Consider the following 144,179-nt stretch of genomic DNA (forward strand, 5'->3'; position numbering starts at 1 on the left):
AATGAACAATTTAGGGAGCTGAATTCAGCCTTCTCTTCTGCGTCCTTTCTGTGTTCTTATGGTATTATGTTACACTCATGGTCCTGAATATAGTCTCTTGCAAGATGAAGTAGTAGCTACGATTTCACAATAAGTAAATGGCAGGCTCAGAAAAATAAAATCTCTTTTGAAGGTGGACCTAGTCAAATGTCAGGGCAAAAAGCAGAGCCAATGGTACAGACTACAAAAGTTATGTTGAAAAGGATGTCGATATACATAATTAACTCCTACCACAATAATCAATGCCTCTTTGACAATTAGAGTGTAGCTCCTTTCAGTGGAGGTCTAGAATTTAAAAACAGTTGGAGCTTCTGTATCATCTGGTAGTATGTGACTGAGGACAGACTCAACAACAGATGTTGAGGCATTACACAAGGCATCATAGGTGAGGCTATTGGAATAAGTCGGGGTGGCCAATGGTAGCTCTCCAGATGTTTTTTGCCTACAACTCCCATCAGACCCAGCCATTGGCCGTGCTGGCTGGGGCTGATGGGAGTTGTAGGCAAAAAACATCTGGAGAGTTACCGTTGGCCACCCCTGGAATAAGTAATAACAATACTTAACTAAGCAGGTTCTAGAGTTCTAGGCCAGGGTTGTCCTGGCCCAGTTCTGCAGACTCTTAGTAGGCCCTGCACTCAGAGCTAGCATGTCCATTAGGCAGCATGAGGTGGATGCCCAGAGTGCTGCTCTGAGGGGAGGGCGCCAGTATCGGCGTTCTCACCCACCTTCACTTCCTCAGAGAGGGAAATAGTGAGCTCGGCAGCTGCCACAGGGCTTCCAACCTCAGCATGCATGCATGCCGCTTATTTGCTGTCGCTCCGTCCCTTCCAAGCACAGACACAAGGAGCAGAGTGACAGCATGTGTGTGTGCATGCACTCTGATGACAAAAGCCCCACTGCGGCCACTGCTGAGCTCACCCTCGCTAAGGAAGTGAGGGGTGGCAGGGGACACTTGGCCTGGAACACCAGCCTTGCACTAGCTCCCCACCACCAGCGCTGCCTCTACTCCTGCAGGCTGCTAACAAGGCGATTCAGAAGAGGAGCACTGAGTCCTTCCTGCTTTCCTGCTTGCTCTGAGGCTTACTGTAATAGCCTCTTAAAGAGGCAGTACATAACACATACATAAATATATTCCACTGTGACTCTGAGATATCTGCTCTGGATTTTTTTCAGATACAAAGAGGACTGTTAATGTGGAATCTAGATAATTGTCAAAGTTTGTTACAGCATTTCATGAACAGGCAAACATTGCCTGACAGTCTAGAGCCCCTGACTGCTCAATTTCAGTAAAGTTTAGTTGAAATGTGTTACAACTGTGAATGGAGTTCAGTTTTTAGTGATATTCTCTGTACTGATGATGAAATACATGATAAAGTTAGATACATTAACTTCATCTCTCTTTATGTCTTCTACTGACAGAATACTGATTGCATGCTACTGTTTACACCTGAAAAGGTCCGGTGCTGCCAATGGAATTATTGCTTTCTGTGTACTACAGGGTAATTAGTGCTCTGGCTCTGCCTGCTCATATTTCATTCATGGTGCTATATGCTATATTAGGAGTTAATACCCTGTGCAATTGCTTATGATCACTTTATTGTGTGGCTTTTAACTGAACATCATGGGATACAGTCCTCAGTGGAAGAAATAAGTTGAGTTAACCTTTAGCTTAGATGTGCATAGTTATCATAAAATTGAGGTAAATAACAGCAGAATGGTAATAATTGTAGTCTAGATGATCATGGCAGGAGGCAAAAATAATGCTACAAGGAGGTTAATTAAATCAGGAATACTAAGTTGGCTGTCAGAAACCCAGCTTTTTGAATGCTGAACTCAACAGATGTCTGCATATTTAAAAGTTCCCCCTGGGTATAGTTCTGTATGGCTTCATTCGGAGTTCTTGAATAGATTAACTAGTAATTGTTGAGCTTTGCTTCTTCTACAGATGGGAAGTTTGCAATAGCTCCTCACTGTAGGGTCTCTTTCTCATTCATGAGTTTATTTTGGACTTCATTAAATCCTGTTCAAATTCTGTGTCCATACCACTTTTAAAATTACCAAATTGAATTTCAGTTTCTTTTTCCTAGATAAATGAATAATATTTGGTCCTACACCCTATGGCCTTCAAGGAATGTCATCACAGTTGCTTCATATAGGACATTTAACACATCTGTAATATTGGAGGTGATTGTAAATTCCCTCCAAAACTCAGAAATCTATTTCACTTTTATCAGACGTGTACTCCACTACCATTGCTCAGTTTGTATTGAATTGATATCTAATTTATATCAAAGCTTGAGAGGAAAAATTCCTTAATAAACATTTATTGTTAAAACAGACAATCACTGTATAGTGTAAGATACAAAGATTTCTGGAGTTCACTAACTCAAATACAAGTATTAATCTGATTAAAATAGGAATTTATTTCAGTTTATACTGCAAGACAGTTAACGCTGCCCCAAAGTTTTAGGAATGCCCTCAAAGAGGTCTGTTTCAATTGCCTTAATTTTGGCTCACAGTCTAATCCACTCAGTCACATATGGCTCTTTGACATGTCACCTCTAGCTCTTCTGAGCACTATCTTTGACATAGTACCCACCCCATGAAAGTGTGGGAAATTATTGACCACAAAACCCTGTGGTTGGTAGGTGGTTCCCACTTAGATAGGAAGAGGTTATAAACATCCAATTTCTTGCAACATTAGAGTTCAGTTTGAAAGGTAATCTTAACATACAAAAACTTCTTTTAACGCACAGCCTAAGAAAAAGCTCTGGTATACTTGAAAACCTGCACACTGCTTTGTGTCATAATAAGTCTGACTTGTAAGCCCTTCAGCTCACACCAGAGACTCAAGGGCTGGCTAGGTTGAGAAAGGATAGGGCAAGACAAGCCTACAAAGGTAAACAAGCACACAAAGGTAAACACGTAAATTATAGTTATAGATTGAATATTAGTATTTATATCTTATTGTCTCTGTGGTGGGGTGGAACACAGTAGTCTTGTGGCTGTTTTGTTTGATAGTAATTCCTAACATGGCTTTTCACTCTCTCTCTCTCGGCTTGACTTCGCGAACGAAGATTTAAGAAGGGTGCAGTAGTCCACGTCTGCTGCAGGCTCGCTGGTGGCTGACAAGACCAATGCGGGACAGGCAGATCCGGCCACAGTGGCTGCAGGGAAAAGTCTGATTTGGGGTTGCTGCTGTAGCAGTGCGATCCTTCCTCAGTCTCCTTTTGTCCTCAAGACCAGCTATGCGTGCGTTCTCAAAGGAAGAGACAGCCTGGTGGATGGTGTGCCTCCATGCTTTGCGATCTGAGGCTAGGTCAGATCACTGGTGATGGTTGATGCGACAGGTGCCAAGGGATTTCTTCAAGGAGTCCTTGTACCTCTTCTTTGGTGCCCTTCTATTTCGATGGCCGGTGGAAAGTTCGCCATACAGAGCAATCTTGGGAAGGCGGTGGTTTTCCATCCTAGAAGTATGCCCTGCCCAGCGCAGCTGCGTCTTCAACAGCAGTGCCTCAATGCTTGTAACCTCCGCCCTCTTGAGGACTTCAGTGTTGGTCACAAAGTCATTCCAGTGGATGTTGAGGATGGTGCGAAGGCAGCGCTGATGAAAGCGCTCAAGGAGTCGCAGGTCATGACGGTATAAAACCCATGATTCGGAGCCGTAGATGAGGGTTGTCATCACAACCGCTTTGTAAACATTGATCTTTGTGCCTTTTTTCAGATGCTTGTTGCTCCACACTCTTTTGTGCAGTCGGCCAAATGCACGGTTTGCCTTTGCCAGCCTGTTGTCAATCTCCTTGTCGATCTTGGCATCTGAGGAGATGATGCACCCCAGGTAGCTGAACTGCTGGACTGTCTTCAGAACTGATTCACCCACAGTGATGCAAGGAGGGTGATAATCTTCCTGGGGTGCCGGCTGGTGGAGAACTTCTGTCTTCTTCAGACTAACTTCTAGGCCGAATAGCTTGGCAGCCTCTGCAAAGCAGGACGTCATATGCTGCAGAGCTGATACCGAGTGGGAGACGAGTGCAGCATCATCAGCAAACAGTAGCTCTCGGATAAGTTTTTCCATTGTCTTGGAGTGAGCCTTTAGTCACCTCAGGTTGAACAGGCTGCCATCAGTGTGATAGCGGATGTAGACACCATCGTCATCATCTAGATCTACTGCGGCTCTTTGAAGCATCATGCTAAAGAAGATCGTAAAGAGAGTTGGCGTGAGAACGCAGCCTTGCTTTACACCTGTGCCTATTGGGAATGGCTCCGAGAGGTCATTGCAGTGTCTGACTTGGCCTTGCTGGTCTTCATGTAGCTGGATGATCATGCTGAGGAACCTTGGGGGACATCCTAAACGTTCCAAGATTTGCCACAGGCCTTTCCTGCTAACGGTATCGAAAGCTTTGGTAAGGTCGACAAAAGTCACATATAGACCCTTGTTCTGTTCCCTGCATTTCTCTTGGAGCTGCCTGAGAACAAATACCATGTTGGTGGTGCTCCTGTTAGCTCTGAAGCCGCACTGGCTCTCTGGGAGGAGTTCTTCTGCAATGGTGGGCACCAGTCTGTTCAGGAGTATTCTGGCAAGGATTTTGCCTGCGATGGAGAGCAGGGTTATCCCCCGGTAGTTGGAGCAGTCTGACTTTTCCCCTTTGTTCTTGTGTAGAGTGATGATGATTGCATCGCGAAAGTCCTGTGCCCCCATGCTTCCAGATCTCTGGTGGGATTCCATCAACTCCCGCTGCCTTGCCACTTTTCAGTTGCTTGATGGCTTTAACAGTCTCTTCTAGAGTGGGGATCTCATCCAACTATGTTTTCACTGGTTGAAGTGGGGTGAGGTGAATTGCTGAATCTTGAACTACGCGGTTGGCACTGAAGAGAGCCTGAAAATACTCCGACCACTGGTTCAGTATGGATGCCTTGTCTGTGAGGAGCACTTGGCCGTCTGCACTACGCAAGGGACTCTGAGCCTGATATGATGGGCCATATACTGCCTTCAGGGCTCTTAAATCACCAGTGTCTGCACACAGCTGGGTTCTCTCTGCAAGCTTGGTCCACCACTCGTTCTGAATGTCCCGAAGCTTGCGCTGGAGGTTGCTACATGCAGCGCGAAAGGTTGCTTTTTTCCCGGGACAGGAGGGCTGAGCAAGATGTGCTTGGTAGGCAGATCTCTTTTTCGCTAGTAATTCTTGGATCTCTTGATTGTTCTCGTCAAACCAGTCCTTGTTCTTCCTTGTGGAGAACCCGAGGACTTCTTCAGAGATCAACAGGATGGTAGTTTTTAGGTGTTCCCAGAGTGCTTCTGGAGAAGGTCTGTGGGGCAACTGGGTCCTCAATTCTTGACTGGAGTTTTGCCTGGAAGGCAGCTTTAACTTCGGCTGACTGAAGGCTGCCAACCTGAAGCTTCCTCCGAGGGATACCTCCTCTCCTGGGTGTGGGTTTAAAGTGAAGACGGAGATTGCAGCGTACAAGATGATGATCCGTATGACATTCCGCACTGGGCATTTCTCGGGTGTGTAAGACATCTCGAAGGTCTCTCTGGCACACCAGAATGTAGTCGATAAGGTGCCAGTGCTTGGACCGTGGGTGCATCCAGGTTGTCTTCAGGCTCTTCTTCTGCTGGAAGATAGTGTTGGTGATGGTGAGCTGGTGCTCCGTGCAGAATTCTAGCAGGAGGCGCCCGTTATTGCAGTTGCCAATGCCGTGTTTGCCAAGTACTCCTTTCCAGGCTTCCGAGTCTTTACCTACTCTGGCATTGAAGTCGCCAAGGATGATCACCTTGTCCTCTGTAGGGGTCTTCCGTACGAGGTTGCATAGATCAGCATAGAACTTGTTCTTTTCTGCAGGATCTGCTTGAAGGGTTGGGGCATACACACTGAAGAGTGTTGCATTCTGCTTGTTTTGAAGTGGGAGGCGCATGGACATGATGCGATCTGAGTGACCTGTTGGCAGGTTTTCGAGTTTGGAGGCAATGGAGTTCCTGACCATGAAGCCAACACCAGAAAGGCGGCTCTCAGCCTTTGACTTACCCGACCAGTAGAGGGTATAGCCAGCACCATGTTCTTGAAGACTACCTTCCTCACACTACCTTTTCACACAACATAGATTAAGTGCCACTGGTCTATCTATGCATTATAGTCCTCTTAGCCCTGCAGCAAACACTATTAATACTTACACAAAGGGGGGGGGGGCTTATGATCTGTTGATATTAGATATATGAATTTGAGACATAGCATTACCCTATTCAACCAAAAATTATCTTTATTTTTCCAGGCATTGTTTTATCTACATTCCTTTCTCTAACCAATCATACACCACCGTTCTGCTTGGTTTAAAATTAATATTATTTAACTTACATACAGTTCCTAGGTTTTTATGACAAGCCTAAATGTTTCTGTGTCTGGCTTCTTACTCTTGTGGATGGAAATTCATTTATGATAAATGGGGGAACGTTTGATGTAACAAATTGGTAAGGAGTAAAATGTTAGAAAGGCTGAATTATGCCTGTAGACCATTATTTCATATATTTTGACATTATGTATGTAAAATCCTCCCCATCTTCTGATAAAGCCATGCCTGTGGGATTGGAACATTTCATCTGATTTAATTTGTTTTGCTTCAGTTGCAAATATTTCAGAGCTAACAAGATACAAGGGGATACAAATGTAACTTAACTGACAAGGTAAGGAATCGATTAAAACTATATGTTGATTAATAACCACATTTTAATATTAGCACATTAGATCTACTCTCATATCCCATCCCATTCAACCCACAAGATATAAAAGTCATGCTCTCCAATCCAGTCAGAGCATATACATTAAGAGCCAATGTATTTGTTTCTGAGGCTAGCATATAGTGCTTATTCACTTGGGAAATTGAAAGCAGAAGCTGTCTTATGGAAGCACTCACTTCCACTTCTGTGATTATAAAAATCACATCTTGTATATTTCTAATCAAGGAGAGCAGAAACAATCTTCTGCGAGAACGCTATCCCACTGAGATCACATTGCTGATGCGAGTCAAAGACTTGTATAAACAGTTATTTGTGTGGGTAAGCTGGCTGCAATAATTGATTATTTATAACAAAGATTGTAATCATGGCACTGAGCTGTAAATGCACTCTTTGTAAGTTATGTAAAGTGATCACAGGCCAAACAAAGCTCCTGAATGAAATTACATCATATTTGAATGACCCATTCAAGATCAAACATAATTATGTATTATGAATCTTTGAACTTTTTTCTGAGTTGGAACAGTTTTGCAGGTAGCAAAGCAATACACATGATATAAATCAAAGGTTAGGAATCCCAAAATACACTTCAAGATTTGCTCAGTCTGTAAAAATTCTGCTTCTACTTGCAAAGTTTAAAAGAAACCCCCATATTTTCTGTATTCTCAAAAGCAGTGGGGGTGCAGGAAATGTGATCCCTGCCCTTGATTAGTCATTTTTATTTTAGAAAACTATAGAGTTACAGTTTTGAAATATTTGAAATCTGAAATTGTTTGAATTCTTCATTTGAACTCTGATTTGATATTATGACTCCCTTCATAACATTCTTTATCAGCATGTCATACCAATAAATTTAATTGTGCTGTTGCTGGACCTTATCCAGGAACGAGGGCTAGCACAGGGATTGACATTAATTTTGGAAAGGACTCTCTATGTCTGACACAGCTCAATGATGCTGTGGTGGAATGGTCCTGTTCTGACCTGGCAGCCCTGTTCCACCCTGTCCTCCAAGGATTTTCCCCAAAACTGGGAGGGGCTTTTCTCTATCTCAATTCAACTGCTGTAACCACCTGTCCTTTTGTAGGAATTGCCCACTGGAAGGGTCAGGACTCCCAGCTTCCCTTCCAAGTTCTGAGGTCTTGCCTTTGTGTCTTCTGCTACCCAGTTCCTGGTTACCACATGAATCACTTACTGCTTTGTGCACCACTGGGGGAGTAGCCACTTGCCAACAAACTGCCCCTCTCCTGGTCTTCCTTTTAAAGTAGTATGTCCAAGATGGTGGCTGTCTATGTGGCACAGAAAACTTCTACCAGGATCAAAAGATATAAAGCATTTATTAAAAAGAAAATATTCACAAGCATACATTTAGCACAACACCAAACTGAGCAAGGGATTCAAAAGAAAAGAATAAAACACAATTCTTCTGTCCCTTCCTCTATACATGCCCTATCACTTGTTAAATATAAGACAGGCTGCTTGGCTTAGAAACGCACAGGTTTTACAGACATTCCATTACCTCCAAGCCTCCTTCAGGTGTGCAGGCCGCCTTCTCCTGACCTCAGTTAAGAGTTCTAGCTGCTTTGGGGGAGTGGCTTTGACCAATATCCGGTCAGGAGCCTTTGCCTAACGCTCTCCCACCTGCCTCCAAAGTTATATCTTTTTTTACCTCTTTAAATTATATTTTTGAACTTTTGAAAGATGCCTCCGAAAGGGGTGAAAAAGACCAAGCAGAAGGAAAAAAGCTTTCAGCCTTTAACTAATTTCTTGGAACTGCCTTCCACCTCCCACGCAAGCTTGGAGAGATGTGAGGAACCACCTGCAGAAAGTCCTCTCACGGTGAATTTTTTTTTTCAGGCAATGTCTAAACTAAGAGAAGAAATATGAGAGGACATAACTTCTACGCTTCAACCAATGTGTCAGCGTCTGGATGAATTAGAGAATTCTTGTAAGCAAGCAACCCAAACGGCGCAAGAAGCGTTAAAAAAAGCTCAAGAGATAACAGCAGATGTATGGATGAGGGAACGGGTTTTAACAGTGGATTTTCGTAGCCGGGAGCTGTGCCTAAAATTTAGAGGCTTTAAATCGGAAGTGGAAGCAGAAATGGACTTATATATATATATATATATATATATATATATATATATATATATATATATATATATATATATATATATATATATATATATATATATATATATATATATATATATATTCATGGCAAATTGGCTTGCTGAAGTAATCCACCTGGAGGTCGAGGTTCTTCCACTCATCCAAAAAGCATATCGTGTAGGCAAGGTATGTGAAGACAATTTGTCTTATACCAGAGATATTGTGGTGCAGTCTAAGGATTATCGAATGAGGCAGAGTCTTTGCAGAGGCTAGGGAGAGAGGAGGCCTGGACTACCAGGGGTTAAAGATTCAGGTGTTTCCGGATCTCCCTCCTGAATTTTTAAAAATCAGAAGAGACCTCAAGGACACAACTGCCAAATTGCGGGACTTAAAAATTAAATATAAATGGCTACAATCAGGCAAACTATGTGTCCAAAAAGGATCCACTTCGTTTACAGCATATGACGCAGCCTCTGGTGAGATACTAATATCCAAGTTAACTCCCTCCTCTCCTATATCAAGAGTTAATAAGAGAAAGGAATGCTCTCCTCTCATCCCTCCAAGGACAACCCGTGAATGTACTGAGGAAGTCTATGTTAATTTGATAGTATCGTTATGCTCATATCTCTTAAACACATTTCCCTATCCGGCTCCATCTATATGAAGGCATAATGCCTATTCAAAAGAACATACTCACGACCAGTGGTGAGGCTTCCATTCTCCCCAGCCTTCATTCAGGAGGAAGGAAGTCTTCAGTAAATGATGGCTATGTAACCAAACATTCCTGTATGTAGTAAGAGATCATTGTCAATTGCCCATGACCATCACTGTGTAGGGCTCAGAATTTCCCTTGTCTATTCCCATAACTGTTTAGATTAGGCTTCCCAATCCCCAGGTCCCAGCGGGGGATCCCCCGTTTTTACAGGCTTCCCCCCGCCCCCACAGTCAACATGTAGTTTTAGAGCTCCTGCAGGTTTAAAAACCAGCAAACAGGTCCGTTTTTAAAATGTATTCCTTTAAGGCTGAGCAGGAAGCAGGAAACAGGAAGGGCTTCAAGGGAAAGGGTCAGTAACAGTTTCGTTGCAGAATGGCCCCTCCCTTTGTTTTGCTTTCATTTTCAGAGCAAGTAAAGTTCTGCAGGAACAAGACCCAGTAAGTATTTGTGTGTGAGAGAGAGGGAGGGGGCAGGGGATTCCCTGGTTTGGAGGCCCTCCAGTTTAGAAAGCGTGGGGGAGGGGAGGGAAATGTCTACTGGGCACTCTATTATTACCTATGAAGAATGATTCCCATAGGGAATAATGGGGAATTGATCCATGGGTATTGGGGGCTCTGGGGGGGCTATTTTTTTGAGGTAGAGGCACCAAATTTGTTGTATAGCATCTAGTGCCTGTCCCCAAAATACCCCCCAAGTTTCAAAACGATTGGATCGGGGGGTCCAATTCTATGAGCCCCAAAAGATGCTGCCCCTATCTTTCATTATTTCCTATGGAAGAAAGGCATTTAAAAAGATGTGCTGTCCCTTTAAATGTGATGGCCAGAACTCCCTTGGAGTTCAATTATGCTTGTCACACCCTTGTTCCTGGCTCCACCCCCAAAGTCTTCTAGCTCTGCCCCCAAAGCCCCCAGATATTTCTTGAATTGGACTTGGCAACCCTGGTTTACATGACTGAGGCCCTGCCAATATCCTTTCTTCTCAGCTTCCTTATCATTTCCAGGCTACAGCAGTATGTTGCTTGGGATGGGTGGTTTCCATATTGAGCCTATATGACTGCTCATAGCAAAATTCTTGTCTCTGGGACACTGCTGCCTTCATCTTTGTGGGGTAAATTTATTTATTTACATTTTATACCCTGCTTTTCTCCCCAATACAAACTTAAAATGGCTTACTGTGTTATCCTCCCTCTTCCATGTTATCCTCACAACAACAATCTATGAGGTAGATTGGGATGTGAAAAAAGTGACTGTGATGCTCCATGGGACTAGGGGCCCCACAACCAGAGGGGTGCCATCTTCTTCCCATGGAGCCAAAGATTAATCAAACATAGCTGTTGAACTTCAGTGACTTGGCTGTTTTACAATGCCACCTCTAGTGTTTAAATACCACCCTGTATTACATCCAGGTCACCTATACCTACTTATACCCAAAGCTGGGACTACTTTCCCAGCCTAAATTCTTCTGATTCCTTAAGCTCTTGTCCTGGCCACTGCATCCTTTCTGCAGGGTTAAGCTGGGGGAAGATATTATGCCTAAATTAGGTGGGTAAAATGCCTTCTGGCTTCTCTCTGGGTCAGGACAGTCACCTTTGGAGTATCCAGGTGGTTAGGTACTAGGCTTGCCAATCCCCAGGTCCCAGTGGAGATTCTTCCGCTTTTCTAGGCTACTTCCCACCCCCAGTCAGCTGGTCGTTGGGGGGGGGAAAGCCCCGCCCCCATAGCCACCATGTGACTTTCCACTTCCAGAGGCTTCAGTCTCCGACTGGAATGGCTTCCTCTTGGGATGGTGTGTCTGTGTTACTTTGAAGAAGTTGGCAGCAACTCGTGAGTAGAGATGCCAATCCCTCACTTCAGAGTTGTCAGAAATGGTGGTGGGGAGGGAAATGTCTGCTGGGCACTTCATTATTCCCTTTGTGGAGATCGATTCTGATAGGGTATAATGGGGAATTGATCTGGAGGTATCGGGGGCTTTAGGGGGGCTGTTTTTTGAGGTAGAGGCACCACATTTTCAGTATAGCATCTAGTGCCTCTCCCCAAAACACCCTCCAAGTTTCAAAACAATTGGACCAGGGGGTCCAATTCTATGAGCCCCAAAAGAAGGTGCCCCTATCCTTCATTATTTCCTATGGAAGGACGGCATTTTAAAAGGTGTGCTGTCCCTTTAAATGTGATGTCCAGAACTCCCTTGGAGTTCAATTATGCTTGCCACACTCTTGCTCCTGGCTCCACCTCAATGTCTCCTGACTCCACCCCCAAAGTCCCCTGGCTCCACCCCCAAAGTCCCCAGATATTTCTTGAATTGGACTTGGCAACCCTATCTAGCCTGCAAAGGCTTCAAGTCTAACTGCCCATAGTTCCTTCTCAGCTTCTAGCCAGTTGGCCTCCCTCACCTTCCTATACTGGGTCTTTTATTCCTCTTTTCTGGCCATTCCAAGTTCCTGCTTCCCTTCTCCTACTCCTGAGCAGGCTATTTCTCATTAGGAGGACTTTACCCCAGAGAAGGCCTTTGTTCCATAGAGAGCTACTGCTGGTTAGAATTCCTGCTGGCAGTTCTTCCCTTTCTCCTGTTGCTCCCAGTGGCTCTTTCCCCTATCTATGCAATGGGGCTCTTTCCTTAGGGCTGTGCCTTGTCTCCATAATCTCTACCCTAGGACCAAAGTGCTTAGACCTGTGACACTGACCCAAGGTCACCCAGCAAGCTTCCATGGATCTCCGAGATGCTATGTGAACACTCTAACCACTACACAATGCTGTTTATCTTTGAATTGTCTCAGCTGAGTTCTGATTTAATACTCCTACTCAGACTACTACTACTACTACTTTTTGTATGTGCTGAGCATCCCCCTCATATCCTTCCCTGCCCACATTGTGTAATCCTAAGAGATGGAGCACACTTCAGAAGACAGAGACATAACGATCATCACTTTAATGCACTCTGTGTACCAGGCATGACATTTAAGCTATCTCATATAATGTACACACAGACATCAGTTGGTTGACAATTACAAGGAAGCAGTGGACAATAAAGGGAATGTCTGGGAACATAGCCAAAGTATACAGTGTTATTTTGAACAAATGCATCCTAGATTAATACTTTGGGTTGTTACACAATGGAAAAAATAGAACATGAAAAGCTATTGCCTAACCTCTGGAATAACAAAATAATTTTCTTGGTAAGAAAGCATTTGCTCAAATTTGCTGCTGATAGTATGATATAGAATTTGCTGCTTATAAAGGTTAATTTATTCATATTATTCATAACTAGCAGCATGCCTATAAAGCGTTTGAGGAAGGTTAAAATAGAGAGAGATAGACATAAACAGGCATATGATGGCTAAAATAACTTTACTGTGAAGGACATAAAATGCTTTTTTTAGATACACATTTTTATGTCCTTCATAGCATAGTTATTGGATAGGTTTACACTATGTGAATTTTGCATAATGCAGAAATGTTGCTCAAGATTTCTAGAACAAAAAGCATTTGCTTTTTTTTTTTGTCTAACTGGTATTTTTCCTTACAAAAAACACATTACAATCTAGTTAGGAGGTGGGAGAGAAGGCATAAGATAACAGGAATCTGAATTTGACCTTGTGTCATTGAAGACTCTGGAATAGTTTGAACTGTGCTTTACCTTTGGTACAATTTTGAAGGTTAGATACAGAAGCCTTTTCTTTTCAAATTACTTTTATGCTTTAGGCCAAGTTTGATTTACAGATCTGAAGATGTTGCTTCAGAATTCAAATAACATATTTCTCTGGCAATCAAGTATCATTTGTGTTCCACAATAATGAAGATTAAGAATTCCCAAACTATTGTATAGTGGGTTCTATGCATTGATGAGTCTCAGGAACGGTGATAACAAGCTCTTTATTAAGCACAGCATAGTATCGGGCTGCCCTACAAGACTGCCAACTGGACCAATGGGGCCAAACTTATATATACATCTCTGGGTTCCCGCACAAGCACGTTATTGGCTCAGTCCAAATGGCTCCAATGAACCAGGCAGAAATACCCAAAGTCTTCCCTTAAGTCCACATACATAACACAAACTGTTTTGAGTTTTTCTCCCCACTAAGCATCTGCATTTCAGGGCCTAGGAGCCTGTCAAGGAACAATAGTCTTTATTTTATTTTAAACATTTGTATCCTACCTTTCAACCCAATTAGCACATTCAAGGCAGTGTACAGTTAAAAAGACAATGCAAATCAACATTAAATGGGACATATATGTAAATGCACAATCAAAACAACTAAGAGGGTCAATAAGGGAATACAACATCAAACAGAAAAGTCTATACCTGCTGGTGGAAGATTATGATGGAGGGAGCAGATTAATCTCCCTGGGGAGGGAATTTCACAGTTTTGGGACCATGATTTAGGAAACTTTTTTTAGTTGCTTGCCACACATCTAATTTTGCATAACAAGGCCACCTAAAGCAAAGGCCCTAAATATGATCATTATGGTTGGGTAGTTTTGTATGGGAGTAGTTGGTTCTTATGGTATTCAGGTTCCAAGTTGAATAGCATTTTAATGGTCAATACTGAGACTCTGAAAGCCAGAGCAGATGTAACAAGGCTAGAGTGATGTGCCCATGACCCATGGCAGACTCCATTCTCACTGCACCATTCTGTACCGATTGTAGCTTCCAGACATTCTTCAAGAGCAGCCCTGCATACAGCACATTGCAGTAATCTAATCTACATGTTACGAGGGCATGTACTTGTGCTCTGGGCTGCCACAGTCATCTGTTTATCCAACAGGAGACCCTGTTCCAGTAGCACCCCAAGGCTGTGAATCTGCTTTTTTAGGACAGAACAGAGGACACCTCAATTTCTGTGTCAGTCCTTCCAGTCACCAATAGCACTTCTGTCTTGTTGGAAATTAGCTTTAGTTTTTGGGACCTCATGCTTCCCAAAACTATCCCTAGGAATGTGTTCTTGGAATTGTTTGGTAGAAAAGAAAACACCGAAGTCAGTCTGGAATCTTTTAACTTCCTAAATATTTTTTGCCATCTGCATGGTTTGCTACCTCTGTCACTGGATTACTTATTGTCTAAGAAAAAGTTAACAAAAGCTGCATCTATATGGGGCATAAAAATGTTCCCCCACTGACACGGGACAGAAAAAGGGCAGTCAAGTAATGTACTGTGATAGAACAGACAGGAAAATTACGCATTTTAGCTGGATTCAGTAGGAGTCCAAATCACTGCTAACTAGAGTAGAAACTCTTTTTTTATTGATTGATCATGATCAAGGAAAACATATATTCTTAAGAAAGTTTAAAATGCTGACACTGTTACATTGTTCATCTTTGGTACTTATAACAAAGTTTACATCACAAGAATACCACAACATATAACCAATCAATGAATGCCCACTCAATACTGCACCTTGGCACTGTCAGAAGCCTGTAACTAATTCACATGTTTTGGAAGTAGTCTAAAAGCACACATATCTGGCAGGAGCTTATATCCCGGATCAATCTCTTACAGTAGCTGCTAACTTTAATTCATTGTTAATAATCTAATCCTAGGATACATGTCAACTGTATGGGCACTCAATATCACATATTTTGGATCCAAAGGGCACTTTTATTTGCTAAGTGGGTCATTTTACAATGCTAGAAATTTCAAGTATCTCCCTCTATAGATCTCTGGATCAATGATATGTTAGACCTTTGTACAAAGTAGAGAATAGCATATAGCAGAACCTTCACCTCCATTTGCATGAATTCTTGTACCTATTTGAACAATGATATCTCCTTATCTTTATTCCCTGTTTAATTAAATCCATAATGTTGCACCTAACTTATTCCAGCATACTTCTCCCCCTTCTCTTTCCTTCTTTGCTAGTAAGACACATTAGGAAAGAGGAGAGAGTGGAATATATGGGGCATGTCTGCTATGTTAATTTTTTGCGCTAAAACAATAAAAATCTGAATAGAAAAGAAAAGCAGTCTATACTCCTTAACATACTTTTAAGAATCCTTCTACCCTATCTATCTCACTTTACAAGTGCAGCAAGAACTGTTGACTATTATAGTTGAAGAAAACAGGATATGGATTAAATGTCAGTTTGCCCTATGAGGCAAGGAATGCAGAGTTTGGGAGACTTCAACTAAATGCACAGATAACAGTGCAGAATGATCACTGGGTTAAATGTTTGTCTTGATTCTTTACTTGGCCTTCACTGAGATGGCTACACTATGGCTCATTCACATTTCACCATTTTCTCCTCCAATAGTTTTTAGGATTAAGACCTATTGAATAAAACAGGATTTACTTTTGATAGACCTGTTCTCCATGCCATGTGGCCATCTGTAGTTACTGTTGGGACTTCCTGCTATTAATGGAGGGGAAATTCCTTTTGTGTCTCCATCCTAACACTATTTCCAGCAAGTATACTTTGAAATTCCTCTACAATTTCCCTGACTGTTACAAAAACTATCAGTTTCTTTCACCTCTGATTCCTGTTTTTTAAACCAGATTCTAGTCTCATCCTGCACTTGTTATATTTTCATAGATGACTCTCAGGCATGACTGAATCCCAAGCTGCAATGCCAGTTGCTGGCCTAAGGTATACAACTGAAGTGCTTCTAACCATTGGAACAGTCTTAAAGCAATCCACTTATTATGTAGCTGTGGAGTGGGGGCAAGTTATTGTTTCTATAGACTAGTAGTCAAGGAAAAAAAATATAGAATACAGTTGAACTGAATTTTGTATGAACTCCGGTTTTCATACAATAATTTTCATGTTCAATGAGGGAGAAACTTTTGCTGAACAGTTAAGCAAATTATGTGAAAAGTATTTCTATGCCTTTCATCCAAATCCTGAACAGAAATTACAGCTCTACTTGTATAAATAAAAAAAGGGGTAAAGGTAGTCCCCTGTGCAAGTGCCAGTCGTTTTCAACTCTGGTGTTACGTTGCTTTCGCAACATTTTCACGGCAGACTTTTTACGGGGTGGTTTGCCATTGCCTTCCCCAGTCATCTACACAGCAAGCTGGGTACTCATTTTACTGGCCTCGGAAGGATGGAAGGCTGAGTCAACCTCAAGCTGGCTACCTGAACCAGCTTCCGCTGGGATCGAATTCAAGTCGTGAGCAGATGGCTCCGATTGCAGTACTGCAGCTTTACCACTCTGTGCCACAGGGCTCTTAATATAAATTGTATAAATGGATAATACTAAAGGCTTGAGGGAACTGTGCAGCCCCTGAGTTTACCCACAAAGCTCACGAAAACTCCTGACTAGGGATGGGCACAAACTGGGGCACTTCTTATGAATTCCCTGTGAAATAGACAGAATGGGTCTATACAAAGAATGGGCTAGAGCCTTGTGAGGAAATGACCGCAATCTTGGGTTCCATTTAAAAGCCATCAGTCTTGATTAAGGCAACACAATGTTTGGTACCGGCTAATGTGGACTGGCTTTGTGTGAATGGACTTATCCGTTACATACCACTGAAATACTAGAGGACTGAGCTTGCATAACTGTTAATTTGAGAAATCTATTTGATGTGAGGATTTTGTGCCATTTCATGTGGAATCTTGGTGAACGAATCCTATTGCAGACTGTTTAGAAGCAGAGGCTTTAGAATGTTAATTGGGTCCTTGCTGTGGGCTCCTATGAATTTTACAAGTCCTATAAACACATTACCATATTATAATTTTATTGTAATAAATGCTTTGTTAGAATACTAAGTGTTAATGGTTTTACCCTGCTGCCTTACTAGTAGGATTTCTTCTGATATGATTTAAAGAGACTGCAGAAAAAATCTGGGAAAATAGCTGAGAGACTGGGACACTGCTCCCCACCTCTCAGCTATTTCCCTCTTTTTCTGCAGTCCCTTTAAACTAAACTGGGAAAATAGCTGAGAGACTGCTTACCACCTTTCAGCTGCTTCCCCTTCTTCTGCAGTTCTTTTAAACTAAAGTGGTTTAAAGGGACTGCAGAAAAAAAAATCTGTACCGCACCACTCAGCTGTGTTTTGTGGCTTTGCCAGTCCTGGTCCCTTCCTCCCCCCCCCTCCCATCTTAGGTTTGCTGGAGCCAAAAAACTTTGGAAGCCAGGATTTTTTGGAAATCCCAAAAATACTGGATCCAAATATTTTGCAGGTATTGGGAGCCAGGATTTTTTGGGAAATCTCAAATTTTGGGGGTCCAATAGACCCAAACAAAAAATGGAAAAAATTGAACACTATTAGCAACTTCTTCAGAAAAGGATGCTCCACCATCCTTGTGACTGCTAAGATTTTGAACATATCCAAGTCAATAGAAGAAAGTTCCCACCCACTCAGCAGTATAATCTATCCAAGGGGCACTTTGAGAAGGAAATCCAACAATCCTGAAATTAGAATCTGTCCTTGAGACAACAAGAATAAGAAGACAGTGGGTCCAGGCTTCACTATGGGAGTCAGGCAGGCAAATGGGAGAAGACTGTGATACCAGAGAAACAACCTATGTGGTTTCCCTGCTACCTTACTAGCAGGATCAAGAGAAAAAAAAATCACCACTTTTGTAAGTTGTTTTTCTCTCTCAAAAGGATTCACTTGATGACAATCAGGGAAGAAGCAGAGAAACAACAGGGAGAAAGCATGTGTAAAACATGCAATACACTTGTGCAATCTGAGGCCAGAAACATTCATGCTCTATACTCAGTTGCAAACAGTGACCAGTTAGGGAGGGAGGGAGGATGGGCCAGGTGATGTGAAAGACCTCACCTGAGACCCTGGAGAACTATTCCCTGTCTGTGTAGATAATACTGACCTTGCCAGACCAGTTCAGTATAAACCAGATTCATGCATTCATTACTACTTCAGTTTCATTAATTTTAAATAGAATTTGTGCATATAAATGGTTTAAAGACTGGTCTCTCTGGGTCTATCTGCTAAGATGACACACTGAACCTGTAGATATAATAATATGAAACATGTGTCACCTTTGAGAATCCCTCCTCCCCATACCAGTTAATTTTCATTCACAAGTTCTAGTAATAGCTGCTGGAAATGCTGAGACAAATTTCACAAGCAACAGTATGCAATTTCCTTTAGATCAGAGGCTGTGACTGAGTGTAAAAGCACCCTATGAAGGCAGTTATAACAGAATGCAGAACAGAGCAGTATTAAATTAAGATTCAAAGCCTTTTGCATGCATCTTTGTTTATTTCTTCTGAGAATGTGTGTTCACACCAAGAAAAGATTACTGCATATATCTCTTATAGAAAAGTTATTGGAATTTTCATTCTGTTTGATGCTTCCCACTAGGCATATAAGGACATATGGAGTTTTTAGTACACACATAAGGAGACTCTGTGAAAGAAAACCTATACTATGGTTGGTTTTATTGTATTGTTGTGATGGATAAGAGGTGGGGGAAAATGTTTGACATATAGAGAGATCTACTGATTCAAAAGCAGTCACCAAGCCTTGGAGAAGACCTCTTCCTGGGTGGCTTTTACAACTCACTGAGAAAACATGCTGTCTCTTTGATATGTTAATGGTTTTGTACTGGCCAAACTGGCTTTGGGAGGTTTTAGGCCTGAGAACCCAAAATGCTCAAAAATGGTAAATCTCACTTTTTACCATGTTCTTTTATATCCTTAGCTTGCATACTAGAACAGTACTGTATTGAATTCATGCCTTGTAATAATAAAGTTGATTTAGTCAAGATGCCTTGCCTTGATCTAGGCTTCCCAACCCTCCCGCCCTGGCGGGGGACCCCCGAATTTTCAGACTCCTCCCCCGCTCTTAAAAAATCTGGGGGCGGGGAGAGAGAGAACATACCTATAGGCATCATGTTGTTTTACAGCTTGGGATCCGTTTTTAAAATGTGTCCCTTTAAGGCTGCACAGGAAACAGGAATGGCCCCTCCCTTTCTTTTCCTGTGCAGCCTTGCTTTCGTTTTCACAGCGAGCAAATTCTGCTGGAAGACCAAGTACGGTAAGTATTTGTGTGTGTGTGTGAGAGAGAGGGAGGGGGCAGGGAGGGGGGATTCCCTGGTATGGAGGCCCTCCCCCCTTTAGAAAGCGTGGGGGAGAGGGAAATGTCTACCAGGCACTCTATTATTCCCTATGGAGAACGATTCCCATAGAGAATAATAGGGAATTGATCCATGGGTATTGGGGGCTCTGGGGGGCTATTTTTTGAGGTAGATGCACCAGATTTTTAGTATAGCAGCTAGTGCCTCTCCCCAAAATACCCCCCCAAGTTTCAAAAATATTGGACCAGAGGGTCCAATTCTATGAACCCCAAAAGATGGTGCCCCTATCTTTAATTATTTCCTATGGAAGAAAGGCATTTAAAAAGGCGTGCTGTCCCTTTAAATGTGATGGCCAGAACTCCCTTGGAGTTCAATTATGCTTGTCACATCCTTGTTCCTGGCTCCACCCCCAAAGTCTCCTGGCTCCGCCCCCAAAGTCCCCAGATTTTTCTTTAATTGGACTTGGCAACCCTACCTTGATCCTTACATCTGTTTCTACATTACTTGCCATGCACTATTGAGTTAACTCCTAAGCAACCATACCTCTGAGAAGTTGCTGAGTAGCAGGGGAGGGGTGTGTGCCCCCAGCAAAGAAGGGGATAAATATCCAGAGGTGGTGGTGGTCAATCTTCAGGAACAGTCCAGAGTCTTGCCTAGTGGAAAATGTGGTGGTGGTGGGAAATGGTAATTTCCTGCTCCACCAGGGGTGTGTGCCAGTGAGAACATCTTGCTAGGTATGCATATTTTATGAAGAATGCTATGCATATTTTATGAAGGATGGCACTGAGAAATACATAGTTAAAGAATTACAAACATTGGGCTACAATTACTAAGGAGTTAGTTCTGTTGAACTTGGTGGGATTTTCTTCTGAGTAAACACAGATAGAATTGGGCTGTTGATTTTAATTGATGGATTAATAATTTAAAGATTTTGTTATCTTTTACCTATGAAGCTTTATGCTCAGCTGAACAACACCTTCTGGTAATCCCTGGCACAAAAGACATCCATTTAGGCTCAACCAGGTGCAGGCCTTTTCAGCTCTGGTTCCAGCCTGGTGGAATATTCTTCATAATGAGATCATGGTCCTGTAGGGCTTATTACAGTTCCACTGGGTCTGTAAAATAGAGTTGCAAAGTCTTTAGTTGAAGCCACGTGGTTGAACTACACAGGCCTCTCTTGCCCAAACCCACTTAGTCTATTTCACACTGTGTACCACACATTTATTAAGTTGCCCATTGATGGATGTTTTGCCCACCTTCTGATGTACCAGACTTTGGGCATATTTGCAACTTATAACAGAGAGCTCTGTTCTTTTTAGATAGATAGATAGATAGATAGATAGATAGATAGATAGATAGATAGATAGATAGATAGATAGATAGATAGATAGATAGATAGATAGATAGATAGATAGATAGATAGAGAGATAAATTTATTGTCATTGTTCTCAACAAAAAGAGAGCAACGAAATGAGGTGCTCTTCCACAAAACACACCAACACATCAAACACACATATTCATATTCATACCATTTAAATACATCTAAAACCATTTAAACCATTTAAACCATTAAAACCATTTAAATACATCTAAAACAGATAAACATTCATAAAACCATTTAAACCATTTAAATATATCTAAAACAGATAATCCTTCATAACCCTGCATTTAGCCTAACCACAGCACTTGGATAGAAACTGTCCTTAAATCTGTTTGTCCTAGCCTTCAACACTCTATATCGTCTACCTGACGGTAAGATCTCAAATAGCAAATGTCCCAGATGTGAAGGGTCCCTTAGGATCTTTTGTATCTTCCTTTTACATCCCATATTATACAGATCCACCAATGAGGGGAGAGAACATCCACAAATCTTTTGTGCTCTTCTCGTCACTCTTTGGAGCACCCTTCTCTCTGCTTCCGTGCAGCTCCCAAACCACACGCAGAGGCAATAAGATAAAATGCTTTCAATGGAACTACGATAAAAGGCAACCAGCAGACTCCCTGACAGTTGTAGTGATCTTAAGAGTCTTAAGTAGTATAGTCGTTGCTGGGCCTTTTTCTCTAGAGCTAAAGTATTTGCCCCCCATGTTAGATCCTGTTTCATGGTAATTCCCAGAAACTTCCATTCTGTCACCTGTTCTACCATAACACCATCAATAAACAACGGCTGGATGTCCAAACTATTCTTCCTGTAATCCACTATAATTTCCTTCGTCTTATTTATATTAAAAATAAGATTATTTACTTTACACCAAATGGACAGCTGTTGAACTTCCCTCCTATACGCAGACTCATGATCCTCAGAGATGAGCCCTACCAACGTTGTATCATCTGCATACTTAATGATTTTGTTACTCAGACTGCTAGAAACACAATCAGACGTGTAAAAAGTGAAAAGAAGTGGACTCAAGACACATCCCTGAGGGGTGCCAGTATTTAAGATCTTCACGGAGGAAATATGGCCATCCATTTTAACCCTTTGTGAGCGACCTGACAAAAAATTCAAAATCCACTCACATATAGAGTCCGGCAGCTTCAAATCTTTAAGCTTAAACAACAATCTATGGGGTGATATTGTATTAAAAGCAGAACTAAAATCTACAAACAACATTCTAACATACGTCCCCTTTTTATCCAAATGCGATAAAGCAGTATAAAGAACAGTATTAACAGCATCCTCAGTAGATCTATTTTTCCTGTAAGCAAACTGATATTCATCAAAAATAACAGGAAGGCAGGAAATAATATATTTTCGAACTAATTGTTCAAAACATTTCATTATAACAGAAGTCAAGGCCACTTGTCATCATGTCTTTTTACACCAGTGGGTTTATTTATTTGGTTCACTTGTATTCCACCCTTTCCCAGATGGGCTCAGGGCGGATCACATTCAGATAAAAAAACCAGTCACATATAATAAAATCAATAAATACAGTTTAAAACAATAGCATTACAACATTAAATAGCAGAAGTGGGTGGCACATAGTGCAACTTTAGGTGTAATCTTTCAGTGGCCTGAATATAAAGATTCAGATGATAGCTTACTGTAGTAGATCACTGTGTGTGTGTGGGTGGGGTGTGTGGGGCAGCTGATGGTATAGGCAACAGAGTAAAGGATGCCCGCCAGCTTCAACTAAACGCCTGGCAGAACAGCTCCGTCTTGCAGGCCCTGCATAAGGGTAACAAATCCAGCAGGGCCCGCACCTCCACCGGGAGTTGATTCCAGCAGGTTGGGGTCAAGGCAAGTCGGACGTCCTTAGGGCCAGGGATGACCAAAAGATGATGGCTGGCCGATCGCAACATCATATGGGGAGACTTTCAATATACTTTATATTGTTTTTTAACTCTCATACATCAGTTGTGACTTGCCCTGAGCCTGTTTGAAGGGGAGGGCAGGATAGAAACCCCCTAAATAAATAAATCAGTACCAGTTTTAATTAGGAGTATGGAAGTTGTGACATACATGCCTTTTTGTTGAAGGTACTTAACAGTGTCATCCTGTGCAGAGTTGTACTTTCCTAAATTTTTCTATATTACTGTTAATTCTATGTTATGGCAATATTTATTTATATATTAAAATATTTATATTGTGCCTGTCTCTCCATTCACAAATACTTACAAAAAGCACATATTAAAAACAAACATTTAAACACTTAAAACAAATGACCAATTGAATACATACAAAAAATCCTAAAAGAATTCACAGCTCCTTCTCCCCCCCCCCCCCAACAGCTCTGAAGAAAAAATATCACTTTTCAGCAAGGGCCAATAACATTGCTTTCATAATAAAGCTAAGAGAACACACTCCTGCACATTTCTGGGATGCTAGTCAACAAAAATGCTGACACTACTGAAAAGGCTCAGGATTGATTGAAAACAATCTGTCACCCCTGAGGACAGACATGACTGTAAGAATTGTTGAAAGGAGGGCATGATTTGGCACAAAAGTTCACACTGGAAGAAAAAGTCATTTAAGTATGTGGGTCCCACCCTTACCTGAATAGCCCAAGCAAGCCAATCTTGCCAGATCTCAAATGCTAGAAGGGGATATAAGCAGTGGTGGGATTCAGCCGGTTCGCACCGGTTCTACTGAACCGATACCTAATGTGCTATCGGTTCGGCAGAACCGTTTGTTGGCCGGGTGCCTGCTGTTAATTTTTATTACTTTTTTGTGTGAACTTCACCCCGAGCCCCAACTTGCGACCACCAAGTGTGCACTACGCGTGTGCCTCACGAAGCAGCTGCTTCGCCAAAGCATTCGGCATCCTCTCACACGCGCGCTTTCCTCAGACCGCTGGTTTGGCTTTGCCTTCGCCTTTCTCTCCCCCCCACCCCATTCTCCTTCAGTGCGCGTGCACCCGACTGCCCACGCATGTCAGGCACCTGCTTGTCTGGCTGCTGTTTGCTGCTGCTGCCGCCGCCAGCACCACGCAGGGCTGCCGAAGCTAAGACTCCTTTCCGTTCACTGCCGGCTCCTGTCTACTCCTTCCGCCGCCCACTTCCCCTCCATCACCCAACAACATAGAACCTGTTGTTAATTTATTTGAATCCCACCACTGGATATAAGCCAACAGGCTTCCATATTTACCAGTCTCAAAAAATAATAAAAATTCCAACCAGGGCTTTTTTTGGTAGCAGGAACTCCTTTGTATATTAGGCTACACATCAATGAAGTAGCCAATCCTCCTAGGGCTTACAGTAGGCCCTGTACTAAGAGCCCTGTAAGCTCTTGGAGGATTAGCTACATCAGGGTGGTGTGGCCTAATATGCAAAGGAGTTCCTGCTACAAAAAAAGCCGATTCCAATTAAACATATAATCATTCCAATTCTCTTGTGAATATTATTCAGAATTCATCAAAACATATTAAACAACAGAATGCCCATTCCACCCAAACCAAAGTCTTAGAAAATCCTTTGAAACACAATCCAATGCACCATTTCTTCAGATGAAAAATTCCAGGTGGCAGTTTAAAAAGTGAGTAAGTCCAAAGCTTCTAACTGCAAGTCTTTAGAATGCAGCCAGCATAATATTCAATTGTTACAAGGTCATACTTGAACCCTTGTTTCACTTCTGCTTCTACGAGCTGTGTACAAAAAAGTAACATACCACAACTATTTACTAAAGCTACATATCACAACCGTTCACTAAAGCTACAAAAATTCTGCAGATATACAGTCATGAAATTACATACCTTCGCATTTGCATTTTCATTAACTTGATAAGAATGTTTAAAATTTCCATTTACTTCCAATTATTGGGACAATAGTCTTACAAACAACTCTCATAATATATATCCACAGGAGTATCCACAGGAATATATATCCACAGGAGTATCTCATTGGAGCATTCCTTAAAGAGATAACATTGCAATCCACAGTAACATCCAAACATATCCAGCAAACCCATTACAAAAAAGCAAGATAAGTCCCTCTCACAGTTTAACCCTTCAGGTATCAGATTTTGAAGTTTAAAGATCCACTTCATTTCTTGCTGCAAAAGCCATTTTGAAACATCTACTTTGAAGAAGAAGAAGAAGATATTGGATTTATATCCCGCCCTCCACTCCGAAGAGTCTCAGAGTGGCTCACAATCTCCTTTACCTTCCTCCCCCACAACAGACACCCTGTGAGGTGGGTGGGGCTGGAGAGGGTTCTTACAGCAGCTGCCCTTTCAAGGACAACCTCTGCCAGAGCTACGGCTGACCCAAGGCCATTCCAGCAGGTGCAAGTGGAGAAGTGGGGAATCAAACTCGGTTCTCCCAGATAAGAGTCTGCACACTTAACCACTACACCAAACTGGCTCTCCTTTGCCATGCAACCTTAAAGGAAATTTTGCCAACACAACCTTAAAGAATTAGGATCATCCTGAAATTCATAAAAGTATTCTGCCAGAGGAGCCTTAGTCACATGATCTCAGAAGCTAAGCAGGGTCGACTTTGGTAAGTACTGGATGGGAAACATCTTGTAATACCAGAAGTCAGGAGGACAGGGGCAGGCTTTGTTTAGTCACCTCTTTGAATATCCTTCATGTCCCCAGTAGGGGTCAGTCACCAGAGGTTGCCACGACTTCCAAGTTCACACAAACATGCAAATTAAAAAATACAAAAATTCCAAGCATATGGGTCGCCAGTTGTGGAAAACTGTAAAGGCAAGAACTAGCACCTGAAAACATATAGGCAGAGATCCAGTTTGATGTAGTGGTTAAGAGTGGTGGACTCTAAGCTGGAGACACAGGTTTTATTTCCCATTCTGCACATGCAGCAGCTGTGAGACCTTCTCTCAAGAACAGTTCTTGAAGAGCTCTTTTAGCCCCACCTCACAGGGTGTTTGTTGTGGAAAGAGGAAAGGAAGGAAACTGTAAACTGCTCTCAGACTCTGAGTAAAGGGTGGGGTGTAAATCCAACTCTTCTTATTGCTCTTTATTCCAGTCCTAGCATGTTAGCTGACTACTAACAGAGAGAGCCAATTTGATGTAGTGGTTAAGAGTGGTAGACTCTAATCTGGAGAACCACTTCTCCACATGCAGCTGCTGTATGACCTTGGGTCAATCACAGTTTCTCAGAGCTGTTCTCTCAAAAGTAGTTCTGAAAAAAGCTCTTAGCCCCACCTACCTCAGAGGACGTCTGTTGTGGGTAGAGGAAGGGAAAGGAGTTTGTAAGCTATTCTGAGTGAAGGGCAGGGTATAAATCCAATTTCCTCCTCATCCTCCTCTTCTTCAGTTTTAAGATTGGACTAATTCAATCACATGTTGTGCTCTGCTGAACAAATGGGCAGCTGTGTCCTGTACCGATTGAAATGTCCATGTTGACTTCAAGGGCAACCTCATACACAGAATTTTGCATAGGGATGTGTATTCAGATATTTCCTGTATATTTGGATATCAGGATAATATTTGGGATCTTTCAAAATCCAAAAATCGGGTCTCCAAAATTCTGGAAATATTCAGGAATATCCAAGGATATTTAAATCCAGCATTTTGAGGCTTCCAGTCCTGTTTTTTTATTTTTACAGTGTGCCTGTCTCAGTGTTTTTCCAGGTCTGGCTAGTTGTCTTGGTGTTGGCTTTCCAGGTTGCTTTGACTTGGATTTTTTGGTTTGACATTGGTTCTGTTGGGCTTGTTGGTCCTGTTTACATTTGGACACTTTTGACCAGTGGTTGTTCTTGTGTGTTTATTAACTTCTTTGTTCTGGAGAAATCATGGAATTTTTCACAATAGGGAATAATGGTGACAAGTTGGCTAGCTGGGGCACCATATTCAGGTATCTATAAAATTAGACCCTTTGATCCAATCTGCTTGAAGCTAATGGGGTCTTTAGTGGACAGGAAGAGCTAGGTTCCTTTCAATGTTAGTATTATTTGCATGAAAAGTATTTATTCTAGATTCCCAGAAAAAAGCCCCCATAGGAATAACTCAGCTCCTAAAATTTGGAATTCTGGAAGAAGGAAAAAAACAATAACTCAAATCTGAATTCTGAAATAGCATTGGGAGACCCAAATGACCTGGAACACTGGTATTCATTCCCTTCCTGATATCTGAATACAAAGATACTGATTCCCCCCCCCCACCCCCCAAATGCACATACCTGGTTTTTCACAAACGGTTTAATCTTGAAGTTACCAATGGATAAAATATCATGGGCAGCTCACTGAATCCAAGGAGATAACATCAGACCTCAGATTCAGCAGGAGCTCACAGGAGTGCAGCTCCTGAGCTTTTCTGAGGGTTCCCCCTCTTCCTCCCCACCTACCTTGTCCATTGAATAGTATGTGCACCTGCATAACAGTCCCTGGATTAGGAGAGTGGGTAGTCAGCCAGCCACCAGGAGCTTTACCATGCCCCCAGCAGCCCTCATTAACCCCTGGAGAAGCCCACACCACCCTTTCTCCACTTCTTATGTGATTTTGGGTCAGTCCAGCAGTTCAGCTACCTGGGGTGCATCATCTCCTCAGATGCCAAGATCGACAAGGAGATTGACAACAGGCTGGCAAAGGCAAACCGTGCATTTGGCCGACTGCACAAAAGAGTGTGGAGCAACAAGCACCTGAAAAAAGGCACAAAGATCAATGTTTACAAAGCGGTTGTGATGACAACCCTCATCTACGGCTCCGAATAGTGGGTTTTATACTGTCATCACCTGTGACTCCTTGAGCACTTTCATTAGCGCTGCCTTCGCACCATCCTCAACATCCACTGGAGTGACTTTGTGACCAACACTGAAGTCCTCAAGAGGGCGGAGGTTACAAGCATCGAGGCACTGCTGTTGAAGACGCAGCTGCGCTGGGCAGGGCATATTTCTAGGATGGAAAACCACCGCCTTCCCAAGATTGCTCTGTATGGCGAACTTTCCACCGGCCATCGAAATAGAGGGGCACCAAAGAGGTACAAGGACTCCTTGAAGAAATCCCTTGGCACCTGTCGCATCAACCATCACCAGTGGTCTGACCTAGCCTCAGATCACAAAGCATGGAGGCACACCATCCACCAGGCTGTCTCTTCCTTTGAGAACACACGCATAGCTGGTCTTGAGGACAAAAGGAGATTGAGGAAGAATCGCACTGCTACAGCACCAACCCCAAATCAGACTTTTCCCTGCAGCCACTGTGGCCGGATCTGCCTGTCCCGCATTGGTCTTGTCAGCCACCAGTGAGCCTGCAGCAGACTACTGCACCCTTCTTAAATCTTCGTTCGCAAAGTCAAGCCGAGAGAGAGTGAGAGAGAGATGTGATTTTGGGTGGTGGGTGACTTGCTGGCCTTTTGACTGGGGGTGGCAGCCCAGGAGAACCTCAGGCAAGTGAGGCCTGCTTGGGCTGACTGGATCTCTAGCCAGCCCAAGCATGCCTTGCTCGCCTGGGGGGTTGTCTCCTTTCTTGCATCAGTTTGATTTTGACTGGGGGCAGCAGTATATGCTAATAGGTTATGCTAATGAGCTCCACCACCTATTTTTCTACAAAACGACCCCTGGATAACATCCATACAAAATACAGTTCTTTAAAAAATTCTTCGCAACTGTTTTGACCTAGTCTTCTAACTGCAGATATACTTCACAGAATCTGTCAAAGTAAGCACCATATCATCCAGAATGGAAAATAAAATTCCCTTCAAGACACTGTCTTTATTGTCCATTTTATCTGGATTCAGTTTTAGTTTGTTATCCACCTGAACATGACATTCATGTAGTATCCAAGAACACAGACTGCCCCTTCTGGTGACTTCATAGAAGAAACATAATATTAGCATTTGAAAAATCATCCTACTTCTTATTTGCCCAGCTCCCTTTATGGTAGGGGAGCCATGGCCAACTATCAGTAAGTAGCGAACTAACCATGGCTTCAACATAAGGGCCCTTATCAGATCACCAGCTATCTTCTCAGGTTAAAAAAAAAAATTGCAGTGTATAACTTTACTAGTGAACTAGATCAATGTTCCCTCTAAACTGCTAAGTCTTGTAAACCAAAATTCTTCTTCATGATCCAAAAGACCTACTAGGATTATAGTTTTGAGTGAGCCTACACTTAAAAAAAATTGTTTACAAATCTTATCTGTTGACAACACATCCAGAATCATTACCAAGTTAAGCATTTTTAGGCCCTGTTCAGATGCAAAGTTTAATCAGTTGTCACTGCTGTTTCCTACTAGATTAAAAGTGGCTGATCAGACAGCAACATCTGCCTCCCGGTAGTCAATCGTTGTTGCCCCCCCCCTCCCAATCCTTCTCCGAACCAGATTATTTTGTTACCTGTTCCTTTGCAGTGCTTTTTGAGTTGTCTGGTTTCACCTTGTAGTTTTCTCCATCTGGATAGTTCTGCTGCGATATTAACCAACTTCCAGATGTCTGAAGGCTGTCCCAGAGCAAAAGGAGCCTCAGATATCTGGTTTACGGTCAGCTTTTTTTTTTATTACTTAGCGATATGTGCATAACCGCATAACCATATAATGTTTTCTGACCTATATGTTTTCTGACGCAATATGCTTATGTGCATAATAGTGGGAAAACAAAAAACATAACTGCATGGTGCTGTCGTGTGGACGGCAGAAGACAGTTTCACCACGGAGTGAGTCAAATTGCAGTATGGCAGTCTGATTGATAATATCTGAAACAAAGATATTTGGAACAGAACCAGGTCAGTTTAACAAGGACTCAACACGCTGTGTGAACAGGGCCTTAATCTCCCTCAACAACTTTTAAAACTTGTATTAGTTATTGGGATCTCTTCTTGGGATAGTTGGTCTATCTATCTTGGGGTCTTTTGGAGTCTTATTGTCTGGTTCCCTTTTCTAAGTGGAATGCGTAGGGATCTATTTAGGCTTCCTGAAGACAACAAGCAATAACGCTTTGATTTGGGCTGACGGGGGTCAAGGGGGAGGAGACACAGGCGTGTTTAAATTGCTATTCAAGGGGAAAGCAGTCTCTCTTTTTCTTGGGATACTGAACTAAATAGATCTGAGCTTGAGAGCAGGCTTCCATTTTGGACCATATGGCTGGCCTAGAAAGCTGGAACTAACCTTCAAGATAATAGAGGATCTTTAGAGAACTAGGACACTTAAGATAATGATCCTGTCCTAATTTTAACATCTACTTAGGGCATGTTTTAGAAAGAGGGATTTATTTTGTTCTTCCTTGCTTCAACCTGGTGTGGTGCTAAAAGTATGCTTGTAAACATTTTCCTTTAAATAATATTTTAAAATTTTGTTTCTGGAAGTGGTTCTCTGTACCAGATAGACCCTCACTGTTTTGGACACTATTTAAAAATGGATCCAGGAGGGGGCAAGGCAAGCAGTTGGCAGCTGGCTATTCCCCCAGGAGTGCACAAGGCATTAATCTGTCCCCATGGTAGCCAGGCACTTGGCAAGTGGGAGACACTGAGACATTGGCCTCTAAGCTTGGAAGGGGAGCTGAAGGTCTTGATCCTTTCACTGGGAAATCCCTATATTGATCAGGTGGCAGCCTCTAGCTTGTCTAATAATAAAATTTAAATGATGCATTTGTCTTAATTGGGTTATGCTATTAGATTTAATGCTATTGGATATAATGCCTCTCATACTGAAGAACATGGTTGAGTGGAATATAATTTTCATTCCTTTGTCAATTTTCCTTGTTACATACGCAGTAATTATGCTGAATAGGGCATTTCGTATAGCCTGTCTTGGGTTTCTGAGACTGACCTTTACTACATGGCTTTCTTGTTACTACTAAAAATGGAAATGTTCCTAAAATTACACTGGAACAGTCCCATTCAAATGAGTAAATTGGAACATCAAAGAATGAAACTTAAACATTGCCCATTTCACTCATGACATCTTATTCTCTAAAGTTCCTTATAGGTCATATCTATCAAGCCTATCTTCAGATACAACTATGTAACCATTCCACCCCCCACCCCACCCCACACACACAATTATTCAGCAAGTTGTAGATTGTGGAACAATTCTCTTGTGGGCTACAACCTTGTACCATTCAGCACCATGGCATGGGGGTAGGGGGATATGATACCCCTCTAAAAGATATCATGCTGTGTTAGTGGACTAAAAGGGTTATCATTTCAGCAACATGCAGGCACCACATGAGTTGTGACCGCATTTAACTTTTACAGAAATCCAGTTTTTCTAGTGTTCACTGTATCCTGGTATAGTTTTTAGTAGTGATGTGCCAACAGCCATGTGGTGTGGTGGTTAAGAGTGACATACTTTAATCTGGAGAATGGTATTTGATTCCCCTGCTGGGTGACCTTGGGCCAATCACAGTTCTCTCAGAACTCTCTCAGCCCCACTTACCTCACAAGCCTATTGTGAGGAGGGAAGGAAATGCAACTGTAAGCTGCTTTGAGACTCCTTAAGGTAGGTAAAGGTAGTCCCCTGTGCAAGCACCAGTCACTTATGACTCTGGGGTGACGTTGCTTTCACGTTTTCACAGCAGACTTTTTACAGGTTGGTTTGCCATTGCCTTCCATAGTCATCTACAAGGTAGTGAAAAGCAGGCTATAAAAACCTATTCTTTTTCTTCTTCAAATATTTAAATTTTGATACAACAGTTATCTGAAATATGAAAACATATTTTCACTCTATTTTGTAATCATTAGTGTTGTAATATACTGCTGTATGATTATACTTGAATGCTACACGGGGCAGAGCATCTGCTTCACATAGGTGAGGTTCCCATTCTCTCTTGTCAAAAGGATCAATAGTAAGTGGTGTAAAAACCTGAACCCAAACCCATGGAGGAGGGTCAGAGGAGGCAATACTGACTTGAGCAGACCAATGATCTTGCTTGGGATAAGGCAACTTTATGTGGTCCTGTACGTATGACGTCATTGCATGCATCATTTTTTAGCCTATTACTATCATGATCCACATGCTGATGCACATAAATGTTCGTATGTTCAAAAAAAAAATCTTCCCTGGGAAATGTTTACATCTTTGAATCTTTCCCTCTCCAGTCAGCAGAAATGGTGGGCCTTTTGAAGGGGCACCTGCACCTTCTTTTGCTTTTGATGAAACCTGGGGTCTTGTTTGTACCCGGCACCATCCAGACGAATTAGGGTTTCATCACACATCTTCTATGGCATCAAACTGTCACTGTTCTAGTCTGGACTTTTAATCATGTACAACAGCTTTTTTTCTCCCTTTTTGGAGGCCATTTCTCCACATAATAAAAACAATGGGGAAATCAGGTTTTACACTAAATATTTGACAATTGTTTTCTGTTTCAAAGCACAGCCAGTGCTGACACATCTTAGTGAATTTCTCCTCATGCAAAGAGAGGGGGAAAGACACCTTTTTGAGAACAAGATGCATTTGAAAGGATCATCCATTATCACATATGTTGTTACCAAGATTTGACACATATTCAAAGTGTTCTGAAAACTGAATCTTTGCATAACATATGCTGTGACATAGCAAGCCTCAAAGGATGAACAATGGCTCTTTGATCCTAAAAACCTTGAAAATAATTAGCCTCACTTGTTCAAACACTTCCAGGTAATTGCAAGTGAGCTAAGTTACCCTGAAATCTGCCAAACCACAGAGCACAAATGACTAGCATTTCAAACAGCTCATTCTGATATTGCAATGGAGACCAATAATATTAACAGGATTCTGGAAAGGCACAGCTGGCTATTCACCCCTTCACTGTTTCATTAATTTTTACAGTACACAACTGTGAACTTTTCATACCCCACTGACTTCTGTGGCAATTTGAGGATTTGGATGGATTCTTTTGGCTGGGGAGGTGGTACCCGTGTGCCCTCATCCCATGTTTCTGGGGAGGGGTGAAGACACCAGTGGCTTGTCCAGCTTGGGGGCTGTCAGCAGGGCTTTCATCACCATGTGGCAAGGGAACCACACAGTGGCTGGTGCCCAGATGGCTCCTGGGGTTTTGCTACTCCTCAGTTGCAGCCCCAGTAGGCAGGCTGGGGTGTGGGGTTAATTGGGTGGCAGGCAGCTTGCCGAATTCTGAATCCATCCCCATTCTATGCCAATGCTCCTGCAGTATATTCAATAAAGCTGTGGCCTTTGTTTCTTCATATCACTTTGTATAGTTATATTCTTCCTCACCCAAGCTCCCCAATATGCCCTTGGGCCCACAAGAGCACTGTTTCCCCACCATTTGTGCATGTAACAAAATAGCAAGTTTATTTTGTTTTCTGTACCACATTAACTTGTAATGAAGGGCAAGTGGTTGGTAATGAAGGGCAAGTCTAAAACAGAATGCTGGACTAGTTGGACCATTGGTTTGATTCAGCAAGGCTTATGAAAAGCTACAGTGAGAGCCTGTGTTAGAGTGCTGGGTATGGATTTGGGAGATATGGCTTCAAATTCCCAGTGAGTTGTGAAATTCATTTGATAACCTTGGGCCAGTTATTTCCTTATAGACTACTGTGCCTTGCAATGTTGCTGCAAAGGGAAAAGAAGGGACAATCTCATCCATGTAATACCACTCGGAACTTTTTAGTGAAACAGTGGGATATAAATGTAAAGAATGAATGTGTTAAAATTTCCTCCAACTACTTTTTATACTTCAGAAGCGTGTATTAGTCAACACTTTTTTAATCTTGTGATATATGGCAACTTGTTTCAATAACATTTTCTTGAAATATACAATGAAAGTACCTACTTGGCCTTGGCCTTTCCCTCTTCCCCAATAACATTGTTAGTAAAATATATGCTGTCAATAGAGCCTTTATGTTTTAATGGCAAAGGTAAGTTTTGATTCATGAATGTATATCTTCTTTACTTGTCTGCAGATGCCAAAGTTTATCCAAGCATTACAGGAACAAGATTAGGGACATATTGTTATCATGGACAATACTTGAGTTAGTGCATTGGTGTTGAAGGCTATGTTAAATAAAAAAGAGGAGTCTATATTGCAGAAAATAATGGTACATGAGTAGATATGACACAAGTGGTTGTGCAGTAGCCATCACCAATAAACAAGTGTTGTGCCTCCATTGTGGCCAATTTATCATTTTATTGTCATCTCTATTTAAATTGCAACTTATTCTAATTCTGCTCTAATAATATCCCTATCAGAAACTATCACAGCAGCAATAATTGAATGAAAAAATATTGAAGATTTCAGGTTTTCACGGCTGGTAACATCATTAAGGTTTGTAGAATCTTTCGGGATCAAGTGCCGTGTTCTACTGGAGAAAGTAGAAGGAAGGAAAACTTTCTCCAGTAGAACACGGCACTTGATCCCGAAAGATTCTACAAACCCTAAAAAATATTGGATGCTCCAAATATTGAAAAAGACTAGCTGTGAAATATTCACATAAAAGGTAAAACTGACACCTATCTATAGGTATATTTACCTCATAACTGTGCTGATGTTCAGAACAAGGCAGTATCTAAGGTATATGGAGGCCAATCCATTTAGGACTTATGTTAGTCAGCTATTTGACTTGAGTCTAAGAGTCAACTGAAAACAAGCACCAATGTTAAAGCATTGATATAATATGCTCTTAGCAGTCAACTCCTGCTAGTTGGGTTGTCATTTTCCACAGAGATGTCAGCTTAATCTGAACATCCAGCTCATCATATCTTGGATATGCTACAGAGCCAGTGGCTGTTTTGCGAAGTCAGGAACTTCCAGATTTAACTTGTGTTCAGCAGGATTACTGTCAGTCTGCAAAAAAGTGAAACTTACTTGAGGAGTTCTGCTTATGTTATGTAGAAGTATGTGTCTTTTGGCTGGGGAGGTGCCTTTTGGCTAAAGCCTATACAGATTTTCCTCTTTTGGAAAATTGAGGATGGGTGATGGAAGGTAGAAGAAACTTCTAGAAGCAACAATATGCTGAAAATGAAGAAAAGACAACCTACTGTTCTGGAGGAGTGCTTATTCATCCTGTGTCAGGTCTTTGGTGCCCCTCCCGGTCCCCCGGCGTCGCCGTTGCCCCACCCGGGCACTCTGGGGCGTTCCCCGGAGGTCTCAGAAACAGGGGGGTGGGCACTGGGTTACTTCACCGCAGGCCCCCGTTCCCTCCTGGCTGTGCTATGGCTCCTGTCCCTCTCTCTCGCGAGGCAGCCTCTTTGCGCATCAGCCAGCCCTCCTCAGCGACCTCCTCCCTCCCTCCTTTTATGCTTCCTGACCCATCCTCCCCCCTCCCAGGACCTGCCCCTCTCTGGCTCCTCCCCCCTTCAAAGCCCCAGACGCCCAGGAGAGGTGCGTCGGGGCCGGGCTGACTGGGCGTGCCTCAGGCGTCCCAGCCCTCAGCGGCGTGCTGCAAGGGAGCGTCTCGTGCTGCGACGAGCTGAATGGCTCTCCCTCTTGCTCTCCGGCATCTTGCCCCGGCCAGACCTCACGGACTCGAAGCCGGGCTCGCCGTCTGGGAGGCGTCGCTCGGGTGGCTGCTTTCGCCCCATCAGTCGAGGTGAGGGGTGGGGCCTCCACAGGGGCTTGGAGAGGTGGGGGGGGGGCTCTTGGGGCGATGCCGGGGGCTTGGAGCGGCTGGCAGGCGCCGGGGGGTCTCCTCCGCGCAGTCCCTGCCCGGGCTGGGCGGGACACACCCCCCCCCGTGTCCCTTGCTTCTCCGCTTCCTCCTCGAAGACCCGGGAGAGGTAGTCGGCCACGCGGTGGTCGGCCCCGGCTTGATGGTGCACTGTGAAAGAAAAGGGGAGAAGAGACATATACCAGCGAAGGACTCGGTCATTGGAGTCCTTCATCCTCGACATCCACAGCAGGGGGGCGTGGTCCACCACCAACCGGAAAGGGTTGTTGGTGAGGTAGAATTTCAATGCCCCGACGGCCCACTTGACCGCCAGGGCCTCCTTTTCTACGGTGGAGTACGCCCGCTCGGCGGGCAGGAGCTTGCGGCTGATGAATAGGACCGGGCGTTCGTCCCCAGGGCCCCCCTGGAGCAGGGCTGCCCCGATACCGGTCCCCGAAGCATCTGTGTGCAACACAAAGGGCTGGGAGAAGTCCGGGTTTCTCAGCACGGGGTCTCGGGAGAGGCTCGTACGCAGTGCCTCAAACGCTGCGTCTTGGGCTGGCCCCCACTGGAGGACGTTCGGGCACGCCTTCCGCAGGCAGTCCGTCAACGGGGTGGCCACTGCCGCAAAGTTGGGGATAAATTTGCTGTAATAGCCCGCGAATCCCAAGAAGCGCCGTAGCTGCTTCTTGGTGCGCGGGCGGGGCTGCTGCTCCAGGGTGACGACCTTCTCGGGCAGGGGTCGGAGTTGGCCTTTCCCTACCAGGAACCCTAGATATTTTAGCTCCTGGAAGCCGAGGCGGCTTTTCCGCGGGTTAGCGTGGAGCCCGGCGGCCTGCAGGGCGTGGAGTACCTGGCGGAGGTGGAGCAGGTGGGCCTCCCAGGTGGGACTGCACACCACGATGTCGTCGATATAGGCCCGAGCGAAACCCTCGCATTGGGCTAGGGCCTTGTCCACCAGCCGCTGGAATGTGGCCGCAGCCCCATTCAAGCCAAAGGGCATGCGCTTGAATTGGAACAAGCCTTGTGGGGTGGCGAAAGCGGTCTTTTCTCTGTCGGCCGGGTGCATGGGCACCTGCCAATAGCCCTTGGTGAGGTCCAGGGCGGAGAGGTACCGGGCCTCCCCCAGCTGGTCGATTAGGATATCGGCCCGCGGCATCGGGTAGGCATCGAATTTGGCCAGTTTGTTCACTTCCCGATAGTCCACACAGAAGCGCACGCTGCCGTCGGGCTTTGGCACCAGGACCACCGGGCTGCGCCACTCACTCTGTGATGGTTCGATGACGTCGAGGCGCAGCATCTCCCTTACCTCCCGGGCGATCACGTCCAAGCGCTTCTGTGGGACGGGCCTCCACCGGGCGCGTGCCACCTGGCCTGCAGGGGTTACTACCCGGTGCTTGACCAGGGTGGTCAGGCCCGGCTGGTCGGAGAATACCGTCGGGCACTCGGCCAGGACCTTCTGCAGCTCCTGTCGCTGGCTGGGGGTGAGAGCGGCGTCCAACACCGGGCCTCCCCCGGCGCCCCCCGCGGTCGTCCAGGGCAGGGTTCCGTCCGGGAGCTCGCCCGGATCTTCGGCCACGAGCCCCTGCTCCGGCTGCGCCTCCCGCCGCACCCAGGCCTTTAGGCTGTTCACATGGAGGGTCTTCCTTTGGCGAGCATGAGGCCCGCACTGGACCTCGTACGTCAGGGGACCCAGGACTCGGGTGATTTGGAAGGGTCCCCGCCACGGGTCCCCCTGGCTCTGGCCCATCGCTCCCCTGTGGACCAGGACATCGTCTCCCGCCTGGAACCCGCGGGCCCTAGCGCCCTTGTCATAACGCCTCTTCTGGACCTCCTGGGCCTGTGCGAGGTTCTCCCGGGCCTCCCGCCGCACGTCTTCTAGGCGTCCCTGCAGCTGCCTGATGTACTCCTCCGGGGCCTCTCCCGGCACTGCTCTGCCTTGCACCCACTGCTCTCCGAGCAGGCCCAGGATGCCCCGGGGTTGCCGCCCGTACAGCAGCTCGAACGGGGAATACCCCAGGGATGCCTGGGGCGTCTCTCGGATGGCAAAGACCAGCGGGTCCACATAGAGGTCCCAGGCAGTGGGGTGGTCATATGCTGTCTTCCTCAGCATGGCCTTCAGGGTCTGGTTCATCCGCTCCACCAGCCCGTCAGTCTGGGGGTGGTGGACGGAGGTGAAGAGCTGCTTGATGTGCAGCGCCTGGCACACCTGCCGCATGAGGCTCGCCATGAAGGGTGTGCCTCGGTCTGTGAGTATCTCCCGGGGCAACCCCACATGTGCGAAATAGTGCATCAAGGCCCTGGCCACGCCTGCGCTCTTCATGGTGGGCAGGGGGATAGCCTCCGGGTACCGGGTGGCGTAGTCCATGAGGACCAGGATGTAGCGGGCCCCACGCGGGGTGCGGGGTAGGGGCCCGACAAAGTCCATAGCCACTCGTTCGAACGGGACCCCCACTATGGGCAAGGGGGCTAGGGGGGCTTGCGGCTCGGCCCTAGACGCGAGGCGTTGGCAGATACCGCAGGAGCGACAGTAGGCCTGGACCTCCCGGGCTACGGAAGGCCAGAAGAAGTTGGCTAGCACCCGGGTCAGAGTACTCTTCACCCCCTGGTGGCCCGCCCATTGGTGGTCGTGGGCGCCCTTCAGGACCTCGGGCCGGTACCTGTGAGGGACCAACAGCTGCTTCCCGGGGCCCAGCCGCCCTTTTACCTCTCTGAACCACACGCCCTCTTCCCGGATGATTCGAGGGAGGCGCCGGCTCCGGCGCTCGTCTACAACCACCCCGTCTCGGACTGCTTCGTGCCGCCGCAGCGCCTCCAATTCTTCGTCTTCGGCCTGAGCCTCCACGAACTGCGGGTCCGCCGGCCACGCCTCTCGGCCACCCGCCACGGGACGTTCTGCGTTGGACGGGCCCTCCCCGGGGTCGCTGTCCTCTGTCTCCCCAGCGGGGGCGGCGTCATCATAACCGGCCCCGGCAGGCTGGCCTGGTCGGCCGGGGTTGGCTGCTTCCACTACGTCGCCAAAACGCGGAGCGTCCCGCCCGAGCAGTATTGGGTAGGGCAGGCTGCTTACTTTGGCGACCGGCACGCTCCAGTAGCGGCCTAAGTATTTCAGTGGGATGGACACCACCGGGCTTCTTTCGATGTGCCCATGGACGCACCGGATGGCGGCGGTGCGGATGACAGGCAGCGGGGCGGGCACCAAGTGGGCTCGTATCATAGACAGCGAGCTGCCGTTGTCGACCATGGCCTGCAGTTGCCGCCCTCCCAAGGACACCGGGATCGTCCAGGGGGGGGGCGAGCCCCCGCCTCAGCTGTCTGCCAGGACTCTTCCCAGCTCACGTCGCACTCCATCAGGGGGCACTCGCGTTTGAGATGGCCCCACTGGCCACAGGTGAAGCAGGGCCCTATGTCTCCTGCTGGACGGCGGGCCTCCGGCGGCGGGTGCCCCTCCTTCTCCCCCTCGCGGCCTCCGGGGCGTAGACCAAGTCCGGGTAGCGCCGGGCGTGCTCCGGGCCTCCACCACCCCGGCGTGGCACGGGCCGGCGGCGTCCGCGCCCGGCCCCCCCGGTCTCCGGCCCCGGGCGCCCTCCCGGGTGTCGCTCCTGGGGCGGCCCGTCCGCCGGGTGGGGGCAAGCCCTTCCCTGGCTTGCCGCCCTCTGCGCGGAAGGGCAGGCCGCGGTGGTCGGCGGCCTGAAAGTTCTCCCACAGCTCCTGGACCTCGCTGAGACGGGTTGGCTTCCAGCAGGCCACCCAATGGCGGGTACGCGGTGGCAGCACCTGCAGCAGCTGCTCCACTACCACCAGCTCCACGATGCGCCGCCCGTCGCTGGTGGTGGGGTTGAGCCACCGGGTGGCGGCATCCTTGAGGGTCGCTATTGCTGAGCGTGGTCGCGTCTCCCCCGTAGGCAGCCAGGAACGCAGCTTCTGGCGGTGGGCCTCAGGCGTGATCTCCAGGCGGTCCAGGATGGCTGCCTTGAGCGCTGTATAGTCCGCCGCCTGAGCCCGCTCCAGGGCCTTCATGGCAGCTTGGGCCTCCCCGGTCAGGTAGGGTCCCAAAATAAAGGCCCACTGCTCTCTGGGCCAATGAGCGGCCTCAGCCACTCGCTCAAACGCTTCCAGGTATGCCTCGACATCGTCCTCCGCCCCCAGCTTCGTTAGAGGCGGCCAGGGGCTCCTCCCGGTGCCGAATGGTGTTGGCCCCGCCGGCTCCGGGCGGGCGAGGAGCGCCTGGTGAAGATCCCGCACGAGGGTGGCTTGGGCCGCCGTCTGCTGCTGGGTGACCTCCCGTAGGAGCTGCGCCTGGTGGTCTGCGAGCCACTGCCCAAACTGGGCCAAATCCACGGGGGCGGGGTTAGTGTCCATGGCGGCGGTCCGCCCCACGTGTATCACGGAGTCCTCACTTGACTCGTCCGTCGACGACTCGCTGGACTCCGGCTCAATGGTTGGGGTCACCACTCGGCTTGAGTGCCACCCGGGCGGGGCCGGAATATGGGGGCGTGGTCGTCCTAGGCTCGGGAGAGTGCCCGCCTCCTCCACCACGTTGTCAGGTCTTTGGTGCCCCTCCCGGTCCCCCGGCGTCGCCGTTGCCCCACCCGGGCACTCTGGGGCGTTCCCCGGAGGTCTCAGAAACAGGGGGGTGGGCACTGGGTTACTTCACCGCAGGCCCCCGTTCCCTCCTGGCTGTGCTATGGCTCCTGTCCCTCTCTCTCACGAGGCAGCCTCTTTGCGCATCAGCCAGCTCTCCTCAGCGACCTCCTCCCTCCCTCCTTTTATGCTTCCCGACCCATCCTCCCCCCTCCCAGGACCTGCCCCTCTCTGGCTCCTCCCCCCTTCAAAGCCCCAGACGCCCAGGAGAGGTGCGTCGGGGCCGGGCTGACTGGGCGTGCCTCAGGCGTCCCAGCCCTCAGCGGCGTGCTGCAAGGGAGCGTCTCGTGCTGCGACGAGCTGAATGGCTCTCCCTCTTGCTCTCCGGCGTCTTGCCCCGGCCAGACCTCACGGACTCGAAGCCGGGCTCGCCGTCTGGGAGGCGTCGCTCGGGTGGCTGCTTTCGCCCCGTCAGTCGAGGTGAGGGGTGGGGCCTCCACAGGGGCTTGGAGAGGTGGGGGGGGCTCTTGGGGCGATGCCGGGGGCTTGGAGCGGCTGGCAGGCGCCGGGGGGTCTCCTCCGCGCAGTCCCTGCCCGGGCTGGGCGGGACATCCTGGAAATCTTTGTTGCTTTGATAATGTAAGTAAATAGCTCCTTACTTTTGTGATCCTTGTCTGGACTGAGCAGACTACTTATATGAAGAACCAAACATAAAGCTGGAGGAATATCCTGAAGCTCACTCCATGGCATCTCCAGTCAGTGGGTCAGTAGGTATCGGGAAAGACCTTTTTCTGCTTCAGAACTGGACAGTCTGAATAGACAATATTAGATTAGATGGATCAGTCTGCTTCATATAAACACATTTGCTGAGCAATACAATAAGATGAATGTAGGTGGAAAGTCAGCTGTGGGTTCAGTCAGCTCTTTTTCAACAATAATGTGTTTATTGATGAGCAGTCACACACACAGCTAGCAGTGAATGAATATATACCACACCCTGTAAGCAGGCACTCACCAATACCACTGTGCCTCCTAGGATCCTTCATTTGCATTTCCCTCCAAAATGCCTTACTTTCTGATTGGCTGATTCTAGCTGCATGACCAATCAGAATGTGGGCATCAGGATCCTGGGCTGCAATGGATGTTTGCTTCACCTTAGGCATTAACTTAGTACATAACATCAGCACACTGAGATAAGAAATGCTATAAAAGAAGAAAATGGCAATACAGAAACTTATTCAGAAACATTTGAGACATTTGTGGAAACCTATAACTGGCTGCATGATTGTTGAATCCTAAATTTGGTTTTCTATCTTCTATGAAAAGTCAACATGAAAAAAATATATCCACAAATGTCAAGAATCTTTAGAAAGCTTAAGACATTCTATGAACAAAGTTGGAGTCCAGTAGCACTTTAAGACCAACAAAGTTTTATACAGAATGTAAGCTTTCATGTGCATGCACACTTCATAAGACACATAAAAGCTTACATTCTGAATAAAACTTTGTTGGTATTGAAGGTGCTACTGGGCTCCAACTTTGTTCTATTGCTTCAGACCAACATGGCTGCCCACCTGGACATTCTATGAAGTTGATGTAATACTGATCTGAGGTGTCACCAGAGTTTTTGAGGAAGATGGAGTGATATGATAATCAAGGAAGTACAAAATACAAGTGTTTCTCTTGTATTGCTGGGGAGCCCAACAAAAGTAGCTTTACTACAGGAGGGAAAAAAAGGAATAAATATTTTAGGCTGAGCGGTCTCCAGACTAAAAGCATTGACGAAATATTTATTTATTTATTTATTATTTATTACTTTGCATTTATATCCCGCCCTCTCCGCAAGCGGACTCAGGGCGGCTTACAGTATCATAAAAACAATCATTCCATAAAACATATAAGACCATAATACATTTATCAGTTTAAAACTATTACGCTATCTCGATCCAGTCTGGCGGTATTGAGTTCTGACTATGACCACCAGCTTCTGTAGGATGTCTGGTGGCAGCTCATTTTCAGTCAACCAGAAATGCCTGTCTAAACAGTTCGGTCTTACAGGCCCTGCGGAACACCGACAGATCCCGCAGGGCCCTTATAGCTTCTGGGAGGGTGTTCCAGAGTTCTGGTGCTGCCACCGAGAAGGCCCTAGATCTTGTTGCACATAGCCTGGCTTCTTTTGGGCCAGGGGCAGACAGCAGATTTTTTGTCCCTGATCGCAGTGCTCTCTGGGGGATATATGGGGAAAGGCGGTCCCGTAGATAGGCAGGTCCCTGACCATAAAGGGCTTTAAAGGTTAATACCAACACCTTGAAGCGAACTCGGAACACAACAGGCAACCAGTGCAGCTCTCTCAGCACTGGCTGAATGTGCCCCCGTCGTGGTAGCCCCATTAACAGCCGTGCCGCAGCGTTCTGCACTAGTTGTAGTCTCCAGGTTATCGTCAGGGGTAGCCCCATGTAGAGAGCATTACAGTGATCTATTCTTGAGGTGACCGTAGCATGGATTACCGTCGCTAGGTCGCTGCGGTCCAGGTAAGGGGCCAGCTGCCGTGCTTGCCGAAGATGGAAAAAGGCAGATCTAACAGTGGCTGCCACCTGAGCCTCCATTGTAAGGGAGGACTCAAGGAGCATGCCTAAGCTCTTGACCTTGGGGACCGGTATTAGTGGCACCCCGTCAAGGGCCGGCAGCTGGATCTCTCTCCCCGGACCGCCCCGACCCAGGTAGAGAACCTCCGTCTTCATCGGATTCAATTTCAGCCGACTCAGTCTGAGCCAAGAGGCCACGGCTTGTAATGCCAGGTCTAGATTTTCCAGGGTACAGTCAGACTGGCCACCCATCATTAGGTAGAGCTGGGTGTCATCCGCATATTGATGGCAACCCAGTCCATACCTCCTGACAATCTGGGCAAGGGGGCGCATATAGATATTAAATAACATCGGGGATAGGACCGCTCCCTGCGGCACCCCGCAACTAAGGGAGTGCCTCTGGAATGCTTCCTCCCCTATCACCACCCTTTGTCCCCGATCTTGGAGAAAGGAAGTCAGCCACTGCAAGGCAGATCCCTGTATCCCCACATCGGTGAGGCGGTCAGTCAGTAGCTGGTGGTCAACCGTGTCAAAAGCGGCTGACAGATCTAATAACAGCAGCACTGCAGAACCGCCCTGATCCAGATGTCGCATAAGATCATCCATGAGGGCGACCAGAACTGTCTCCGTCCCGTGACCTGGCCAAAAGCCGGACTGGAATGGATCCAGTGCGGAAGTGTCCTCCAGGAATCCCTGGATATATGACGTCTGTATGTCTATTGATCTATCGATCTATCTAGTGCTGCTCTTACAGCTATCACCTGGAGCAGAAAATAAAATGATAAAAGTCTTACTTAATATTATCTCCCTATTTAATTATTGCCCCTATAAATTTTGCCACAGAAAGGGTAACAGAATCCTGAGCTGTCATATTAGACAGTTTCTAGAAATAGTTGTTAAAAGTTTAAAAAATGTAAATTAAAAAAAATTAAGCAGTTTCATATTTTTAAGTAAAGGGGTAATTAAACTAGCCCTCAACTCATTAAATATGAGCAGGCCTCATTTTGGGCAGGAGCTCACAGGAGCGAAACTCGAGAACCTCTAAATTTCATTGTACTCCTTCTTTCTTACCCCCCTCCCCCCCAAAAAAACCCTTGCTTCTGGGCTCCATTGTTCAAACCCCCTGTGAGCATTTTGCTGCACTCTTAAGATTTGACAAACTTTCTAATATTTTTCCCCACAAAAAGTGGGAAAATAACCAAAGCATATAAAGCAGACAGATGGAAATCTTCATCATGCCACTGTGGCTGCATAGGAGAAAGTAATTTAAAAAGTATGAGGTTTTATTATGACAGTTATAATTCAAGAAGCATTTTAAGGTAGATGCTGAGCTGATATAACTTGATACACCTTCCGGAGATGTCAGGGGTGCGTGGCATACACAAATTAGTTATGCAAATAAGTTGTGCTAATGAGCTCCAATACCTCTTTTTCTACAAAATGACCCCTGAATATTGGACATTCTATAGTCATGTGTTCAATAGTTTCAACTTTATCTTGTAAACGTAAAGACAGTTTATTAGCATCTTTTGATGCTATTCCATCCAAAGAACAGGATAACATGCTGCAGAGACTACAAAGGCTGGCTTCAGCTTTATATGATATATGACATGTCAGCATTTGTAAGGAACAATAAGATCTTCAAATTTCTCTGCATCAGAAAGTGCACAAGGAGTAACAAGGGAAAAGGAATGAAAGTTTCAAGATCAATTAAATTGTTGGAACAAAATAAAGAGGTTTCTTCTGTAATTCACAAGGTAAAGAAATTAATGAAATAGCTGGTGGAGAATAAAAGAAAGCAACACACATTTGCATCAAGTATTATCACTGCTGGGTTGTGAAGCATTCCAGATAAGCTCAAGAATTGTACATATTGTCTTCCTCCTGTCATCTAAAGCTGTTTTGCTTCCCTGTACTTTCCCAGTTTCCTGGAGCCCCAAATCACCTTTTGGGATACTGGCTTAGCTCAGTTTGAAACGCAATTAGTGTCCATAACTAAAATGGAAAATCATAGCCTACTTGTGCAGAATCTATCATTTTAATTTTTGACCAATATAGAGCTTTTCAGAAGAATTCAATTTGACTCATATGTGAGCACTGAAAGCTCAGCAAATTTGTCAGCAGTGCTCTGTATTCATCAAAAACTATTTCCCATTGATGAGAAATATAGAAGTGCTTTAGTAGCAAAGTAGGCAACAGAAACAAGGTGTTTACTATGTGCTCATTTATTCTAGTTGCTGACCATCTTCTATTAACATAGATGAACATAAGAAAGAATAAATCTATCTAGGATCTCTATTACTTGTGTATTACTTTGCATATTGGTACTAGATGGAGATAAACCATATTATTTATACCAGTATAGGGAAGATTGTTCCAAACATTTTCTTTTTAAGAGGGGAAGTGTAATTGGATATCAGTCTTATTGTGAAAAGGCAGAGTTAATGTGTGCTTTGTCTTTATTTTAATGCTGTAGCACAGTCATTGTTATTAGTAATGAGCAGGATTCATTTTCCTGCTCATTGTGTAGTATTGGTATTGGTATTGGGAGGGACGGTGGCTCAGTGGTAGAGCATCTGCTTGGTAAGCAGAAGGTCCCAGGTTCAATCCCCGGCATCTCCAACCAAAAGGGTCCAGGCAAATAGGCTTGAAAAACCTCAGCCTGAGACCCCCAGAGAGCCGCTGCCAGTCTGAGTAGGAAATACTGACTTTGATGGATCAAGAGTCTGATTCAGTAGAAGGCAACTTCATATGTTCATATGTTCCTCATTGCATTGTTTCAGGTTCCTGAAAAGAGCTACTGCTGAGGGACTCCCTGGTTAATATAAAAGGTAGCCAAGTCATTACTGACCCATGAGATGACATCACATCAGGATGTTCTCTTGGCAGACTTTTTTGTTATAGCGTTTCTTAGTCATCTACATTTCACCCCCTGCAAGCTGGATACTCATTTTACCCACCTCAGAAGGATGGAAAGCTGAGTCAACAATGAGCCAGCTACCTGAGCCCTTGTTGATGTAGGATATGGCAATGTAGATTTTGGAGGTGGGATATCAGTAGAAATTGGAAACTTCCCCTTGCAGAAGAAACATATCTTCCATTTGCATAATAAGTTTTTCATATCCACATCTCCATTTCCATTCTTAGGGTGTTTTTCTTGTGTAGTATTGGTATTATGTTTAACTATTTCGTACCGTATGCTTTATAGTATGCTATATTGAATACTGCAATGAGATCGTGGAATGCAAAGTTCTGTTCATGGTTTAACTTTATGGCTTTTGTACTTGGCAAGAACATGTTGTAAGGATAAGCTGTAACAGATGTGGGGGAACATGGAAGTCCTGTTCCAAATGCTGTCCTTCTGTTGATTTATTCTCCAAAACATATAGTACACTTCATACACTATATCTGGAAGACACATTTTAAATACTTGAAAACATACTAAAACTTTCAATCATTGCTATGATAGAATATTGTCAGAAATTGATATTTTTCTAACTTTTGGTTGTGATTTCCTGGGAATCGAGCTGTCAAATATTTTCACTTGGAACCAAGAACTCCAAGGGATGCTATTACCTGAGATTACATTCTAAAAGGAAAAAGTGCTATAATTAGAGCTTAGCTTCAATAAGGACAGTGCAAGAAACAAAAGGTCATATTCAAGGTGTTCTCTTACTGAAGGAACCCTTAGGAGTTACAATAAAGTGAATCGCTGCCAATGAGACTGCCTGGCTTCAAGTGATAAAAGGCATATTAGAGTCAGTCAAAGACCCATTGGTTCATGTCAAGATGTGTACTGTCAAAATAGTCTCTGTAAGAAACTTCTTCTGAAGTCCCTTTTGTCAAAATTCCTCAGTACAGAACAAATGCTGCAAAGAGAAAAAGTGGAAAACTGAGCATTATTTGTGTTCAGCATAGAAGCTTTAGGAAGTGGACTGTGAAAACAATGGTTCCAAGTGACACATAACCAATTGGAAAGGGTCAGAAATTCTAAATCCTGCACCTAACTGCAAGGGCTTGTGCAGGACTCTAGCACTTGATTCTGTGAGCTGCAGTGTCAATGTACCATTTCATAATTGCACCCCCAGTCGGAATAAAGAGGCTGACACATGCTTATTGGGAAACGGGCCACTTTATTGGGAAACTGCTTCCGTCCGGGCCACAGGGTGGAGACGGTGTTGGTCGCCCTCATGGATGACCTCCGGCGACATCTGGATTGAGGCGGCTCGGCGGTATTGCTGTTGCTAGACCTATTGGCTGCGTTCGATATGGTCGATCATCAGCTGCTGACCCGCCGCCTCGCCGACACAGGAATTCGGGGGCTAGCCTTACAGTGGCTCTCCTCCTTCCTTGAAGGTCGGGGACAAAGGGTGGCAGTTGGAGGAGAGATGTCCCGGAGACACCTACTTAACTGTGGGGTGCCTCAGGGGGCAGCTCTCTCCCCAATGTTGTTTAATATCTTTATGCGCCCCCTTGCCCAGATTGCCCGGAGACATGGGCTGGGTTGCCATCAGTACGCTGATGACACTCAGCTCTATCTATTGATGGGCGGCCGGACCGCCGACACCCCTATAAATTTGGACCGGGCATTGCAGGCTGTGGCAGACTGGATCAGGCTGAGTGGGCTGAAGCTGAACCCAGCGAAGCTGAACCCCACAGTTCTGGATCAGGCTGAGTGGGCTGAAGCTGAACCCCACAGTTAAGTAGGTGTCTCCGGGACATCTCTCCTCCAACTGCCACCCTTTGTCCCCGACCTTCAAGGAAGGAGGAGAGCCACTGTAAGGCTAGCCCCCGAATTCCTGTGTCGGCGAGGTGGTGGGTCAGCAGCTGATGATGGACCATATCGAACGCAGCCGATAGGTTCAGCTTCGTCCTTTGCATGAACCCACGTCCTTTGCATGAATCGCTGCGGGCTGGGAGGGGAGATCTCCCTACCGGCCTTTGACGGTGCGTCACTGATACCAGTGTGCAGGGTCAAAAGCCTGGGAGTGCTACTGGAGTCCTCCCTGACAATGGAGGCACAGATAGCAGCCACTGCTAAATCTGCCTTCTTCCATCATAGAAGGGCGAGACAGTTGGCCCCCTTCCTAGAACGTAGCGACCTAGCAACAGTGATCCATGCAATGGTCACCTCGAGACTAGACTACTGTAATGCCCTCTACATGGGGCTGTCCCTGTGCCGAACTCGGAAGTTGCAGCTAGTGCAGAATGTGGCGGCCAGGCTGCTACTGGGACTACCTCGGTGGGAACACGTGCAGCCTGGGCTGAAGGAACTGCACTGGCTTCCAATTATATTCCGAGTTCGCTACAAGGTGCTGGTCATTACCTTTAAAGCCCTATATGGCCGAGGACCTGCCTACCTTAGGGACCGCCTCTCTCCACATGTTCTCCAGAGAGCACTAAGATCTAGCTCCCAAAGCCTTCTTAGGATCCCTGGACCAAAGGAGGCCAAACTGAAAGTAACGAAGGAGCAGGCCTTCTCCATAATGGCCCCCCACTGGTGGAATCAACTACCGGAGGAAGTGCGAGCCCTGCGGGACTTTAATCAGTTCCGCAGGGCTTGCAAAACCACCCTCTTTCTGCAAGCTTAAAAGGAACCCTGAAAGCGATATCTAGCCATCGGAATACATCTATTGAATATAGCACCTTAATTTATTGTAGTTTTAACTTTTTATGTAACTGTTTTAAATGTATTTATTAACTGTATTTTAAAATTGTTTTATGCAAAATCATGGTGTATACCATGTCCTGTTAGCCGCCCTGAGCCTGCTTCGGCGGGGAGGGCGGGATACAAATAAAAATTTATTATTATTATTATTATTATTATTATTATTATTATTATTATTATTATTATTATTATTATTATTATTATTATTATTATATTATAAACTTCAAAACAAATGTGGTAAGTAAACAACTATAGGACAAGCCCTGGGGTCTTCCACCGACCCCATCAAGTCCATAAATGGGTGAGCCACCCCGCCTCCAGCGCGAGCCATACCACTATGGCTAGCGCCAGGCCGGCAAACCACAAATTATCCTCCCCTTACACTTGAGCCCTGATCACCAGAAGGAGGCTAACAAGGGGAGGCCTGAATACGATCCGCATTATACGACATTGAGCCGTAAAGCCCATCTGCCATTCCTGCGGATCAACTGCACTAAACAGGTGCAGAGGCCTGGGTGCTAACCAGAAAGGAATAAACCCCTTGCTCCTTCTTCCATGTGACCAAATTAAACCTACCTACCTAACAGCCACACCACTGCTCGCAGTACAAGATAAGCGAAAAACACCTCACCACCAGCCAATCAGGTGAGCATGAAAAAATTCCTACCTGGCCCCTAATAAGATGACCAGTCCAAACCTGTACTACTGCAGGGTGGAAGGGTGGGCCGAGAGCTTTCGTCGAACTGAGGGGATGGGCGGGGCCGAGGCTATATATAGCCTCAACCCTCCGCCCTACTACAGCACCCGGATGCCCGGGACGCTCTGGAAAGCCTCGGATCCTTCCAGGGCTGCAAAGAATGGCCCTGCGGCGTGTAGCAGCTTTTGCAGCCCAACCAGGCTGGGCCGGATTGCACCTTCAGTCAGAATAAAGAGGCTGACACATGCTTATTGGGAAACGGGCCACTTTATTAACTTCAAAACAAACGCGGTAAGGTAAACAACTATAGGACAAGCCCTGGGGTCTTCCACCGACCCCGCCAAGTCCATAAATGGGCGAGCCACCCCACCCCCAGCGCGAGCCATACCACTATGGCTAGCGCCAGGCCGGCAAACCACAAATTATCCTCCCCTTACACTTGAGCCCCGATCACCAGAAGGAGGCTAACAAGGGGAGGCCTGAATACGATCCGCATTATACGACATTGAGCCGTAAAGCCCATCTGCCGTTCCTGTGGATCAACTGCACTAAACAGGTGCAGAGGCCTGGGTGCTCACCAGCAAGAAATAAATCCCTTGCTCCTTTTGCCACGTGACCAAATTAAACCTACCTGCCTAACAGCCACACCACTGCTTGCAGTACAAGATAGGCAAAAAACACCTCACCACCAGCCAATCAGGTGAGCATGAAAAAATTCCTACCCGGTCCCTAATAAGACAACCAGTCGAAACCTGTACTACTGCAGGGTGGGAGGGTGGCCGAGAGCTTTTGTCGAACTGAGGGGATGGGCAGGGCTGAGGCTATATATAGCCTCAACCCTCTGCCCTCCTACAGCACCCAGATGCCCGGGGAAGCTCCAGAAAGCCTTGGATCCTTCTGGGGCTGCAAAGAACGGCCCCACGGTGTGTAGCTGCTTTCACGGCCCAGCCAGGGTGGGCTGGATTGCACATCCAGTCAGAATAAAGAGGCTGACAAATGCTTATTGGGAAACGGGCCACTTTATTAACTTCAAAACAAATGCGGTAAGGTAAACAACTATAGGACAAGCCCTGGGGTCTTCCACCGACCCCGCCAAGTCCATAAATGGGTGAGCCACCCCACCCCCACTATGGCTAGCGCCAGGCCGGCAAGCCACAGATTATCCTTCCCTTACACTTGAGCCCCGATCATCAGAAGGAGGCTAACAAGGGGAGGCCTGAATACGATCCACATTATATGACATTGAGCCATAAAGCCCATCTGCTGTTCCTGCGGATCGACTGCACTAAACAGATGCAGAAGCCTGGTTGCTCACCAGCAAGGAATAACCCCTTGCTCCTTCTATCACCACCAATGCCAAGCCACCACTTAGGCATTTGCGCCCCCCGGTCGGCCCAGAGCTGCCTGAAGACCTTGCCGCAAGTCGCTCATAAAGGCCTGGTTCCCCGTAGCTGACAGATGGACACCATCTGACCGATACAACTCCACCATCCCCACTCTGATCCCAGAGTGGGGAAGAAAGGTACCCATCCCCCCTTCCAAGGCCTTCTTCAGGGTCCGATTTGCCTTCCCAAGCGGCCCGCCAGCCTCTCCGAGGCAGGATAGCAGACCAAATCAGACAAACTCCAGGCCACCTCTGCAGGATGACCCGAAGATCCGCCACCGCCTGCAAGGACAGGGCCTTCCCCTTCATCAAACCCAAATCATTACCACCCAGGTGAATGACGAGAATGTGAGCTGGGGAACTGACCCTTCCTGAGAACAGCAAAGGCAGGAGCCTAGGCCATCTTAGCCCACATTGCCCCTGCCATTCAACAATAGCCCACTCGCTCAACCCCAACTGTGAGCCAATTGGCGATCTCCTTGCAAAGTGGGCAGCCCAGAAAATCATACTGTGCCTGCATATGAGGATCCGCAGCCTCCCATGACGAGCCACAGCACCTAGAATGAAACAACAATTAAGAACTGAACTCAACTATAAATACATAACCATTAACTACGAACCATCAGGGAAACAACATTGGGCGTACATAGGCACAGTAAGCAGCTGATCGCCAACGCCCCACCTGTTGGATAGTCGGTCCCGAATAGCCCATTCTGCCACAGTTGATGCAGCTCCGATTCGGAAGGAATGAGTTCCAAACTTGAAACTCCACAATCCTAACTTATCCAGTGTCCATGATGTCACTACCCAAAATTGATACTTGGTAAGGGGCTCCCTCCCTTGTAAGGTAGAAAAACGGACCTTGGGCATCCCCTCAGAAAGTAACATAATGCTGTAATGCTTGCACAGGGCACAAACCAGCCTCCGCGCAAGGACCAAGCTCCACCATGGTGCCCATTTGCCTCTGGTCCGTTTTAGATCTCCGTACTCGCAAAAATACGCGTCCGTCCTTAAATGATACATCGCTGTGCTGTAAAGTGCTATCAGACTGGTCGCTCCGTGACAGCCTAACTAGTTCACTTACCCTTAAAGCACCAAAAAATGCGGTAAATGCCGCTGCATGGAACAGCGCAGCTTCATAATTAGAACTGTAAACCTTGGGCCAAATGCCACCTAACCCACTAAGAATAGCAGGGGAAATGGGCTGCCTGGCGTCCGCCTGCACCCTGCATTCCCTAGACCAGCCTTCGAGCATCTTCTTAACCCTGAAATCATCTACGGCCGCCGGATACCCTTGCGCCTTACTAATAAAAGCTAAAGTAGCCAACTGACCCCGGACAGATTTAATAATAATAATAATAATAATAATAATAATAATAATAATAATATTTTATTTTTATATCCCGCCCTCCCCGCTAGGCGGGCTCAGGGCGGCTAACAGACACGGGAGTCTCATGATTCACATTAAACCATAATAGACATGGGAGTCCCGTGATTCATAAAACATAACAACTTAAACATTAATTACAATAAATTATTTAAAATACATAAAAACATATAAACATATAAGATATAAAAATAGGTGCTAAAATGATGTATTTAAGATGGCTGAGTGTCTATTCATTCATTAATCAGGTTCCGTCTTAGTTGCCACATGGTGACTCAAATGCTAACTGAAAAAGAAATGTTTTGCAAGCCCTGCGGAATTGGTTCAGGTCCCGCAGGGCTCGCACCATCTCTGGGAGATCGTTCCACCAGCGAGGGGCTATCACCGAGAAGGCCTGCTCCCTAGTGGCCTTCAACCTAACTTCTCTTGGCCCAGGGATTGTTAATAAGTTCTGAGAACCAGACCTCAGTGCTCTCCGGGGTACATATGGGGAGAGGCGGTCCTTTAGGTAGGCAGGTCCTCGGCCATTAACCGTCAGCCGTCTACTTTTTTGCTGCACACAAAACTGCATCAGGTGTGAAACTGGGATAGGCCAACTATCCCCCAGCCCAACAGAATTCCTGAATACCCTGAACTGTAGGGCTGCCCGCTCATAAGCTTTCCGGGTACTTGGGGCCAAAGCTAAAAGAATTGCTCTACCGGCTTCAGACTGCCAAGCTGCCACAGGTCCCGAAGCATCCGAACTGGCTGAGGATCAGCCTCCGGGGCCAACTGGCGAAAGCGCTCCATCTGTCGGCGAGACAGAGTGTCCGCTAACCCATTATTGACCCCTGGAACATGCTTGGTATGAACAAAATATTTAAACGAAGGCAGCATAACGTGAAAACCCTAACCAGATTCATCACTGGCTTTGACTTGGAGGATAGGGAGTTGATGACATGCACCACTGCCAGGTTATCACACCAAAAGTGCACAACTCGGTCGGCCAAATGCTCCCCCCATAAACAGACTGCCACCACAATTGGAAAAAACTCTAAAAATTTAAGTTCCTGAAAATGCCACTGATTTGCCAATCCTTAGGCCACTGTTCAGCGCACCAATGGCCCCTAAACACAACACCGAAACCAGAAGGCCAGTTCCGCAGGGCCTGTAAGACAGCCCTCTTCCGGCAGGCCTATAACATCTAACTGACAATGAGAATATCTTCTGGATGGAACTAAAAATGTATTTACAGACCGCTGGTTTTTATTCTTACTTTTGTTCTGTTTTATTAATTATGGTTTTAACTTTACTATGTAAATGTTTTTAAGCTGTATTTATGTGAATTACAATGTTGTAAGCCGCCCTGAGCCACTTCGGTGAGAAGGGCGGGATATAAGTCTAAATATAAATAAATAAATAAATAAATAAATAAATAAATAAATAAATAAATAAATAAGAAGAACCTGCAGCATCCGAGGATATCTGGAGGTCGGCCTCAATCTTCATATCCTCCTGCCAAAAAGAAACCCCGTTAAATGACTCCAGAAAACTATCCCAAACCTCCAAATCACTGTGCATGCTCGCTGTGATGCGCATTCTGTGATGAGGTAAACGCAGGGACCCCATGGCATCACAAAAGTGCCGGAGGAATGCCCTGCCTGGGGCTACTACCCTACAGGCAAAATTGAGATGCCCTACGAGTTGCTGCATCTCCAAAAGCGAAACCTTACCTTTTCACTTCAATGCAGCCAGCCTATCCCTCAGCTGTTGAACCTTTTCCGCCAGCAGTCGCGAAGCCTGCTGGAAAGTGTCCAATTCAATACCTAAAAATGTGAGCCAAATGGCCAGGCCTTCCATCTTCTCGTGTGCCAAAGGCACCCCAAGCTCATCTGCCAGCTTCATGAAGAGCACCAAAAGCTCGGTGCAAAGGCCAGTCCTGGCCGCGCCCACGAACAGGGAGTCATCTAAATAATGAACAATCTTCCCTCACCCAGATCTATCCTTCAACAGTCATTCCAAAAAGGAACTAAACCTCTTGAAGGCAGCGCAGGATACAGAGCACCCCATGGGTAATGCTCTATCCATATAAAACTTAACTTCAAACTTAAACCCCAACAACTCAAAATCATCAGGGTGCACTGGTAACAGACAAAATGCCGACTTGATGTCGCATTTGGCCATTTCCATGCCCGGCCCACACCCCTGAGCAACCTTGACCGCCTGGTCGAAAGAAGTATATCTTACCGAACAAAGCTGGTTGGGAATTCCATCATTCATCGACCCCCCGCTGGGGTATGACAGGTGATGAATCAACCTATATTCACCCACTGCCTTTTTAGGAACCACTCCCAATGGGGAAACTCTCAAACATGGAACTGGAGGGGCATCGAAAGGACCTATAACTCGCCCTTCCTCACATTCCTTAGCTATCTTAGCTCTGACCACATGTTCCAGCCATACAATGGAACGAAGGTTAGATGCCGTACAGGGTGCCCTAGGCCCCTGAAAAGGGATCCGAAATCCAGAGCTGAACCCCTTCCCCAAATAGATTCTGTCCACCACTCTGGGGTAACCTTCCAGGAAGCACCTAAGAACTCTCAGTTGAATGGGACAGGGACCCTTTACCAGGTGCCTGCGGATTACCCCTTCCCCTGGGGCGCTTTGCCCCCCCTTTTTGTTTGGCCCTATTGCATGCCAAAAATGCATGGAGGCCACCACATAACAGGCACTCGTGCCGAAATTTGCATGTTTTACATGAACATACTCCTTTGGAAGTGAACTCCCAACATAGCAGCCAGGATTGAACCGGCTGACCCGCCGTGGAGCGGGCTGTTGAGGTTCCAAGCTGCCTATGCACTAAATGCCCGCTATTGGCCCTATCACCCAAATTGGGCTTAGCCGGGGCCATTAGCTGCAACCACAGCTGCTGATTGATTTGGTCCCACGGCAACATAGGATTAATTGCTGCTCTCATCCTGAAAGTCTCATCGTGTTGTAACCAGGCTGCCCCCGCAAAATCGGTGTAAGTCCTATAAATGATGTCACAATACTGAAACAATGGTGCAGCCCTCGCTGGCTGCGCCCTAGCAATCACTTCCGCATAAATAAGGAAACCAGGTAGCCAATTGGCCCAGGTCCTTTCAACCTTCCTACGCCTGAGCTTTTCTTTCTCCTTTTCGTCCATTTCCTCCTTACTCTTCTTCTCCAACTCCCTATGAAGGAGACTAAATACATCCACGTATTTGCCCCTCAAAATTTTTTTTTTTGTCGCTGGGGTCAAGTGGTCCCCCAAGGGCATTGCCGAGTCCCCGAAAGGGAGAGCCAAAAAGGGGACTGACCTGCAAGGGTTAAGAGGATAACCCCAAGGGTTACAAGGGACACTGGGCCATACGGAAGGATGGGCAAATGACATTTGCCTCCCCCAGGGTAAACCCCCTGTTGTTGTGGCTGATGCCATCGCCCCCTGGGTGATCTCCGTTCCCGCTGAAGCAGAAGGTGGTTGGCACCAACCAACTGGGGCACCCTGAACCTGCCCCCCAGCAGGGATCCCTGATGCCCATGACGGTCTGGGCTGGGCCGGTAAAACACACTGCCCCTCCTGTTCTATCGATGCAGATCCAGGCCCCACCCCCACGGGCCCTGGCAATACACCGGGGCCCCAAGGACTCCACGGCCAAGTAGCATACTGCTGTGTCACTCCCCCCTTACCTTCGGCACCTGCCGATATCATTGCAACTGCCACTGGCTGGACCGCCTGTTGCCTGTCGTCCACAACTTCCTGCTCCACCAATTTGTCATTCTGCACCACATCCCTGCTTGTACTCACCTCCTGACTCAGCTCGGGTGTCGTCCTAGGAGCCATACCCTCCTGTAAAGCAGAAAGTCTTGCCAACACTTCACGCTCAAAAGTGAAAGTCCCAGAGCACCCCGTGGTGCTGTGACGCCCAGGCCACACCACTACCGCCCCCGACGCACCCCGTTCTCTTTCAAGAGCACTGAGCCTATCCATTATAGCCTGCCTCATGTCCACACTATCCAACTGTTCCTCCCCTGGGGCTCCCTTCTTAGTCCCCTTAGCCGGCCGCTTATCTTTGGACAGGCTCTGGCCCTTCTTTGGACCCATGTCTCAAGCCCTAATGCACCCCAACCACAACTACTTTGGGGGGGGGGTGATGACAGTAACAGGGTAGGGTCAGCCTTCTCTTCCCACTGTGATTACCCAGCACCAAAGGAAAAAAGTGGGGGTTCTATCAAAAATCCCCCAAGGAGGAGAGGAGGGGAGGTAGTAATGAGCACACACAGCCCCCTATTGTCAGAATCTTTTGCCAAAGGAAAAGCCCCTGACCGAGGCCCTTGCAAAACAACAGGCCGCTCCCAGGTGCCTCCACCCCTTCCCCTTTTATTTTCACCCCACCTGGGGCTCGACACCGAAAACCATCGTCCAAAAAGACTGCCGCCGCCTCAACGCCGGCTCGTCAACTCCCCGACGCCTGCTTGGCTCAAAGGAGCGAATCCTGTCGAAGAGCCTCCACCCATGCACTCCCGGCTGAGGAGCACGAACGTGCCTCCGACCCAGCCGAAAGCTTTCGTCGAACTGAGGGGACAGGTGGGGCCAAGGCTATATATAGCCTCAACCCTCCACCCTCCTACAGCACCCAGATGGCCAGGATGCTCCAGAAAGCCTCGGATCCTTCCGGGGCTGCAAAAAACAGCCCCACGGTGCGTAGCTGCTTTCGCGGTCCAGCCAGGGCGGGGCCGGATTGTGTTTGTATTTTTAAAGTTCCAAATAGTGATATATAGTAAAAACCTTAATACACTAGCTTTAATTATTACACTACAGATGACAGAAACTGATTTAAGTGTACTTTTGTGAAATGTAATTATGTTAGTATTTCCTCTACAGCTATCATAGCACCAGTTTTCTGAAGTTGAACACATGAGTCACAGTAATCTATGCTGTTACAAGCTGTTCCTAGATGATAAAGAAACTGGAAAATGTATGGTAGCATAGGTACCTAAGCAGTTTGTCCAGCAAAGGTACATTAGTGTTTTGAAGTAACCTGAGAAGTTTGAAAGTGTCAGTGGTTCAAACCTGAGAAGTTTGAAAGTGTCAGTGGTTCATGTGCAGAGTGCAAAACAGAGAACTGCCACAAGGTAGACGCTAGGAAGAAATTGAGCCTCACACCAGCACCTAGTATAAAAGTAGTGTATTTACAAACTATATACAATACTACTAGTGCGGTGAATAACATACAACTGAGTGACAAAGTGCTACGCCAGGAACCAACTCTCAACAGAGAGAAATACTGTCTGGCACTGTAGTCCATATATATATATACAGCTTAGCCAATCATGGTGCTAAGTCCATATATATATACAGCTTAGCCAATCAGCAGGTGCTTTCCCGTGGATACAGTCCAGCCTGAACCGGCTCTTCTCCAAGGTTGATCTGACCTGACCTGTCAGATGCTGTCATTGTAGATCCACCTGCTGCTCCTTGCTGCAGTCATGCTGTGGACGGAGGACTCTATACTGACAGAAAGTTTTGAGCAACCATAGCAAATAGACCAGTTCTCACTAAGGATGCAGCAGATTTCATGGTGAGCAGGTTTAGTAGGTGACTATATCGTGTTTAACAGCTGTGATCACATGTGAACTATGTTATTCCAGTATCTTTTTGGCCTAAATTGTCCTAGTTACAGCCTTCATCTTTGAACAAAATTGATTTCAGACCCTGTCTCTGGAGTATGTCATCAATAACTGTGACTTTTGCTGAGACTGCAATGATATAGCATTGAGTAACGGTTGCACATTCCATGAGTAGGCCCATAGCTAGAAATGATTGGATGGTGGGGCAGGGGCTGGGGCACTGCAGCAGGGTAGTGGAGAATGTAATTACTACCTAATTTAATTAGCAGGAATCTAATTGGTGTTGTGAAGGCTCTGGTAGGCTCAGAAACACATTGCCCAGAGAGCTCCTTCCATGCAAGGTGAAAGAGCAGCAGGAGGAATCCTCCTTCCCCCACCCCGGAGTAGGTGGGCAAGGATCAGGCGGATCAGGCAAATGGATGGAGAAGTGCATTGGCCCACCCAGTGCTGGCCCAGCAATGAGCAGCAAGCCGACCAGCAGTCAGCAGTCATGTAGACTCACTCAGCTGGGCAGTGGTGGCCTGACTTACATGGCTGGGCCACCACCACCCAGCCAAGTCAGCCCACATAGCTGCTGGCTGCCAGCTTGCTGCTTGCTACTGGGGCAATGCTCGGGCAAGCTGGTGGCCTCCTCCAATGCTGGGGCAGGCTGAGGTATGGCATGTGCGTGAGGGGGCATCCATGAGTGCATCCATGAGTGACATCTGACCACAAATAGTTGTAAACCTTGGGGGCATCTTGTCTGAAGCATGTCCAAATGGATTTTTGATTTTTACAACAGAATTCCCTCTAGGGTTGCCAGGTCTGTGTTGAAAAGTATCTGTTGACTTTGGGGGGGGGTGAATTCAGGAAAGGGTGGGTTTTGGGGAGCGCAGGAGTCTCAGCATGATACAATGCCATAGAGTCCACCCTTCAAAGCAGCCATTTTCTCCAGAGGAGCTGATCTCTGCCAGCTGGGGATCAGTTGTAAAAGTGGGAATATCTCCAGGCCCCAACTGGAAATTGGCAACTCTTATTCCCTCCCACCCAACAACCACAATTATTGAAGGAGAATACGATTGTTCTTTTTAAGGATTTGAAAAGCTGTCAATTACCAATGGGCAGGTCGCTGTTCCTGTTGACAGAAGAGGATAGAACTTGTAATCAGTGTTCCCTCTAAGCTGCGTTGGTGTGAGCTAGCTCACAGTTTTTTAGCCTCCTGCTCACTCATTTTTGTCTTAGCTCAGGAAGGATGCCCCCAGAGCATACTAATTTATGCAGTAGCTCACAGCTTTAATGCCAGTAGCTCACAAAGTAGAATTTTTGCTCACAAAATTCCACAGTTTAGAGGGAGTATTGCTTGCAATAATGGATTTAAATTATGGGCAAAAAGATACCCGCTGGATATTGGGAGGCGGGATTTACTGTACGATTAGTTCAGCAGTGGAATTGGCTGCCTTGGGAGGTGGTGAGAGCCCCCTCACTAATGGTCTTCAAGTAGTGACTGGACAAACACTCATCAGTCATACTTTCATCTAATCCTGGATTGAGCAGGGAATTGGACTAGATTGCCTCTACAGCACCTTCCAATACTGTGATTCTTTTTGATGGGTTTGAATCCATACCTTTTTCATATGTATTCCTATATCATGCATTTGATTTGGTTTGTAGTTTGCTTTTGTAATGTATTCTCCAATAATACCTTCCATTTAATTTATATCTGTAACACTTCCTACTCCCAGCATCTTCCTAGTGACAGTTGCATATCCAGTAGGGTTGCCAACTTCCAGGTAGTAGATAGAGTTCTCTTGGGATTACAAATGGTCTCCAGCAGGGCTTTTTTTTTTGATAGCAGGAACTCCTTTGCATATTAGGCCACACACCATTGATGGAGCAAATCCTCCTGGAACTTACAGTAGGCCCTGTACTAAGAGCCCTGTGAGCTCTTGAAGGATTGGCTACATCAGGGGTGTGTGGCCTAATAAGCAAAGAGTTCCCGCTACAAAAAAAGCCCTGGTCTCCAGGTTACAGAGATCAGTTCCCCTGGAGAAAATGGCTGCTTTGAAAGGTGGATTCAATGGCATTATGCCACACTGAAGTTCTTCCCCTTCCCAAACACCATTGTCCCCAGACTCCACTCCCAAATCTCCAGGAATTTCCCAACATGGAGCTGGCAACCCAGTACACACTGGGGTTGTAAGAAGCAGTAAAAAAGAGAGGCTTCCTGCTTGAAGGGGTCTGAAGTAACAAGCCAAGCCTCAGATCTGTTGTTCTTTTTGAGATTCTGGGTCTTAAGTAGCTGCTGAAGAACTTTGTGGCTATACAGTAGCTGTACTTTTTTTCTTCTGACTGACAAGCCACTTTTGCTTCTGTGCAATAGGTGAAATTGTTTCTCCCTGCAGTGTCATGGATGGTATAGCTGGATAATTAAATATGGGTGGAGGATACAACTGTGATAGGGCAGGCTGAAAATGCACAAGATGAAATTAACTTCAAGGATAATAACGCTTTAAAAAAATAAAAACTATGCTTGTTTTCAAATAAACAAGAAGACAGATTAAATAAATAAACAATATGTTGCATCAACTCTCATATATTAATACGAGTTAATACTGTGCCTTATTATCCCTAAAGAGAAAAACTTGGTGTTATACTTGTGTTTGAAATGCAAATCCTTTGCAACAGGAACAAATAGGGTTGCCAAGTCCTCTTCATCCCCCAGTGGGGGACATTCGCGTATGTGATGCACGCGTGCAAGACGAATGATGTCACCCGGAAGTGATGTCATCAAAACGGCGGTTCCCGTGTGGGGCTGCTCTAGGCGTTTCTGGGAAAACTCTATGGTGCAAAAGTACCAAAGAGTTTTAACCTCCCAAATGGCTAGAGCGTCTGGGAAAACCATGGAGTTTTCCTGGAAACGTCTAAAGCGGTGCCACACGGGCACCGCCATTTTGATGACATCACTTCTGGGTGATGTCATCGCAGGGGGAGGTTCTGATGTGGGCCAGTGGGTTGAGAACCTCCTTGGCAGGAGATTCCCTGCCCGGACTGGGGGGTTGGCAGCCCTTGGAACAAAACTATTCTGTATTCATAAACTGTCTTCCTAATTATTAAATTCCTGATCTACTGATTCAAAAATGGTTGTGCATTTTCTTTCAATCAAAGCATACAAGCTACAAAAGTTAGGATTGCCATCCCCCAGGTCCCAAGGTTTCCATGAAATATCAACCTCCAATCAAATTTATAACAAAGAATAATTTTACTCAGAATAAATATAAAATTCAAACAATGCTATGTAAATAATATTGGATGCTACAAGGACTAAAAGCTCACTCAAAAATTCAAAAAGCAAATTGATGCAAAGTCCTTCTGGGGTAAAGTCTGTGCAGTATTTTCTCAAGGTGGTCGATTTTCTTAGGTAGAAATTGAGCTTGTATGGATGAGGCAGTATTCATATATACCTGTTTCACTATAGCTTTATCGAGTGTCTCCATATTTACTCAAAACACTTAGCAAGATTTGGCAAGAATGCTTCCACTTGTTGTTCTCCTTCAGTAGCCCTAAGTCTTGGGTTTATTTAACTTCAGTCCTTGATTCTCTTTACTTGACTTATCCCCCAGGTCCTGGCAAGGGTTCCCCCAGTTTTGGGGGCTCCAATCCACCAGTGGCCAGCTGGCTAGTGGGGGGAAGCCCCACCTAAGTCCCACCACTGGTGCATTCCGCTTCTTCCTAGAAACATTTTATACCTTTAAATGTTTTGGGGAACAAGTGGGGATGAGGGTTGCGTTTGCACTCCAAGCTGCAAGTTACATTCCAAGTTGCACTCCAACTCCACCCCCAAGTCCCACAACCAGTGCCCCTGTTAGCGAATTCTGTTTATGCACAGGTCACCGAAATTGATGGATTGCGACCAGCGCTGGCCTCTCCGCCACCTCCCCGGCCTCTCCGCCGCCTCCCCGGCCTCCACCACCGCCGCCGGGCCCCGCACGCGGGCGGGGAAGGCGGCGAGTGAGGGAGGGAGCGTCCCCGCGCATGCGCAGAGCCTGCCACAATCGCCCTGCGCACGCACAGGGACGCTCCCTCCCTCACTCGCCGCCTTCCCCGCCCGCGCACGCGGCCCACCAGCTCTCTGGCTGGCTAAACCGGGACCTCTAATGGTCCCGGTATAGCCAGCCCAGGAGCTGGGAATTGGGGGCCAGAACCGGGACTTTCCCGGGTGACCGGGACGGTCTGGCCACCCTAGCCTACACATACTTTAAATGTTTTGGTGGAATGAGGTGGGGGGCAGCACACACCTGCAATCCAAGCTGCAGTATGGAGTGCAAACACATGCAACCTCTATCTCCAATGTGTTAACATCACTTCTGTGTGATGTCATCACATTTGGCAATGGCAATTGTAATCATTTCTTTTTAACAATTATCTCTGCCAAATTTGACCCTGTGTTGCCCTGTGAAATTCAATGAGATCTACTTAAGCAATAGACATAGGTTCTTTCTAAACAGTTTTACCTTTATAAATTCATTGAAGTCAATTGGTTTAGAAGGGTGTGACTGTTTAAGATTACAGTTGAAGACTGATAACTTTTTATTCCAAGCAATGATTTCTGAGTAGATTTACAATGCTAACCTATGCACAGTTAACTCTAATACAAGTCTGTTGAAATAAATAATGGGATAAGGCAGGATATAAAGCAATAAATAAATAAATGCTCTTGGACTGGAGTACAGTGCATGGGATTGCCCTAATAATCTCTATGATCCAAAGCTTGTGTTGTGCATGTGTGTGTGTGTGTGTGTGACTGTGTACATATATTATTTCCTTAATTACTGACTTGTTTATACACTATGTCTACAAGCATCATAGGACTGTTTTGTAGACCAGTAGTAAGGAACTTGTTTACAGTTGATGATCTCCTTATAGACCTGGCTGTTGATTGTCTTGTATTCATATAACAGGGAAATGATTATAGTTGTTACAGTTGCTTTCAATTAGAGTTACCTTTTTTTGAAATTTCTCTGTATTGTATTGTTTATTCCCTCTAAAATTCTGAAATATCAATAAATATTACTGTGGTCTCTTAAAATGTGAAAAAGTTACAAGCTGTGCTTAGTTTTAGTGTCTTGAAAAATGGCATATAAATTTCAGAATCCATGGACATGGTAAGTAATATTTAAGAATATACAGAAGAGATATACTGGGTAATATTTTATTACAGAAGGTCATTCAGTCTGAAAAGTCATTAATGTGACTTGTTTACAGTTTGAGGTAACTATAAGATAGCTCTCCCTCTGGAGGCCCAAGCAAGCCCTGTCATCCCTCTCAGGTTGCCATATTCATTTCTTGAACTAGGAATTGGAGTACACATTTCCCTTCCCACCTTTCAGTAGCATCTGTGAATTATCACACAATATTGAGCAATAATTCTGGTAACCAATAAAATACTGCATTTTCCCACAGGGATTTCTTGCTAGAGTGGACATCTCAAGAAATTCAAAGCATACCATACCCTTTTTCTTTTTAAAGGGAAATAAACTAGTATGCACATTAAAATGGTATTTAACAGAACAGCACAGGCATGCATGGTAAGTCCAAAATTGGATGCCCAAAAGCTGGGTGAGAGAAAAGTATGAGAAATAAATTAAACAAAATATATGTATTTATTACAAGGTGCACTAAAACACTACTTTAAAAACATAGGCACATTCTGCCGTTGAAATAGTGAATTTTTGAACTAAGAAGTCCTGAATCTATATAACATGATCAATTCAATATCTCTAGGTTAAGAACCTTGAACCAATAAAACAGGACCAACAATTCCATATCTCTAGGTTGATAACCTTGATCCACATTAAAACAGCACCAAACTCCAAGGCCTTCCTCAGTGGCCAAATTATCACACATAAATATATGTTAGTGCCAAGGCAAGTTGAGTACAAGGCCTGAAAATGAATGAATATAATTATTCAATAATTTATATATGGAAAAGAAATAATTTAACTATATAAAACTTTTTAAAAAATGGAATTAATTACATTCCGGCTATTCTGTGTAGCAAAAGAATTAGGTTGTATCAGAAGTTTTTAAAAACATTTAAGCACATGTATCCATGGAATGCAGATTCAATAATTCCTTCAGTAAAAGATATATATGACAAAGCTACTTAAATGACAAAAATCAAGTTCAATTAAGGACACAACAAGTTGCAATTAAATAAGACAATTATGATCATACATTCCTTACTATGGCTATCCAAACCCTCACAGTGTGCATATAATATATCTGACAGTAACTTTCTACTATTCACAAACCTTATATATAGCATGGAGGTGATGCAATCCCCATGACAAATGAATAATAATTATAAAAAAGAGGGGGAACGGAGGGGAACTGTGAAGGAGAAAGAGGGGGAGGGAAAGGGAGGCACAACAAGTCTTTTTACAGGAAGAAAAAACTTTGTTACAGAATTCCACAAATATATAAACCGTGTCCAGATGAAAGATATATAATCAGTGTCCACAAAGGAAATTTTTTTTTTACATTTCTTAACCATAAATTATTGTATTTCTAGTAGTGGGTTCTCTTAATACACTCCTCACTAGCTTAGAAGTAAAAAGAGGAAAAGAACTACATCTAGGGATAGTAGACAGGGGGTAACAATATCTTAGTATTATTTGTTTATTTATTTAATTTTATTTTTAGCCTGCCCTTCCCATAGAACAGGCTTAGGGTGGGTTACATCATAAAAACAGTCAACAGTAAAAAACAATAAAAAACCAATTTAAAATATATAAAATCTAAAATTACAAAGACTAAGATGGCAGATTCTGCCTCACAGATGTGACCTATTGTCCAGGTCCAGCAGATTTTGTAGTGCTGGGATGGAATGTGCAACGGAATGAGGGGGGCGGGGAGCCAGTAACAAGTGATGTCCATTGCATCAGCTGAAAGCCTGGCGAAAGAGCTCTGTTTTTCAGGCCCTGTGGAATTGAAGCAGATCCTGCAGGGCCCAGATCTCCAGGGGGAGCTCATTCCACCAGGCAGGGGCCATGTTGAAATACAAGAATCCTTGGATTTTTTGTGGGAGGATTAAACATGGACTTTAGTTTCAAGCATTCATTACGTATCTGTATATTACTGGCCTCATTATCCCACGTAAAATAATCTGCTATTCTAATCTTCCTAAATAGGTGTTAGATTTCTGCCATTAATTTAAAGGAGCTCAGAGGTGGCAATGGAACAAATAAAAATCAATTACTCAGTACTGAAAGCTCCATTCATGTAAGTTTCACTTCGGATAAATTCATTACCTGGGGTTTTCCAGTTTTTTCTTCTTGTGGTACTTCCTGTATGATCTCAGTTCCCAGTCCAGACTGGAAAAAAGTTTCATGTGTTCTCAGTATAGAGTGGTTGGTGTAAACATGTGCTAAACAACCTGTGTCAATATTCCACACTCTGATGTGCTAGATCTTTTCATATCTGAAGTGAATCAAATCAAAGGACACATTTTTTTTACCAGAGGGACCTTGATTATGAAATGTCCAGTTATAGACCCTGTTATCCTCATAATCCTTCATGTTCTTTTGAAACTTTTAAAAAATTAATCTCCTTTAATTCTCAAAATTATTTTTGTATTTTCTTATCTAAGCTGCTCATTTTATCTAAGAACTCCTTTTCACCCATGGTTTTTTGAATTCTTTCTTTAAGTTGTGCTATTTCCTTTCCCATTCTTAAGCTTTCTGTCATGGCTGTTTTAAACAAAAGTACCATAAGGTTCATAGAACATTTATTTAGAATTGCAAACTACTTCTTAGTTTAAATATTCACTACTGCAAGGGTGGATTGTGCCTATGTTTTTAAATTTTTAGTGCACTTTGTAATAAATACATATATTTTATTTATTTTTCATATTTTTCTCTCATCTAACCATTGGGTACCCAACTTGGTCTGCTTTTCCTCTTCTGTTTTGGTATGCATGGCAAGTTCCACTTTTCAAAAATCTCACATTGCACTGAAAATGCATAATCTATTTTTTTAAAGAAACAAAATGTGGCAGTATGGTTTTAAAAATTTGGACATATTTCACTGGCTTGATAGCTAATATATGTTTATTCAAACACTGGCCTCCAAAAGGATAGGACAAACCTCTGAGAGCGACCCAGAAGTAGAGCCAAGGCAGAGCCCAGCAACAACTTTAGGGTGGAACTTTGTGGCTCAGGACCAGCTCTGATATTTACTATTTCTTCAGCCTTCTATACTGATGTGTATTCATTTTACATGAACTAATAGTATGGATGGCTAGCTTAGTGATAAGTATTTAGATAACTATACATCTAAAACTTCATAGCTATTAATTGTGTTGCTGGCTTCTTTTGTGGAAGGGGAAAGAAGCTTTCAAAACAAACTTATTTCAGTGATAAAGTTTACAATCCATACCTTCAGATTTCTTAGTATCAACAAAAGATGAAAGACAACAGTGAATATGCATAGGGTTTTTTCCCACAGAAAAGTGAGTATGGCTGCGATCATACACACTAAATGCACTTTCAATACACTTTCCAGCTGGATTTTGCCAGTTCACACAGTAAAATCCAGTTAGAAAGTGCATTGGAAGGGGATTGAAAGTGTATTATTTAGTGTGTGTGATTGCAGCCTTAAGTATTCATATTGATGTTACTTTTTCTGATTTTTAAGATGTTTTTCCAAATGAATTCTAATTTCTGATTTCTAAGATGTTTTCAAGAAATATGCTTTGATTTTAATAATGGGAAAGATCTAAGAGAAATGGACACAGGACTGTTGAACTGAACGAGACATGTATGAAGTGACATATGTGCATTGTTTTTGAAAACACATTCTTTTAATATCCTTCTGTTTGTTTGACTAAGACCATATGCTGGACATTCCATCTTATTTGCATATAAAGAATACAGGAACAGTACACATTTTTATCTCTCATATATAATGTTTAGAAATGCAAAACACTACTGAAGTAGGCAATATTGAGAACAAACCAGAACTTGAGGAGTAAGGACAGCAGAATGGCTCGGCCCTTCCCAGCCAAGCCGGCATCGCCGGCGTTCAGGCTGGGGGCCGTCTTTGCCCCCGCGGAAGAACGAGAACAGTGATTGACAGCTTCAGCCCATCCGGGGCTAGAGCGGGGCGTGGCGTCAGGGCTATATAAGCCCTGGCCCCGCCCGGACTTAGTGTGGCGGTCTTCTTGGCTCTCTGCCCACCCACCCTCCCTTGGCAGTACAGGTTTCAACCGGTCGCCTTGTTAGGGGCCAGGTAGGAATTTTTTCATCTCCGCATAATTGGCCCATGTGGAGTTTTTTTCGCCTACCTTGTACTGCCTTATAGTGTCAGGTTTATTAGGTGGATTGTAAGTTGGTCGCTGGCCGGGGATGTGTTGGCCACAGTGTTTGCAGGGGAGCACCTATGGCCTAGCACCTTTGGTGCGTGTGGTCTGTATGAACCGCAGATGGGCTACACGGAGAGCCAGTTTCGTGTAGTGGTTAAGTGTGCGGACTCTTATCTGGGAGAACCGGGTTTGATTCCCCACTCCTCCACTTGCACCTGCTGGAATGGCCTTGGGTCAGCCATAGCTCTGGCAGAGGTTGCCCTTGAAAGGGCAGCTGCTGTGAGAGCCCTCTCCAGCCCCACCCACCTCACAGGGTGTCTGTTGTGGGGGAGGAAGGGAAAGGAGATTGTGAGCCGCTCTGAGACTCTTCGGAGTGGAGGGTGGGATATAAATCCAATATCTTCTTCTTCTTCTTCTACACGGCTCAGTGCGGGGAATGCAGATCACGGTGAGCCTCACCTGGGGCGGATCTTTCCATGGGGGATCGATGCTAGCCCAGGTGGAGAAGGGCTGGGGGCCTGGCCGCTCAGTTACAACCCGAATACGGCGGGTTTGTGCTGGGGGCAGGGTTGCTCGCCCTTTGGACAAGGCGGGGTCCATGGGTGACCCCAGGGGCTTGTCTGGTTAGGTCTTATCCCTGCTGAGTTTACAGGTTAATTGAGTTTAATAAAGCGGCCCGGTTTAAACCCAATACTTTGTGTCTGTCTCTTATTTCGACTGGGGGGGCAATCCCCCCCTGCCTTTTCAGAAAGGACACAACAATTTATGAGAGGCAAACTAGAAATTACATTTAACTGCCATGGTGACTCAGTGAAAAAGCAGCTGCAAGTTCTTCAGGCAAACCCACAGAACCTCAGGGGCTTTATTTAGATTGGGACTGCAGTGCAGGGTTGAGGGGCTCAGCTTTCCTTTCCTGACCTGAGACTCAACTGCAGAGACATTATTTGTCTCATTGTGGGAGAACAATTGAAAAGACATTAAAAATCTACCTTTTAAAAAGTTATACACATGGCAGCAAAGCAAAACTGCCGAAACACTTTACCATGAGTTCCAAGGTAATTCCTGCTCACACAGTAACCAAACCAGATACATTATAAAGACAATTTATTTCTAAAAGCTAGAGAAAGCAAAGTAATTAAAATTCCAGTACATTCTTTGTTAGGTCCAAAAGCAACAAAAATAACGCTATCTCACAACATAACATACAATACCTGCAGTGCAGGTGGTAAAATGTATGTGATTAATCTGGTAATAACAGAAGAATCATCCAGATTATGGCACAACACAGCCTACCAGATTAAGAATAAAGTACAGATATAAGGTAAATAGGCAAAGAGAAAAACACATGAGAGAGAGAGAGAGAGAGAGAGAGAGAGAGCCCTCCCTGAACTCCGATATCTGATTTTAGGTTTTGGTTTACAGCATTAGAAGATATACTTTAACCAATGAAATCCATCCCCTTTAGGAATCTTCCAGAAAACATTTGCACCTGCTCCTTCTCACATCCTTTAACCATAGCCATGCCTGGTTTTCAAAGATGTCTCCTAATTGAGAGAAATAAAGACCTATGATTCCCAAACCCAGGTGCACTTATAATTCCCAGGTGCAGCCTGTCTGGGCTTTCTAATACTCAAATTAATCCCTAGGTTGAATGAGACTGCAATTGCATCACTGAGGCCAATGCAGAAAGACTAGGGTTATATGGTCCCTATGACCCACTGCAGATGCCAGATGCTACCCAAAAAGGCAGTCTCCTCTTTGGATAACATCCTTGAACTAATTTGTCTTTGGGGGAATTAGTTTAAGGAGACAGAACAAAGGCAGTTAATTGGGATCTCCACCAATGTATACTAGAATTTTTCCCGTTTAAGAGAACTCTCAAATAAATCAGGCAGATGTTGAGCCAGTGTGATGTAGTGGTTAAGTGTACGGACTCTTATCTGGGAGAACCGGGTTTGATTTCCCACTCCTCCACTTGCAGCTGCTGGAATGGCCTTGGGTCACCCATAGCTCTAGAAGGAGTTGTCCTTGAAAGGGCAGCTGCTGTGAGAGTCCTCTCAGCCCCACCCACCTCACAGGGTGTTTGTTGTGGGGGAGGAAAATAAAGGAGATTGTGAGCCACTCTGAGTGGAGGGCGCAATATAAATCCAATGTCATCGTCTTCTTCTTCAACCAGAAAAGCTTTCTATTAAAAGAGGAATAAAAGGGCAACACACACAAACATCCTTAAACACATACAAGACTAGCTAAAAGGAAATCAAGGGCTGACAACAAATGGCTGGTTTGGGTTGGCTTCAAGCCACCCTGAAAAGAGCCGGCAGGAAATAGAGCACTCCGGAGCTTCTGGAAGGCACTTGGGAAAGGGGTGGGCTGTGGGTGCCCAGGGAGCATCTGGAATGTTCATGCATCCCATCTGCGGCTCCCTGGGTCCTCTCTGGGCTCTTCCCGGCCTTCCAGTGGTGCCTTTTTGAGCTGGCTTTCGGTAGGCCAGGGGCAACTTGGGGGCAGGATGGGGATGGGAGGCAGATGTGCATGTGTGGACATGCTTTTTTGGTCTGCCTGCCTCCCTTCACTGAGGTGGCTTTAGACGCCCATCTGTTCTCACCCAAGGAGAAACTGAATAGTTGAGGGGAAAACAGCTATAATTGCCAGATCTTGTAGAGGTCCACAGAAACAGCAGCAAAATGGCCATCATTTCCCAGGGAGGAGAAGAAACCTACAAAGTTTGGGTGCATGCTGTTGGTACCAGGAACAACTATGGAGCTGCATGCTTGCAGTTATAGGGGAAATGTTCCCTGGGGCAGTCTGATGTGTGCACCCCAAAATCAATTACTTGATTGCTGTTTTGGGGATAAATGATCTTGGAAAACCTTGATGAGTTTACCGGAGGTTAATGTTTCTTGATGACCCTCTAAGTAACAGACAGGAAAACTACAAGGTTGTGTGAATAGTGTTAAGTGTTGCATAATTAGAAAAAGAAGAGGAAAAGATATTGGATTCATACCCCATCTTTCACTACCTGAAGGAGTTTCAGAGCGGCTTTCAATTTCCTTTTCCTTCCCTTCCCCACAACAGACACCCTGTGAGGTAGGTGAGGCTGAGAGCTCTGACAGAAACTGCTCTTTCCAGAACAGCCTCTGACAGAGTTATGACTGACCCAAGGTCACTTCAGCAGTTGCATATGGAGGAGTGGGAAATCAAACCCAGTTCTCCCAGATAAGATTTCACGCATTTAACCACTACACCAAACTGGGTCTCCCAGTAAATGGGGTGAGGGGAAAGTGAGGCTGGCTGTTGATGAAATTAGTCCAAGGTGAGGTGTGACAAGGTGACTGTTTTATCACTCCTATAAAGGCTGTTGTAGCTTCAATTGTCAAAATATTTCCCTTCAGCAAATGGCATGGTAGGCACAGGTACAGATTTAAAGGTTTTGGTTTATTTGAACACACTAACAGGGAGGGGAAGTGTGTGTGATTCTTTTAACAGCAAGGAACTTTCCTGATTGAGGCTCCTTTTATGTAACTACCCTCTCTCTCTAGAAGAAGAATTGCAGATTTATACACCATCCTTCTCTCTGAATCAGAGACTCAGAGTGGCTCACAATCTCCTTTATCTTCTCCCCCCACAACAGACACCCTGTAAAGTGGGTGGAGCTGAGAGGGCTCTCACAGCAGCTGCCCTTTCAAGAACAACCTCTGCGATAGCTATGGCTAACCCAAGGCCATTCCAGCAGGAGCAAGTGGAGGAGTGGGGAATCAAACCCGGTTCTCCCAGATAAGAGTCCACACACTTAACCACTACACCAAGCTGCCTCTCTCTAGAGGTAATCAGCACAATTTTGTCTCTAGCAACAGTTTTCCCCTCAAACTGGCTGCTTCTTAACAGATCTGCTCTCTAGGTCTGAATGCTCTGACTGACCCTCTCAGCTGTCTCACTGCTCCTCTCTCTCCCCACCCCAATTCCTCAGAATTCTAAGCAGTTTGACATCACAGCTCTTAGTCATGTGACCTAGCAGCTCTCTTGATTCCTTGCTGTTTAGATAAAAGCCTTGTAGTCCATCACACATGCATATGCCTGCAGTCTGCCACATGAGGCAACTTATCTTGGGAGACCCTTTGTTCTTAATTATGCATCTTCTCAGGGTGTGAAGAAAGTCATTAGTCACTCAGCTACTTCAAAAATATTTCCCCCTCTCTTGTCTCTTGTTGGCATTCATTTTGTATCATTTGGGGCCAGTCAATGTACATTTATGATTTTTGAGGTGATATTATATGAAGGGTATTTATGCTTTTATCTCTCTAAAGTACTACTCCATAGGAGAAGGGGTCTGACCACTAACACAGACAACATTCTTTCTGTAGCATTCGTACAAAACATAGTTTCTGGCCATTCTTTGAGAGCAGCCCCATGTAGTGAACATTGCACTATTATAATATGGATATATGAAGCTGCCTTATACTGAATCAGACCCTCGGTCCATCAAAGTCAGTATTGTCTACTCAGACTGGCAGCGGCTCTCCAGGGTCTCAAGCTGAGGTTTTTCACACCGATTTGCCTGGACCTATTTGCCTGGACCCTTTTTTGGAGATGCTGGGGATTGAACCTGGGACCTTCTGCTTACCAAGCAGATGCTCTACCACTGAGCCACCATCCCTCCCCAAATCTAGAACAGGGGTCTCCAACTTTTTTTTTTTTGCAAGTGAGCATCTTTGAATTCTGAATCAGGAGGCAGAGCAAATCACAAAATGTTTACTGCAGAAAGCAAAGACAATTACAAAATGTTAGGGAATGGAGTAATGCATAACAACAACAATAATATTTCTGGCAGAAATTTTGTATGTGCTCCTTTCTTATATGCTCAGTATATTATCTAACAACACTGATGGGAAAATGGGGCAGTAATTGAGTGGTGCTCTCTTTTTAGATCATGCAGCTCAGTCTATATTGGAATGGCATCATTCCATTGGTTACCAGGTACAAGGAGACCCATGAAACTGGATTGCATTCCCATCAACTGTTATAGGCTTTTTTCTTTTAGCTTTAACAATGGTATTGGTAGAAAACATCCGATTCTTAGTTCTTCATAACAGCTGTACTAAGAAAATTGCCTCTAGGATATTTAATAAAATTATGCAGCATGAAGAGAAGAAATCCATGAGATAAAAGTGACAGTATGTTCCTTTAGTAAATGAAACAGCAGGATGCAGGTTTATATATCCTTTTGGACTTTTGACAAGCAGATAATGCGCAAAAGCCTAGTTTTATTCTTGCTGTGACTTTTCCTCTATAGCCAGACAGAAGCAGTGCATTAGAGTGGCCATATGTGCAGAAACCTATATTTGTTTTGAGTGTTGGAATTCGCTGGATGACCATCAGCAGAGCATTACAGGAGGAACTAAATCATCTACTGTCACTATGTGACTTCAAAGCCTAGCCAGTTGAGAAGCAACTGGCCATGTGGAGGGCACTTAGCCCTTTGCTTTTTCTTCCTTGCAACTTCCTCAGCTACGTTACTTCTATCCCAGAATAAACTTTCATGGCTGCAATTCAAATGGTGTGTGTGTGGGGGGGGGGGGGGGCTGGGGTCTAGAATTCCTGGTGTAAAATAATACTGGGGAAGTGGAAGGGCCAAGTACTTTTCTGCCTGTTTCTCCATATAGTCCTGGATATATTTTGCAAATAATTGTTGCTGGCCAGTGGCGGACTGGCCAGAGTGTCAGCTTGCCCAATGGCAAGTGGGCCCTGTGAGCCCCTGATGAAGTGGGCCCCCTTAAACATTAGGCAATATGTTTAAAAATGTTAATGAACTTTTAGCAGCTTGAAAATATAATAGAAGTTTCAGTATTATTACTGTAATGCAACTAAAATTTACGTTGTATTTAGGGTTGCCAGCCTCCAACTGGGACCTGGTGATCTCCCGCTTTTACAACTGATCTCCAGTTGGCAGAGAACAGCTCCCCTGGAGAAAATTCAATCTGTACGTACATTTAGTATCTACTGTATACTGCCAGTAATAACACTATAATGACTAAAATATATATATTTATTTTGCAAAAGTTTTAATTGTACCTTTTTTCCACTTAGGTATTTTTTGAAAATTTTATTTATTTCTTACAAAAATTAAATGATAGCCTTATAGTTGTGGGTGGGCCCCCTATGTCTCCTGGCAACCAATATTTTTAGACCCAGTCCGTCACTGTCGCTGGCCTTTAACAACAGCCAGTGGAGACTAAACATGCAGTTCTACCCTTTGTTTCTTCCTTACCTATCACATAAGATTTAATGTGAGGACAAAATAGAATTTTCTTTTTCCCTGGTCTTTTTCTGAGCTCCCCTTCTTTTTTCTTTATTTCATTTTGAATGTCCAATAATTGGTTTTCTTTTTTTCCTTTTGTCTTTATTGTTCAGAGTAATCAACAACCCTCTCATGACTGCTTTATAAGCATCCCAGACCATCTGAAAGTCAATATCTTCTTTATCATTCATTTGGAAAAATTCCTTAGTTTCTTTTTCTAGAAATGTCACTGTTTCTTTGCTCTGTAGCAAATCTTCATTCAGTCTCCATCTCCTCAATCTTTTAGACAATTTTGTAATCCACATTATTGGGTTATGATCAGCCCCAATTTTAGGTAAAATCTCTATCTTCCTTGTTATGAGACCTAATTCTCTAGTTCCCCACAGCATATCAATTCTGGAAAAAGTCTTATGTCTTGCAGGGAAAAAAAAGTATAGTCCCACACTTCAGGATTGAACTTCCTCCATATATCTTCTAAATTTTCTTGTTTAACTAATTCAAAGAAAGACTTTGGCAATTTCCCTTCTTTCCCATCATTTTTTTCCCCTCCAGATCTATCCAATGAGTTCTCGACTGTTCCATTAAGATCTCCCATTAAGAGTATTTGATCATAAGTCAACTCATCTAACTGTTGTGTAATGTCTTTAAAAAAAGCATCCTTTGCACCGTTAGGTGCATATAGTCCCAATAACAATGTTTTTTTCCCACTTAATATTATCTCAACTGCTACAAATCTTCCATCTTTATCTTTAAATACTAACTTTGGCTCCAATTCTTGTTTAATATAGAAAACTACTCCCTTTTTCTTCTGTTCAGCTAATGAAAAAAATTCCGTTCCCAATTGTTTGTTCCATAAAAATTTATAATCCTTTTGTTTAATGTGTACTTCTTGCAAACAAATTATATTACAATTTTGCTGCTTGATCCAATGAAATGTTGCCTTTCTTTTTTGTGGTGAATTTAGTCCATTAACGTTCCAAGACAGTAATTTGTAATCCATCATGGTGCAAATTCTTTATTTTCTTCAAAAAATCTACTCAACTCCTGGGCATTTGTAATTGTAACTCTCTTCCCCTGAAGTTCAAAACTCAAACCTTCGGGTATTATCCATCTGAACCTTGTGCCATTGTCTTTCAGTTTTTCTGTCAACTTTTTGTATGTTCTCCTGTCGTTTATCATTTGTCTTGGCAGCGCCTTCATGATTCTCACTTTGCTGCCTCCTACTATCAGTGACTTTTCAAAGTTTTTGTTCATGATCCTTCCCACCATTTCCTTTGTCATATATCTTATAACAACATCTCTTGGTAAATTGTTTTTCTTGGCAAAAAGTGAATTAACTCTATACATGTAATCATACATGTTTTTGGTCTCATCAGGGTCTTCATCTAAAAATTCTGCAATTATTTTTATTATGTATCCTTTCAAATCACCATTCTCTGCTTCAGGTACTCCTCTCAGACGTATCTGAGTTTCCATTAATTTGCAGTCGTGGATTGTCACTTTTTCTTGAATTTTCAACAAGGTGGTGTCATGTACTTTAACTTTCTCTTCCACCCCCTGCACTTTCTTAGCTGTTTCCTCAGTTTTTTTTTTTAGATCATCCACTTCTTTTTTAATCTCTGTGATAATTTCTTCCTTTGATTCATCTAACATTTTCCTAACTCCTTTCATTATTCTGGCTTCCATGGCATCCAATTGGTCCTGCATTTTCTCTAATGAAAGAGCCCTTTGTCAGGTCTGCTTTGGTTCAGACATTTAGGCAAAAAACAAAGGGACAGAAGAAATAAAAAAATAAAAATACCAAAAAATTCGGTCTCACAAATTACAAGTTTAACTACCAAATTCAAAAGACCTAAATTTACTCTTTTAGTTAAACTTTATTCTATCTTCTTCTGAGCTTCCTAGGCCCAGATATAATTTTTTTTTTAAAAAAAATTCCCCTTTAAAAAATGACGAAATTTTTGACCTCACCAATTTGGAATCTGACAGTCAGGTTCAATAGAGTAGGACTTGCCCTTTCCAGCAAGCCCAATTTCGCTGGTTTCTGAGCCCCCAAAGTCAAGATATTTATCACAGAAGTCTTTAAAATTTCCAAAATGGTGGCCGCGATTTTTTACTCCTTCTTCAAAAAAAAATTTCCTTTTAAAATCACCCTAGGAGCCCACAAATAATGTAGCCAATAATTCCTGTCTTCTTACCCTTTTTCCAGTTGATTCTGTCAATTTTTAAAGTCCCAGATTCTTTTTAGAACGATGTTTTGGATTTAGCCTCCCAGCAATGGCTGCCGATGTTTCTCTATGGTATAGAGTAGGCTTTTTTCTTTACTGCTTCCTGCCTCTATCACCATCAACTCTCATGGAGATCTCACAATACTTGACGTACTTCCTGTCTTGCTCAGACGTGCTGCAGGTCTGTTCCAATGTGACGCAGTTGCTTTTTCTTCAAAACCGCAAATAGACTAAACAATGAATTCCTTTTCACTTTTTAGCAGTTTTTAGCACTGTCCTTTATATTTAAACAATCCAAACTTCACCCCTTCCTTCTTCTTCTTGCAAGCTTTCTATTTTTCTTTTCCCCACCTTTTAATTTTGTCCCTTTAAGCTATAAATAGCTCCGGAATGAAAAGAAAACTTCTGTACCTTTTTCTCCACTTATCCAAGTTTCCACTGGTCTTTCAAAGCTTTAATTGTTTAGAAATGTCCAAGAAGGTTAGGATCCTGATGAGCTTATGTCAAATCAATGACTCTGAGAACTTTTGCAGACGTTGACTATGCAGACTCCACGAGACCCCTCAAAGAAGACCCTTCCAGGGCTCCTTTTCAGCCAAGGTAAATCTCTTATCAAAGTTTCCGTGCAAGTCTTGGACCTTTCTCTCACTGAGAAAAGATGGCAGTAGGCATTAATTTGCTCTCTACTACCCCGAACAAAAGTTTCAGCCTGCTCCCGTTATGAGAGACAGCTCAGCTCGGCATTTTCCTTCCCCGGAAGTGCCGTAAAACACATTTTAAATTGTGCACTAAGTGCATAAATATCATATCAATTGCACAGTACTTATCAGGGCTTTTTTGTAGAAAAAGCCCGGCAGGAATTCATTTGCATATTAGGCCACACACCCTGACACCAGCCAGAACTATGTTCCTGCGCATTCCTGCTCAACAACAACAACAACAAAGCCCTGGTATTCATATAGAAAGAATCTATAGAACTTTTGGCAGTCAAGCCCTATCGTAAACTGATCGACAAGAATGTCCCTTTAAAATTTGATTCGTGTCATCCTAGCCATTTAAAAAATAGCTTACCTCTGTCACAACTAATAAGAGCGAAACGTAATTCCACTCAGATGAGAGATTATGAAGCTGAAAAAAGTAGAATTTGTAAACAATTTAAATTAAGAGGATATTTGGAACACACTTTGGTTAAGGCTTGTTAAAAAGTTAATAGTATGCCATGCAATATAATATTGACTAAACGTACTCAGAGTGAGCTTGGGAGTTTGAATATAGAGAACAGATTAACCTGTGCTTTTCAATTTTCTCCTCTCTCTTACCCCCATCCAAAACATTCTTAAGAAATTCTGGTTTTTAGTAAAAGATCTGCCTGGATGCAAAAATTTCCCCAAAATTGGGTACCGCAGGACTAGGAAGCTGTCAGACATTTTGGTGCGATTTGACTTTAAAAAGGCACCAGCTGTAACTTACACAGGAGGGCACCATAAATGCGAGATGTGTGCCACTTGTCCTTTATCTTTAGAAGTCAGGGAGTTCCTACATCCCACAACAGGTTTTAAAATAAAATTAAAAGACACTACAACCTGTGCAACAAAGAGCTGTATTTATATTATTTTATGTCCTTATTCAAAAATATATTGTGGCAGTACAAGATGCGTGATGTGCACCTGTGTCTTAGAACATAAATCTCACGCAAAAAAATTTGTCCCTGAGGCGCCGCTAACAGATCATTTTCAAACACTGAAACATGACCCTAATGATTTAAGATTCTTTGTTGTGGAAAAATTTCCTACTTGGCTCCATGAAAAAGTAGATATGAATAAGTGGCTGTTAAAGCAAGAAATGCATTGGATCTTTAAAGTAAAGTCTTTGATGCCCAATGGGGTGAATAGTGACTGGGACCTGTCGTGCTTTTTATAAATTGTATTGTAATGGATCTGGAATATCACAGTAGATTTTCTGTCTAGGACTTTAAGAAATTATTCTGATTGTTGGCACCTTTTATTTAAAAGTGCATTGTTTTTGTACTTGTATGCTGTTTTTTGTCTGCAGAATGGTTGGAGCGTTGGTCTCCATTATGAATTGTTAACTGTTGTTTGAAGGTATGTATAATTAAGGTCCATTTTGTATTTTTTGAATTATAAGATTTGCTAGTGATTTTTAACATTTCATTCACACAGCTCGCAGAAGTCTCGTGTGAAACAGGGCATTAAGCGCATCCTTGTTGCGTACTTTTGCCTTGCTGCTTCCATCTTTTCCACTGGCTAGAAGAAGATTTGGAGCACTGCACTCTATTCTACTTTACGACTTATTATACGACATCCTGGATTTTGAAGTTGAAATAATGAACTATCAGCTATGAGTAACTGAACTGTGTATGGGGGTGGTTCCTACTTGCACTTTATATATGTTCTTTGACTATAAGTAACTTTTCATTATATAAATTATTTGAATTATTGAGGTTTCTATTGACATGGATGCCTTTGGCTGTATACCTGTGCTCCATTTCACATTACTCTCTTTGAGTTGCTACAGCCTCCAGGTGGGGCCTGGGGATCTCCCACTTTTACAACTGATCTTCAGCTGGCAGAGATCAGCTCCCCTGGAGAAAATGCAATCTGTATTTACATTTAGTATCTACTGTATACTGCCAGTGATATGTATAATAAATGAACACTGTAATTACTAAAATATATATATTTATTTTGCAAAAGTTTTAATTGTTCCTTTTTTCCACTTAAGTATTTTTTGAAAATTTTATTTATTTCTTACAAAAATTAAATAGTTGTGGGTGGGCCCCCTATGTCTCCTGGCAACCAATATTTTTAGATCCAGTCTGCCACTGTTGCTGGCCTTTAACAACAGCCAGTGGAGACTAAACATGCAGTTCCACCCTTTGTTTCTTCCTTACCTATCTCATAAGATTTAATGTGAGGACAAAATACAAAGATTTTAAATTTCTCATATCTATTGTTTTGATTCCAAAATTCCCATTTTGATCTTGCTTTTTCCTTGGGTGCCCCATTTCTTTGTATTGTCCCATTTTCTATTTTCTCATACTAATCTTCCCTATAAAACACATTTTAAATTGTACACTAAGTGCATAAATACCATATCAATTGCATATGAAAACCACACAGTACTTATCAGGGCTTTTTTGTAGAAAAAGCCCGGCAGGAATTCATTTGCATATTAGACCATACACCCTGACACCAGCCGGAACGATGTTCTTGCGCATTCCTGCTCAAAAACAACAACAATAACAACAACAAAGCCCTGGTATTCATATAGAAAGAATCTATAGAACTTAAAGCAGAAAACAGAATTAAAAAACTATAGTAAAATATAAATAACTATTCAAAGGAAATAATAATGATATTTAAAACATTTCTATGCTTTCTTTCTGCCCAACTACAGTCCCCAAAGTGGTGAACATCAAAACATTTCAGCGTTAAAACAGCATTTACAATAAAGTATATATAAAATAATCAAGTGCAAACTTATAAACACACTAACACGGGTAACACCACAAACAGGGAGGAGGACCAAACAAAATGGGGGGGGGGAGGCATTTCAAGCAGAAAAAAAATGTCTTTATTCACTGACAGAAGCTAACACTAGAGAGAGAGAAATGAATTTCCCTAGGGAAAGAGTGCCAAGGTTTTAATGCCATGACTGAGGAGGTCATTTATTTGCACCCCCTCTAGCCTAAGAAAAAGAAGAGTTGGATTTATACCCTGCCCTTCACTCAGAGTGGTTTACAATCTCTTTCACTTCCTGTTCCCACAACAGACACCCTTTGAGGTAGGTGGAGCTGAGAGATCTGCTCTTAAGAGAACAGCTCTGAGAAAACTATAACTAACCCAAGATCATCCAGTCACTGGATGTGGAGCAGTGAGGAATCAAACCAGATTCTCCAGATTAGAGTCTGCCACTTTTAACTAGTACACCAAACTGGCTCTAAGATTGTAGGCACACCCAATGATGACCAGAGTGGATGAATAGGTTCATATGGAAGAAACCCACCCTTAAGATATGCTGCCTCATGCCATATAGGGCTTTAAAAGTCAATGCCAGCCAGTATTTATTTAGTTATTTATTGCTGTAACCTTAAGGCCTGTTTCTATGCTATCTGCCTACTGCTCTATCTGTAACATTCATGAAGTATTGTTCCACCCTGTGCCAGACAAGCCAAGGTTGACTTATCTGTCCAGTGTCTCCACCTGCTTGCCTTGGGAAAAGTTATACACGACTGTAGGGGGGAAGGTCTGCTTTAGGGGAGCTTTGGTGCTTAAACTTTTAACTGGGTGGTGGTTGGGCCTTAGGTATATCTAGAGGTGCATTGCCCACCAAAAGCAGTTTTAGCAAGAGTCCCCTTTCCTGTCATGCTCTTCAATCAATAAATCTTTCCATTCATGAAATGGTGTGCTGGTTGTAAGGGACTTGCAGTACTTGACACAATTGGCATCAACTAAAACAATAAAACCATTAAAACAACTATTACAATAAAACATTATAAAGTGCTATCCATGATGGCAGGATGCAGCAGGTCGTCTTCATATATTTAACAATAAGTCCTCCCAATAAGATGAAATCTAAGGTCCTGGCCCCAAAATGGCAATCCAGGTGGTGATCTCTAAAGAGTCAGAGGCTTGGTGGAAGAGCTTACAGGCCCTGCAGAAGATCCCACATGGCCCTGATGTCCTCTGAGAGCTCATTACACAATTGTGGAGCTGAGACCAAGAAGGTCCTTGCTCTGGTTGCGACCAACCTGGCATCTCTAGGGGCAGCGATTGAAAGAAGATTTTGAAACCCTGACTGTAGCACTCTCTGGGGGAAAGACGGTCCTGTATGCAGGCCCCTGGCCATATAGGGCTTTAAAAGTAAAGTATAAATAGAACAAGACTGAAGATATGGTTCCTTGGGACCCACTCTGCACAACATTTTGGCTGCAGCATTCTGTACCAACTGTGGCTTTCAGAAATTCATCAAGGGCAGCCCTAAATACAGTACATTGCAGTAAATGTTAACAGGGCATGCACCACAGTGACAGGAAGGACTGCAGCTGGCTCACTAGCCAAACCTGGTGAAAGGCACCCCTGTTCACTGATGCCACCTGTTGACCCAACAAGAGGCTCAGGTCCAGCAGCACCATGAAGATATGAACCTATGTTTTAGGGGGAGGTGCAGTCCCATCCAGAACAGAAGATATCCAGTTTCTTGAGTCACACTTTCCTCTACTAGTAGCACCTTCATTTTTTGGGATTAAGTTGGGATTATTTCAGTTTGTTAGCCTTCATCTATTTCAAGACTGTCTCCAGGAACCTGCACAGCCTTCTTGGGGTCTGTTGGAAGCATGAGAGAGATCTGAGTGTCACCAGCATACTGGTGACAATTTAGCCACAATCTCTGGATGACCTCTCTCAGTGACTTTATGTAGATGCTGAAAAGCAAGGGGTCAAGATAGAACCCCAGAGGCCAAGGGATGGAAGAGCTGTTTCCAAGCACCATACTCTGAAACTCATCTTTAAGGTAGGACTGAAACCACCACAGAACAGTGCCTCCCAGTCCTGATCCCAAAAGGTGGCTCATGATCAATGGTGTCAAAAACCACCAAGAGGCCCAGGAGAGCTGAGTTGCATCCCCCCTCTCCATCTTTCAATCAGTGTTCTCTCTAAACTGAGGTAGTGTGAGCTAGCTCACAGATCTCTAGCTTCTGGCTCCCACTTTTTTTTGTCTTAGCTCAGGAAAAATGACCCCATAGCAAACTAAATTATGCAGTAGCTCACAACTTTATTACCAGGAGCTCACAAAGTAGAATTTTTGATCACAAGACTCTACAGTTCAGAGGGAGTATTGCTCTCAATACAGATAATCAAGCAGTGTGACCAAGACCATTTCAGTCCCATAACCAGGCCTGAAACCAGATTGGAATGGATCCAAACTATCAATTTCATTCAGAAACCCCTAAAATTGCCCATCCAACACACATTCAACTTCAAGAATTGCACATTTGGGACTGGATTATAGTTACTCACCTCTGCGGAGTAAAGAGTAGGTTTCTTTAGAAGTGGGCACATCACTGCCATCTTCAAGGCAGGGATGACCAACACTTCTTTCAGGGAGGCATGCAATCACACATGGAATTTGCTGCAGCCATCTCTCAGCTTTGAAAAAGCCAGTGCTCTTTGATGTGTGCTGTGGCAATCACACAGCCCCTGCCCTGCTGCCGGGAGAGGCATGGGCCACAAACATGAAAGTGAAGCATTCAGACTGCTCTTGCGCATGTATCACATGCCCCAGCCATTCAGACAAATGGGAAATGCACCGTGTGTGTGCTTTAGATGACGCTTCCGTTCTTGACCCGTGCCAGTCTGGGTTCCGACCGGGCCATGGGACGGAGACAGTGCTGGTCGCCTTGGTAGATGACCTCCAGCGGCATCTGGATCGGGGCGGCGCTGCGGTACTGATGTTATTAGACCTGTCGGCGGCATTTGATACAGTCGACCACCAGTTGCTAAAGCGCCGCCTCGCCGACATAGGGGTTGGGGGGTTGGCCCTACAATGGCTTTCCTCCTTCCTCTCTGATCGGGGACAAAGGGTGGCCATTGGGGGTGAGCGATCCCAGAGGCGCACACTTGATTGTGGGGTGCCTCAGGGAGCAGTTCTCTCCCCAATGTTGTTCAACATCTACATGCGCCCCCTTGCCCAGATTGTCCGGAGGTTTGGGCTGGGTTGCCATCAATATGCGGATGACACCCAGCTCTATCTGCTAATGGATGGCCGGCCTGGCTCCGCCCCGGGGAACCTGGATCGGGCCTTACAGGCTGTGGCGACGTGGCTCAGATTGAGTGGGTTGAAGTTGAATCCAGCGAAGACAGAGGTCCTTTGTGTGGGTCGTGGCGCTCGGGGAGGGGAAATAGCTCTCCCAACTTTCGATGGCGCACCATTGGAACCAGCGCGCCAGGTAAAAAGTCTGGGTGTTTTACTGGAGCCTTCATTATCAATGGAGGCCCAGATAGCAGCCACTGCCAAGTCAGCATTCTTCCATCTGAAGCGGGCAAGGCAGTTGGCCCCCTTCCTGGAGCGCCGGGACCTCGCAACAGTGATCCATGCAACGGTCACCTCAAGATTGGACTACTGTAATGCCCTCTACTTGGGGCTACCTCTGTGCCGGACTCGGAAGTTACAGCTGGTGCAGAACGCGTCGGCCAGGCTATTGTTAGGGCTCTCGAAATGGGAGCACATACGGCCGGGGCTGCGCAGACTGCACTGGCTACCAATTATCTACCGAGTCCAGTACAAAGTGTTGGTTATCACCTTTAAAGCCCTATATGGCCGAGGACCAGCCTACCTAAGGGACCGTCTCTCCCCATATGAACCCCAGAGGGCACTGAGGTCAGTGGGTAAAAACAAAATGACCATCCCTGGGCCGAGAGAGGTCAAACTCCAACATACTAGAGTACGGGCCTTTTCAGCGGCTGCACCGGCATTATGGAACCAGCTTCCGGAGGAGGTGCGGGCCCTGCGGGACCCCGGCCAGTTCCGCAGGGCCTGCAAGACCGCCCTTTTTAGGCAAGCCTATAATGACACTGACTGCTGAGTTGCTTGGTGTAAGAACCGCCATCCATAAGACTATCTAAACTGGCAGAACCAGCGCCATAACAGCTCTATCGCTGCCAGATATACTCATATATATTTAGTCTAATGAAAATCATGTATTTTAATTTAACTGACTGGTTTTTATGTTTAATTTTAATTGTTAAATTTAAAGTTTATTATTTATGTTAATGTGTAAGTTGTTGTTAGCCGCCCTGAGCCGCCTAGGCGGGGAGGGCGGGATAGAAATAAAAGTTATTATTATTATTATTATTATTTGCTACCTGGAAGTTCCTGGTGGCTGTTTAATCTAGTCCCAGCCTGTCCTATGAGGTAAAGATTTGTGCGATGCAGGGGGCAGATATGTGCATGTGATCGCACCTGTTTAATCCAGAGGGGAGGGGTGGCTAGGGTGGACCTAATCTCATCTGTTATTAGTATATTAATTCATTACTATACAAAAGTGGCACCCTTACTGTCTCCCAAGCCCAGTCTGTCAAAGAAGAAAATTTAAGTAGCTAGAAAAGGAAAGGGTTGTACAAGCAGGTAGTAGGTATCAAACTTTGAATAATCCTGTCCACATCTTCAGACTAGACTGTTAGGGGATTCTGGAGTATAGAAACTTTTCCTAGGACTCCCATTAGCACTGGGTTTGGGGAGGGGGGTATGACTGGCAAGAACACCATAATTTTAGATAGAAAGAAACTTGTCCCAAAGTTAAAACCATCTATTGGAATTAAAACCATAATTCAAAAACCTTCCAAACATATAAGAATCTAACATGCAGCGTACAATATTAATTCAAAATTTAATACTTAAACATTGTGAACCAATCCTTATAAAGGATATCCTTGGATGCTCTTGTCAAGGCCCAGAGAAATGGGTTGTTGGCAAGAACAGCAAACAAGAATAAAATCATACTAAGGCCTTATAGGAAATGTAGTGCTAAGTGCAAACTCAGAAAATGTGATTAATATGATCACCTTATCTCTTAAACCAACAGGAAGAGGGGGAATAGAAGGAAAAGGGGATCAGTTACAAGAAGGAGCTGGGTATTGGAGCATGAGATTTGACCTCCAAGAGCAGACACCACATTCCCCAGAAGCTTTGGGGAGGGTGAACTTTCCTTGGGGTTTTACGCTCAGCTCTGGGAAACATGCTTATTCTCTAAATATTTAGCATCAATGCATTCACAAAATGGAGTTCCAAAAATACACATAAAAGGCCCCCCTCCTAGTTTATGCTGGAGGCATAAGTACTAACCTTTGGTGCAGCATTCCAGGATGAGGTTTATAACTGGGAAAACACACCCAACTTCAGACAGTCAAGGGGTTCCACCAGATTCCATTTCTAGCAGCCAGCAGCAATGCTGCTAGGCTGCAGAAACGTATTTGCCTCCCTGGAAGGGAAGGGAGGACTTTTGCGGCCTGTTTGGGTGCACTTTGGAGGGGGTGTAGCTTTGCTGTAGTAACGGCAGGACCATCCACCCCCTATCTCAGTCCGCGGCTGAAGTTCGGGAGAGCAGGAGTGCTGCGTGCTGGCTCCTGCTTTTCCTTGTCAGTTTCAGTGCCAGGGACTGAGGGGATCGTTGGGAGCGTTCTTTTATCACTCCTGACTGTTCTTGTTGCTGTTAGCGATCGGAGGGTCAGGAAGAGCATTTTTGTTTGCTTCTCCTCCGGCCCTGTCAGTTCCCTTATCAGCGATCCGATCGTTGATAAGGCAGGAAGGCCACGGCTCTGTGGAGGCGACAGCAGCGTTGGCCTTGAGATTGAGGTTTCTGATCAGGTGGCTGCAGTTTTTGCAGTGTGCATGGAGAGATCGGGGCTGGGACAGCTGACTTTATAAATGGCCTGTTTGCAACCCCTCCTTCTCTCCCCCCCCCTTCCAGGATGGAAGGGAAGTACTGATTTGAGCAGTGTGGTGGGCAGTGTTTTGCAGCCTTATTGAGCAGCTTTTTATGGCCTGCGCCCCCCTCCCTTTTGCCTGCAGATTTTTGTGTCCTTAGTGCTGGCTTTTTATCTGCTGGTAGAAGAGCAGGTAGTTGGTGATGTGAAAGCCCCTTATCTTATGTTTTGTAGGGCATTAGGGGGATTTTTTTTGTGAGCCATTTTAGCCTGGTGGGCTTAGTTGGGCTGGGTCAGCCATATTTGCTTCTTCTTTCTTCTCGAGTAGGTAGGCGGCTATTTTAGGTGCTTTAGAGCAGGGGCCATTTTGGCTGCACCTATTGTCATTTTCCCCGAGGGCTTTCCTTCTTACAGGGCGGTGGCCAATTTAGGTGCTGCTGTGGCAGCAGCCATTTTAGGGGGAGGTATTTTAGGAGAAGGTATTTAGGGGGAGTTTCCTGCATTGTGCAGGGGGTTGGACTAGATGACCCTGGAGGTCCCTTCCAATGCTATGATTCTGTGAGTTTCCTGTATTATGCAGGAGTTTGGACTAGATGACCCTGGAGGTCCCTTCCAACTCTATGATTCTGTGAGTTTCTTGCATTGTGCAGGGGGTTGGACTAGATGAACCTGGAGGCCCCTTCCAACTCTATGATTCTATTAATTTGGGACAATTTTGAGCAGTTTGACTCTTAATTGGTATTGTTCATAATGACATAAAAAAGGGACTGGGAAATCCAAGGTAAACACCCAGCGCCTAAAGCTCCTAAGGCCCCGCCTAAAAGGCCAGCCCCCCGCTTTATCGTCCTCGGATGAGGAGAGGGGATTAATACAGCCATTTTGCAAAGGCTTGGAGTGCTGGAGCAGGCGGCTGGCTTACACACACCGCCCCAGGATTCAGGCATAGGCTTGGGAAAAAATTCTGAGGTTGCATTGCAAGCAGATATCTTGACAAGGTTGTCTATCTTTGAGGGCAGGTCTGCTGGAAGCATCACTGCAGGAGCCGGGATTCCTGGCGGTTCAGATGGGGGCGCAGCTTCATCCCTGCTGGATGCTGGATCAGCAAATAAACAATGGCAACACAATATAAGCAAAGATGCAAAAAACAAAACCTATTGTGTCAAGAAACAATTGACAACTTCCAAAAATTAATACACTGTATTATAGAAAATATCCAGACCGAATACCATTATACAGACATTAAAGAACAAAGAACAAACCCATATAAACATTATCAAAGATGACTCCGAAACAATCTTCATACAGTCTGTAAGGAGTCCTAAGACTCAAGTGTAAAGTTCAAACGGAGTCCTTCCATGGCGTCGGCTTCAAAGGAGAAATTCTTTCCTTCACACAACCACCGGTTTGAATTGCGTTCCGCTGCCTTTACAGCTTCTTCATAAGCCAACTCTGAAAAGGTCCTCAGACCAATATCTCTCCCAGAGCATACAGGACGTGTCTTCCTGCGCAGGCTGTGTGATGTTATGGCAGGTCTACACCTGCCACAGCATAGAATTCGGGTTACCAGCAGCATGAGGGCAGACCTATTGGCATGGCAGGAGTTTTTGGAGTCCTTTAATGGGATTTCATTTTTCAGGGAAGACATGAAGATTGAAGCGGAGCTTCAGGTCATGTCTGAGGCTGCTGGGTCTTTAAGTTTTGGGGTTTATTTCTGCGGGCACTCGTGAGCAGACATATGGCCAGACTCATGGGTTCAGGCAGGTGTGAACCGAGATCTTATGTTTCTTGAGTTCTTTCCCATTCTCGTTGCAGTTTGGCTGTGGGGGAATCATATGGCCAATCGCACAATTCGTTTTTGGTGTGATAACATGGCAGTGGTACATGTCATTAATTCCCTTTCATCCAAATCTCAACGGGTTATGAGGTTGGTGAGGGCCTTCACTCTGCGTTGTCTGCAGCTTAACATACTGTTTTTAGCCAAGCAGGTTCCTGGGGTGAATAATGGAGTGGCTGATGCTCTCTCTCGTAAACAGATGAAGAGGGTTTGTCAGCTGGCTCCAAAAGCCGATCGGGAGCCGGCACCAATGCTCCAGGAGCTATGGCTGGTTGGAGAGCCGAGGCCTGCAAAGCGATAGGCCTAACCATTGCGTCTAGCACCAGGAAGTCTTATGAACGTGCTGTGCGACAGTTTGAGGACTTTAGGTCAGAGTTAGGGTATTGTATCCCGGTGGAGCAGTTGCTCCACTATTGTGTATCTTTAAAAGGTAAGGGATTGGCCGTGCGATCCATTAGGGGATGCCTGTCTGCTCTGGCTTTTGCTAGTAAGGCATTGGGGTATAAAGAGGAAACCGCAGACTTTTGTCTGCAGAAGATGTTGGAGGGCTGGGCTAGAAAGGCCGGTTCTAATCCTGATGCTTAGGAAGCCTATTTTCCCATTGATGCTTAGGGGCTTGAAGGGGTTTAGGGGCACAGTGTATGCATCCTATTTTGAATCCACACTGTTTCATGCAGTTTCCTTGGTTGCCTTCTTTGGGGCCCTTAGAGTCAGTGAGCGAGTGGCAGGGTCCAGAAATGATGTTTCTGGTAGGGCTTTGTTGCTACAGGACCTGAGGTTAGTGGAGAGTAAGGCGGTCATCACCGTTCAACTCTCTAAGACTGACCAGTGTTGTAAGGGAACCGTTTTGGAGCTGGGCACATGCTCTGAGCAGGAGTTGAGTCCTGTTTTCGCTTTAGCTGCCTATTTGGAAGTACGTGGTTCTAGGGATGGATTTTTGTTTTGTCACCTCAACGGCAGTCCGCTGACAAAACATCAGTTTTGGGTTGTGACTTCTTGGGCTTTAGCTAAGTTTGGGTTGTCCAGGGTGCGGTTTGGTACCCACTCCTTTAGAATTGGGGCAGCCTCTACGGCCGCCTGCCCTGGGTTATCCTTCATCCACCTTTCAGCGCCTGGGTTGTTGGCACTCATCAACTTATGAATCCTATGTTCGCCCCCTGCTCAATCACTAACTTTGTGTGGTTTGTACATGAATTTTATGGTTATTGTTTCTAGTTTGACCGTTTTTTCTTTTTAGATGCTGTTGTTCTTGGCCAGAGGAGCCGAGTTCTCATCTGTGGACAAAGTTATGTGTTTTGGGCTGCACATCAGGCTCGGAGAACTTTGGTCAGCTCTCAGCTGGGACTCAGCCAATGGGTTACTATTGAGTGGCGTGGGCACCGGGGTCTTCATTGGCCTGGCCTACTGCCATTGTTATTCCATGGGAATGCAGGCCCTTGTCCTCAGGTTTTAATCATTCACCTGAGAGGGAGTGATCTTGGGCTAGAAAAAGGCAAGGCTTTAGTCTTGCAGGCCCGAGAGGATTTTTGGTACATTAGGGAGAGATGGCCCAGGATCACTGTGATTCCCCACCTTGTTTGGCGTAGTGCTTGGGACCCTGAAGGTATAGAGAGGGCCCTTTACAAAGCTAACAAAGAAATTAGGAAGGCATTGGAAGGGGGATTGAGCCACTATCTGCCCCACCCAGATATTTCTACGAAATTTCCTGACCTCTACAGAGGGGATGGGGTGCATCTCTCTAAAAAAGGTAACATGCTTTTCTTGAGAGATCTCTGGCAAGGGCTGCGGGTGGCCTTGGGCCTCCCGGTGGGTGCTAAGGCCTAAGTAGAGACTTGGCCTTAGTAGTGGCAGGTTTTACTGGGTTTATGGTACTATGCGGCTAGGGGAGGACCAGAAAGCATCCCCCTTTTGAGGAGTTAGGGGTCTGGCAGGACCAGCCTTTGGATTTGATGACCCAGGGTGGGAGAATGCAGACCGTCCTGGAGGCTCAACTAGAGGGTGCCTTTCGTTGAGATATGTGTCTGGTGGTTGGGCCCTCTGGGGCCTGCCTCCTTGCTGGGCTGGCCTGGCGGGAGCTGTGACACACAGCTCTGGCTGGGGGCTGGGTCTCTCACTTGCTAATGGCAGGTGAGCGGTCTGTTGAGACCCCTGACCAGGCTGCAGTTCTAGTTGCCCTTGCCATTTATTATTATACTTAATAAAGTGGCCCTTAGTTATACCAATACCTTGTATCCGACTCTTCATTCAGACTATGAGCACAAGGCAAAACACTATGAGCACAAGGTTTCCCTACAGCACCTTCGCCTTCCAAAGGAGAAGGCCAAGAGCAGAGGTACTGAATCAGCATAGGTACAATGTGTCCAGATGGGGTTTACAACAGGGGAAGCACTCTATTCTCACTCACAAGTCATTCATACTCTTACCACACACTCAAACTACAACTCACATTGAGCCTTCTGCTTAGGCTCCTTCCATTGGTTAACATCAAATTGCCAACATTTACAGCAAATGCATCATAATAAAACCTTTTAAAACATAAATTCATTGCATCTACAATCATAACAACACTTGACAATATTGCAGACCCAGCAACCTGATAGATATCCCACACAACTGAACAAATCAGCAACCTGAGACCATTTGACCTACTAATGTAGGTCACTAGTCAATATTAATGCAAAGTCCAAGTTGGAATAGATGTGAGAGATTTTATCCACAGAGTGCATAGCAAAATGATCGTAACTGTGAAGATCCTGCTTATCTTCTGAGATCTGATAAGACTGAGCTAAAGTATACCATTCCATATCCCCAAAATTATGCATAGAGAAAATGGATAGAAAACTGCTAGAATTGGGCAGTGGGAAAGCTAAAGGGTTTATTGTTTTAATATGCCAGTATGCCTGCCTGTTTTGCTGGTTTTTAAGTTAAAGCTTTTAGGTTGAAGTGTTTTTAGGTTAATCTGGCATGTGAACATTTGATTTTTGTATGAAATCATATGTCAACTCTGATCATACAAACAATTTCTTATTTTAGTGCTCTCAGTGTAGCTAGCTCATTTGCTATCTACACGGTTGAGAACCTTCTCCATTGGCACTGTGGAATTGGCTGTCTAAGAAAGAAACGAAGATCTGGGCCTTAGGAAATTGTGCAAATCAGTTTTATCTGAGAGCATTTGGTTGATCTCATAGCATTTGTAGTTCAGTAGAAAAACTGATTCTTTTGTTTTACCTTTTGTGGGGGATTGGATAGTTTATTTGCTGTCAAGGAACTGTAGTAAGTTCTGAGTAGGTGCCAACATGATGAATGCCACCAGCTGATCCACACCCTTCAGGAACTGCACAAGCACAAAATCAGTATATACATTTGAAGTGCAGTTATTTATAGATTATGCATCAGTTGCCCAGGTAGGGTGACTGAAAATTAATCTTGTCTTCTTTGTTTTTACCTGTTTTTACTTAAGTCAGGGATCTAATATGATTGCATTAATATGCTCATTAGTTAAAAGAAGACGACTGCAGATTTATACCATGCCCTTCTCTCTAAATCAGAGACTCAGAGTGGCTTACAATCTCCTATATCTTCTCCTCCCACAACAGACATCCTATGAGGTGGGTGGAGCTTAGAGGGTTCTCACAGCAGCTGCCCTTTCAAGGACAACTCCTGCGATAGCTCTGGCTAACCCAAGGCCCTTCCAGCAGCTGTAAGTGGAAGTGTGGGGAATCAAACCCAGTTCTCCCAGATAAGAGTCAGCACACTTAACCAATACACCAAAACAGGTAGTATTTCAGGTGGTTTGCATCTCTGCTCTGATGATATTCAGCATTGTAACTGATTGGATAGCTATTGTGTGCATGCTTACAATTTACTATCTGGGGTATGTATGTCCCAGATACAAAAGGGGCCTTCATACCCCCCAGCAACCCAGTAAATTGTAAGCATGCACAAAAGCCCACAGGGAAAAGCCCACAGGAAAAAAAAAGTCATAAATGCTCACAGGAAAAAAGCCCACATGGACAAATGCCCACATGGAAATAAGCCCACACAGAAAAGCCCACATAAAAGGAAGCCCACATGGAAAAATACCATGTAAAGCTCCATAGATATTTATAATTGTGGATAACCATTGATCTCCATTTATGAAAATGAACAGGTATTACCTATATTCTATGTTGTTTAGGATTGAAATATGTCATATTCACATGCAACTATTTGTGTTATAATTTTATCTAGTATAATTAAATAATAATGTTGCTGTTATAAGTATATTAATTTATTACTATATAAAAGTGGCCTGTATGAAGAGGGCTTTAATGCTCTTGAGTGGAAAAGTTTGGAAGGGAAAATACAGGAAATAAAAGTGACTGTTTTGTTATCAATGAACTTTATTAAGAAGGAAAAACAATAACAATAGAAACTAAACTCTATATAGAATTATTTTTCAATAAAATTAAATACTTTAAATTTATTAATTTACAATTGGCCGATCTTTTTAATGGAATGAAGTAATTTCTGAAGTACTGGCTAGTATTCATAGTTTTTGAATAACTATATGGCTTAAATTTTTCAAATAATATTATTTACTTATTTTGTTATTAAAATTAAAACTATAAGATAAAACCATAATATAACATTAAAATAAGTAAATTTCCTAGCTTAATTTTCATTTACTTGTGTTTTAATAAATACATTGTGATACACTCAGTGACCATGACAAAATACTATTTAACCTTTTACTAATAGTAAAAGCAACAATTATTTAAGAACAATAACAACAATAATAACTCAGATATAATTCTTCATTGCATATTAGCCAGTCTCCTTAAGTCATTAAATTTATCTTCCACCTGCTCATATTGCTGTCATGTAATGCCTCATATTTCCTCTTTTTCACCTCTAGGCGACCTGACTGTGCATTAGCCAGTGTTAGTTGGTGGCAAGCCAGGTCCCTCTGCAGTCCATTAAATATGCTAATAACATAGCAAAATTATTATTTAATTATACCTGACAAAATCACAACACAAATTGTTTCCTGTGAATATGTTGTATAGATGATGTGCTTATCTTGATTGAGCATGGGTTTGTTTCGTAACGTGCACTCAATTGTAGTGATGGTTGTTCAGTAGCACAACAGCTGCCAAAGTTTAATTTGTGATAATTCCACTTGAAAGGATGGAGGTATGGGGTGATGTAGAAGATCTCCACACAAGACCCACCAGCACAACAAGCTAGCAATTCTATGGGGGGGGGGAGGGATGATGATGCTTTTGAAGCACATCTTCCAAGCCCCAACAGACTTCAAATCCTAAATGTGTCCCCACTAAAGAATGCTAAAACCAATGTTCCCTCTAAGCTGTGGAGTGTTGTAAGCAAAAATTCTAGTTTGTGAGCCAAAAGATCTACTAGCATTAAGGTTGTGAGTGAGCCTACATTTGATTATCATGTAAATTTGTTTTTTAGAAGATGATTATCATCTAAGAGCCTTGCCAGCCACTGCTGGTCAAAATGCACAATGCTTGCTTTATAGATCAGTGGTCTAATTGGTTTTAGAGGCCAAATTTGGTGTCTGAGAGCCAGTTTGGTGTAGTGGTTAAGTGCACGGACTCTTATCAGGGAGAACCAGGTTTGATTCCCCACTCCTCCACTTGCACTTGCTGGAATGGCCTTGAGTTAGCTATAGCTATCGCAGAGGTTGTCCTTGAAAGGACAGCTGCTCTGAGAGCCCTCTCAGCCCCACCCACCTCACAGGGTGTCTGTTGTGGGGGAGGAAGATAAAAAGGATTGTGAGTCGCTCTGAGTGAAGGACGGAATATAAATCCAATGTCGTCAAATCAGATGTGCGGTAAAAATGAATAAAAATAAGAAAAATAAGTTGAAGTTAGACTTGAGAAAGGAGAAAGGGGTGGAGGGGGTGGAGCAGCAGTTTTTGCTCCATCCTCAGAGCCAAAGCCAGAGCCCATGCCACCCCCACTTCCTCCTTCCCATGTCTGTATACAGACTCGGGAAGGAGAAAAGGGCAGGGGTGGTGCAGTGTTTGTTCTGTCCTTGAAGCTTGCCTTCCTTGGAAGGCAGGCTGTGAGGATGGAACAAACATGCTGCCCCACCGCTTTTCTCCTTCCCAGGTCTCTGCACAGACCTGGAAAGGAGAAGGGGGTCGGGCAGCCATGCTGCCACCTTCTCCTCATCAGCAGAAATTTCCTTTATTGGCATTATAAAAGGTATTAGCATAGATATGAGTAGGATAAAAAGAAATGCGGAAATGGAGTATTCACATTTTTTCCTAATTTCAATTCCATTCTAAAATGAGTAAAATTATCGTAAAATAGCTTAATTTATCATATAGTACTATGCCTCCTCTCCAGTGTGTTTGAGTGGGAGGGCACTCAAGGGCCTGCTGATTGGCAGACCCTTTATTGCTCCTCCACCTGCCTTCTGGGGTCATCAAATTCGGCTCGCCTGGGGCAGATTCCCCCACTATCCCTCCTATATCCAGCCCTGATTTCATCCAACTCTGCTCTCTTCTCTTTTTTGTTGTTGTCCTTGGTATTAATCTCTAGCTTCCTGAAAATAATAAAAGACTCCAACAGCTTCCAACTCCTGAAACATGGTATTAACAAAACAGTATCCAAGAACTTGGGACCATTCCTTGTAGGGCAAGAACTGATTGCTAGCCCAACTAGCTCAGAGGCCAGCCCCAGGTGTAACTGCCTCTGTGCATTAGGTATCAAGCCCTACAAAAATTGTGTATTACTTCATTACTTACCCCCTCCAGCAATAACACCTGAGAAAGTTACTCAGGTGACTATTCAGGTAGGACAGCAATGGAAAAATTAAGTGCTGTCCCATAGCCCAGCCATACCTTGTTGCCTGGATATGCTTAGGCATGTGCCAGCAATGGCTACTCCCTGTATAGGTGCATCAATACTCCCCTGCTTAGCCAGTCCCACTACTTGACCAGTAGCATAGCCCTCTGTTTCTCTAGAGCACACAAGCTGCTGGCAGGGTCTCTCATGATAGACAGACCTCTGCTGGGGAGTCAGACTAAATGTATCTCCCCCCCTCCCCCAATATAATGAGAAAATTGACTTCAGAGTCTATATTGGCTTGGTTGTCACCTGGGTTAACAAGAACCACAGCAGAGATTGGTGTTTGGAAAAATGGGCTACAGGACTTATGTCGTAATTCAGAAGCTGGGACCAAGTGCGCAGATCCAGCCCACGCACTGGTGATAAGAGAAAGATTTACACCAAAAGAAAAACACACACATGCACACAAGGAGGCGCCTGGAAAAAGTTATCTAGTGCTGCGCAAATCAGTCAGAAGCTTCTTCATAACTCAAAAACTCTTTATTCTTGGTACATTCTTAGTTCCTTCAAAAGACCCTACAACAGAAGACGAAGACTACAAAAAGGAAAAAGACAAAAGAAGACCCTTCCCAATGCTGAGGGCTGCCTTTTATATCTTTCATGACTTCATAACATGCCACCTGTACCAGCCAATTAATTACCCTGTGTATTCTGCCCAGCAGCAGCTCACACATGCGTACAATAAAAACACAACAAGTTTCTTTGAGACCATAAATCAAGTTAGGCTGCAAAACATCCCATCCAAGTTCTTATCTCTCTCTGTCCTCTAGCCTGCATTCCAACACTCTCTGTACTTCTCTGTACTTAAACTGAATGCCCACAGACTTATACCCTTCTGTTGAGCAACCAAAGCAGATGCCTGATGAGCATCCAAGGCAGATGCCAGAGCAGGAACCTGATCAACTACTGAAAAACCAGCAACAACAACAGCAACAAAAAAGTCTTGAGAACAAAATAAATTAACCATGCAATGTTATTATGACTCAAGGCCTGAACAGTGTGGATATTGGAAATGAATGTTTGAAAAATTGGGGTGGGGAGTGGCTTGATTCACTGAACAGCAACTTGCAGATTAGCACCATAGTATCATGCAAAATAGCATTTCATAGCAATAGCAGTAGATGAAATAAGGAGCAGTCACTCCAAGGAAGAACACAACAGCAACAAAAATGAAACCAGCCAAAAAGTAGACCATAGAAATGGAGTTATTCTTGAAAGAATGCCAATTGATAGTGGAATATTGATGATGTGACATCAGCTCACCTCTGTACAGGAAGAATGAAAGGCAAACATCTTAGAGCATATTAATAGCATATTAACAACAAAGAAGACAAAGATTACCTGTGCTCAGAACATTTTAAAAAATTCAGTGACTGAAACAATTCCTACAACAGACATAACTGAAACCAACCACTTGATGTATAGTGCAGTGGTTGTAGTAACAAGAGAACTGAGAATGGGCATTAAAAAAAAAGATAGTGCTTTTTTTGTAGCAGGAACTCCTTTGCATATTAGGTCACACACCCATGATGTAGCCAATCCTCCTGGAGCTTACAGTAGATGCCAAATCTCTCTGTTTGAGAAATATGAGCACATAGGTATTTTCATTGTATGTAGTGAAGTGTTTATGTGTTCTAAGGTTTTTAACATTATTGCATTCTTGGTTTTGCTATAGTTGTCTGTGTTCAGAGTGCCAGTTTCATGTAGTGGTTAAGAGCACAGACTCTAATCCGGGTATGATTCCCCACTCCCCCACAAGCAGCTGCTGGGTGACCTTTGGTAAACCACAGTTCTCTCAGAGCTGTTCTTCAAGTTCAGCTCTCGAAAGAGCTCTCTCAGCCCACTTACCTCAAAGGGTATAAATCCAATCTCTTCTTCTGATATGCAGAGCCTTCTTTCCAGCAGAGGGAGAATGGTAAGCACTCTGAAACATAGGTAGAAGAATGAGGAGTTAGAATCAAAGCAAAGTAATGCTTCGCTATGTATGTACAAAAAGTGTTGGAACCTGGAATTTCAACAAGTGGATGGAACCCATATCACTAATATGAGGAGTCATTCCTGCCTCTTTTTTCTGTTATCAGTACTGTTGAGGAAGACAAACAGCTGAGGACATTAGAGTAAAACCCACACAAGCAGAGTAATGTTAAAGGAGGGGGAACCACTTTATTTAATCCAGCCACTTCATTGCAGACAATAATCTGCATTCTGGGAGCAATGGCACAAATGATTCAATGAACAGAATGAATCAATGAACAAAAACTACATGGAAGCATCTCAGCTTGAATTTAGGCCCCTTTTTAAAGAGTTAACTAATAAACATGGAATAAACTACAACTATGATTGTATATCAAGTAGCCACCCTGTCCCTATGTAAGTATCCAAAGTGAAGCAATGAAAACCAAAGAAGACTCTTGAGGTACTATAAAGACTAGCACATTTTTTGTAGCATAAGCAGGGGTGGAATTCTAGCAGGAGCTCCTTTGCATATGTGTTATTTGTTTTATTGTATTTTATGTTTTAGCTTGTAGTTTTTAATTGTTTTAACTTTTGCTGTTATCCACCATGAGCCCAGTTGAGGGGAAAAGGCAGAATACAAATTAACATAAATAAAATAAATAAATATTAAACCACACACCCATGATGTAGCCAATCCTCCTAGAGTTTACAAGGCTCTTTTTTGTATGCTTTTTGAGGATTGGCTACATTAGAGGTGTGTGGCCTAATATGCAAAGGAGTTCCTGCTCAAAGGCTATAGCTAAGAAAAAGAAAGATTTCCAGCAATGATTTTATAAGTTGTGGTAAAGAAATGAACACAGCCAGTTGCTGAAATGCCCCCTGGTAAGTTATCTGAAAGTGAGAGGGAAGAGCAGTTAAGAAATGTGTGGTTTAACTGATCAAAGTGTCCTACGTGCTCATAGAACTGAGGAGGGGCAGATCACACAAATAATTAAGAATAGAAACAGCTTGTTGAAACAACATACAAAGGTAATTTGGAGAAATATGGAACAGAAGCAGTTATGAATTGTTTAAGCCTTTGCTTCACATATACATGTGAAAGCATGGTTATCTTGGGCAAGATGTGGTCAGAACATGTGCAGAAATGACAGTTGCAAAGAGATGGTTAATTGAATTTTTAACCAGCCCATTGAAAATAATAGAAACATTTTTCTTTAAAACTGTGCAATTTAGCCAATGGAAGCTCAGAGTAATCCAGAGAGAGAGAGACCATCCTAAGAAAATAAACTTGTGTCTGTGCTCTTCAACCACAAAAGGTGCAAAGATAGGTATGGCTATGGGTGCTGCTTCCTCCTTACCAGTCCCTGATAAGACCAGATATGCTGTCTATCTAGGCTTCCTACCCCCCCCCCTGCCCTGCCGGGGGACCCCTGAATTAGCAGCCTAATCCCCCGCTCCCTAAAAATCTAATAGCGGGGGTGGGGGTGGAACGGCGTCGTGTCTCTTTCCTTGCCTGGCTTCAGGATTCTCCCTTCCTCTGAGTTACAATGACCCACCCACCGCAGGCCTGCTATTCGTTCCAGTCTGGCCTCCCTTCATGAGGTGCATGCTGGGGCTTGTAGTCCTTGCATCCTCTCACATCTGCTGAGCATTATTCTCTATGTGGAGATTGATTCTCATAGGGTATAATGGGGAATTTATCTGGAGGTTTCAGGGGCTCTGGGGGAGCTGTTTTTTGAGGTAGATACACCAAATTTTCAGTATAGTATCTAGTGACTCTCCCCAAAGTATCTCCCAAGTTTCAAAATGATTGGACCAGGGGGTCCCATTCTATGAGCCCCAAAAGAAGGTGCCCCTATCCTTCATTATTTCCTATGGAAGGAAGACATTTAAAAAGGTGTGCAGTTCCTTTAAATGTGATGGCCAGAACTCCCTTGGAGTTCAATTATGCTTGTCACACCCTTGTTCCTGGCTCTGCCCCAATGTCTCCTGGCTCCACCCCCAAAGTCCCCAGTTATTTCTTGAATTGGACTTGGCAACCCTATGTCTATCTCTGAAACTACTGGCTGGAGTGTTGGATGCAAGGCAGCCGATTTTATCTGTAATTCTTAGGGGTTTACGGTCAGTCTGGGGCCAGGTGTGTCGGTCAGAGTATGAAACGCTTCTCTTTCATGCTGCCTCCCTGGTGGCATTTTTGGGGGCTCTCCGGGTGAGTGAGCTGGTAGCTCAGTCCAGAGGGGATGTTTCTGGAAGGTCCTTATTGGCCCAAGACATTCACATTGCTGATGGAACGGCATATATAACAGTGTGTCATTTTAAGACTAACCAGTTACAGCAGCGGAACACTATTAGTTTGGGCACCTGTTCTGAGGCGAAACTGTGTCCTGTAGCAGCTTTAACGCGCTATCTAGCTGCCCGCGGTTCTGGGGCTGATCTGTTGTTCCGGCATGGGGATGGTAGTCCCCTGATGAAGCATCAGTTTTGGTTTCTGACTGTCAAAGCTCTCGCTAGGCTTGGCCTGGCGGGGGTTAAGTTTGGCACTCATTCTTTCCGCATAGGGGTGGCTTCTACAGCGGCGACTCCATTCAGAAGCTTGGTAGGTGGCATTCCTCGGCCTATAAAGGCTATGTCCGCCCTGTGACACTGCAGTAACTGGCATCAGGTTATTGAGGGTGTAGTTATTCACTGTTTTCTTCTTTTCTCAGGTGCTGTTGTCCATGGGGAGAAATGACGCATCCTCATACGCCGGCACAGCTTCGTGTTCTGGGCTGCCCATAGGGCCAGGAGGACTTTGGCCGGGTCACAGCTGGGGCTCAGCAAGTGGGCTACCATAGAGTGGCGTGGATGGCTGGGTCTCCATTGGTTGGGCCTGTTGCCCTTGCTTTTTGAAAACGTTCAAGTTTTGCCACCACATGTTGTGGTGATGCATTTGGGAGGAAACGATCTAGGCTTGCTCAAGGGTAAAGCCCTTGTGCTGCAGGCCAAGGATGACTTTCGAGTCATTAGGAGTTGTTGGCCTCAGGTTTTGATTGTGTGGTTGGCCATGATCCCACACCAGGTATGGCGTGGGGCATGGGATCCACGGGCAATTGAGAGAGCTTGCCGCAAAGCCAATTTAGAAATTTAGAAAGCCCTGGGGGGGGGGGGTTGGGCCACTTTCTCCCTCATCCTGGGATCCATGCTGATTGCACGGATTTATACAGGATTGATGGTGTCCATCTGTCTGATAAGGGAAACAACACTTTTTTGGATGACTTAAAACTTGGGCTTCGGGAAGTGCTAGGCGTTCAGTGGACACAGCTGCCTAAGCAGAGGCTTGGCCTCGCAATGGTTGGGTTTTTTGCCTAACTTCCATTATGCAACTCGGTGAGCACCAATAGCACCCCAGTTTTGGGGCCCGGGGTCTAGCAAAATCATTCCTGGCCTGTGCAGACTAGTTGAGTGATGAAGCAGACTGCCTCGGGGTTGCATGGATTGATCCGCCCTTCAGCCATGCGGATTGGGGCTGGAACTCCAGGGCATAACCTTTGCTAGGCCAGCTGGGTACAAGCCATGCATTTTGGCTATACCTAGGGGCATGGTGGCTCACCCGTCATGCGTCAGGGAGAGGTATTTCATCCCCTGGCCCTGTCGTGCTGCCTGTTATGTTTATAGCCTTTGTTGTTAATTTAATAATGAAGAAAGTGGCCCTTAGTTACACAAACCCTTGTGTCCATCTCTTCCTTCTGTCTATGGGGGCAATTAGTTTACAGCTTCCTTTTGTATGTCTTTTAATAGCCACCTATGCCTCTTTAGGGACAACCTGCCTCACTTTTGAGAACAACTGCTCTGTAACTTTCATGTAGATGCCATTAAAGTCAAAGAAAAACATAAGCTCAGCTCAGTAGGAATGCTTTCTTAAAACAAGTGGTATAGATTCCCTGACTAGCAATCTCTGACTGTTCTTTATTAGGCACAATATAATAGATCCCATTGAGGAGGATAAAAATGACATAAAACACAACATACAGTCTTAAAATAATAGGAATGTTTTCTCTTGTCATGTGTGAGTTGAATAAGCAGAATTCAATTTAATTTATCTTTATAATAAGTCAGATCATTAGAAACAAATTACTCTACATGACAGCCCTTCAGCAAAGGTGACAGTATTTTGTAATATACTAAAACAACAACACTGTACAATAATCACTAACTTTAATTGATGAATTATAAATGGGCATTTTCAAAGCAATTCAATAGTGCTTGTGACAACAAATGGCAGAAGTACATGACAGGTGTTTTGAAGTTCTAGAGAGAAACAAGGTCTAGCTAACTAGGACAGAATGTTTAAGATGCCTGAACTGTTACCTTGGATTCCTTTTAACCAGTGCCAGCTCAAGAAGACCACCTGGCAAGGCTTTAGAAGTGCATCTGGGGATAATGAAATGCACTTCTCAGTACATTCCTGGATTAAATTCAACCTGATACATGCTCTAAACAACTTCTGTGGAACCACTAATAGCTTGTTGCATCCATAACAATACTGATCACTCAGAAAGTCACTTATGTCATCAGGATGATTCTGATCCTTAAGGATCCTCTTTAATTATTGCAGTTATTTTAAGGAAAGTTATTATGTATATTAAACAGGGATTCTTTCTCTGTAGGAATTGATCCCAGAATATGCAGCAGTTCCAGTCTGAGTTGTTCATGTTATAAAACAGAATGGCTTTTGTATTTGGTATAGCCCAGATTTTTTTGTTGTAGGGAAGATGTATTGAACATTTATTTGGATGTATATTTAGGTACATATTACCATTATGGAAATTTAGAGTGCAATATTTAGCAACCATGCATACAGTAACATTAGAATGTCAGCTGTACACATATCCACACAAAACATGCTAAGTTTACACCAGCGAATTGGAAGTATGAAGACTGAGGATACAGTGAACTAGAAAATAAGTATAGTATGGAATGAATGATTTTTATCTAACACACATTCGCTTCTCTTTCTTTAGTACTGGATTTGGCTGAGGTCATGCAGCTTTAATAATTCCCCCAAATGGGGGGACTTCCGGTAAGATGGCGTGGTGAGGCACAGAGCATTTGCCGAGCTCCGGCGTGCACTGTGATTTTGTGGGCTCCAGAGAGGTCCCTCTTTGTGGGGGCCTCTTAAGAAGCGTCAGAGCAACGCCTCGAAGCTTGGGGGAGCTGGCAGGGGTTTAGTGGGGAGGCAGAGGTGTCCCTTCTACCCCCACCTTTCCCTCGCCAGGAGCTTTCCAACGCTTCGGCGCTCTAACTAGGCCACCGGAGCAGGAGTTGGCGGGGCAGCAGAAAACTCAGATGAGCCTGCCCAAAACTGGAGAGTAGAAGGCAAAGGAATTCTGAACTAAAGAGAAAAGAAATTGATTACCAGAGTAGCGGAGGAAGAACGAGCCAGCAACCCTCGTTTGAAGTCGTGGAGGAGGTGCAGCGGCGGTGCAGCGGAGAGGCCATGCTGGAGGTGAGCCGCGCGGGCGAGACTGGTTAGTGACGATGGCGGCTGGACAGCGGCGTGAGCAGAGACTCGAGCCTGAGGCATCTGAGGCCCGTGCGAGGCGGCGGCAGTGGTTGCAGCAGAGAGTCGAGGCGAGGCTACCGGATGAGGTGGCGGGGAAGGCGAAATAGAGGCAAGCTTTGCTGACGGCGGCTGGAGGACAACAACGGAGGCGGCGGCTGAGCGGAGTGGAGAGATTGAGGACGAAGCCAGATGGTGTGTGGTTCGGAGTGGCGCGGAATGGCGGAGAATGGCGGGGAGCGATTATTGCAAGTAAAGAACGGAAAGAGAGAGTGAGTGATGGATTTAAGAGACTATTGATTGGGAAGTTGTTGGAAAGTTGCTGGAAAGTTGTCCAACTGAAAGACTAGTAGAAAGAGAAGGAAAGTGGAAAGTAGAGAGAAGGGAGAGAGAAGAGAGAGAGAGAGAGAAGGGGGGGAAAGAGAGGTTAGGGCTGGGAGTGAAGAAGGGAGCGAAATGGCGGCACAGGCAAGGTTGGCGGAGAGTAAGCTGGGACGGTGTTTGTAACCAGTAATAGTTTGTGCAAGAAATGACTGGAAGATTGGGCGACTGGAAATTGAAAGGTTAAATAGTGTAGGCTTCCTCCTGGATTATAAACGTAGGACTTTGAAATACAGATGAATAGAGACAAATAAAGAGAGGGAGAGACGGTTTTTAGCAGTGGACCCTGTTCAGACTCCACTGCGGCTGTCTCTTCCTTGAAGAAAGGGGGAAAAGTCAAGACATCGAGACTGTAAATTAGAAAAATAAGAGGGAAGAAAGAAGGTAGAAGAAGGAAGAAGGAAGGAAAGGAAAGTGGAAATAAGTGGGACTGAGTTCAAAATTAATTGCTTGTATTGTTTGTATTGAACCCAATGAATTTTTGATTAACTTTAATGATAGAGAATGAATTGTTGATGTAATGAGATATTGATTTATTGATTTTCTAAGGTTCCTACTGGATATATAGGTTATAGAGAGTAAGTCTCTTTGGAGGGATAAAGTACAAAGAATTATTGTTTAAAACTATTGTTTAATATTGGGCAGTAGGGTCTGGTACCAACGTGATTTATCTATATTGTTAAGTAATTGGCTTGGATTATTGATAGTGACCTAAGGAGAAATAATATAAGAAAATTGGGTGGACCTAATTTATATTGAATTGGTACTGAGAACTATTAAGAGTATGGGAGATAAAGAGAGAAAAGAGAGACAGATGGAGACTAAAATCAAGAAACTGGGCCAAGGTACCTCACCAGGAGGCCCAAAACCTATGCCACCGGTGGATAACCAGGATGCTTTAGAGAAATTGCAGGCCATAATGGTGGCAGGCTTTAAACAAAACCAAGAGGCCTTGGTAGAAATGAAAACCGAACTTATGGGAGAAATTAAAAAAACTAATGAGAAAGTTGAGGACTTCCAAAAGCAACTTTTAGCAAATACACAGCAAGTACACAGTCTAGCGGCAAAAGTAGAAAACTTGGAAGATCAAAGTAAAGCCACTGTAGTGACGGTACGGGAAAATAAATCTGACTTGGCTGACCTGGAAGATAGAGTAGCAAGGCTTGAAATGGAAAAAGCGGCATATGTACTACAGTTCCAAAATGTCCCGGAGGAGAGGGGAGAGAACCTAGAGAACAAAATTCTGGAAATATTAAATACAGGTAATTTAATTTCTCCTCACTATTAATGGCACAAAATTACTCAGCAAAAAGGTAGCGGTGTGCTGGGGCATAGATGTGCCCCAGTACTGATCTGATACTGGCATTCATCTGTGTTGGAGCAGACTACTGCTCAAGAACAGTTCTTGGAAGAGCTTGGGAAAAGAGATTGTGAGCCACTCTGAAACTCTGAATGAAGGGTGGGGTATAAATCCAATCTCTTTTTCTTCTTCCTCTTCCTCTCATTGACAAATCTCATTCCCTTTATTTTAGCAGTGTTTTCTGTGATCCAGTACCAGATTCCAACCCACCATTTTGATCTCCCACTTAACGAAAAGGAAAAGAGTTGTGACCGTGAGACCTTTTACAATCTGGAAGTTCTATATGAGAACTTTTTGCATGACCTTGTTGTTGCCTGATTCACAGATCCCATTTTCAAATGGTAAATTTAAAAATCATGTGATCTGTTGTTTTCTCTGGTGAAAGTTTATTATAAGTATAGTGCTATACAGGGCTTTTTTTCTGAGAAGGAATGCACAGGAACGCAGTTCAGGCTGGCTCAGCATCAGTATGTGTGGCTTTATATGCAGATGAGTTCCTGCTGGGCTTTTTCTACAAAAAAGCCCTGTGTGCAACAATGATGATGTCAAGAGGTGTGGCCTAATAGGCAAATGAGTTCCTGCTGGACTTTTTCTACAAAAGAAGCCCTGGTGCTATATGTTGAAAACTGAGATCAAAAGCTGAAGATTTGGAAAATCTCAAATGTAGCCAGATGTGGATAGATCCAGGTGGGCAGCTGAGTTGGTCTGAAGCAATAGAACAAAGAGTCCAGTGGTACCTTTAAAACCAACAAAGTTTTTTACAAGGTATGAGCTTTGATGTACATTCACACTTCCTCAGATACACAGAAATAGAAGATAACTATTCAGACTTATAGAGACAGGCTGAGCAGCAAATCAGCATATAACATAATTAAGATTTTTAAGATATGCACAAACAAAACAGGAACAAGAGTTAAGTTTATAGAGTCAACAGTTGTTTGGATTTAATTAAGGGGAAACAACAGTGAAGATAAATGTGTAAAAATGTGGAGATAAATGTGTAAAAGAATCCTTTGTAATTGTGTGAAGTTAACTGAGACTGTTGCGACTCTCCATTTGTCTCCTCTCAAGCAGGAAGTTAGGAAAATATATTTTAAATTTTCACTGCATTACATTGCAATCACTATACCAGTATATTGTTCTAAATACTATATAAATATACTATTCTTTAGAGGTGCCATGTCAGAGAAATCTATTCCTATATATTGCATTGCCTTACAAACACTATTTCCATATATTATTCCAAAAAAAGAAATTCATTAAAATACAGATGCTGTGTCCTGACCTGGATAGCCCAGGCCCGATCTCAGAAGCTAAGCAGAGTCGACTCTGTCAAGGACTTAGATGATAGACCTTTGTGGATACCACCAGTTGGTAAGTGGGCAGGCTTTAATTCAGCCACGTCCCTGAATATCCTACAGGTCTAGCTAACTAGGACAGCAGGTGTCCATGACTTCTAGGTGCAGACACTCACAAAATGCGCCCCCCCCAAAAAAAACCCTCCCCCCACAGAGGATGTATAACCTTACTTGGTGAGAATGAGTTTAACGTATGTAATGAGGTATGAAACTGATATCCCTGTTAAATCCAGAGGAGGTGTTCGTTCCAAGTGTTGTAATAACTTGTAATTCAGCAATTTCCTTTTCCATTCTTTTCCTGAAGTTCCTTAAATAAAACAGCTAATCGGAGGTCACCAATTAAATGTTCTGGGAGGCTGAAGTGTTCAATACAGATTTCTCCATCTTGTGATTCTTGATGTCAGATTTGTGTCCATTTATCCTTTGGTATAGAATTTGTCCTGTTTGCCCTGTGTAGAGAACTGAACGGCACTGTTGGCATTTTATGGCATATACAGTGTTAGAAGATGAGCAAGTGAATGAGCCTGAGATGGTTTAATTGATGTTAGGTCCAGTGATTATGTTGCCTGGGTGTAGGTTTACTGCAAGCTCTAGCACCAGAGTCCATGTTCAAATTAGATGTTGTGTTATTGTGGGTGAGGAATTGTTTGAGATTGGGGGGTTGTCTGTGGTACCCCATGGAGCAGGTGCTGGCATTTGCCTGCCCCCACTTCCTCAAATGAAATCACAATGGATGGGAAAACCTATCAAGGCTCAGTGCAGGAGCGCTGGCCAATCCAGGGGTGGCTGGCCAGACAGGTAGTAAAAAAATCAAAATAGCACCATGTGATACAAATGAACAAAACCTTGTATATGTATAAATGTATTATTTATATGAAAAATAAATATATAGAACAATTTTCAACATTAAATGTGTGTCTTAATGTCCAAATCACCATCTAGTCAAAACTTAACAGTAGAACACAACATATGTATTTTTCCATTCTTCAAACACAGTCAATAAAGTGGGAGATAATGACTCTCATATATACATACATTTTAAAAAAGGATAACCTGTGTTAGTTGTAGGGCAGGTGGGGGCAGTGGCTGCTATCCCATGGCCATTCTAGCCCAGCACAAGCATTCCACCTGTCTGCCTTCTTGTGTAAGACCATGTGGAATGGGCTAGTTGCCGGCTGTGGGACTGAGCAGGAATTTTTTGGGCCTCTCTAAAATTGGCTGTGAGCCCCGCCACCCCCATTTTTTCACCTGCTTTGCATGGTTGGGTGTGTGTGTGTGTGTGTGAATGCATAAATAGGTCTGGTAAACCTGGTTAGGCCCTTACTGGGAAGGTGGGGAAAGCACAGGCTTACCCACTTGTGGGTTTGGGTGGGTATAAATTAAATAAATCAAATCAATGTTCCTGGGAGTCAGGAGACTCTCATAAATAGCACATGGGTAAAATTAGTCTCTGCAGTTCAAGGGAGTCAGCAAAAAACACCTTTCCTCCACCATATAGATGCTACTGTAACTGCCAATTTGCTGGAAGAACAGCATCTTTAAATTTAAACCCATTGTGTTTACGTGCATCCCATTTCCTCAGTGGGTGAGGTTTCTCTTCTGGGAGGGGTTTCTTTGAGATAAGAGTACTATGCAAGTGGAACATAAACTGATATAAAGACATACTCCTATGAGACAGCAGTCCTTTCATTAGAAGCCCAGAGAGGTGTGTAGTCTTCTGCAAATTCACTGTGCCTTTCTTTTTCTGGCTGCCTTACTCCTTCAGCTTGAAAGCTTATCAGGAAATATATACAGCCATTAAAGAACATTAACATTTCCTGGTCAAAGACCTACCAGGTGACACTGTAGGTGAAATTACAGACCTATTCGCAATAATCAGACAGGTAACTCACAAAACATTGAATGCCTGCCAGCAGATATATTATTGGTAGTGGGGAAGAAACCTTAATCTTAATGTGAGGAGAAAATCCAATTCATCATTGTAGTAAATTTTCTGATCCAGCAATTAAACACCAATTTTAAAGGGTATTATAAAATGACACCAGTATTGTATAGAGCAGGGGTGGCCAACGGTTGCTCTCCAGATGTTTTTTGCCTACAACTTCCATCAGCCCCAGCCAGCATGGCCAAAGGCTGGGGCTGATGGGAGTTGTAGGCAAAAAACTTCTGGAGAGCTACTGTTGGCCACCCCTGGTATAGAGTACTGCACAAAGTTAGAGCACCTATTATGAGACATCTTAAGATATCAATTCAACTATAAAATCTCCACAGAATGTATTTTATGATAACTTTACTTCCAGCTTTCAAAAGATGTGTCATCATGGATAAATTTTATGGATATCATGTGAATTATCTTTATAAAAGATCAATTGACAACTGGATATCATTTCATTTATTCATTGTTATATGCAATTTTAAATCAAAATTAATTTTAAAAGTATGACAAAACTTCCTTTATATTACAAGAATTTCTCAAAATGAAAGGATATTATGTTAATGTATCCCAGCCACCTGTACAGTTAAATGAATGGTAATGGTTTGTAAAATTTCCATACAAATAATAATGATAATATTGCCTATAGCAGGGATTGCCAACGGTAGCTCTCCAGATGTTTTTGCCTACAACTCCCATCAGCCCCAGCCATTGACCATGCTGGCTGGGGCTGATGGGAGTTGTAGGCAAAAAACATCTGGAGAGCTACTGTTGGCCACTCCTGGCCTATAGAGTTTCCAAAATGCTTAAAAACATTATATTGCTGTAACATTAATTCTTGCTCTAATTCACTTTGCTATTTTGGATAGGGTTTTTGTTGTTTTAACTGAGGGTATGGTCAGACGTTACACTAAAAGCGGATGCATCACGCTCTAATTTGAACCGCTCAGTTTTGTATTGGCACATTTCTGATCAGACAATCACTCCTGAAAGAGAGCGGTCCCACACTGGTCCCGTATTTGAATGATCAGACATCGCAGACCTGTATTGCTTCTTTCTTGTGCTTAAAATAACAAGTTCCGGCAAAACCTGGAGCAGAGAGAGAGGCAAACACGCGCACACACTTGGAGGTGGGAGATGAAGAGATTCCTATTGCCTCTTTCCCTAGGAACAATTAATTGGATTGCTCTCAGCTAAAAGCAGCATCCCCGAATTCCCTTTTTCTTCCCCCCCTCCCAACACGCGCACACACATACACACACTTCCTGCGGGGGGGTGGGTGAGTTGCAATCTCTTTGTTGATATGGTTGCTCTAGAACTCAAGACATTTGTAGATGGATGGCAAGGGAACCCGGGCAGCAGGGAGGGCTTTCTTGCTTTCCACATCTCCTGCAACCCATCCACCCCTCCCGTAATTAGTGTTATTGTTGATGATGGATCACTTTCTAAGAAAGAAAAACAGCCCTTTCCAAAACCTTTTTTATAAGAGAAAGAGTCGAATCTGGATGATGTTTTTTTTATTACAGGGCGAACTGAAGGATACAGTTAAACTTTTGGAAGAGAGTGCATGGGGAAGCCAGAGCATTTCCTGGAGAATGACAATTTCAGTGCATGTGTTTGAAAAAAAAAAAGCCCGAGGTAGTTGCAATTCATTTCATGCAGTTGAAAAACAGCTGTTGTGGGAAGGGATCCTCACGAGGGGAGGGAGGAGAGAAGCCTAGCCAGACACATTCAAATTGCCAATCAGCAGAGAACTACTTTCAGGGAGAAGTGAGACTTTGACACATGGAGATCCCACATAATGGGGATATTATATTCCAGTTTTTTCTAAAAAAGAAAGATTCTGCTCCCGTGTAGCCTGTTGTCAAGCAATGTTTTATTTTTCTATAACCGTCTATGTTTATCTGAATATAAATGCCATGCTTTAAAATGTTACTAACCCTGAACTAAGCTGAGGCACATCAAAGTAAAAAATTAGCCGACGCCTCTTTCGCACCCCTTTTGCTTTTACTAACAAGTGCAGGAATTTGTTCTTTGAAGATAAAACCTCCAGGGACAGTTTCCCAGGCCGGGCCTGGACCCAGGAAGAGTAACCGCAGGGGCAATAAAGAAGTTACTGTGTGAAGTTTCACACATGAATACAGGATTGCTTAGCAATTGTAGCAATGTTTAGAGAACATTTGATGTGCCACCTTTAAGTATGCATTCTACTGTTACTCTGTATCAGTTCCAATACCTGGCTCAATAGAAGCACATGGATTAGCAATAAATCATACTTTGTTTCAACTCAAGGACTAGTTATTTTGAAATCTGCTTGCTTGACACCTGTATTGACAGGGAAAATGCAAAACACTGCTAAACGGTTAGGTGGTCATGCACACGCATGAATTCATCTGTTAGTAATGGCGTCAGAAACAGTTGCAGTTTGAGGGAAGTGCAAACCAGCTGCATTGCAGATGAGCCATTCAGTCATAAATAACCTGATTGTATACCGCACCAATCAGGAAGGACCGGACTTTCTCTGGGGTCAAATTGTGGGTGAGATCAATCCAGGGCAGGTTGGGATGACTATGAGTTGCTACCGAGTAACAGATGTGGAAGTCTGAACATGCTCAGGAAAGCCGAATGGGAAACGTGCTTATGTCGGAACTAAAGGAGTGTCTGAACGCACCCTGAGTGTTGTAAAACATTTCAAGAATATTTTGTTGAAGGAGTGAGATACATGTAACGAAAATAACAAACAGCCTGTCAGGTAAATCAGTATGATTATTGTCATTATTTCTCAGCCTAGATGGTGAAAGACATTGATTGCCTGTGGCCATCTCATGGGTTTATGACAATAGTTTGGACTTACAAAACACAAAGAGAAGTCAGGGGAGGGGGAATGTCCATTAACAAATTTTGTTCATATAAGAAAAAAACTTTTATAAAACTCTTTCTGTATTATGTTGTTTCCTTGTGCTTTATCCACATTTTTTGTTTTCTGTCCTAATGATACTATAATAAAGTTCCCAAATCCAATTACCTTCGATCTTTCTTGTCTCTGGTTACTAGCCCTAATTATTCTAGTCAACATGCACCATTAATATTTGTGATTGTAAAAGTATCAACAATTTATCATATTGTATAAATAAACAGTGCACAAGGTTACAAGCTGTACTTCCCCCACCATCCTAATCCCAAAAGGTAAGATATTTATCTATTCCTTTGCTTTTCCATAGAGACTCTCAAAATCTTAACCTTATTCCATTTCAACATGAAAGGCTTGCATTTGCAAGTACAGGACAAAATGTATATACTTTTTACACCTGTGCCTTGTAGCATCACATAGCTTTCAACCAAATCTAAAAACGGACCTTTCAGTAACAACAAATCACAGTTTTACATATTGTATTGGAGTCAGATGATAAAAGGGCAACAGGAACTTGAATTTAGGCTTAGAAGACTTCTAATTAATCAAGTAGGCAGCCATGTTGGTCTGAAGTAGTAGAACAAAATAGGAGTCGATTGCACCTTTAAGACCAACTTAGTTTTATTCAGAACGTAAGCTTTCATGTGCATGCACACTTCTTCAGATGAGGAATGAGGTCCAGTAAGCAGAGCTACATATAGCTGGTGGGGTTTAGAATAGTGATACAAAGTTAAAATCCAATAGCAGAATAGTAAAATTAACAAATTCAGAAAACCTTTGATCTGGGTTGCACCAGCGTGGGAAACCATAAAACAGTAACAAGACAGAATGTGAGAATGCCTGTTAATTATTCCATTGCTAATAAACCAGGGTCAAAAAGAGGGCATTTATTTTCCAGAAGTTTTTCCTGTCCAATTAATTGGCCTTTTAACATGTAACATAAATATATACATCATTCTAGTTTGCCATTAGGAAAAAAATACATTAAAATATAGTGGAAGATGGGTTTAGTATATGTAATGAGATAAACAGCCAATATCCCTTGTTTGACAATGTCAATACAAAAGCATTATTCTGATACACTATCCTAAAAAAGAAATACATCGCCATACTTGGTGAAAGTTAGTTTAGCATATGTAATGAGATAAAAAGGAGAGGGGAATTGCTGAATTACAAACTATTATGAAACTTGGAACAAACACCTTCCCAGGACTGAACAGAGATGTTGTTTTGGTTTTTTTTTATCTCATTACATATGCTAAACCCACTTTCACCAAGTATGGCAATATATCCACAGTATTCCAATGTATTTCTCTTTTAGGATAGTGTATCAGAATAATGCTTTTGTATTGACATACTCAAACAAGGGATATTGGCTGTTTATCTTATTACATATACTAAACCCATCTTATTACATATACTAAACCCGGAGAGCAAGTTTGGTGTAGTGGTTAAGTGTGCGGACTCTTATCTGGGAGAACCAGGTTTGATTCCCCACTCCTCCACTTGCACCTGCTAGCATGGCCTTGGGTCAGCCATAGCTCTAGCAGAGGTTGTCCTTGAAAGAGCAGCTGCTATGAGAGCCCTCTCCAGCCCCACCCACCTCACAGGGTATCTGTTGTGGGGGAGGAAGGTAAAGGAGATTGAGCCGCTTTGAGACTCTTCGGGGTGGAGGGCGGGATATAAATCCAATATCTTCTTCTTCTTCTAAACCCATCTTCCACTATATTTTAATGTATTTTTTCCTAATGGCAAACTAGAATGATGTATATATTTATGTTATATGTTAAAAGGTAAATTAGTTGGACAGGAAAAACTTCTGGGAAAGAAATGCCCTCTTTTTGACCCAGGTTTATTAGCAATAGAATAATTAACAGGCGTTCTCACATTCTGACATGTTACTGCTTTATGGTTTCCCACGCTGGTGCAACCCAGATCAAAGGTTTTCTGAATTTGTTAATTTTACTATTCTGCTATTGGATTTTAACTTTGTACCACCATTCCAAACCCCACCAGCTATATGTGGCTCTGCTTACTGGACCTCATTCCTCATCTGAAGAAGTGTGCATGCACACAAAAGCTTACGTTCTGAATAAAACTAAGTTGGTTTTAAAGGTGCAATCAACTCCTATTTTGTTCTTCTAATTAATCAGAATGCAAGTAGTTCAAAGAGTTAAATTTTGCAGAATCCAGAGCACACAAAAGGAAGCCAGTAGTTGTTGGAAGTTATTCAAAGCTGACTGCATTTCAGCCAGCAAGAACTAATTGTGTTCCCCTTCAAGAAAGCCAAACTAGCAAGGCTATTTTTTTTAAAAAAAAATTAGAACAGAATAATGTCACTGAAATTGATTAATCAATTAAGAGATGGATATCAGTAAGCATCAAGTCAAGTAGTTAGGTAATGAGTTTAGTATGTAGTAATTTTGTGATCTGATTGACCAAATCATCTGTTTCACTTGCACAAAGGAAACATGGGTCGGGAGACAAGGCCAACATAAAAAACATCTAATCCCATGGCCCCTCACAAGAAGGAAAGCTAAGGCTACAATTCCAAGAACACTTTCTCGGGAATAAGCGCCTATTTAATAAAACCCACTTACTTTCCCTGAAACAGAAATAGCAGCCCTGTGGTCACATTAGGGTTGCCAATCCCCAAATGGGGGCAGGGGATCCCCCAGTTTGGAGGCCCTCCCCCGCTTCAGGGTTGTCAGAAAGCGGGGGGAGGGGAGGGGAATGTCTGCTGGGAACTCTGTTATTCTCTATGGAGATTTATTCCCATAGAAAATAATGGAGACTTGATCCGCGAGTATCTGGGGCTCTGGGGGGGGCTGTTTTTTGGGGTAGAGGCACCAAATTTTCAGTACAGCATCTAGTGCCTCCCCCCAAAATATCCCCCAACTTTCAAAATGATTGGACCAGGGGATCCAATTCTATGAGCCCCAAAAGGAGGTGCCCCTATCCTTCATGATTTCCTATGGAAGGAAGGCATTGAAAAGGTGCTCGGTCCCTTTAAATGTGATGGCCAGAACTCACTTTGGAGTTCAGTGATGCTTGTCGCAGCCTTGATCTTGGCTCCACCCCTAATGTCTCCTGGCTCCACCCCCCAAAGTCTCCTGGCTCCACCCCCAAAGTCCCCAGATATTTCTTGAATTGGACTTGGCAACCCTAGGTCACATAGTTGTTCAAGAAAGCCAAGAACTGGTATTTTAGGGAAGCAGATACCAAGACCCTAAGTGAAACTTTGCAATGCTGAAAGAACATTTCCCCATATTATTGTTTTGGTGGTGGTAGAGTGGTAGATATGCAGCTTGTTCATTTAGTTGATACATTTTATATACCTCTAGAACCTGCTTGTTCACATGTCACCAGGAGTGGATTGAAAAGTGGAAATGGCCCAGGAACAAACCAAGTTGAGAAGCACCAGCAGGGATCATTCAAGCAAAATGGTGCAAACAATGGGCATTAGTTCACCCATTGCTTTCTCCTGAAATTGAGATCAGGTAATTAATGAACTGATATTAATTACCATTGCTGCTGAAGATCTAAACAGAGTAGTTGCTGATGTGCTGCTGGAGCTTGGCTCTTCATGGCCACCAGTGGACCATCAGGAAACTTCCTTGTACATTAAACAACTAGACTGCCCCTACATATACTCCCAATATTATATTGCAGTTCCCTACTTGTTTTCCAATATTTATTTTTTAGCTTTAAACAAAATAGCAGCATATCAAAATGGTTTTAATTTCTTTTCATTTAGTATTTTGGATTTTGGAGTAGCAACCATTCTTTTAAAAAGAGGAAGTCAATACAAACATAGTTAAAATAAATGAAAAAAATTGTCTCATGCACAGAATATACATGACCACTGAACACATTGCTATAAAATTTTGTAAACTGTCCATTCATAGCCTGCCTCAGCGGGGAGGGTGGGGTATAAATTGAATTAAACATAAACATAAACAAAGGCAATGTATATTGTCATTCCAAGTATATAGTTCAATAACATACACTAGCATTACAGTGTGATTAACTGTTACAATACAACTGTATGCTTTAGTTTCACTAGAAAATACATTTATTTATATATTATTTCATGAATCCCACCCTCCCCCAATGGGGACAGGGTGGGTCACATCATGGATAAAACAATTACATACATTCTAAAATGACTTAAAAACAAAAAAACCCAAACATATCAATTTACTAATTAAAAATTCAGATGGCAATGATATCAAATTTTAAAATTGTAAAGAGTCAGAAAATAGATCTATTTCAGAAACAAGTAGCTGAGCCTATAATGGATCATCTTGGTGATTATTACTTCCTACTGTCAGAAAGCTTCACCCTCTTTCACAATATTTTAGCAAAATGCAATACTGTTGAAGAAGGGTGTGAAGGGCATATTTTTTCCCTTAAGCATTTATGTATTTACTGAATGTGCCTTGTCCATTGACACAGTGGAAACCAGACAATAATGTTCTTTTTGTCTCTTTGCTTAATAGATTGAACTATATGCCATTGGAAAGATAATTTATAGGTTCCCTAGCAGTAATATGCAGTTCAGAGCATTATCCATTGCCATAGAAGAACCTGGAAAATAGAATTATCAATGCCTCCTTTTTCAGTATCATAGAAATATTGAGAAACCAATGCCCCAGGTTCACGGATCTAATAAACACTTATTTTGAAGACACAGGGGGCGTTTTCGCACTTACCTTTTACTGGCGCGACCACCCTCCTCACGCCGGCGGATCTGCAGGGATTTCGCACCAGAAGCGCTGGCGCAGCCAAAAGAGCCGGCAACTTCCGTCGCGGAGCCAGCTCAAACGTTTTCCTGCTTCTTGGCGGTTTCCGTTTGAGCTGGCTCCGCGACGGAAGTTGCCGGCTCTTTTGGCTGCGCCGGCGCTTCTGGTGCGAAATCCCTGCAGATCCGCCGGCGTGAGGAGGGTGGTCGCGCCAGTAAAAGGTAAGTGCGAAAACGCCCAGGGTTTTTTTCAATGGCTTTGACCATCTAGGCGGTAATGATCAGCATTTGCATCGATGAATACTTTACATGGAGCTTTTCTGCAACTTGTTTGTCAGAAAATTTTTCAGGGGGTGGGGGGAGACTGGTAGGAACAGCTTACTCATCCAGGCTTAGGTTTTCCTCAAAGAAAACTTATGAAGATCCCTCCTCTGAAATAGTGAAGAAAAAAACCTGCACCCTTAAATAATTTCAAGAATAATAGGGACAGGGAGAATTGCTGCTTACTATGAATATAAGAACTGTTTTTGGTGGACCAGGCCAAGGGACAATCAAACTTGGACTTCATGAACAGCCACTTTAGATGCAAATATTCTTAAACAACTGCCAGTTCAGATCATCTACCATGAATCTTTACCATTAATGAGTTTACCATAATAAAGGTAGCAGTCAAGTGAGCCAATCTCAAGATTAGTTCATTAATGCAGCAAGTGGCCCCATGCAAAGTTACCACTGGATAGCAGCATTTGTCACATTGGCTTCAAACAATTGACCTGCTCCCTCCATTGCAAAGGTGCAAATAGAACAAGAAACAGTTCACAAAAACCAAAGTAATGGGTCAAACACAGTACCTGAAAGTAGAATGAGTTGCAGTCCTCTTCCCTAGCCAGCATGGTGTAGTGGTTAATGCAGTGGACTCTAATCTGGAGAACTGGGTTTGATTCCCCATTCTTCCATATGAAGTCACTGAGTGACATTGGTCCAGTCACAGTTTTCTAAGAACTCTCTTGGCCTCAACTACCTCCCAAGGTAGAGAGGAAGAGGAAGGGAATGCGATTGGAGATTGGGGAGAGGAAGGGAATGCGATTGTAACTTTGAGACTGCTTAGGGCAGAGAAAAGTGGGGTACAAAAACTGACTCTTCTTTTTCTTTTTCCTAGCAGTAAGTCTTATTGAATAAAATGGGATTTACTTCTGAGTAAACCAGTTTAGGATGACATTCTCAGTCTCCAAGGTCAGGAATGATAGCCCAAGACTAGAAAGTTAGTCCTTGGGATTGGAATGATTGGTTTTCCACAAAAACTTCTGAACCATTCTACTCAGATGCAAATCCCCTACTATTCATCAAGTTTACTTCCAGGAAGAAGGATTGCATTCTCTTTGTGGGTCCCAGAGGTATGGGGAGTGCAGGCAAAGAACTGAACTAACATCTTACTTTGGAGACTAAAGTTGTCACAGCTTTTATTGATTACACTATAGGAGCATTGGCACAGCATAGGGATGGATCCTGAAATCAAGAAACCAGCCTGCCACCTGATAACCCTGCACCCCAGGCCTGCCTGCTGGAGTGCCTCCAAGGAGTGGGAAAAACTCCTGGGAAATTGCATGAGCACTGGCTGCTACATGGTTCCCTTGCCACCTGGTGTTGAGACCCCCACCAACAGCCCCAAAACTGGGCATGCTGTTGAAGTTGGCTCTATTCCAAGACCCTTTAAGGGAATCCCAGAACCATGGAATATGGGCATGCAGTCACTGCCTCTCTAACCAAAAGTATCTGTTCCATGCCCAGACTACTACAAAAGAAGGGAGAGCTTGTGCCCCTCCTCCAACGCCTGCCAATGCACTTAAGCCTGTAACAAAACAAAACCCCTATCCCGTATATAAAGGTAAAGGTAAAGGTAGTCTCCTATGCAAGCACCAGTCATTTTTGACTCTGGGGTGATGTTGCTTTCACAACATTTTCACGGCAGACTTTTTACGGGGTGGTTTGCATTGCCTTCCCCAGTCATCTACACTTTCCCCCCAGCAAGCTGGATACTCATTTTACCGACCTCGGAAGGATGGAAGGCTGAGTCAACCTGGAGTCAGCTACCTGAACCAGCTTCCACTGGGATCAAACTCAGGTTGTGAGCAGAGGGCTCTGACTGCAGTACTGCAGCTTTACCACTCTGCATCACGGGGCTCTTTTATTCCATATGACATGGAGCCAAATATCCATGCTCCATTTTGAGAGGTGCATGCAGGGCTTTTTTCCTGGAGGAATGTGGGGGAATGGTGTTCTGGTACCTCTTCATGGAAGCAAAATTATTTAAATAATTAAACATTCCTGAGAGACGCCTTTGTGTTTCTCCTTCATTTCCCTCTTAAGAGTTCCAGCACCTCTTTTTCAGAAAAAAAGCCCTGGGTGCACCCCATCTGCCCTGTATAGGGCAGGAAGCCAAAAAGTGATGTCTGAGTGGCCAATGATGCACCTTCCTGATGATAACACCACTTGCATTGTCACCTTGCACATCTTCCTCCTGACAAAGTCTACCTCAGCTGCTAAAAAAGCCCCATGTCACTCATGACATTCAATGAGTTTGGACCAAATTAGGCAGGTAGTAAACATGGAGAGAAGGCATGGAGAGTTTTTAAATCCACTATAATGGAAGAAGAAGATTGGATTTATACTCCCTTCCTTGGTTTATAATTTTTCACATTTGTAACATCTCTTTCTTCTTTAGGTATCAAAGAAATAACAGCTTCCTTCCATGTATTTGGTACCTTCCCTTTAACTCTTATTACATTCATCAGTTTCTGTAATTTTGGTATTAATTCATCTTTAAAAATTTTAAAATACTTAGCTGAGTCTTTAAGGTTCTTTGTTTTGGAAAAAAATTCCCACCTGGTTATATGGGAAAACCTATGCAAACAAATGGTTATTGAGATAGGAGATGCGCTGGATTTTTAAATTTAAGACCCTCATGCCTAATGGACTTAACAATGATTGGGATCTGTCTTGTTTCTTATAAATAGTTTTCTTTGGTGCTGTAACGTGTTGGAGAAACAGCCCTGATAAGGATGTCTGTAACTTTAGATTGTAGTTATATCTCACCTGTATGTACTTATTACCATGTGATCTGAATGCTTGTTATTTCTGCTAAAAATTCTGAAGCTGTGTTCTTTTGAAAAATGTATAATGGTTTTGTGAAGGTAATGTAAAGTCATATTTTTTAAAAAATTACTTTGCAAATTTATTAATATTGTTCTCATTGTTTTTTCTGTGCAGTTCGTAGAAGCTTTATTGTGAAACAGGGAATTTAGTACAGACTTGTTGCATTCTGTATGTGCCTTGCTGTGCAGGATCATTCCAATGAATATTTATGAAGATATTTTGGAGCTCTCGACTCTTCTGAAGAACTTACCTCTGCCATAACCAGGACTTTATTTCTGAATCCACTGACGTTGATTCATCTTGAGCGAGACTTTGGTGTGGGTGTGGCTTATGTTTTTGTGACTGGTTTCACTTTACACTGACACATTGTGCTTTATTTATAAATGCCTTTATATTTGTTACTTTTTTGAGGCTGTTTTTTTGCGGAGGTTTATACCTATCTCCTGCTCCTAAGATCACAGAATCAGCATTGCTGTCAGATGGCCATTTAGCCTCTGTTTACAAACTTTAAAAGGCGAGCCCACCACCTCCCAAGGAAGCCTGTTCCATTGAGGAACCACTCTGTCAGGAAGTTCTTCCTAATGTTTAACCTCCCAGCCCAAAAGATAGTGCTGTGACCCACGATAAACACAAACATGTGCTGACCTGTGGAGGCTGAAGGACAGAGAAATTAGTGACCTAGCTGACCTGAAGTGTGTAGGACCTGTATGCTGCAGACAGCCATTGACCAATTAAGCAAATGTGCTTCCCTGAGAAACTCAGCTCAGAGGCCACTGTGGCTGCCTCAATGCAGAAGGAGTGCACACCAAAAGTCTGAAACCTTGACAGGCAGGACCCATCAGCATATACAAAAAGAGTATCAGTAGTACCCTGTGTCCAAAGCTGGAAGTCATCTAACATAAAGGGTACAGGGCAAAGTTGACACAGAGGGGCAGAATTCAGGTGAACCCTTGAACTGCATCCGCATTGGTCATTCTTAGACTGCTGGAGATGCACATTGAGCTCCTCCCTGTTGTACAAATCTGCAAATCTGAATGCCCTCAGCCAATAAAAAACAGACAGCCAAAGTCCAGGTGAAGGAGGACTTTATTACAATGAACTGAGAGCAATACCAAGCTGCTCTACTTTCTTTCAAGATGATCACAGTCTTATATAACCTTGATGACACATTGGTACATGTTAGCAAATATGCATACTAATTGGCTGTAACATACAGCATAATTTCATCATGATAGTCTGCTATACACTACTGATGCATCTTGCCAGGGTGGCATCACCTCAATGCTCAATTTGCTTTATTACGGTCCATGACCAAATACACAGTACAATGCAAACCAACAACACCCCCAGAAAAATTGTAAAAATCTAGATGGACTTAAAAAGGTAAAACATATGATATAAAAAATAAAGATAAAAAATTAAAAGATTATACAGCTCCAGTAAAATATTAACTAGAATACACTTATTAACATTTATTTCAGTTTCAATAGCATTTATGGTAGTATATAGAGTACTCAGGAATTAGGATAAAGTAAAATACAAGTTTGGGAATATTCAGAAATAATTAAAAACAGACAGTTTCAAGACCCCTTCATTACATAATCCTCACGAATTCTCCTAGCTGCCACCAAGAATTTGGCACAATTAGATGTAAATTGGGGGTTAGAATCTGATAACAGCATATTTCTGATTTTATAATCAGAGAACCCCAGGCATCCCTCAAACAGAGAACAGATGTACCTGGCGTGTATGCCTAGGTAAAGGCCACACCCAAGCAACACATGGTCAATCATTTCCACTTTATCTGCACCACAAAGGCAGACCCGCTCAGCCATAGGCACCTTTTTAAAGCAGCCCTCGATGACTGCTGAAGGAAAGATATTGCAACGGGCCATATAAAAAGCCCTTCTGTGGGATGGTATTGCTAGATATGAGAGATAGGAGGCTGGAGCTAGCACATATCTCCTTTGGGGGGGGAGCTAAATAATCTTAGACCTTGGCGATATCATTCTGTCTCTCAATGATCGGTCAAGACACAGAAAGAAATTCTACTTTGCATGCACCTGGATCAGATAAATCCATTTTGGGCTATAAGAGCTCCTTACTTCTATCCAGGCCTTGAATTCAGCAGGAGCTCACAGGAGCACAGCTCCTGAACCTTTTTGAGGGTTTCCTCTCCTCCTCCTCCCCACCAACCTTGTCCATTGAATAGTAGGTGCAGCTGCATAACAATTCTTGGATTAGGAGAGTGGCCAGCCAGCCAACCACCAGGAGCTTTGCCACACCCCCAGCAGCCCTCATTAACCCCTGGAGAAGCCCACACCACCCTTTTTCCATTTTTATGTGATTTTGGGTGGCAGGTGGCTTGTTGGCCATTTGACTGTGGGGGAGGGGGCAGCCAAGGAGAGCCCCAGGTGAGAGAGACCTGCTTGGGCTGGCTGGATCTCTAACCAGCCCAAGCAGGCCTTGCTTATTTGGGGCTCTCCTTTCTTGTGTCGGGTTGCTCTTGGCTGGTGGGGGGCATATGCTAATGAGTTATGCTAATGAGCTCCACCACCTATTTTCCTACAAAACAACCCCTGCTTCTATAATTGCTTAGAAACACAGTAGAAATGTGGTAAGGCATAGTGCATGTTTCTGATAGATAGCGTGTGTGCAGAGTGTTCCCAGAAAGGCTTCTATAGGTAGGAATGCCAGCAAGAAGAGCCAACACACCAGTCTCTTCCAGGACAAATGGTGCATTATACAGATTATTTACAGAAGTGCAGATATATACATACACAGTCCAGAGTAACAGTATGCTTCGCCAGTCCTTCAATCACGTCAAGAAAAAAAACGTACTGGCTACTCAGCTGTTAATATAGTTCAGCCCACCAATCAGCTAATTCTGCTGACTCATTGTGACTCCTTAGAAATTTCCAGCTATTACCAGCTATTGCATCAGCCAGAGTAGTCCTGTGACCTCTGTCATGTGACACCTGTCATTCTGACGGTTCATGATCTACCATGCTTCATAGCAAACTATAATACCAACACACCTCCTTAGGTTGCTAGTGAACACATGCCTAATAATCCAGTTAGTTTTACATGCCTTTCAGTATATAAGCATTTGGTAAACAGATCAGCAATGTTGTCTTCCATGGAACATTTCTGCAGTATCATAAGTCCATGAGTAATCGACTCCTTCACATTGTAATACTTGATCAGGATATGTTTACTCCTTCCTCTGGCACATAAATTTTCAGCCAACTGCTTTGCAGCAGAACTCTCATTGAATACAGTGATTGGTAAGTCACATGTTACACTTAGCTCTTTTAACATTTGTACAATCCATTCTAGATTTAATACACAATCATTTAATGCACTGAATTCTGCTTCACATGTGCCACAAGCAAGTAGAGTTTGCGTCACAGCCTTGCACAAACCCATTGGCTTGCAAGTATGTTTTTCTTTTTCAGCCTCCCTGTGGGAGAAAACACTTTATTTTTATACAGAGAGAAACACTCCCTCTCCATAGCTTTCTTCTCTAACTCTCCAAGAGTTAATACTTCCTGATAACTCTCCGGTTCAGGCACATAAACATGATTTACACTGTTCTTAAAACCATACCAAACAGGATGCACTCCTTTTGTACTCCGGGAGGATACCCGTGGCTCCTGATAAGCACTTTGCTCATCTTCAGACACCTCCTGTTTAATTACAACAGGCAATTGTGCAGCATCTTGCTCATGACTGTCATCAGACAGTGGTAACAATACATGAGTATTACCTTCAGTACCGTGAATCCTAGCCCAATTACTATGCTCACTGAAGTTTGCAGACCTGATGAGCGTAATGTTCTTATCATTGTCACTAAACCTGTAGGACTTCATATTGGTCTGGTATTCTAGAAACATCAATTTTCTGGATCTGGCACCTCCTTTCCTTCTTGCTTGCAGAGGTATATTAACCCAGGCTTTAGATCCAAACACTCTAAGAAACTCTAAATTAGGCTTCTTATTGAACATAGCCTTATAGGGAATGTTGTCAATCATCTTAGTCCGCAATCTATTGTTCAAGAATGTGGCTACCATGAATGCCTCAGCCCAGAACGCAATAGGAAGAGATGCATTCTCTAGCATGGCATACATCATTTGTTATAATATTCCACCTTTCCTCTCAACCACCCCATTTTCTGCAGGTGTTGCAGGATTAGCTACTCTATGCACAATCCCCTGGTGCTGCATCCATGTAGCAAACTGATTTGACATAAATTCACCCCCTTTGTCAGATTGTAAAGCTTGTAGCTGCACTCCAAGCTGCCTCTGTACTCTTTTTGCCCACTGCTTAAAACATTGAAACACCTCTGACTTTTGTTTCAGTGTAAAAGACCAGCAGTATCTCATACAGTCATCCATAATCACAAACACATATTGATTAGAAGAATGACTCTTTGGAAATGGTCCAATGACTTTGGCATGCACTAAAGCTAGTGGCCGGCCAGACACCCTCGTGCTCTCTCTGGCAACTGAGAATGCCTTGCTTATAACCTAGATATGCCTTACAAGATTTCACAGATGCATTTGGAAACAAAGACAGTGTTTTACTAATGGTATGAAAACTTGAATGCCCAAGTCTGCGGTGTAGGAGGTGTAAACATGAGTTGTGTGGGCACACATTAGACACCTGATCTGCCTTAGCAGGCTCACTCCCCACCACATACATGTTATCAATCATTTTCCCCTGTGTGAGGACCTTTCCATTTTTAGACACTTGACACTCTGTGCCAGTAAAGGTTACCTCAAACCCAGCTTTCGTTAACAAGCTGACACTTAACAGATTTGATTTCAATTCAGAAACACACAGTACTCCCTTCAGATCACAACCAAGTACTAGAAAGCTTTCCCGGCCGTCACACACCACCTCAGACTCAGACTCAGACTCAGACCCGTCAGCGAGGTTTACATGTGATAACACAGATTGCTGAGTACCCTTAATCAAAGCCTTTGAGGTACAAATGTGACTAGTCGCCCCAGAGTCTACTAGCCAAATGGACCCCTGTGCAGTTGCCCTCGTAGTCACCAGCTTTGCCTGCTCACAGCTTCCAGGTTTCTGAAGAGACGTTCTCTTCCATTGATTCCCAGCCTCTGGACAGAACCTCCTGATGTGAGAAGCCGATCCACAACGATAACACTTCCTTACATGTAGAGCAATGGAGCTGACCTCTTGCTGCTGCTGCTGCCTAGCAATATTCCTCTGACTCGACATGGCCCTCAGATCACTCCCACCGGCAAGTGCACTGGCTCCATTCCTAGAAAGGGATGCTGCAGACAGCCTACCTTGGACAGTCTGCAGACAGCCTGCCTTGTACAAGCGGGCACAAATATACTCCATGGTCAGAACTGTATTATCCACAGACTCTAGAAATGTTATCAGTTGAGAAAACTCCGAAGGAAGCGATGAAAGCAAGATATATACTCTGTCATCCATAGCCACAACCTTGCCTCTTGTCTCCAGCTCCACAAAGCAGTCGGTGAGAGCCTTAATATGCTCCCTTACACAGCCACTTGGAACCATCAACATGCGGTACATCCGGCGTGTCAAGGCCATGAGAGACCCAGCAGTGATATGCACATAAATTCCACGAAGTGCATTCCATGCTTCTCTCGCTATAGCTTTCCCTCTCACATAAATTAACTGATCATCCCCCACACTGAGGATGATATGTGCGAGAGCCTTCTGCTCCTGAGCAGCCTCATTAGCCGTCAGATCAGTGGGGGGGGGGGGGGGCGGTCAGAAACAAACATCCACAGACCTTCTTTCTTCAGGAAAAACTCCATACCCAGAGCCCAAACAGCATAATTTACTGAAGTTAGCTTTTCAACCTGCACAATCCGGTACAAGGTGCTGGTCATTACCTTTAAAGGCCTATATGGCCTAGGACCTGCCTACCTGAGGGACCGTCTCTCCCCACATGTTCCCCAGAGAGTGCTGAGATCAGGAACCCAAAATCTTCTTGTTATCCCTGGGCCAAAGGAAGCCCGCCTGAAATCTACCAGGGATAGGGCTTTCTCTGTAATGGCACCTTCCTGGTGGAACCAGCAGCCGGAGGAGGTGAGGGCCCTGCGGGACCTTGCTCAATTCCGCAGGGCCTGTAAGACAACCCTCTTCCAGCTGGCCTACAACTAACCGGCATAGAATATTAAGTGTAGTTCTAATAGACTTCTGATGTTTTAATGCTTTTAATGTTTTAAATGTTTTTAACTGTGTAAAATGCCTAAAACTTAATATTGTTATGTTAGACTTCATGTGTTGTGAGCTGCCCTGAGCCACCTTGGTGGGAAGGGTGGGATATAAATAATAAATAAACATAAACATAAACACAGCCAGTGGTTGAGCCATCTCTCCGGCTTTCACAGATAACTTGACTCCGTCCTCCCCCTCGTCACTTCGTCACTCCCCGACAAGGACAGCGATACCTCCTCAGACTCACTCAATCACTTCTGCAAAAGCTCGGCTCTTCTCCACTATCCACGAACCTCCACAGCCAGGAACAGACTTAACTGCACAGCACACGGACTGGGCCCATAACCCTGACGGATAGCGTGTGTGCAGAGTGTTCCCAGAAAGGCTTCTATAGGTAAGAACGCCAGCAAGAAGAGCCAACACACCAGTTTCTTCCAGAACAAATGGTGTATTATACAGATTATTTACAGAAGTGCAGGTATATACATACACAGTCCAGAGTAACAGTATGCTTTGCCAGTCCTTCAATCATGTCGAGCAGGCTGGGCATTGAAACATCCTCAAGTTATAGTCCTGGGTGACTTCAACGTCCATGCCGAGGACGCGGCTTCTACTCGGGTGACGGACCTAGTGCTTTCCATGGCAGCACTAGGACTCTCCCAATATATAACAGCGCCCACGCATCGGGCTGGACACACACTAGACTTGATATTTGCGGCGGGAGTTGTAGTGGATCAGATTTCTGCCAAGGCATTGCCATGGTCTGACCACCAGGCCTTGAAGGTTCATGTGGACATGCCACCCCTTTCCGGTTTAGGCAGTGAGCAAGTTTTAGCTCGCCCGCATAGCCAGATGGACCCTCTGCAGCTTCAAATGGCCATGCGGGATCCCTGGCCCTCTGGCAACTCGCTGGATGAGCTAGTGGAGATCTGGAATAGCCAACTCTCCATGGCCATCGACGAGATTGCTCCCCGACATCCTCTTCATCCTCGTTCACGATCCGCTCCATGGTATACCATGGAGTTGCGATCAATGAAACAGCGATTAAGATGACTAGACATACTCGCGACGAAGCTACGAGAACATCCAATAGGTCACCTATGAGATGGCAGTTCAGGCTGCAAAAAAGACTTATTTTGCATCCAGAATTGCGTCTGCGACCTCATGCCCAGCACAATTGTTTAGTATAATTTGGTCAGTAACAACTCTATCACAGGGTAAACAAAATATTAGAGAATTGGAAATAGGCCGTGGGGCTTTTGCGAGTTTTTTCGCAGATAAGGTCTCATCGCTCTGACGTGACCTTCCGCCATAGTTGATACAGTGAAAGAACTTGGGGCACCGAGCGCATCTTCTGGTCCAATTCTGGATTCCTTCAGTCCACTCAGCCTGGAGGAAGTCAACAGGATCCTTTTGGCTGTACGCCCTACAACTTGTAGGTTGGATCCGTGCCCATCCTGGCTTATAAAAGCTAGCCAGACATAGCTACATGAACCACTACAAGGTATTGTCAACAGATCCCTGGTAGAAGGGATCTTTCCCACACCTCTTAAAAAGGCAGTGGTCCATCCCCTCTTAAAAAAACCATCTGCAGATCCAGCCGTATTGGCAAATTATCGGCCGGTATCAAACCTTCCCTTTTGGGGTAAGGTTATAGAGCAGGCAGCGGCAACTCAGCTACAGGGATTCCTGGAGGACACTTCCGCACTGGATACATTCTAGTCTGGCTTTTGACCAGGTCACAAGATGGAGATGGTTCTTGTCGCCCTCATAGATGACCTCATGCGACATCTGGACTGGGGCAGCTCAGCGGTGCTGTTGTTATTAGATCTGTCAGCTGCTTTTGATATGGTTGACCATCAGCTACTGACTAGCCGCCTTGCCAATGTGGGGATTCAGGGGTCTGCCTTACAGTGGTTGACCTCCTTTCTCCAATATTGGGGACAAAGGGTGGTAATAGGGGAGGAAGTATCCCAGAGGCACTCTCTCAGCTGTGGGGTGCCACAGGGAGCGGTCCTATCCCCGATGCTATTTAACATCTATATGTGCCCCCTTGCCCAGATTGTCAGGAGATATAGACTGGGTTGTCATCAATATGCAGATGACACCCAGCTCTATCTATTGATGGTCGGCCAGTCCGACTCTACCCCGGAAAATCTAGACCTGGCTCTTCAAGCCGTGGCTTCTTGGCTCAGGCTGAGCCGGCTGAAGCTGAATCCGATGAAGACAGAGGTTTTCTATCTGAGTCGGGGTGACCCGGGGAGGGAGGTTTGTCTGCGGGCTCTTGACGGGGTGCCATTAATACCAGCCCCTAAGGTCAAGAGCTTGGGCATGCTCCTTGAGCCCTCTCTCACAATGGAGACCCAAGTAGCAGCCACTGTTAGATCCGCCTTTTTTCACCTGCGGTGGGTGCGGCAGCTGGCCCTGTTCCTGGAGCACAATGACTTAGCAATGGTGATCCATGCCACGGTCACCTCAAGATTAGATCACTGTAACGCTCTCTACATGGGGCTACCCTTGATGCTAACCCGGAGACTACAGCTAGTGCAGAACGCTGCGGCACAGCTGTTAATGAGACTCCCTCGATGGGAGCACATTCAGCCAGTGCTGAAAGAGCTGCACTGGCTTCCTGTTGTGTTCCGAGTTCATTTTAAGGTGTTGGTACTGACCTTTAAAGCCCTTTATGGTCAGGGACCTGTCTATCTGCGGGACCCTCCTTTCTCCGTATATTCCCCAGAGAGCACTGCGTTCAGGGATGAAAAATCTACTGTCCATCCCAGGACCAAAAGAAGCCAGGTTGTGTATGACACGAACCAGGGCTTTCTCGGTGGCAGCGCCAGAACTCTGGAACGCTCTCCCAGAAGCCATAAGGGCCCTGCGGGATCTGCCTACATTCCGCAGGGCCTGTAAGACCGAATTGTTTCAACAGGCCTTCGATATCTAACTGAGAGAGAGCTGCCACTGGACATCATATAGAGCACCAAGTAGAGTAGTGGTGGTCACCACCAAATTTTCAGAACCGCCTATATTGTACTGCATTAACACAGCACCATGAAATGGTTTTAAATAATTTAAATATGAAATTATGTTTTATTGGTTTTAATGGTAGTAATGTAATGTGAGCCAGCCTGAGTCCGCTTGCGGAGAGGGCGGGATATAAGCTTAATGTAATAAATAAATAAATAAAACATACTGGCTACTCAGCTGTTAATATAGTTCAGCCCACCAATCAGCTAATTCTGCTGACTCATTGTTACTCCTTAGAAATGTCCAGCTATTACCATCTATTGCATCAGCCAGAGTAGTCCTGTGACCTCTGTCATGTGACACCTGTTCATGATCTACCATGCTTCACAGCAAACTATAATACCAACGGTTTCTGTTATAGAAAAGACTGGAATGTTGGTAACTTCTGTTTTTTTTTTCTTTTCAATCAGGTCTAGCTTTGCAATAACCCTTAAGGATGTTACTTAAACATGCTTGTGGCCTTCGCAGCTTACGTTGTGTCCCACATCCCCTTGAATGGTAATGTTCTTGCAAGACAGGGCTTGGCCAGGATTGGCCCAGCGAGATGTCACCAGTAGCTCACTGTTCCAGAAAGCCCCATAAAAGGCTAATATAAAGGGCATCCAAAAAAAGAGTCAAAAAGGAGGCCAGCAGGTTCATGGGAGTTGTTGGAGCAGGAATCTCCCTGTGGCATGCAGATCCCGAGGCTGGCTTTTCCTGCAGCATGGTTTAAACTGGGCTGCATGAGAAGACATCCTAGACATGATTCATGTGCCATGGGAAGCTATCTCCCCATGGCACAACAGTGCCTGGGGCTGGCTTCTCCTGAAGTCCAGTTTAAACCAGAATGCAGAAAAAGCCATCCCAGCCAGGACCTGCCTGCTGCAGTGCAATCTCCTCATGGCAGAGCAGCCCCTGGGACTGGCTTCTCATGCAGCCCTTTTAAACCAGACTGCAGTAGAAGATACAGCATGCAGATCCTGGGCCTGGCTTCTGCAGCATGGTTTAAACCAGACAGCAGGAGAAGCTGAGCCATCCCCAGGATCAAGCTGGCTTTCTTTAAAACAGTGCTAGGGTGCTGGTGCTAGGCTGGTGCCCCAGGCAAGGTGCACCCCTTGCTCCAAATATGTGCCCTTCCACCCTCCCCACCTGAGCATGGCAGTGGCAGGCCCCACCTGGCGCACTGGAGTGCACCTGCCACCATGCCATGCTGTCCCCATCAGGAAGGGCCAGGTGGCTCCTCTCTTGCCACCAGCCTTCCTCCCTCCCTCAGCAATGGCAGCAGCAAGAAAAGGCTTCTCTGGCTGACAACACAGGTGAACAGGAAGAGGCGATGCAGTGGCAAGGGGAGCAAACAGGAAGAGGTGGGTGCAGTGCTTCCTTCTCGCCACACTGACTCTTGCTGCCAGCTGATTTTATCTGTGTTGGTGACTCAGCCTCCCCCATAGGCTGCTTGCGCTGCCTGCAGGGAAAGGGTGGGGGCAGGAAGGGGCACCCAGCACCCCTAAAGACCAAGTGGCCACCCGAGGCAACTGCCTTCCTGGCCTACTCAGATGCTCAAGGCCTGCTAGGGTCTATTGGACCTGAAAAATTTGGGAATTCTGAAATATACCAGATCTGAATACTGTACTGGTATTCAGGTCTGGAATTTTTCAGAAATGTCAATTATTTTCTAGTCCAAATAGACCCAAGCTGAAAAATAATGGTTTAAAAAAATTGCACATCCCTAGTCTGAAGTAAGCATGCATAGAACTGCAGTCAACAACTTCTGTTGACAAAGTTTATTACTACTATGTATATAAAAGAAAAGTACAAACTTGAGAGAGAATGCTAACTGTCCTAGTGGCTGGAGGATTGGTGTCATGTCCCATTTTTCCAATCAAGAAATATGATATTGTGGCTAAATGGGTGGAATCTTTCTAGGGGTGTTTTGGTCCATCTTTAAGGAGGCCTATTCAGTTTATATTCCAGTCCCAAAGAAGGGTAATGCCAAGGAATGTCCAAACTATCGCACCATTGCACTCATTTCACACGCCAGCAAAGTCACGTTAAAGATCCTTCAAGCTAGACTTCAGCAGTATGTGGATCGGGAACTACCAGTTCAAGCTGGGTTTCAGAGAGGTAGAGGAACTACAGATCAAATTGCCAACATTCGCTGGATTATGGAGAAAGCATGGAAGTATCAGAAAAATGTCTATTTCTGCTTCATTGACTATGCTAAAGCCTTTGTGTAGATCACAACAAACTGTGGCAAGTCCTTAAAGAGATGGAAGTACCAGACCACCTCACGTGTCTACTGAGAAACCTATATAAGGGTCAAGAAGTGACTGTCAGAACAGGATATGGAACAACTGATTGGTTTAGAATAGGAAAAGGAGTTTGACAAGGATGTATATTGTCACCCTGCTTATTTAATTTATATGCAGAATACATCATGCAGAATGCTGGACTGGATGAAACAGAAGCCAGAATTAAGATTGCAGGGAAAAATATCAACAACCTCAGATATGCAGATGGCACCACTCTAATGGCAGAAAGTGAAGAGGACCTAAAGAACCTCTTGTTGAGGGTGAAAGAGGAGAGCACAAAGGTAGGCTTGAAACTCAACATCAAAAACACTAAGATCATGGCATCTGGCCCCATCATTTCTTGGCAAATAGAAGGAGAGGACATGGAAGTAATGACAGACTTCACATTTCTGGGATCCAAGATCACTGCAGATGGTGACTGTAGCCATGAAATTAAAAGACGTTTGCTCCTTGGGAGGACAGCTATGGCGAACCTAGGCAGTATAATAAAAACTAGAGACATCACCCTGCCAACAAAAATCTGTATAGTCAAAGCGATGGTATTCCCAGTAGTAATGTATGGCTGTGAGCGCTGGACCATAAGGAAGACTGAGCGCAGAAGAATAGATGCTTTTGAGCTGTGGTGCTGGAGAAGACTCTTGAGAGTCCCTTGGACTGCAAGAAGAAGAAGAAGATATTGGATTTATATCCTGCCCTCCACTCTGAAGAGTCTCAGAGCGGCTCACAATCTCCTTTACCTTCCTCCCCTACAACAGACACCCTGTAAGGTGGGTGGGGCTGGAGAGGGCTCTCAGAGCAGCTGTCCTTTCAAGCACAACCTCTGCCAGAGCTATGACTGACCCAAGGTCATGCTAGCAGATACAAGTGGAGGAGTGGGGAATCAAACCCGGTTCTCTTAGATAAGAGTCTGCACACTTAACCACTACACCAAACTGACTCTCCAAGTTCAAATCAGTCAATCCTAAGGGAAATCAACCCAGACTGTTCCCTGGAAGGTCAGATGCTGAAGCTGAAGTTCAAATTTTTTTGCCACCAAATGAGAAGGGAGCACTCACTGGAGAAGACGGTGATGCTGGGAAAGACAAAAGGCAAAAGAAGAAGAGGATGGCAAAAGATGCAATGGCTGGACAGCATTACTGATGTAACTAACATGAATTTGAGCAGACTTCAGAGGAGGGTGAAGACAGGAGGACCTGGCTTGACCATGGGGTCACAAAGAGTCAGACTCGACTGTGCAACTGAACAACAACATTCAGATGAAGGGCCCAGCTTCATTCTACTTGCATATCAAACCCATTTCCTTTTTCAAGAAATTTGGAGAAATCAAGGGAACGTTTCGTGCAAAGATTCCAAAATTCCTACTTTTCCAAAATAGTCAAGCTGTTAAACAATGTATGCTGGCTATACTAAAAATTAATTATGAGAACAATAAAAGTATAATCTACTTTTAAACTAATTCATTTTGTAAGATAGGTTTAAACATGGCTACAGAGATAATAATTATTCCTGTACAGTACTGACATTGGGCTGTAAGAGAGTCTATGCTGCTGGATAACTGAGTGAGTATAAGTGCTGTTGTACAGCTACTGCTCCAACTACAGTGCATGACTTGCCAATCAGTCAATAGATCAAAAACCAATCAGTGACATATCAGTATCTGATTATTACAAGATGATCCAAACCTGCAGGAGCTTGGATATCCCTAGAGGTGATCAGGCAGCCAATTAATTGTTGGACTGTTTGCAACCTGTTCACATCTATTCCCAGGATCAGCTATTTGCAAGCATTAGAAGCTGACTCCCATCTGATAAGGTCTGGAGCACAGTAAAATCTGCAGAACATGAGTTCAGAAGAGCTGTGAATCACTGTAAGGATTCAGGAACCAGCCTTCCCCAAAAAAACCTTTTCTAGGCATGGAGGAAAATTTTCTCAGTGGGATGTCAGAAAGCTGTCTGAATTGCTCGGTACTAGCTGGATGTATTCTGGGTTGGAACAGAATCTTATTATGACTGCTGAGCGAGGTGTCTGAATAACAAACAATAGAGAAATTCACTGCATCAGTAATCTTTTCAGTGCCCAATACTGGGAGGGGGCGTCTTTTACTAATGGAAACTTAAAGAAGTGTATGGGAGAAATGTGTGAATAATTTTAAATTTTCTTGGTTTGTCTTCTGTTGTGTTTAGGGATATGGGGTACTCTGGACTTGTAAGGTTTGTTATGAAAAGGATAATTGAATTTGACTGCACCAGCACACAGGCCTTTGCACAGTGTGTATACTCTGCTTTTGCAATGAGGATTTATCTCCTTTGATCTCCCTCTTTGTATCTAACCCTCCTTACAACTGTGGCTGTAGACTTGCATTTATGTTAGGCAGACCAAATGTCCTGCCAACTGCAGAGTTCACGTCACCAAAACTCCATATTCTGTGCATACTCCTGTGCAACTGAAGTGAGAGACCATAGATCAACCCATCTTATTCTGTGATTAATGGATGAAGCTCAGAAAGCTCTGGATTACACCCACCCAGAGTAAATATCAGCTGCCTGTCAATTCTTGCATGATCTCTCTCTTTTCTTTTTTGGCAAATCCCAAACTAGAAATAAATGTGTTTTGTTGCCAAATTCATAGCACTTGTGGTTTCTTTATGCTGTTACTCAGGTGGGTGTGAATTCACCATGCTGTATTCTAATGTTTAATGCTTTGTATTTCATTTTGTATCTATACTAACGTTGATCAAGACATTCAGCCAAAGCAGCATAATAATAAGGAAAAGGCATTCCTAACCAGATATCCTTAAAAAACCCACAAGTAGATCAAGGCCATTCGGACTGAAGAAGGTGTGAATTTCACTATGAACATGTTTGACAGTCAAACTTACCATGATTGTAGGTATCAGTGAGATGTGGGTTAATCAGCCAGCTTGTTCATTTCATGATGAAAATCTATGAACGCCTTCAGAGTCTGCATCAGGTTTTTGCAAAACTGTACATGCACAGAGATGCTGCCAATTCAGCCTATTGGCAGCTGTGATCTTCACTAGGAGCTAAAAATAACATTGAAGTGTAGGATTTTATTAAAACACAGCATTTATTTGTGACATTAATTATCTATTTAAAAAACTGACTGCTGAGTGTAGCAGTTGTACAGCAAGAACCAGGTGGCATTAGAAGTCAATCCAATGTGAAAAAGTACATGCACAAAAAACCAGTTGCACTGAACTGCATGGCTAGCAAGAAACACAATGAAGTAACCTGCCTATCAGTTGTGAACAATTTGTTGAATAGTTGGATTGATCAATGAAAAATTGGTTCCATTTTTGTGACCAGCAAACAGAATGTGATCTAAACTGCCAGGAGTCCAAGCATCCCTAATTAGGGCATTCAGCATATTTGATAGCTGTGAGAAACACTACATAGATTCTCTTACGTATCTTCACCAAGGAGATCCCTTTCATAAACATTTTAGCTAATCACAGAGAGACAGAAGGAACAAGCTCCTTTATTTCAAAATCATCCTTTGAGCCCCTCCTAAAACAGAAACTATTCTACACTTGGACTTTTAGATTATCATAACTCTTTTCCGAAACAAAAACAAAAGAATTCACTATATGGCATCACTTTATCCTGTGGAATTAAAAGAAGCAAAATGGAAATGCAAATTACTATAGCCCAAAATACACGAGAAGATTCAAGAGACATTTACCAAAATGTCAAGAGAGAAATGAGAGCTTACAGAACTACTGAGCCTGTAACCATCTTGAGTGCAATCGAGCTAGTTTTGTTTTTCTATGTTATATCCTAGCTAAATTGTTTTGCACCAAGTTTCCGAATAAGGTGTGCAATAGGAACTTGCACATATAACTGGAAGTTGGTATAGTTCTCTTTTAAGCATGATGGAAAAGCAAAGAAACAGGTTTTTTCATATTATAAGTGATTTTTTCCTGTATAGACTACAATATCTAAAGCAGGGCCAGCACCAGGGTTTCTGACACCCTAGGCCCCTGTGGCACCCTAGGCCCCTCCCATGGCAGTGAGGGCGAGCATGGTGATGACAGGCAGTGCGGCCACATGACGTGCTTGGTCCACTGGAAGAACAGAACTGGAAAAAGATGATTGTGCATGCACAGTTCTCTTTAACTTCACATTGCTATGTCTGTCCTGCCATTGTGTTTGCTGTTCTTATCTCCATTTGTTGAACAGGTCTTTGTTAAAAGGACAAGATATCAGGGTTCAACTTGTTTGTAAAGAGAAGCTTGGTTAAGGTGATCAAGTCAACAGCCTCTGCCGGATCTTGAAGGGGTGTCACTAATACCAGCCCCTAAGGTCAAGAGCTTAGGTGTGCTCCTGGAGTCCTCTCTTACAATGGAGGCCCAAGTAGCAGCCACTACTAGATCTGCCTTTTTTCATCTTCGGCGGGTATGGCAGTTGGCCCCTTTCCTGGAGCGCAATGACTTAGCAATGGTGATCCATGCTACGGTCACCTCAAGAATTGATCACTGTAATGCTCTCTACATGGGGCTACTCTTGGCACTGACCCGGAAACTACAGCTAGTGCAGAATGCTGCAGTGCGGCTGTTAATGGGGCTCCCCCGGTGGGAGCACATTTGGCCAGTGCTGAGAGAGCTGCACTGGCTACCTATTGTGTTCCGAGTCCATTTCAAGGTGTTGGTATTGACCTTTAAAGCCTTCTATGGTCAGGGGCCTGTCTATCTGTGGGACCGCCTTTCTCTACGTGTTCCCCGGAGAGCACTGTGTTCAGGGACAAAAAATCTGTTGTCCATCCCTGGACCAAAGGAAGCTAGACTGCAGCTGACGTGAGCTAGGGCCTTCTCAGTGGCAGCGTCAGAATTGTGGAATGCTCTCCCGGAGGCCATAAGGGCCCTGTGGGATCTCTCTACTTTCCACAGGGCCTGTAAGACCGAACTGTTTCGACAGGCCTTTGAGATCTAACCGGGAGAGAGCTGCCACCCTACATCATTATAGAGTACCATGACGCCACTTATACTATATTATATTGTAGTTATACAGCACCATGAAATGAAATGTTTTTTAAATGATTTTAAGCTGTAGTTTTTATTGGTTAAATTGTAAAAATGAATGTTGTTAGCCGCCCTGAGTTCGCTTGCGGAGAGGGCGGGATAGAAATTTAAAGTAATAATAAAAAAATTCATACTGATGTTTTCATAAAAGTTAATATGAGAAGGTGCTAATTTACATAAATTCAGGTGAGTAGCCATATTGGCCTGAAGCAACAGAACAATGTTTGAGTCCATTAGCACCTTTAAGACCAAAAAAGTTTAATTCTGAGTATAAGTTTTCATGTGCATGCGCACTTCTTCAGATACATTGAAACAAGACTTCTTCAACCATTAGATATATAGAGAGAGAGATGGGAGGGAGTTAGTTGCCAGGAAGGGCTTATCAGTAAAGATCCATAAGTAACTGAGCTAAGATTATATTAAAACAGTTGTTAAGACCTGTGAATAGTAGCAAATTAGCATATAGATAATAAGAGAGTTAACAAACAGATGTGAAACTAAGGTTAAGTCCAGTGACACCTTTAAGATAAACAAATGAAGTGGTCTTGAAATGTTCAGACTCCCAGATCTTTAAATATGGGCCAGCTGAATGGAATCTGGATTGAGTTTCTGTTTCCCTCCCTGTTGGATTTGGCCACAGAAATGAGATTTTGTGTGTTTCAGGGCAAAAGCTAAGAGTCTCCAAGCCTGTGATCCTCAGTGACCTGGCCCAGTAGATCCCAGACTATCCAAGGAATTAGAGTTTTCTTTTTGAGTTATACTGTTGTCCTCACAAGTTCCTCTTAGTTTCCAGTGGGGAAAAAGGATAGAAAATGTGAGGTGGAAAGTGTTTGTTCTGATAGCAGAGTTCTGCTGGCAGCTCATTGGCTACATTCTAATACATTTATTTGAAAATTATCAGCCACAATTAACTGGAATACTTTGAGAAAAATTAGGCTTCAAACTCTTCTAAACTACACAACATATTCTATTTACTAGTCATGTTAATGTTTATTGCTAATAAACAAGCACAATATAAAGTAGACTGCCCTTTAAATGGGGCTGTGAAATCTCCCACTTCTGTCACCCCCCACCTTACAACACAGCTTGTTACACAGTATGATCAGCAATGAAGAACCTACATTCATGCACATCTGGTACACAGGTGTGGGATTTGTGTTTGATAAGTACAAACGTTTAGCACTTGATGAGCTGCTTAATCATCCCTTTATCTCCTTGTTCGTATCATTCTTCAGTGGCATGACTTATTGAGATAAAGTTTAATGGGGGCGGTAGGTTTTTATTGTTAAATTTGTATTGCTTACAGTTAAGGGGGTGTTCAGTGGCAGGTACATTTGGCTAATCATCTTGTACTGGAACAATGGTACTAAGTAAAATGAGTAGAAAGGAGCAGGGAAAGGCTTTCATAAAAATATTTGAGTACCCTTTCTCTCATGCTGGAAGAGTACAAAAGGTAAATTTGGTGGGCCATATAGTTTGGTATGTATGTGAAATATTGTCAGGTTTAAATATTAAAAATGGTTTAATCCACTAAAATATGCCTTTATATCAATTATATGGTGCTGGAGAAGAATCTTGAGAGTCTCTTGGACTGCAAGATATCAAATCAGTCAGTCCTAAGGGAAACTGGAACTGTTCCCTGGAAGGTCAGATGCTGAAACTGAAGCTCAAATACTTTGGCCACCAAATGAGAAGGGAGCACACACTGGAGAAGACCCTGATGCTGGGAAAGACAGAAGGCAAAAGAAAAAGGGAACGGTAAAAGATGAGATGGCTGGACAGCATTACTGATGTAACAAACACGAATTTGAGCAGACTTCAGTGGAAGACAGGAGGGCCTGGAGTCACTTTGTCCATGGGGTCGCAAAGAGTCAGACTCGACTATGTGAACAACAACAACATCAATTGTATGAAAATATTTACTAAACATCAATTGTATGAAAATATTTACTAAACAAAAAGTGTTTTTCCTCCTTCTAAGAAGAGAAATTAACAGCTTGCTTGGCCAACTGGAAAGATTTTTCACATGGCTTTATCAGCGGGGGGGGGGGGCAGCGTGCTTCCTCCATGCCTTTCTGCCTGGCTTCAGCTCTGACGTTTACAGCAAGCTCCAGGATCGCTCCCTCTGCCCTCCAATCCCGGAGCTTGCTGTAAGCATCAGAGCTGAAGCCAGGCAGAAAGGCACAGAGGAAGCACCCGCCCCCTCCGCAAACCCAGCGCTTTGCGAGTGTCGGCTGTGGAGAGGGCAGCGTGCTTCCTCCATGCCTTTCTGCCTGGCTTCAGCTCTGATGCTTACAGCAAGTGCCGGGATCAGAGGGCAGAAGGAGAGATCCTGGCGCTTGCTGTAAGTGTCAGAGCTGAAGCCAGGCAGAAAGGCACGGAGGAAGCACACTGCCCCCTCCACAGCCGGCGCTCGCAAAGTGCTGGGTTTGCGGAGGGGGTGGGTGCTTCCTCCATGCCTGCCTGCCTGGCTTCAGCTCTGATGCTTACAGCAAGCGCCGGGATCGGAGGGCAGAGGGAGCGATCCTGGTGCTTGCTGTAAGCGTCAGAGCTGGAGCCAGGCAGGCAGGCGCGGGGGAAGCGCTGGGATCAGAGGCGAAAGCAGTGGATCGCCCCCCCCCCCCCAGGAAGGTAGGTACCGGTACCTTCGCTCCATAAGACGCACACACTTTTCCCCCCACTTTTTTTTGGGGGGGGGGGAAGTGCGCCTTATGGTGCGAAAAATACGGTAATTAATCAGCATTGTCTTAATTGTAAATGGGCTAATGCTTTTGCCTTCTTTCAGAAAATCTCCCAAAATTATTGAAAGGGGAGTGGGTTTTTTTCACAACTTGTAAAAGTTTTCATGCCAAGCATCTTGTTTTGTCTGTTATTGTTTCATATTTGGAAGACAGCCTATGAATTGTATTGCACTATCACAGGGGTTCCCAACCCCTGGTCTGTGGACCAGTACCGGTCCATGGCCTGTTAGCAACTGGGCCAGGAGTTGTATAATTATTTCATTATATATTGCAATGTAATAATAATAAGAAGACATTGGATTTATATCCTGCTCTCCACTCCGAATCTCAGAGTGGCTCACAATCTCCTTTATCTCCCCACCCACAACAGACACCCTGTGAGGTGGGTGGGGTTGAGAGCTCTCCCAAAAGCTACCCTTTCGAGGACAGCTCTGCCAGAGCTATGGGTGAGCCAAGGCCATTCCAGCAGCTGCAAGTGGTGGAGTGGGGAATGAAACCCAGTTCTCTCAGATAAGAGTCTGCACACTTCACCACCACACCAAAATAAAGTGCACTATTGTTTCATCCCAAAACCATGCCCCCCTCCCCCCACCGATCCATGGAAAAATTGTCTTCCACAAAACTGGTCCCTGGTGCCAAAAAGGTTGGGGACCACTGCACTATTACCCATTTAATCTTCATTTTCTCTCTACAAATAAATTTATGACATAACATTTTGCTAAATAACAAGCAGAATTCAGTTCCCAATTTTATTTTAATTTTTAAAAATCCAAAAGCAGTTGTGTGTGGAGAATCAGGAACCATTGCTTTGTGAGTCCACCTTCTTGCACAGCCTACGGATGATCACCCCACTACCAGCTTCAAAATCAAAAGAGGAAAGGATTTCTAGCATCTTGATTTTTCTCTTCCTCTTCCTTCTAGATCTTTCACTCACAACCTGGCACCATCTTCATTGTTTTCCTTCCAGCTGCTTTTAAAGGTATACTTGCCCCCCTGACAAGCTATTCTCACCCCACTCCCAGCCACTCCCTGCAGGGATTCTTCTCTGTGCATGAACCAGAGAACTGGCTAGTCCATTGCTGAGGCTGAGACTCAAAGCCACCTCTGATAAATGGGTGTGGGGATGACAGGTCAAGCAGCACCCTGGCAGGTCTTGGAGACTCCCAGGAAGCAGTTCTTCTTAAAACATTCTTTGGCATTTGCCAAACCCTATGATATTTATTATTTACTTATTAAAGCATTTGTCCACCTTTGTTCATGGTCCAACTTAGCTACACTAAGATGGGATAGCCCGTCTTCCTTAGTATGCATGTATTTATTTACCAAATTTATACCCCATCTTTCTGCCTTGATCTGGACCACAAAGGCTGCTAACACGCTGAAGACATACATAATAAAACCCATTAAACAACAACAAAAAAAATAGCTACATAATTAAAACACTTAAATCCAAGTTAAAATACACATAAGCAACAATTAAAACATAGGGTACAAAAGAGTATCAGATTTTTAAAAAGTCTTCATCTGCTGGAGGAAAACAACAGAAGGGAACAGGTGACTCTCTCAGGGCAGAGCATTTCAAAGCTGGTGTCATGACCAAGAAGGACCTCTTCCAAGTTGCAACCTACCTCATCTTAGAAGCTGGGGAAACCCAAAGCTGACCATTAGAAGATGATTGTTGTGGTTGGGTACATTCATAAGTAGGCAATGCTTAAGGTGTGCTGGTCCCAAGCCATATAGGGCTTTAAAGGTCACTATTGCCTTGAATAGTGACTGGAAACAGTCTGGGAACCAGTGCAGATGGGCCAAGAGTCATACTCCTAAACTGTGGAGTCTTATGAGCAAAAAATCCACCTTGTGAGCTACTGGCATTAAAGTTGTGACTGAGCAATTTTGCTACTGTATAAATTAGTTTGCTCTGGGCCCATCCTTCCTGAACTAAGACAAAAATGCATGAACCAGAAGCTAAAAAACTGTGAGCTAGCTCAGCTTAGAGGGAACAATGGACTGGAGTGACGTGGTACTTATAATTCACTCCAGTCAACTTCCTGGCTGCAGCATTCTCCACAATGCAATGGAGCAATGCTTTATGCCTTGAGGATGAGATAGGGTTGCAAGATCCCTCATACCATATAGCCTGCACTGAATTCACTCAGTGGTTTGGGAGCCACATGGCTATTTAACATGTCATCTGCAGCTTTTCTGAGCACTGTTGCCCAATACAGAAAGTGAGTAACACCACTGAAAAAGCTACAATTGGAAGGGCTGAAGGAACAGTAGGCTGTGAGCATGGACTGTAAGCTTTGTACCAGAGATGGAAGGAAAGGGTCTGTCCTTTCAAACAACTTTCACACTTCTCTGCAGCCTTTTTGCTCTTATCACAGCATCATTTCTGGAGAATTTGAAACCTCACATTGTTTTGTGTCAAAACTTGCAAGCCCCCCTAGTTCCAAATATACAAGAGCTGGCCAAGGTTCAGTAGTGGTTGGAAAGACAACTGTTATCTTCTCAGAAGTACTTGAGCAATTTAAAGGTTATTGTTAAACATTTAATATTAACTGTTACATCTTATATTATTCTATATGCACTTTTGTTGGGGTAGTGCACAGACCCTACAGTAGTCATGTGGCTCTTTTTGTTAATGATAAATTCTAATGTGTCTCTCTGTTGGCCCACTGACCTAGATTAAAATGCTTGGGGCTCTTTAGCTTGGAGAAACGTTGACTGTGGGGTGACATGATAGAGGTTTACAAGATTATGCATGGGATGGAGAAAGTAGAGAAAGAAGTACTTTTCTCCCTTTCTCACAATACAAGAACTCGTGGGCATTCAATGAAATTGCTGAGCAGTCAGGTTAAACGGATAAAAGGAAGTACTTCTTCACCCAAAGGGTGATTAACATGTGGAATTCACTGCCACAGGAGTTTATGGCGGCTACAAGCATAGACAGCTTCAAGAGGGAGTTAGATAAAAATATGGAGCAGAGGTCCATCACTGGCTATTAGCCACAGTGTGTGTGTATATATATATATATGTGTGTGTGTGTGTGTGTGTGTGTGTATAATTTTTTTTGGCCACTGTGTGACACAGAGGGCGTTTTCGCACTGACCTTCAAGTGGCGCGACCACCCTCTTCACACCGGAGGATCTGCGCGGATTTCGCACAAGAAGCGCCGGAGCACCCAAAAGAGCCGGCGACTTCCGTCGCAAAAGCCGCTCAAACGTTTTCCTGCTTCTTGCCGGTTTCCGTTTGAGCGGGTTTCGCGACGGAAGTCGCCGGCTCTTTTGGGTGCTCCGGCGCTTCTTGTGCGAAATCCGCGCAGATCCTCCGGTGTGAAGAGGGTGGTCGCGCCACTTGAAGGTCAGTGCGAAAACGCCCAGAGTGTTTGGCTGGATGGGCCACTGGCCTGATCCAACATGGCTTATCTTATGTTCTTATTAATAAAGCAAAGACTGAACATAAGAGAAGTCATGTTGGATCAGGCCAATGGCCCATCTAGTCCAACACTCTGTGTCACATAGTTGCAAAAAAACCCCAACAAAAAACAGGTGCCATCAGGAGGTCCATCAGTGGGGCCAGGACACTAGAAGCCCTCCCACTGTGCCCCCCCCCCGCCAAGTACCAAGAATACAGAGCATCACTGTCTGGTAATAACTCATTGAATAGTAGTACTTAAGATAACTCTCCCACACCCTGCTTGTAATTATAACAGATTGTGACAATGTGGGCAATCCATTAGGAATCCTGTGATATCTAACCTTACTCTTTCCTCTAGTTATTATTTTTATGCTTTTGAAACAGTTAAGAAATCAAAGGATGTCAGCTGTCCTTGCTAATGTAAGTTCCAACATAATAGTGGCTATCTTAGCTATATCATAGGATTGACTTACTTCCTTGATTATGAACTTCTTGCTTTCAGGTGTGTTGTCAAGATACATGGTGCACTGCAGAGCTTTTCATGTGCAATTATCTCTCTTTATTGCATTTTTCTTGTGCTAGGTATCATAAATTCCAAACACCCTGACTGATTTGATGGTTCAGTTTAACAAACATTTCCAGGTTGCATCTTGTTAGATACAGAGGCATGAAAAGCATTTCTATATGGATAACTCTTTTTTAGGTACAAATTCTAAACTTAAGGGGTGATAAAGACGGGCAGTTTGGGCCAACTCAGAGATGCCTTGGAAACTGACCCCCAAAATCCTTACAAACACTAACATCTGCTGCCTGTCCCCATCCTGTACTCAGCACGCCTTCCAGCGTCCTCAGAGCAGCTCAAAAAGCTACCACTGTTGAAGTGGTAGCAAATATTTGAGCCTCAACCCAGTTATCTCTTTGGTGTCTGGATGCAGAAGTGCGCAAGTGAGGCATCTTGGCAATGTGAACTCGCCAAGCTGCCCCAAGCTGCTTCCATTTTTTTTCTTAAAAACTGTCCGGAGTGCTTGAGTGTATGAGTTCTTGAGCACTTCACTCATTGGAGGGGAGAGTGGTCCAGCTTCTGATCGCACTAAGCTGCCTCACAGACATGATAGGGCTGGTTTGCCGGAGAGCATGTGGAGGCTTTGGGACTGCTCTTTTTGAGCCAGCCCAATTTGGGACACCTCTAATCTGCCCCTAAATGCCCATCTGTTAGCAGCAAAGATGTCATAAGCTCTCACAGCTGCAGGAAATACTTCCTCAAGAAGCCTCAGTTTTGAATTGTCAGAATGCAAATCCTTCTTAGAAATATGTTGTCGAAGGCTTACCTTGAAATCACAGATAAATTTTGGGCTCACTAATCTAAGGAAGAAATGAAAGACATTTGTGTTTCTTATGGTGTGAAATAATGAGCTCTACATATATATTCAGAAAATAATCATCCAATTTTATTTGCCTCATATTAAAATGTGACACTTGGATCATCAAACTGATAAGGTGTTCCTTGAACATTTATTTTCATTTCAGTACCACTATTCCACTACTATGCTAGATTTTATGTCTGCTGAATGTTGGACATTGCCTGATAAAAAGTTTTAAATCCTACTGATTTCAATGGGAAAACCAATTTTCCACCCACTGACATGAACATCACTTATTTTTATGACAATTCAAATTAACAAATGAAATAATGGAGATGAACCTCAAGAGATATCTTGCATGCAGGCCCAATGAAATGAACAAGAATTGTGTAAAGGTATGTTAGTGTTTGTGACCATGTTCCATTTATTTCAGCGAACATGAGCTGTGTGTAATTCAGTGCTGAATTCTCAAAAGGAAAGAGGCTGAGCTCTTGTATATTTTATACCTTATGACTTGTGAAATCATTCTTACAATTTTTGATAGATTTATTTGTCATCACATTCTGCTGGTAGTCCCTTCTAGGGATGGGCATGAACCTCATCATGAACCTAAATTCTTCATGAAAATTGCCTGGTTTGTGAGCCGAGGATCACGTGATTGTATCTGCAACAAACTTCCCATGAACATCTATGCTTTTTATGGAGGTTCATGTAGTTTGTGTTGGTGGTTCATGCAGCAGACATATTGGCACCAATCAATTAATCATCAAAACAATGGGGGCATGGACTTCTGCAGCCCTTGAAACACCTGTAGTGGCCTCCAAAGCTCTATGGGAGCAGAATGGATACATATTTCCAACTCACACACAGCTGTTTTTACTTTGCAGCAGGCAGTTAGGCAGAGAGGAAAGAGAACTGGAAGTCATTCCTCAGTGTGAAAACAGTGGGGTTGGGGGTATTTGGTGCTTACTCAGGGCTCTAAGGCACTTTTCTTTCTGCTCAAGCCAAGCAGAGGAACTCAGCCAGTGGGTTCCCTCAACTGCTTTCCCCTTTTTGCCCTTTGGACCCTCAGATTCTCAATTTTGTGCTTCTGGGCACCCTCCCCACTCACAGCTTAGCAACATCAACTGACCTTGCTGTGCCTGCCCCTGATTTTCCAACCCTCCACCCCTTCCCACAGTATACCTCCTGCTAGATCCCCCTTTTGCACTTTGGGCCCTAGGATCCTCTACTTACATGGTTCTGGGCAAACACCCCCCCCCTCCAGGCTTAACATCATCAGCTGTTCTTGCTCTGCCTGCCCATCATTTTGGTTTTCCAGGTTTTAACCCTCCAGGCCTCACAGGATCTTCCCTTTTGCACTTTAGATGCTAAGTTCCTTGACTTCTTCACATCTGGGTCCCCTCCCCCATTCTTAACATCAACTGTCCTTGCTCTTTCAGCTCCCATCTTGGCTTTCCAACTTTTTACCCTCAGGACTTCTGCAGAAATGAACCAGTTCGGTAAATGGGGAGGTTTATGAAGGTTCATGGTTCATAATTTGGGAGGCCCCACAAACCAGGATCAACCTCCATTTTCCTGGTCCATGCCCATTCCTAGTCCCTACAGCAAAACCTCAAGGGTTAATATATTGCATGTGTTAGTAACCATTTTTAAGAAGTGTCCATGGTATATAATTATTTTGTACTCATACTCTTTTTTGTCACTCTTTACATGAGAGAAGAAACAGTATTAACTTATAGTCAGTAGAGAGTCACCTGTGCTTTCAAAACTCTCTTACTACAGTGTTTCACATGTGCAGTCCCAGCATGAAGACTACCTCTTGTTTATCTGGCAACAAATCAATTAATCATATGCAGACAAATTCTTGGCATTTTTGAAATTAGTTGCCACTAATAAGCCTCTCATTTCTAAAAAAAATAATTGAAATACACTTGTTATAAATTAAACTCTACTTATAGTCTCATTGTAACAGGAATCATGACAGTTTCCTGGAGATGTAATTTGAATCACTAATTTTAACGTTAATAAACTGGATGCCTTGTAGGGACTAACTACTGCTTTGATAGAAAGAAAGTTGTAATGGAGAAAAATGGCGTTTATAAACTATTTCTGTGGACAGATGACAAACTTGGCATGATCTGACTGCACCTCTATTTTATCCAGTGTTAGTTGTTCCAGGGAGATTTGTCCAAACATGCCACCCTTAGCCTGCCTCATCACATGCTCATTCCATGGTTGACCATTCAGATTATTGCTACGTGGTAACCATGGAGTGAGATGGTCCAGGGGCATGGGTTTTTTTATCTTTCATGCATGCTCATAAGCATATATCTGAAGCTCCAGCTTCTTTTTTCTTATTGCTCTGCAATTCCTCTGCCAAGTACTGCAGCCCTTCTCAGCCTACTTGCGTTGCCTCTTTTCCTTGAAATATGAGGGAGAGTATAACCATCATGTGGATTTACAAGAGAGTAGCCCATTGACTTCAGTACATTTACTCTTGTGTCAATCATTGGATGTTCTCAAACAGCAGTCTTTTTCTGCTATCACAGTTTGCATGGGGGAAAGTGGGATGGGGAGCAGGGCTGTCAGCCTTCCCAGGCTCCCTACCAATATTTATTTAGTTATTTCTGTTAATTTGTAGTCTGCCCTTTCCCATGGTGGGCTCCGGACAGATTACAACATAATAAATCATTAAAACTAACAATAAGCAATCTAACAGATAAAAAGTTAAACAATCAAACAAAACAGATTAAAAGACTAAAATAAACAGTTAAGCCACAGCTCAGTTAGTTCAAAGCAGCATAGATGGCAGTTCAATCATAGAAGGTGTGGGCATATCACTTAAGGCATACTTATCCAAAAGTATCAGCTGTATCAGCCCGATCTTAGGCAATCAGTGCAGGGAGACCAATGTAGATGCAATAATAAGATAAGGACATCCACCCGCCTCAGCCAATATGGAGGCCTAACCAGGGACTATTTCAATGGCTGTCCAACCCCAAGAAACAAGACAGGGTGGGGGGAATTGTCACTCAAAAGCAACTCCTGGGGGGCTCCCAATCCCGATAAAGTGTTCGGTGCAGAAATGCAAAAGCAGTGATTGACAACCTGGGACAATTATGAGCTTAGTGCACATAGCTACCTGATCAAAAGGGAGGAGCAGAAATGGATGGGAAGTTTCACATTTCCCAAATGGCTTGAGTTCACAACAGGGGGTTCAAACATCCTGACATTCATAAAGACCAGACTTTCCATGCCTGCTAACTCTTTGAAGGCAGATCAGAATGGGGTGCTAGTGATTGGGAAACTGGA

Source organism: Heteronotia binoei, chromosome 3 (genome assembly GCF_032191835.1).
Source record: "Heteronotia binoei isolate CCM8104 ecotype False Entrance Well chromosome 3, APGP_CSIRO_Hbin_v1, whole genome shotgun sequence".
Taxonomy (NCBI): domain Eukaryota; kingdom Metazoa; phylum Chordata; class Lepidosauria; order Squamata; family Gekkonidae; genus Heteronotia; species Heteronotia binoei.